The sequence below is a fragment of the Pongo abelii genome, chromosome 8 (genome assembly GCF_028885655.2).
Source record: "Pongo abelii isolate AG06213 chromosome 8, NHGRI_mPonAbe1-v2.0_pri, whole genome shotgun sequence".
In the NCBI taxonomy this organism is placed as follows: domain Eukaryota; kingdom Metazoa; phylum Chordata; class Mammalia; order Primates; family Hominidae; genus Pongo; species Pongo abelii.
In genome coordinates this window covers 107,903,180-108,014,714 of record NC_071993.2, presented here as the reverse complement: position 1 = coordinate 108,014,714, position 111,535 = coordinate 107,903,180, and the positions used below count along the sequence as shown (strand labels likewise).

At 53.5% G+C, this 111,535-nt stretch overlaps 7 protein-coding genes and 2 long non-coding RNA genes across 33 annotated transcripts; 4 read left to right on the top strand and 5 right to left on the bottom strand.

The window, feature by feature from the left end:
• Positions 1 to 9,890: 9,890 nt before the first annotated feature.
• KAZALD1 (Kazal type serine peptidase inhibitor domain 1) lies at positions 9,891 to 16,997 on the bottom strand. 7 transcript variants are annotated; one of them, XM_009245721.4, is made up of 7 exons: positions 16,974 to 16,997; positions 16,006 to 16,025; positions 15,025 to 15,580; positions 13,702 to 13,862; positions 13,475 to 13,622; positions 13,180 to 13,297; positions 9,891 to 10,872 (listed from the first exon to the last, which is right to left on the bottom strand). In XM_009245721.4, the coding sequence occupies exons 3-6, from the start codon at positions 15,527 to 15,529 to the stop codon at positions 13,203 to 13,205; spliced, it is 909 nt and encodes a 302-aa protein (XP_009243996.3). In that variant the 5' UTR covers positions 15,530 to 15,580; positions 16,006 to 16,025; positions 16,974 to 16,997; the 3' UTR covers positions 9,891 to 10,872; positions 13,180 to 13,202. The 7 variants fall into 7 exon arrangements, with proteins under 7 accessions (XP_009243996.3, XP_054378763.2, XP_054378762.2 ...); XM_054522788.2 differs by lacking the exons at positions 16,006 to 16,025; positions 16,974 to 16,997 and adding an exon at positions 16,620 to 16,963 and having other exon boundaries at positions 13,203 to 13,297; XM_054522787.2 differs by lacking the exons at positions 16,006 to 16,025; positions 16,974 to 16,997 and adding an exon at positions 16,620 to 16,962.
• Positions 16,263 to 19,099, top strand: LOC129048338 (uncharacterized). The gene is made up of 2 exons (XR_010141607.1): positions 16,263 to 16,347; positions 16,443 to 19,099. It is a non-coding gene; the product is annotated as an uncharacterized LOC129048338 (long non-coding RNA).
• An 18,373-nt stretch (positions 19,100 to 37,472) lies between these two features.
• On the bottom strand, positions 37,473 to 46,446 carry SFXN3 (sideroflexin 3). 3 transcript variants are annotated; one of them, XM_063727067.1, is made up of 12 exons: positions 46,115 to 46,446; positions 45,174 to 45,342; positions 43,836 to 43,999; positions 43,024 to 43,194; positions 42,592 to 42,690; positions 42,132 to 42,207; positions 41,886 to 41,971; positions 41,491 to 41,618; positions 41,263 to 41,312; positions 40,026 to 40,075; positions 39,496 to 39,543; positions 37,473 to 39,229 (listed from the first exon to the last, which is right to left on the bottom strand). In XM_063727067.1, exons 3-12 carry the CDS (start codon positions 43,994 to 43,996, stop codon positions 39,133 to 39,135), a joined length of 966 nt encoding a protein of 321 aa, XP_063583137.1. In that variant the 5' UTR covers positions 43,997 to 43,999; positions 45,174 to 45,342; positions 46,115 to 46,446; the 3' UTR covers positions 37,473 to 39,132.
• Positions 46,367 to 70,053, top strand: PDZD7 (PDZ domain containing 7). Of its 3 annotated transcripts, NM_001374347.1 has the most exon segments (17): positions 46,528 to 46,584; positions 47,276 to 47,666; positions 53,606 to 53,746; positions 54,064 to 54,238; positions 55,296 to 55,472; positions 55,736 to 55,883; positions 57,013 to 57,073; positions 58,507 to 58,902; positions 59,428 to 59,625; positions 61,240 to 61,290; positions 61,855 to 62,030; positions 65,438 to 65,529; positions 65,680 to 65,771; positions 65,935 to 66,006; positions 66,861 to 67,478; positions 68,379 to 68,479; positions 68,879 to 70,053. In NM_001374347.1, coding segments are annotated over 16 exon segments (3,018 nt in total). In that variant the 5' UTR covers positions 46,528 to 46,584; positions 47,276 to 47,440; the 3' UTR covers positions 69,173 to 70,053.
• On the bottom strand, positions 69,897 to 80,719 carry LZTS2 (leucine zipper tumor suppressor 2). 9 transcript variants are annotated; one of them, XM_002821071.5, is made up of 5 exons: positions 80,520 to 80,719; positions 74,829 to 75,278; positions 73,609 to 74,268; positions 72,030 to 72,287; positions 69,897 to 71,258 (listed from the first exon to the last, which is right to left on the bottom strand). In XM_002821071.5, the coding sequence occupies exons 2-5, from the start codon at positions 75,234 to 75,236 to the stop codon at positions 70,575 to 70,577; spliced, it is 2,010 nt and encodes a 669-aa protein (XP_002821117.1). In that variant the 5' UTR covers positions 75,237 to 75,278; positions 80,520 to 80,719; the 3' UTR covers positions 69,897 to 70,574. The 9 variants fall into 9 exon arrangements, with proteins under 9 accessions (XP_002821117.1, XP_009243993.1, XP_063583780.1 ...); XM_009245718.4 differs by lacking the exon at positions 80,520 to 80,719 and adding an exon at positions 79,344 to 79,461; XM_063727710.1 differs by lacking the exon at positions 80,520 to 80,719 and adding an exon at positions 79,033 to 79,168.
• A 2,635-nt stretch (positions 80,720 to 83,354) lies between these two features.
• TWNK (twinkle mtDNA helicase) lies at positions 83,355 to 90,211 on the bottom strand. Of its 2 annotated transcripts, none has more exons than XM_024253608.3 (5): positions 88,295 to 90,211; positions 87,867 to 88,107; positions 87,209 to 87,316; positions 86,741 to 86,882; positions 83,355 to 84,551 (listed from the first exon to the last, which is right to left on the bottom strand). In XM_024253608.3, exons 1-5 carry the CDS (start codon positions 89,535 to 89,537, stop codon positions 84,231 to 84,233), a joined length of 2,055 nt encoding a protein of 684 aa, XP_024109376.1. In that variant the 5' UTR covers positions 89,538 to 90,211; the 3' UTR covers positions 83,355 to 84,230. The 2 variants fall into 2 exon arrangements, with proteins under 2 accessions (XP_024109376.1, XP_024109377.1); XM_024253609.2 differs by having other exon boundaries at positions 84,472 to 84,551; positions 86,699 to 86,882; positions 88,295 to 89,537.
• A 54-nt stretch (positions 90,212 to 90,265) lies between these two features.
• On the top strand, positions 90,266 to 91,488 carry MRPL43 (mitochondrial ribosomal protein L43). Its single transcript, XM_009245715.4, has 3 exons — positions 90,266 to 90,433; positions 90,550 to 90,656; positions 90,781 to 91,488. Exons 1-3 carry the CDS (start codon positions 90,303 to 90,305, stop codon positions 91,020 to 91,022), a joined length of 480 nt encoding a protein of 159 aa, XP_009243990.2. The 5' UTR covers positions 90,266 to 90,302; the 3' UTR covers positions 91,023 to 91,488.
• A 648-nt stretch (positions 91,489 to 92,136) lies between these two features.
• On the bottom strand, positions 92,137 to 108,201 carry SEMA4G (semaphorin 4G). 6 transcript variants are annotated; one of them, XR_008510587.2, is made up of 16 exons: positions 108,090 to 108,185; positions 104,628 to 105,134; positions 104,388 to 104,536; positions 104,056 to 104,118; positions 100,020 to 100,118; positions 99,362 to 99,455; positions 99,110 to 99,223; positions 98,735 to 98,904; positions 98,482 to 98,651; positions 97,762 to 97,906; positions 97,410 to 97,632; positions 97,059 to 97,174; positions 96,755 to 96,930; positions 96,523 to 96,584; positions 93,399 to 94,451; positions 92,137 to 93,266 (listed from the first exon to the last, which is right to left on the bottom strand). XR_008510587.2 is itself a non-coding variant. In XM_024253606.3 (15 exons), exons 2-15 carry the CDS (start codon positions 104,749 to 104,751, stop codon positions 93,625 to 93,627), a joined length of 2,517 nt encoding a protein of 838 aa, XP_024109374.1. In that variant the 5' UTR covers positions 104,752 to 105,134; positions 108,090 to 108,201; the 3' UTR covers positions 92,137 to 93,624. The 6 variants fall into 6 exon arrangements, 3 of the variants coding, with proteins under 3 accessions (XP_024109374.1, XP_024109373.1, XP_024109372.1); XR_008510588.2 differs by having other exon boundaries at positions 96,770 to 96,930; XR_008510589.2 differs by lacking the exon at positions 108,090 to 108,185 and adding an exon at positions 107,757 to 108,082 and having other exon boundaries at positions 96,770 to 96,930.
• On the top strand, positions 93,788 to 96,202 carry LOC112135173 (uncharacterized). Its single transcript, XR_008510591.1, has 3 exons — positions 93,788 to 93,808; positions 93,939 to 94,001; positions 95,693 to 96,202. It is a non-coding gene; the product is annotated as an uncharacterized LOC112135173 (long non-coding RNA).
• Positions 108,202 to 111,535: the final 3,334 nt, after the last annotated feature.

Genomic DNA, 111,535 nt, shown 5'->3' with positions numbered 1-111,535 from the left:
GGGTTAGATATAGTGCTTTTTTTTTTTTTTTTTTTTTTTTTTTTTTTTTTTTTTTTGAGACAGAGTCTCGCTCTGTTGCCCAGGCTGGAGTGCAGTGGTGCAATCTGGGCTCACTGCAACCTCTGCCTCCCAGGTTCAAGCAATTCTCCTGACTCAGCCTCCTGAGTAGCTGGGATTACAGGCATGCACCACCAAGCCCAGCTAATTTTTGTATTTTTAGTAGAGACAGGGTTTCACCATATTGGTCAGGCTGGTCTCGAACCCCTGACTTCAGGTGATCCACCTGCCTTGGCCTCCCAAAGTCCTGGGATTACAGGCATGAGCCACTGCACCCGACCTAGTGCATATTTTTTGACTCACAGATGCCACTTCTAGAAATGTTAATCTCAGGAAATATTCATTCTTGTACCAAAAAATGACATATATTAAAGCAGGATCATTGTGGCATCACTTGGAAATAACCTAAAGGTCTATGAATAAAGAATCGGTTCAATCTATTCTGGAGTGTCATGTGAAATATACCCACATATATTGAGGTAAATCCATATATGACCTAGAAAATATCTCTGGTTTTTTTGTTTTGTTTTGTTTTTGAGACGGAGTCTCACTCTGTCACCCAGGCTGGGGTGCAGTGGCGCGATCTTGGCTCACTGCAAGCTCCACCTCCCAGGTTCATGCCATTCTCCTGCCTCAGCCTCCCGAGTAGCTGGGACTACAGGCACCCGCCACCACACCCGGCTAATTTTTGTATTTTTTTTTAGTAGAGACAAGGTTTCACCATGTTAGCCAGGATGGTCTCGATCTCCTGACCTCATGATCCGCCTGCCTCGGCCTCCCAAATTGCTGGGATTACAGGTGTGAGCCACCGTGCCTGGCCCATCTCTGGTATTTTTAAGTGAAAAAGGCAAATTGCAAAATAATAGTATGACACGATAAATATACAATAATTGTTTTAAACCCTATTTTTGTGTGTGTCTATACGGTGACTATGTAACAGACCTAGAAGAATACACACTGACTTGTTAACAGTAGTTGCTTATGGAAAAGGGAATAGAATTACAGGGAAAGAGAAAGGCTTTTACTTCTTTACACAATACAGAAGTTTGACATCGAATTTTTTTTCTTGAGATAGGGTCTCAGTCTGTTGCCCAGGCTGGAGTGCAGTGGCATGATCATGGCTCACTCAGCCTCCAACTCCTGGGCTTGAATGATCCTTCCACTTCTGCCTCCTGAGTAGCTGGGACCACAGGTGTGCACCACCACGCCTGGCTGATTTTTGTATTTTTTGTAGAGATGGGGTCTTCCTGTGTTGCCCAGGCAGGTCTCCAACTTCTAAGGTTGAGTGATCTACCTGCCTCAGCCTCCCAAACTGCTAGAATCACAGGCGTGAGCCACCACACCTGGCCAAAATGGAAATTTTTATAAGTGTATGTTCATAGACTACATTTTTAAAGTAAAGGACCAAAAAAAAAAAAAAAGGATTTTTTAAACACAGACTAAGGAGTTATTAAGGGGATGGGTGAAGCCCTAGGAGTGAGTGAAACCAGAGACTGGGGCTGAAACTTGAGACCTATTCCCACAGATGGGAAGCTAGGAGCAAGGAGACAAGGCCAGAAAAGAAACCCTAGAGGGTGGCCAAAGAGGGTGGAAATCACTTCTGTCTCCCAAGGCTAGGGAGATAGAATCTCCACCTCACACGTAAGGCTGCCCTCATCAGTCTCTCCAAACTCCAACCCTTCCCTTCAGGAGAACAGAGCTATACAAGAGCCCAGCTTTGTTCCAGGGCCATGACGTGTCCTCGGTGACCCACAGCTGTTCCAGACTCCGAGCTGTTAGAGAAAAGCCCAGCTCTACGTTAACTGCCACATCAACCCAGAAGATCAGCTCGATCCTAGGCACCACCTAGGGTGACCCAGCCCCAGCCTAGGTGGCCCCACCCTAGGTAGTCCTGACTTTTTCCTACTTCTCTCATCTTCCCTAATGCTGTCAAAACTCCCAATACTTCTCCAGGTGAAAAAAATAATAGCCAGAAATTAATTCCATCTCAGGGAGCAGGGCTGTGTGTGTGTATTGTGGGGGGTGGCGGGGATGGACAGAGAGCAGCTTGACTCACAAGAGCTCCTCCCCTGGGGAGATGGAACCTGACAGTCAGGGGTGTGGGATGCATTGAGGTGACTTCCTGACAAGGCTGTCAGCACGTTTCACTCTTCACTCTCAGCAGCAGGTCCCCTGCAGCTAAGTCGGCTTCTTTTCCTCTGTCTCCACCTCAATAAGGCTGGCTCTCTTCCCCCTGCCAGTGCCTCTTCTCCCCATTGGGAAGCCCTTTCCAGTGCTCACTTCCTATCTTGGTGCTCCACCTCCCAGCTCTGCTAGGCTCTTCTTTTAACAGAAATGCATAGAGTCAGCTTTTCTATTAGGGTGCCCTAGCCCCTGCCTTCTTCCTAAACATAGCAAATTTTATAGATGATTGGGAGTCCAGGGATGTACACAGCACATGGGGCAAGGAGACAGTGTGCACACGTGTGTGTGTGTGTGTGTGTGAGAGAGAGAGAGCACCTTTTGGTCCGTGTGTATGCTGCTAGTGGAGGGAGGGGTTCAGAATGTGTATGGGCTGGAGGAGGGCACAGCTGGCCCTAACCAGGTCGTAGAAGATTATAGATATCAGTACCAGCATTGTCTATAGAGTTTGTCTCATCAGCAGCCCCCTCCCCAATTTATAAGTGAGAAAGCTGAGGTCGAGAGAGGTTAAGTAACTTATCTTCCATCACACAGTTAGCTAGTGGTAGAACTAGGGTTAAAACCCGGGAATTCTGACTCACGGACAATACTGTGTTCACAACTCTCTTAGAGACCTTAGAGAAAAGGTCCTATATCTCGGACACTATAAAGATGACAGATGCCCAAGCAACAAGGTGTTGCCCATCTCTACAAAAAAAAATTAAAAATCAAAAAAATAAATAAATAGCTGGGGCTTGGTGTCATGTACCTGTAGCCCCAGCTACTCCGGAGGCTGAGGCAGGAGGATCCCTGCAGCCCAGAAGTTCAAGGCTGCTGTGAGCTATAATCACACCACTGCATACCAGCCTAGGAGACAGAGACCTTGTCTCAAAAAAATTAAATTAAATTAAATTAAATTAAAATTAAATCTTAAAAGATGAGGCTGGGCGCAGTGGTGCATGCCTGTAATCCCAGCACTTTGTGAGGTTGAGGCAGGTGGATCACGTGAGGTTGGGAGTTTGAGACCAGCCTGGCCAACATGTCTCTACTAAAATTACAAAAATTAGCTGGGTATGATGGCGCATGCCTGTAATCCCAGCTACTCGGGAGGCTGAGGCACGAGAATCACTTGAACCTGGGAGGCAGAGGTTGCACTGAGCCGAGATGGCGCCACTGCACTCCAGCCTGGGCTACAGAGAGAGACTCTGTCTCAAAAAAACAAAAACAAAAACAAACAAAAAAACCTTAAAGATGATAGATTTGACTAACAACTTCTTAAAGTGGTGGGAAAATCTAGAATCTCCTGGCCTTCAGGCTGCCCAGGGGACAGGCCGGGCCCTGTCTCTCTGTGTCCCCACCAGCCCCAGCGGTGACAGCAACCCCTCTCCTTTCCATCACCGCTGATTCTCTCCTGATGGAGTTCTCCTTGGCTTGGTGTTTCTTACAGATCCTTATTCCCCTCCCCCAGCTGCCTCATCCGAGGACCCAGCCCAAGACAAATTGGTCTTCCCCTTACCCAAGCTCTGGTTCCAGCCACTGCCTAGCGGCTTGCTTGACTTTCGAGTGTCCTCTGTTTCCCAGCCCAAATCTGAAGTCCCCTTTGAGCCACAGCTCCTTGGCATTGGAATCATTTGACTGCTCCAGGAATGACCCAAGACATCTTCCCCTTCATGATTGGAAGAAAAATTGGTTCTTAACACAAATTCTGTTCATTTGACAGCAACATGAAATGCCAGCACGGGGCGCCACCCCCTCTACCCCTGCCTAGCATGCTGTAAGTTCTGCGGGTCCCCTTGCAGAGCTCATATATGAAGATTGTCTTCCCCGCCACGCTCTGCCCCCAACCCCTGCCAGGAGTCTCTGCTATGAGGGAATGGTGGTGAGTACGGCAGGCTTCTCCTATCGCTCTAATCGCCTCTCCCACCTGCCCACAGCTCCCCCAGGAAGAGGGGTGGAAAGAAGGGTGCGGAAAAGAGGTTGACAGAGCAGTAAAATGTCAGGGCCTTTCCTCTCTGCTCCCTCTCGTGGCTCTGGAAGCGTCCCGCTTTCTCCCCTCTCCCCTCTCCCCATCTCCATCTCCATCTCCTCCCCTTCCCTCCTTCTCCTCGGCAGTCCCCGATGCAACTGCTGCTGAGGCAATGGCATTTGGGGGATGAGGCAGGAGAGGTTAATTATTGCTCCCTCACCCCCCACGCCCCCCCCCCGACAAGATGTATCTGACTGTCAGAAGGGATGACAGATGAAGACAAAGTACAGGTACGGTGCAAACCAGCCCTCCTTGTACCAGCCAGGGGTGGGGGTGGAGGGGGGCGCGCTACGGAAATTTTAACCCCTCCAACGCTGGTTCACACAGCAGGGAGGGGCGGCGGGAGTCGGGGAAGCCGGAGTTAGAACCTGGGTCCTGATGAGGGCCGGCTGAACCCAGAAAACCTGTGGGGCCTCTTGCCTTGCTCCAGTGATCTGAGGTGGGGGGGCTAGGTTGCGGGGAGTGACTGTCCCAGAGGCTACAGAATCAAGGTCACAAGCAATCATTCAGAGAACTTTACAGGAACAGAGAAAGGAGCTCATGGAGTAGCCTAGGTCGATTTGGGGGCTCAGGAACCCCAGTAAGAGGGAGCTTTCCACCACTCTTTCACCTTCTCCATGACAATGTCCCCCTCACATGTCTGTCCCCAAGGCTGCTTGTCAGGGTGTGCCTGTGTATTTGAGAATGAGCATCTGTGTAATTGTATGTCTGAAACTGTGTGTACTTCTGATGATGTAATGCAATAGGCTTGGAAGTACTGGCCTACATTGGGGTTGTGTGTGTGCGTGCATGCACGTGTGTGAATGGGTGTGTGCATACACACCCACGGGTGCTTGGAAGGTGTTTAAGGGTACTGTGACGGTGCCTGTACTGTGAGCACAATGTGCTGTGAGTGTGCATGAGAGAGAGTGCTTCTGTCTGTAAGTGTGGCTGTGGTGAAGGAGTGTGTGTCAGGAGAATGTGGATGTGTGCGTGCAAGTACTGAAGTGTCTGCATTTGGGACTGTACACACGTGCTAGTGTGAGAGATGTGTGGATGTGGATTATGGTGTAAGTGTGAGCATGGTTGTGTGTGCATGCACGCTGTGTGTACACTGGGCTCGAGACTGCAGCCTCTTCCTCTCACTGGCATCCCTCCCTTTCCTGACTCCCCTCTCTCCATAAGCAAACGAGGTGAAATAATTACTTTTCCATTTAAACGCCCCATGTTCAAGCCAGAATGAAAACAAAGTGATTTAATAAAATTGTCTTTAAAAGGAAAAAGAGGAAAATAAATGTCTGCTCTGCTCCCCTCCCTGGCGTTCAGGGAGGCCCCAAGCCCTTCAAAGTTAATTAAAACAGGAACTAAAATCACAGAATCGCTTCCCAATCCTTTTCCCATCTCTCTCTGCCTTAAAGGTAAGGCAGCCCCAGAACCGCTGCCTCAGCCCTGTGCCTGGAGGGTTCCTCTTGTTCTAAGTTTCGACTTCCCCCAGGACCAACCCTCACTCTCAGCAGGCACCTTGGCCTTCCTGCACCCATGTCTGGGGGAGGCAGCTCTGTCCCTATTTCCCTCCTCCCAAAGAGTCATTAAAGGCTTTGTCTGGTCATCTGAAGTCCTTGATGGACACTGGTCCCCATCAGAAGCTTCCGGCCTTGCCTCCTCCCAGGACACAGCCGGCCCTCAGCCCCTGCTGCTCCCCCGCCCCAGGTCCCTTGAGCCTCCAGCTGCTCTGAGCTTTATCTGTCTTCACTGACCCCCTGGCCCAGTCCTCAGCTCCAGCCCAGCACAGTTCCGGCTGCTTCCGCCTGGTCTGTATCTGTTCCCCATCAGAGGCCCCATTGGAGCTCTAGCCCTTCATCAGCCCAGATAAAAGAGATGGATGAAGGTGACTTTGGGGGATGCCCCTCCTCACAAGCCCAGAGGTAGAGCCCTGGGTTCTGACAAGGGCTCCCTGAGGAGGGCTAGGTGTGGGGGTGAAGACGGCTGAGCTCTCTGGAAGCCCAGTCCCTGCCCACCTCTATCCTGCCTCAGCCTTTCCCCTTTTCCTAAGGCCCAATTCCTAAGGCCTCCTCCAGGCAGATGCCAAGACTGCAACCACCCCATTCTCCAACACACCCACTTCAGCAGGAAGCTCTGCACTGGGCACCCTACCCCCATCTCCGTGCAGATCATCTACCCCAAAATAGTAATGCATAGTAAAACTGACGTTTATTGAGCACCTATTTTGTTACAGACACATTGCTTATAAGATCTCTAATCCTTGTCACAACCCCTATGGAGTAAATTTTATCACTATATTGCAAAAGAGGACACAGAAGAAGGAAGGTTAAGAAACCTACCCAATGTACGCACTTAAAAAGCAGAACTGGCTGCGTGGGTGGTGCATGACTCTACTCCCAGCTACTCAAGAAGCTGAGGCAGGAGGATTGATTGCTCCAGCTCAGGAGTTCAAGGGTGCAGTGAGCCATAATTGTGCCACTTTAGTCTGGGCGACAAAGCGACACCCTGACTTAAAAAAAAAAAAGAAAAAAAAAAGCAGAACTGAGACTCAATCCCATACTGCAAAACCTCCTATGCAAAGACCCACCATTACCTTTCAGAGATTACTCCCCCCAGAAACCCCCCAGTACTGCCCCCAGAACTTAACCCCTCTGACACCAAGGAGTTAGGCCCAGGAGAACTGTGAGGCCTTCTCCAGCCCTACTCCAGCTCTCGGGGTGGGGGTAGCAGGAAGCAATTGTCCCTAGAGTCCTCAACCCTTATCCTGGGAGACTCCATTACTTCCCTCAAGCTGTCATCACTTCTCATAGAGACCCTGTCTTTTCTTCCAGGGGACTCCAGCCCTCATTTCAGTGAAGATACTGAGTACTTCAAGGTGCTCCCCACCAAGAGGATGGGATGAGATTTGATTGTGGGGTAACTCTTGTCACCACAACTGGACTTTCATAACTGTCCACCCTGTCCAGAGAGCCTTTAGTTGCCCAAATGGCAGAGTAAATGTCAAAACCAAATCCAGGCCAGGCACAGCGGCATGCGCCTATAGTCCCAACTACTCGGGAGGCTGAGGCAGAAGGATCTCTTGAGCCCAGGACCTCAAGTCCAGTCTGGGCAACATAGCAAGACCCTGCCTGGAAAAATAAATCAATCAGAAAAATAAATCTAGGCCAGGAACTAGCTTGCGTTTTTAGCACATCCCACCCGCACCCCACTCCCTAACCAGCGAGGACACAGCCCAGGGATCTAAGGCCTCAACCCTGGGGAAAAAAAAGAGGCCCTGAAGAAAGGGGAAAAAGGCAGTGAAGGGGCAGAAACTCTGGTAGTCCAGCAAGGGAGGGTGAGAAGGAAGGGGAGAGGTATGAGAATTACCATAGACCAAGGGTTGGGGTGGCACCTGGCGGCTCCCAGACTTGACTGCATCTGGAAAGCATCTAGCAAAAGCAGGGAAAGGAAGAAATGATTCAGAAGCACCTCCCCACTTCAGTCCTCTAGAAATGTGTGTGTTGGTGGGGTAGGTGGATGTTCTATGACCTTTTCCAGGTCTACGCCCCACCCTTGTTTGAACCCCTTGGGCTGAGCCCAAACTGGAAGCTGGTAATGGCAGCCAGGTAGGTGATGACCCAGGTGGCTGGGACAAGGCTTCATGGGATGCTGCTATTGTGAGCCCTGCCCCACCTCGCCCACCACTTAAGTGAGTCACCTAAGCCAGGCCAGGCCCTGGAGCCTTAGCTCTCCTCTGTCCGCAGCACATCTGGGAGCCAGCTTCAGCAGAGAGAGGGCTAAACTGGGGGCCAGCATGGGGAAGGGAGGTCGGGGTGGGGAGGGAGGGATGACTCCCTCAAGATGGCTTCCAGGCTCCACCCCCAGACAGGTGTATCCTTGCTGCCAGAGCCTCTATCTCTGCCTTGTCCCCACCCCAACTCCATCCCCAATCCCAACCTCATTACTCACTTCTGCCCCCTTCTCTATCCCACCACCCCATTCCTCCCCAAGTGTCCTCAAACCGCCCTTCATTATCCGCAAGTGACTCCCAGAGCTCACTGCCTCCCAGAACTGATCCCTCCTGGTCTCTAACTGCCTCATCACTGCCCTCAGAACCTGGCCTCTTACCCCAGCCTCCCAGACCCCGCTCCCACCCTTCCCCAGCACTGAGCAGAGGCAAGACTTGATGTGCACTAACAGTTCCTTGCCACGCGTAGACTTACACAGCTGTTCCCGGTTTAGAAAGAATTCAGTCATTCAGAAGGCTGAGGAAATAACCACAATGCATCCTAGGAGGCAACAGGCCTATGTCTCTAGCTTCTTTCCCTCTGCCCTCAGCTGCCTTCATGCTCAGAATAGAGCTCCAGGTGACAGGACCAGTGATTGTGAGTAAAAAACCAGGGAATCTCCAGGCCTACCAGAGTTTAGGCCTATCTACTCCTCGCATATACATATATTAGACAGTATTATATGTGCATGTGCGCATAATCCTGGAAATATAAACATACATAACTAATGTAAGTATACATACACATCTTAGACTGGAATCCAAGTTCCATGAGGGCAGGAACAATTTTCTGTTAAGGCTCTGTCACCCAGGCTGGAGTGGTACAATCATAGCTCACTGGCAGCCTTGAACTCCTGGCTCAGGCAATCCACCTTCCTTAGCTGCCAGAGTAGCTAGGATTACAGGTGTGTGCCATCCCACCCAACAAATTTAAAAAAATTTTTTTTGTAGAGACAGGCCTTCACTATGTTACTCAGGCTGGTCTCGAACTCCTGGGCTCAAGCAATCCTCCTACCTCAGCCTCCCAAGTGCTTGGGTTACAGGCAATTTTTTTCCCATGATGTAGCCCCAGTGCTGGTACATAACAAGTATTTGTAGAAAGAATATGACACAGCCAGGCATCATGGCTCATGCCTGTAATTCCCAGCTACTCAAGAGACTGAGGCAGGAGGATCACTTGAGCCCAGGAGTCTGGGGCTGCAGTGAGCTATGAAAGTGCTACTGTATTCCAGCCTGGGTGACAGAGCAAGATTCTGTCTCTAAAAAAAAAAAAAAAGAAAGAAAGAAAGAATGATACATAATGGAATATATACTTGAAAATAAATGTCTATACATATACATATAACAATACATCCAGATGCAGTCAAGTCCAGGAGTCTCCAGGTGCCACCCCAACCCTTGGTCTATGGTAATACTCATACCTCTCCCCTTCCTTCTCACCCTCCCTTGCTGGACTACCAGGGTTTCTGTCCCTTCACTGCCTTTTTCCCCTTTCTTCAGGGCCTCTTTTTTTCCCCAGGGTTGAGGACTTTTGCACACACATACATACATACAAAACCTACATGTAGGCCAGGCGTGGTGGCTCATGCCTGTAATCCCAGCACTTTGGGAGGCCAAGGCGGGCAGATCACTGGAGATCAGGAGTTCGAGACCAGCCTGGCCAATGTGGTGAAATCTCATCTATACTAAAAATACAAAAAAATTAGCTGGGCATGGTGGTGTATGCCTGTAATCTCAGCTACTTGGGATGCTGAGGCAGGAGAATCACTTGAACCCTGCTGCAGTGAACTGAGATAGCACAACTGCAATCCAGCCTGGGCGACAGAGTCAGATTCCAGCTCAAAAAAAACTACATGTATAATATATCCACATACATATATATGCAATTAGATGTATACATACAATGCACACATAACTATAGATATATTTTACATATAGATGTCATACTAATATATGCTACACATACATGTGCACATTCATATACATTAAATGAATACAAATTGAAGCATCTTTTTTTTACTCAGATTTTTCCAGTCAAGTAAATTGTCTCAAGGCCCCTGGCCCAGGTCTGAGTGTCACTACCAGAATGATCCACCAGATGGCACTCCTTCGGTACTTCCTGTACTCCCAAGTTGCCAGAGATGTCGCCTCTTTCCGCTAAGGCACAAAACTTGCAGAGCCAGGTGTTCCCAGGCGCTTCCCCGCACGCCACCGCCCGCGCCCTCCCCCCAGCCTCCACCAGCGTGGTGAGCGTGTCCTCGGTCCCCAAGGTCTGCAGTCTTGGCCCTCTCTGAGTCGGGTTCATCTGTCGGGCTTCCAGGCTTCCCTTTGAGGGGCGCTCTCCAGCTTCGGGCTCCAGTTCTTTCCAGTCCGCACATCGACTCCCCGGTCACCAGGGCGCCAGGGGCTGGGCTTCGCCAGGACACCCTCGGTTATACCAGCACGGCTGCGCAACCCTTCTTTGGAGCCTTCGCGATGACGAGCAGCCAGGCGAAGCGGCCCTCTTCCTCACGACAGCCCGAGGAGGGAGTCAGGGTCATTTTCAGACAGCCCCCTCTGGCTTCCTCTTCACACCCTGCTCTAGATGGAGGAGAGAGACACGCCCAGCCCGGCTCAGCTAAAAGCAGGGAGAAGAACCCGGCCGAGACCTGGAAGCCTCGGCTTGGGAGGAGCTGGTCCGACGGACCCTTCCTGCCCGGGTTTGTCCGGACTCCGGATCTCCGGGTAGGAGCCAGAAGAAAGCGCATTCCAGGGATTTCAAGCGGACTATACTTAAAATCTTGAGGTGGGAGATGTAGGGTGCGACTGAGCCTCTGCCGCCTTCAGGCCTGGCAACTCTGGGTCGGCGCTCCTGGAACCTCACATCTCGGGTGTGAGCAACCTAGGACACAAAACGCGAGGATGGCTTGGAAGCCCGTGGGGAGGCGAAACCGGGAGTTCTGGCAGCGGCTCAGCCTCCCCCTCCTCCTCCCTCCCCCTCCCCTGCCCTCCCCTGGGAGCAGCGGGAAATTATTTATTAAAACGCCGCCCGCGCTCTCATTTATTTGCGGTGAAAAATCCTCAGCATCTCAGCACGTTTATTAAACCTTTCCCGTCCCCGCGCCCGCATTACTTTAATAATAAATCGCGTGTCACTTTCCAGCGACGTTATTAAAGCGGGTCCGCTGCAGCAGAGGCGGGGTGCGGGGAGGGAGGGGGCGGTGGACAACAGTTCTCCCATTCCAGGCTGTGGGGCTTGAACCAGCAGGGCGGCGGAGGGGAAAACTGAGGCTGCTAGGAGGCTGCTCCTGAACACCTACAAAGTCGGCTAACGCGATCAAGGAGTACGGATTTCCCAGGACCTGCGTGACCCTCTCCGGTGGGGTGGGGCTTTTGGTGAGGAGCCTCTGCTCTGCAGGTGGACGCGGTAGGAGCTATGGGCCCGCAGAGGGCGCCTTGGAGCCCAGCTGGGCGAAAAACAAGCCAGGGGCGGATTCCCTGGCTGATGCTGGGACTCACACCCACGTCCCCTCTTTCAGCGCCGGGCGGATTTTGGCCACAGCGCCGAACAGCACGCCCCACCCCCGCCTACCCCTCTGATTCTGCTTCTGTGGGCGCCCTGGAATCGGCTCCCGGTATCCAACCCGCTTGCGCTGTTGTGCGCGGCTCCTGGGGCCGCCCGGCTCCAGCCTGGGTTCGGCAATAAACACTGTCGCTGGCTTAAGGACCCCGGGCAAACCAGCAGTAGATGGAGTAGCGCGTAGCCGCGGGAGGGGCGGCCAAGCAGGACCTGGTGTTGGAGTTCCGGACCACGCCCCTTCCATGTGGCCAGGCTCCCTGCGTTGGGCCCCAGAGGACAAACTCTGACGCTGAGCCAAGGGCAGGCCCTCCCGCAGTGGCGCCAGGATCCGGGTGGAGCCCTGGCGTGTAGGAGGCTGTCGCCATCCACACACAGCGCCTGGGCCTCGCTGACTTATGCTTTCATTCTCTCCTTCAATCATTAAATAAACATTGAGTCTCACCAGTGTCCCTGGGCTAGGTAAGCAGAATGAGGAAAGAGATTTGGGGACCCCAAGCCAGAGAGGACAGGTCACAATTGGGGCAGATAGGAAATAGGCTTACCATGGCTCTGGCTTCTGCAGGAAATGGGTAGATTCGTATGGGAGCTGGGGAAGGGTATGGACCACACAGGTGACCAAACTTCTACCCTCCTCTATCCAGTTTATGCTTTCATTTTGGGGGCCTACCCACATAGCCCTGTTCCCCATTCTGGCGTGGGGAAGGGTTTGGAATAAGATGAGCAAAGAAGCAGGTAATGTATACCAGCCCCAATGGAGGGCAGACTGGGAAGATAACTTCCTTCCAGCCAGATGGCTCCAGCCTCCCTCCCTCAAAGGCAGGATAGGCCCAAGTTCAAACCTTCTCTCCGTACGTCTGGCAGGCATGTGCTTAGAGAGCAGGCCATGCAGCTTCTGGAAGCCAGAGTTCTGTTAGTGTGGGAGGCCTCCCAGGGATATTCAGTTTTCATGTGCACATCTGCATAAACTGTCTGTGCATCTGTCTGTGCATCATTGGAAATCTTTATTGGTGCCTAGCCCTGTGCTAGGCTTTGTCCAATACAGAGTGGTATAAGATCTGGAGCTGGCCTCACCCATCTCTCTGCACTGAACTAAGTCATGCTCCGCTGTGCTCTCTCTTGTACAAAAGATGGCAGACAGCAAAGGGGACTGCAGTTAGTAGGTGCAACTGGGGCTTAGGAGAGAGGGAAAAGTTCTGGAAGATGAGTTTGGGGAAAGGGCATACAAGCTAGATAAACGTTGGGGAGCAGGAAATAGCAAGGACCAGGGCCTGGGAGGAAAGGCAGTTAGAAGCGTGGCCCAGCAGGGCTGGAAGAAGTGGAGAATCCTGGTGCCTGCACCTCTGTGTCTGCTCCGGCCCCCACCCCAGCCTGGGAAACAACCTGTTGGAGGTCCTACTGGCCAGGGCATCTCCTGCATGGGCCCCTTTGTACCCCACCGGTCCTGGTCTCAGCCTCTCTCCCCACCCTCCTCCAGCTTTTGTCTTTCCCCTACCACACTGCTACCTTGGAGTCAAATAGGCCTCCCATGATCATCCCTACTGACAGCATGAAAGCAGTCCGTGAAGGGACCCTGCTCCCTGTTCCAGGTCTTTTCAAGAGCAGGGATGAACACTATAGCCGCTCACCCACCCCCATGGGCCAGAGCTCTGGACCTAGTAGTAATCGTCACTCTCTTCACTCTCAGCCTCCTCCTCAGGAACCAGGTTTAGTGATCGCAGCTGGGGGATACCTGTAGAGTTCAGCTGGTCTGCAAACACACATGGGCAAAGGAGAGAGAACAGGAGAGAGGGGCTGTCAGTGCCCACATAGCCCAGTCTGCGGAAGGCTATGCTTGTGTATGCAGACACATGGACTGTTTCTTACACATTCACAGCTGGAATCCAGCACCATCCTCCCAACCCCCAGAGCTCAGGAATCCCCTTACCAGGTGTGAGCACTGTCAAGCTAGCAGGGGCCTCCACTTGACCCAGGGCATTGCGGGCAAGGCAGCGGTAAGTGCCCTCATCACTGGGACGCACAGCCTGGATCTGCAGCCAGCCAGTCACCTCAAACCTCTGGGGTCCACCCCTAAACTGGAGCCAGGCAAGGAATCAGCAGGGTCCTTCTGGAGGGCCCTGGGCTGCCTGAGGGAAGCCTCTCCCACCAGTCTACCTGCACGGAGATGTGGGGGTCATCCCCTGGCAGCTGGATGTCCAAGCCATCCTTCCTCCACTCGATGGAGGCCATGGGGTAGGCAAACACCTCACAGCCAAAGATCACATCCTGCCCTGTCACATTCCAAGTGTCATATGGATGTGACACGATCTGGGGCCCTGGGGGTGAAGGTGGGAGGTCTGAGAATAGCATGGCCCAGAAAAGCCATCCAGTCTGGCAAAAACATGATACACAAATTTTTGTGGACATGCTTGTGGCAGAACACAATATATGCTGAGGTAAATACACATCCATAAACACACCATGACACACACAGGTACACACAGATGTGGATGCTGGTACACACAAGGGTACCAAGCAGACGTGGAGATAGGTATACATGCACATGTGCACACAGAACCTCATGCAGACCCAATGCACACACAAGCACACACATCTACTTTGTAGCTTGGCAGCCACTCTGTCCCTAACTGTTCCCCTGTCCTCATTTCACCCTCCCCAGCCTTTCCTGCAGTGCCTGTAACCAAAACCTTCCAGATCTCCCTTCTCCTTTTCTAAACAGGCCCAGTTCCCAAAGGCGGAAAAGCAGCCGTTCCCTCCGCAGTACCCTCTGGGGGAGTCCTGCGGCAAGGCGAAGAACCTGAAGCTGGACTTGTGCGACAGGCAGGAAGCCTGCAGGAGTGGAGGAAATTGTTGGGACCCCCGCGGGGTGTTTGTTTTCTGGCTGCCCCAGCCAAGCCAGACGCAGAGCCGGGGCTCAGGAAGTGAAAGTTACTAAAGCTACCAAGGAAAGCTAGAGGCCTGAATGGCCCCCAGTCCCCAGGGATAGAGAACTAGCTGAGCTTCCCGCTCCCCTTCACTAATCCCTAAACGCAGGAGAAAGAAGAGAGGTGGGGAGACTGGGTGAACAGACTGCTCTAAGAATGAAATGTGATTGCATCTCACAGGAACCCGTCTTGCTGCCTGGACTCCACTGGTCTGGGAAAAGTCAGGGGGTCTCTGAGCAAACCATAGGCTATGTGCCTGCGCCCTCAGAGGACCTGTCTCTCACTGCCAGCCAGCTCTGGAGCTTTCACGTGGTTCAGCGCATGCAGCTTGCTGAAGAAGCCCGGGACCCCCACTCCACTCCACCCCCCACCCCCACCTTAAGGTGGCAGCTTCTATGGACCAGTAGCGAGAGCAGGGTTTTATACTGGACTCGAGGCCTCTATGGCCTTATCTTTTTTGCTCTGCTGGCCAGAGACCAATGCTGTCAGGGGTCGGGGAGCAGTGCCTCTAGGAAACCTAAGTGCTGGGGTGGGGGCCCCGGGCCGTGCGTACCCGATTCGCAGGGCCCCGGGTGTGCCACAGTGAGGTTGGCATCAGGCCGAGCGCGGGCCGCCTCCTGCAGACGGCAGATCTGGGCGTAGGTGTGACCGTCGGACCCGCAGAGCGGGCTCTGCGAGCGACAGGCACACAGAGGTTCCGGCACCTCTCCGCGGCTCAGGTCGCCGCCTGTGTCCAGCCGGCACTCAAGCTGCTCGCCGCAGTGCCCGTAGAAGTGAGCACTGGGGTCCAGGTCGCAGAGCTGGCCCTCGAGGTTGGCGCATTCCCAGCAGCAGCCGCACGCGTCGCGCACCCAGCCCGCCAGGCAGCCCCGCGGCGCGGCGCACTCTTCTGGCCGGCAGGGAGCGCAGCCCTCGCCCTCCGCTAGCAGCCGCAGCCAGCCGCGCCGCAGGTAATCTGGGCCTGGGGATGGCCTTGCGCCGGTCGGGGGCGGCGTCAGCACCACCAGCAGTAGCAGGAGCACAGGCAGCGCCAAGGCAGCTGCGGGCGGCGGCGGCATGGTTAGCGGGAAGCCCTGCGAGCACTCGGGGCATCAGCGCGTTCGGGAACCCTGCCAGGAAGGGAAGCCAGGTCAGGAGGTCAGAAACAGGGCCTGTGCCGAAAGACCAACCTCACTGCTTCTTGTACCAAAGCATGACACTAGCATCGCCCCCTCCCCTGCTACCAAGTAGACTCCCCCAACACACAGCCTAGTGACCCTCTAGGGATTATCCAGTTATGGCAGTTAGCAATCAGTTGGGCTGTTCTTGGGGGGGCTGGGAGTGAAGAGAGGTGAGGAAAGGGTGTTAAGGCTCAGGCGCACGCACACCCACCACCAGCACCACTTCCGTGCACCATCCGACTCCGATCCCTGGCCACTGAGCATCCTTGCCCAAAGAGAATGGGCGGCTCCAGAAGTAAGAAGCTGTTAATGGGGGGTGGGAAGTGGGGGAGCTGATGCCCCCTCGCTTATGGCCTGGGGCACAGAGTGCTCACCTAGTGTCCGGAACTAGACCCTTCGCAGCAGCCGTGATTCGAGTCCGAAAGAAAAGGTTATGGAAAGAAAGCAGAGGCGCAGTCAGCCGGGCCCGCCAGCCACCTCTGCTCCGTCCTGAGGACTTCTGCGAGAGCCCACGGACTTGGATTCAGAAAGCAGCTCCTCCGCCCCCCTCTCTCCGCCCCTCGACTTCGCGCACCCGCCTTCCCACTAGTTCTGAGGCTGCCAATTTTATGTAGTCGCATGGGACCCTCCCGGGTCATTTCCCCCAGCCTGGCCCAAAGTCACAATGCGAGCAGAGGAGCCGTAACCAGACACAGAGGCTGGGAGAGAGGAAAGGGGTGAGGACTGGAGGAGGGGAGTGGGGGTAGGAGTTTGGCTGGGAAGCTCAAAGTGTTGGCTGAACGGCTAGGCCCTGTCCCATCTGACTTTACAGTCCCTGGCGTCGGCGAGGGCAGCTGCATAAGGCGGAGGCGGCAGGAGCTCTGGTGCCAAGTCATTTTACGTCTATGTCGGGGCGCTCCTGGAGGGCAGAACCAACCACCTTCGTCTCCCCGCAGCCCAGGGCTGGTTCCCGGGAGCGACCGCAGGCTTGCCCACCCAGCTGCCCCACCGAGGCGCGGACAGACTGGGCGCCTACATCCGCCTTCTCTCATCTGGCCTCCTTCCTCCCCACATCCGGCAGGTGCTGCGACCCGCGGGTGAGCCGGGTGATTCGAGGTCGGAGCCTTCCAGCGGCCGCAGGGAGAGGCGGGCTGGCGCCTCCCCGGCGGGCGTCCCTCGGGTCGGGATTACAGGTTACGGTTGCGAGGCTGGTAGGGCCGGAGACACTCGGCCTCGCGGCCACCACCACCGCCACCGTGGCACTTTGGGACGGGGGCGGGGAGGAGAGCATTCCTAGGGGCTCGCCAGCCAAACCCGGGTCGGGCAGGCCCCGCCCCGCCCCGGCCGGCCCCAAGCGGCTCACAGAAGCCTCGGCGCAGTCCAGCTCGCGGGGGGATGGGCGGGGGTGGGGGGCAGAAATAACAATCTGCAGTCGGCGAGGGGGCGGCACTTAGTCAGGCTCCGCCCACAAGGCCCGGCTGCGGTCCCCGCCCGCCTGCGCGGGATCGACTCCGCATGCGCACTGGAGCCCCGGAATCCAGCCGGGACTCTCCCAACGGAGAGCGCCCCTGAGTTGGGCCAAGCCCATTCATTCAGGGGCTTCCGAGCCACGTAGGCGCCATCCCTGGCCAGAGGGGTTCTGAGGAGGTGGGCAAGGGCAGACACTCTCTCCCGGTCTCAAATTCGAAATAGGGACGAGAAGGGAACTTCACGCGAGGCTCCGCAAGTGTCGCGAGAATCATAACAGGAAATCTAGGAACCGAGAACAGTTAAGAGCCCGCGGATTTTAAACAGGAAAAAGAAAGGGCGGAGCAAGCTCTGGCGGGTAGTTGTGAGTAATTCCTGGTCCTTGGAGTAAGTGTCGACCTGAGGCAGAAGGGGAACTGTCAGAGAGCTGCCGGAGACCTTGAAAAAGGCCAGAGACGGGGACTTGTGGGGCTGACGAATGGAGTCACCCAAGGAGAGGTCTCTGGCTCTAACAAAACACCTTGGGGACGGAGCTCCTTGCCCCGGATACAGAGCAGAAACAAGTCCGGGATCTTTTAGTGGATTGCTGCCGGCTTCTAAGGCCTGGAGCCGATATTCAACAACTAACTCCACGGACCTAGAAACTCTCCTCTTATCCTACTATTGTAGCCGGTGGCTTACTTTTGGTCTTCCCTATGCTCTAAGCTTCTGGTAGTAGGAATCGTGCCTAACTCACTACTGTATCTTGTGAACCTAGCCCCGCGCCTGGTGGCACGTCAAATTCTCGGTAAATATTTGTGGATTAAATGTGAAAGACTGCCTGAGTGTTTAACCTGGATTTTCTGAGTCGCTGATGGAGAACAGTAGGTAGACGGGGAACCAGCGCCCTCTGGTGGGCTTGTGGTTCGTGACGAGAACATGCTGGAACCGTGCATCCAGGTAGGTACAAAGATAATAAAAGGGGATCCCCTGTTATTAAGTAGAGATTTTGTTCCAGTAAAACCCTACATACCGTAAAAATACTTTTAGAAGGGAGTTTTTTGAATAGGACACAACTTGAAAGTTTAGATACATTCCCCGATCCTCGACATCCCATACTTTGTCCATCAAGGCTCCAAAATATTCAGTAACACCTATGGGCATCATACATAGTAAAGAGATAGAAAATGATTTTGCGTATTTATACTTTGAAAACGTTTACTCGGTTTTTTGCAAAACGGGCCAAAGGGAAGGGATTCTCTAGCCTAGATGATGTGAATACTGCTAGGGAGAGGAGCCACGTGGCAGCATCCTTTGCATTTAATGAGGGAGACTAGATCCAGATGGGCAGGGTGAAGTTGAAATTTGTTGAGTAATAGATGGTCCCGCCTCTTTTCCCCTTTTCTTGCAGATGCTTGTATTGAAGAAGGAATGAGGTATAGAGTATAGTTTTCTTTCCACTGTGAAGCCCTGTGTTCACAAGATTATCATACGTTCACTTTCAGTCACTGACACATGAAATAACTGAAATATAATGACACAATGATGAGCTGGAGTGTGGTGGTGCACGCCTGTAGTCCCAGCTACTTGGGAGGCTGAGGCAATAGGATCCCTTGAGCTCAAGGGTTCGAGAGACCATGTCTCTTTAAAAATAGAATTTTAGGACCAGGCGTGGTGGCTCACACCTCTTAATCCCAGCACTTTGGGAGGTGGAGGCGGGCGGATCACCTGAGGTCAGGAGCTTGAGACCAGCCTGGCCAATATGGTGAAGCCACGTCTCTACTAAAAATACAAAAATTAGCCCGGCGTGGTGGTGCACGCCTGTAATCCCAGCTACTCAGGAGGCTGAGGCAGGAGAATCGCATGAATCTGGGAGGCAGAGGTTGCAGTGAGCCCATATCATGCCACTGCACTCCAGCCTGGGTGACAGAGCAAGACCCCCTCTCAAAAAAAAAAATAAAAAATAGAATTTTAAAAATAAAAGGTGAAAAGGGCCCTATACAGATAAACAACAAAAGATGAAACAAGGCATACAGAGTCATTGTTTAATTCGGTAAAAAAAAGAAATTACTTCAAAGGATCCACATATTTTAACCTGTCACTTCACAAACCCTGTTTTGACACAGCTGGTGAAAATAGTAGAGTTGCAACTTTGAGGAAGAAGCAGGAGTGAAATAAATGGTCCATACTGACCTATTAGAGACAGATATGGAGAAATTGTGCTTCCTGTGAATATTAGAATTGGTTGAGTAATAAAAAAAAAAGAAGCTCAACATAGATAATTAAAATGGAATACTTTGTAGCTACCAACTCTGACAAATAGGTAAACTCAAAATAATGTGTGTAGGAAACAAAGTGAAAAGTATGTATGGAAAAATAAGGTTAAGAGAAAAGAAGAAGTATATGGATACTGATCACAACTGTATGTGTATTTATCATCTATATCATCAATAAACATCCTAAGAGAATTTGGAATGAGGCTAATGGTTGAGTGTAATACTCACTACTCCTTTATTTTATAAGTTATTTTTCCTTTTTTTTTTTTGAGACAGAGTCTAGAGGCCAGGCTGGAGTACAGTGGCGCAATCTCAGCTCACTGCAACCTCAGTCTCCCAGGTTCAAGCGATCCTCCTGCCTCAGCCTCCTGAGTAGCCACCTGACTAATTTTTTTTTTTTTTTTTTTTTTTTTAAAGTAGAGACAGGGTTTTGCCATGTTGGCCAGGCTGGTCTTGAACTCCTGACCTTAAGTGATCTGCTCACCTTGGCTTCCTAGTAGAGGCTATTTTTATAGGTAAATTAGAATGTCAAGATAAATGTAGCAAAGCTGGGACAGCCAGGTAAAAAGATTGGCTGGGCACAGTGGTTCATGCCTGTAATCCCAGCCCTTTGGGAGACCAAGGTGGGTGGATCACCTGAGGTCAGGAGTTCGAGACCAGCCTGGCCAACATGGCGAAACCCCATCTCTGTTAAACATACAAAAATTAGCTGGGTATGGTGGCACATGCGTATAATCCCAGCTACTTGGGAGGCTGAGACAGTAGAATCGCTTGAACCCAGGAGGCGGAGGTTGCAGTGAGCCGAGATCGCGCCACCACGCCAACCTAGGTGACAGAGCAAAACTCCATCTCAAAAAAAACAAGAAAAGAAAAAGGAAAACGTAATTCAGCTACAAGTAATGTTACAAAATGAAGACTGGAATAGCCAGGAACTGGCTCTCTGGAATACCTAGGCATTAAGGCAAGTTGAATAAGCTTCAGGACATCTAGAAGGAATCAGGCCTCAGTCTACCTTCGTATGTCTCAAAAGGCAATCCGTCCCCCCAACACCCACCGTCAGTATCCCATTGACCCTTGAAATGGTGACTATAGCTCCATCCAGCCTGATGACTTGGCCAAATGTTATATTGATAAACTTAGAAAAGATGCTTAAATCATTCTACATGTACATTGTTTCTACATTTCTATTTCTTTCTTTCTTTTTTTTTTTTTGAGACAGAGTTTCACTGTTGTTGCCCAGGCTGGAGTGCAATGGCACAATCTCGGCTCACTGCAACCTCCACTTTCCACGTTCAAGCAATTCTCCTGCCTCAGCCTTCCGTGTAGCTGGGATTATAGGCGTGCACCACCACGCTAGGCTAATTTTGTATGTTTAGTAGAGACAGTGTTTCACCACATTGGTCAGGCTGGTCTCAAACTGACCCTAAGTGATCCACCCACCTCGGCCTCGCAAAGTGCTGGGATTACAGGCGTGAGCCACCATGCCTGGCCCTTTCTACATTTCTTGTTCTCATTTTGTTTTTAACTTAATTTCATTATGAAGTATAACAGACAAGCAGAAAAGTGCACAAAGTAGATATATGGTTAAATTAATTATTACTAAATGAACACTCATGTGATCATCCAGGTCAAGAAACAGAACATTGCCAACACCCTCAGAAGCCCCCATCATGCCCCCTCCCCAATAATTTTCCCTCCTCTTCTCCCTAGATAACCTTTTTTTTGTTTGTTTTTTGGTTTGTTTGTTTGTTTTTGTTGAGATGTGGTCTTTCTCTGTTGCCCAGGCTAGAGTGCAGTGGCGTGATCATGGTTTGTTGCAGTCTCAAACTCCTGGGTTCAAAGGATCCTTCCACATCAGCCTCCCAAGTAGCTGGGACTACAGGCACACCACCACACCTGGCTAATTTTTTTATTTTTATTTTTGCAGAGACAAGGTCTTACTATGTTATCCAGGCTGGTGTGGAACTCCTGACCTCAAGCAGTCCTCCCACCTCAGCCTCCCAAATTGCTGGGATTATAGATGTGAACCACTGTGCCTGGCCAATAACCACCTTTAACTCTATACTTTAAGTTTACCTGGTTTTGACATTTATACAAATTGGGACATGCCTAGGATTGGAATTACTGCTTCATATGATATGCATATTCAACATTAGTAGATTTTCTTTTCCCCATGCCTAGGATTGGAATTACTGCTTCATGTGATATGCATATTCAACATTAGTAGATTTTCTTTTCCTTCCTTCCTTTCCTTCCTTCTCTCCTTCCTTTTCTTTCTTTCCTTTTCTTTCTTTTTTCTTTCTTCTTTCTTTCCTTCTTTTCTTTCTTTTTTTTTTCTTTCTTTCTTTCTTTTCTTTCTCACAGGGTCTCGCTCTGTCTGGGCTAGTCCCAAACTCCTGGGCTTAAACAATCCTCCCATCTCAGCCTCCCAAAATGCTGGGATTATCAACATTAGTAGATATTACCATACATTTTTTCCAGTGTGATGTATGAATTTATATAGTCTTCAGCAGTTTATGAGTTTTCATTATGCCACATCCTTGCCAAGAGTTGGTATTGTTGTTGTTCTTTTAAATTTTAACCATTAGGTAAAAGTTTTAGAGCCTAAAATTTTTAAATGGCCAGTTCTGCAAGTATTTCCTCTCGGATATTTTTTTAAAAACCTTTTATTTTGAATTTTAGACTTGGATAGAAGTTGTGAAAATAGCAAAGAAAGTTCCCATGTACCTGTCACCTAGCCTACCCTGGTGATAACATAATATCTTATATAACCATGATATAATTATCAAAACCAGGAAATTGAAATTTATACAGTACTATTAGCTAAACAATGGACCTTATTTGGATGTCACTGGTTTGATGTTACGTGTGTGTGTATAATTGAAATTTTATTGCATGTGTAGAGTTGTGTGACCATGAGATGAGTAAATGGGTCTTCAGGGGTATGACAGGGTAAAACTGATGCCAAGGGAAAAGCTAGTAGACTCTGTAGTACTAAACACAATGTCATTTAATATATGAGTAGCTTTTAAAATTATTATATCAAAAGTCAGTGATGGGAAAGGCAGCTAGTTATTGTAGCTAAGCACACACAGCTGGGTGTGGTGACACATGCCTATAGTCCCAGCTACTCAGGAGGCTGAGGCAGGAGGATCACTTGAGTCCAGGAATTCAAGTCCAGCCTGAGTGAAATAGCAAGACCCTGTCTCTATAAAAACAACAAAAACCCACTCTCACACATTTGCACACTGTGCATCTACCTGTTGGGGGAGCTGTGCACATGGGTAGAGTCCCAGGGTCACTGGTTGAAGTTCACTTTGCATTATGACACACTCAGAAGGAAAGATAAGTTTCTGCCCTTACATCCAATTTTACTTGAAGACAGTTTTCTGTAGGTGAGGCCAATGAGATAACTTTCTGCTGACACCCCTACAGCATCCTCGTTCCTTCTGCCAGACTTCCAGATTTCTATTTCTGGCCCAAACCTCTCTCCTGAACATCACTCCATGGATTCATCTACATCTACTTCTAGTATTTTCTTCCACAGCCAGGGAAGAAGTCCATAAGCAGCTCCCGGCTGCATCATACTTAGGACGCCCAGAAAAATGTATCAGTGTATCACACCTCAGGGAAACCTTTTATTGACTCTGTTTAGGTGATGTGCTCAACAATAATTCACGTGGCCCAGGAGCTGCCACCCTGGACCACAAACCCCATAGCAGATGCAGTCAGTGCTTCTCTCATATACCCTTGGCTCACACCAAAGGTTACCTGCAGATAGTTCCTTTATGACCCGGTGGGTCTGTCTGTCTGAGGGTGTTCTTTAGCCCCTAGAGTGAGCTCGGCTGACATGCAGGGCAGGCTGGAAATGCTGTGGAGGTAACAACTCAGGAGCAAGCCACATCCGGTGAGAAAAAACACCGGAGGACAGATAATCCTGTTCCTTACCCTTCAGTGGGATAATTTTGAGCTGTGTTCTTCACAGTTTTGCAGAAGGCTTAGAGAGACTGAGTCACAGTTGTCCTCAGTGGTAACCTGCTCATTAATGCATCCTTTATTTGGTTTTCCTCCTCTCTCTGACTTCCCTTCCCCCTCACTGTGTTTTCTGGGATAAACTCCCAAATAAACTACTTGTACCAAAATCCTTGCCTCGGGATCTGCTTTTTGGGAAATCAAAATTAAGGCAACCCCTGTAAAGGGAGGAGGCCATCTTCCTGAGTGCCCCATCAAGACCATAGGGACCAGGGGGAGATCTTAGACCCCAAAACCACATTGTGACAATATCTTTGCTCACATCCCACTTTATTTCCTTTCTTTTTTTAAGAGATAGAATCTTTTTCTGTGGCCATGGCTGGAGTGCAGTGGCATGATCATAGCTCACTGCAGCCTTGAACTTCTGACCTTAAGCAATCCTGCCTCAGCCTCCCAAGTAGCTGGGACTACAGGTGCATGCCACCACACCTGGATAATTTTTTTTGGTAGAGACAGGGTCTGGCTCTGTTGCCCAAGCTGATCTTAAACTCCTGGTCTCCCAAAGCACTGGATATCCCACTTTTTTCTTCTTCTTCTGTTTTTGAGACAGTGTCTCTCTCTGTCACCCAGGCTGGAGTGCAATGGCGCGATCTCGGCTCACTGCAAGCTCTGCCTCCCAGGTTCGAGCGATTCTCCTGCCTCAGCCTCTTGAGTAGCTGGGATTACAGGCACTTGCCACCATACCTGGCTAATTTTTTTGTATTTTTGGTAGAGATGGGGTTTCACCATGTTGGCCAGGCTGGTCTGGAACTCCTGACCTTAGGTGATCTGCCTGCCTCAGCCTTCCAAAGTGCTGGGATTACAAGCATGAGCCAGTGCACCCTGCCTGGATATCCCACTTTCAACCTTTGCTCTTGAGAAATAAGAGAGTCTAGTGTTGGCTTCTGTGGAGTGTTGGGACTCCCCTCAGCTGAACAGTTCACTGAAACTAAGGAAGAACCTGACAAGTGTATGCTCAGAACTCCAAGCAAGAAACAGTGGGGGCTTTCTCAGGGCTGATGGGAAATAAAAAGGACTAATTAGCTAGGAACTACTTGGCTTTTAAGCAACCAAACCACATGGAGAATCTCAGGTCCCAGCAGAGCATCAGAATATGATTCATAGAATGCTGTGCATGTATAAAAGTTCATAAGCATTACATGTCAACATACTCAGCCTGCCAAAATCCAGAATTTTTTGTGCCTTTTCTATCATTTTCCCCAAGGGTAAGGTACAAGAAGAGAGGCAGCAAAATGTGGCAATCACAGGACCAGGAGCAGTGGCTCATGCCTGTAATCCTAGTGCTTTGGGAGGCCAAGGCAAGAGGATCACTTGAGGCCAGGTGCCTTGGGAACATAAGGATACCCTGCCTCTACCCCCCTCCCCAAATAGCTTAGCATGGTGGCCTGCACCTATAGTCACAGCTACTTGGGAGGCTGAGGTGGGAGGATCGCTTGAGCCCAGGAGTTCAAGGCTGCAGTGAGCCACGATTGTGCCACTGCACTCCAGCCTGGGTGACAAAGCAAGACCCTGTCTCCAAAAACAAAAAAGTGGCAATCAGGAGAACTTCCCAACAAACCTGCTGGATCTGTCCCCCAGTGTGGGGGATACAGATGGGAAATCTGTTGAGTAGAATTATATAGAAGTCGATGAAATAAAGAAGTGTGTAGAATTTTGGGGCTCTAAATTGGGGGTTAAGATCCCCTGGGTCCTGGGAATTTTTGACTTGCTGTCACACTCACCTCAACAACTTTTTTTTTTTTTTTTTTTTTTTTGAGAAAGGGTCTTTCTCCATCTCCCAGACTGGAATGCAGTGGTGCAATCACAGCTCACTGCAGCTTTGACCTTCTGGGCTCAAGCAGTCCTCGTGCCTCAGCCTCCCAAGTAGCTGGGATCACAGCCGCCTGTCAGTACACCCAGCCAATTTTTAAAAATTATTTGTAGAAACGAAGTCTTGCTATGTTGCCCAGGCTGAACTCAAACTCCTGGGCTCAAGCAATCCTCCCACCTCAGCCTCCCAAAGTGCTGGGATTACCAGCGCATGCCACCACACCTGGCCTAACATTTTTGTTTTGTTTAGAGACGGAGTTTCACTTTGTCACCCAGGCTGGAGTGCAGTGGCACCATCTTGGCTCACTGCAACCTCCACCTCCCAGGTTTAAGCAAATCTCATGCCTCAGCCTCCTGAGTAGTTGGGACTACAGGTGTGCACCACCATGCCCGGCTAATTTTTTGTATTTTAGTAGAGACAGGGTTTCACCATGTTGCCCAGGTTGGTCTCAAACTCCTAAGCTCAGGCAATCTGCCCGCCTCGGCCTCCCAAAGCGCTAGGATTACAGGCATGAGTCACTGTGCCTGGCCTGGCCTAACATTTTTGAAAGTGTGGCTGCATCACAAGAGACAAAGCTGCTGTGACCCAGGTCTTATGCTTCTGGAGCTGCCAAGTGCAAACAATAGCCCAGCCACTAGGCACTGCCTGTGACGGGCAGCATCTATGGTAGGTGGCAGCTAGAGGCCCACAGCCTAGGAAGGGGCTCCCAGAAGTTTTTATTTTGACTTAGAATCGAGGCTTTCAGTCTCAGCTTTGCCAGCAGCTGAGACCCATCTGAACCAAGGTTTCTTCTGAGAAACGAGGGTGAATTTGGACTTCAGGCATGTCATATTTGGCATGGTGTTTTTAAGTTTTTACTCAAACATTGAGATATTTTATATAAAAGTCCAGAATTTGGGGCCAGAATTGTCAGGCCATGATGTTCAGAGAGGCTTTGAGGAGAACCGCCAGCTGCTCCTAGTGCTAGGATAGAGAGGTGGGAGGGGTAAGGTAAGAAAAGCCAGAGATGATATCCAAACTGCTGATGCTGCCAGATTGTTTTGAAAACAAACAACAAACAGTGGGGAATCTGGTCTACCCAGCAACAATTGAAGGTGAGTACTGGCTGCCGTTTTAAATAGGACTAGCCCTCTCCAGCTCAACACAATCCCAACCTAGTGTGCTTCCCTCATTTAAGATTCCTGACATAGCCTTTGAGTTCATGTTCCTTGAACTAGATGGTTCCTTCAGCTCTAACATGCAGTAGTAACAACAGGCCAGGCATGGTGGCTCATGCTTGTAATCTCAGCACTTTGGGAGGCTGAGATGGGAGGATCTCTTGAGCCCAAGAGTTCAAGATCAGCCTTGGAAACATAGTGAAACCCCCATCTATACAAAAAGTAAAAAATTAGCCGGGTGTGGTGGCACATACCTGTAGTCCCAGCTACTAGGGAGGCTGAGGCTGGAGGATGATCACTTGAGCCCAGGAGTTGAGGCCGCAGTGAGCTATGATGGTGCCACTACACTCCAGCCTGGGTGACAGAGCGAGACCCTTTGTCAAAATAATTATAATGAGATAACAACAACAACAACAACAATAGCTATCATTTATCAGTGCGCCAGGCCCTATGGCAAACAACTTACATATGTTAACTTGTTTCAGACTTACAAAACTGTGTAGGGTAGGATTATTAGAAGAGAAAGCTGAGTTTCAGACCTGTAGGAAAGTTTGCCCAGTGTCACTGGCCAGTAAGCAACAGAGCTAAGACTTGAACCTGGGGCTGCCTAGGTCCAAGGCATGATTCTAACATCACACTATCCTGCCACTATTAGAGTATCTTTGCCAGCCTAACTTCATTGCAGCTGGAGCCAGAACAGCAGCAAGTGTTTTATAAATGTAAATATCCCATATTCAGGGGCCAAGCTGTGGAAATGCAGGTGAGTGTGTGCCCAGGTGTGAGATGATGGGGAAATCGCAGGTCACAGCATCTGGGCACCTGAGGCCAAAATGCTTCAGGGTTGGCCTCAAGAGAAGACAAGAAAAATGAGGTGGGGGGAGGAGAGAGGAGGCCAGGATGTCTGAGAGTCCTTGGGGAGAACATCCAGGTGTTCCTCCTGCTGAGACAGGCAGGTGGGAAGTGAGAGAAGCAAGCGCTGATGACTGAGCTGCTGGCGTTGGCAGGAACCTGACTCGGTGGTTGGAGCAGGGGAGTGAGGTTAGTGGGAATCAGGAGGCTCTCTGAGCCCCCGGGCCTAGTCCTCCTCATTCTTGTTCCCCTCTCCTTGCCTGAGTGGTCTGTGGTGACCAGCCAGGTTCCTTTACAGGAAACAGCCCAGCAACCTTACAGGGGGAAAAATGGAGTCCTCCTTAGGTGCAGAAACACAGCAACTTACCTAAGGTCTTGGGGCCCCCGCCCGGGGCAGTGCATCGAGGTGGGACGTGAGAAGAGGAAAGGGCTTGTCCAGAGGCGCGTGGTTCCACAGCCCACAAGGTTGGGGGTGGCCCGAACCTGAAACGGAGCCTTGGCCAGGATCCTGCAACCAAAGCCTGAAGCGCCCCCCGGTGGGGGCCGAGAGCGCTGCAGGCAGGTGGCGGCGCGGGGCAGGCTGGCGGACGCAGGGAGCTCCCTCTACGCAGAGAACGCGGTGCGCCCCCTTCCCACCTGCGCTAGGGCACCCTGCCCGGGGGAGGAAAGGCGGGAGTCCGAGGCGGGTCGGATTCCCAGCCAGCTCCCTCCTCACAAGAGGCGGCCCATTATCCGGCGTCGTTAAACCGCAATTAGATGGAAATTAAGCCGAGAACAAGTATTGATTATCTCATTAAGGCCGGGGGAGCCCGCTCAGTCGGGGAGAGTTTACCGCCGCTCACCCCATTATCTGCAAGGTGAAAGCCTGCGGTCATCAAAACCCAGTGATGTATCGATCTTGCCCCCATCCCCAAACCCATTCCACCCCTCCCCCATAGAGTAAGTGGGTTCTAGAGAGGTGACACCAGGGGTGTGATGAGCTGGAGGAAGAGCTCAGGCCCCTACTGTCTCTCTTAACACTTTCTCTTTAGTTCCCTTTATTTCTTCAGTTTCTGGTCCCAAATTTCTTTCTTTCTTTCTTTCTTTCTTTTTTTTTGAGACGGAGCCCTGCTCTGTTGCCCAGGCTAGAGTGCAATGGCACGATCTCGGCTCACGGCAACCTCCGCCTCCCGGGTTCAAGCGGTTCTCCTGCCTCAGCCTTTCGAGTAACTAGGATCACAGGCATGTGCCTGCCACAACACCCAGCTAATTTTTGTATTTTTAGTACAGACGGGGTTTCACCATGTTGGCCAGGATGGTCTCGAACTCCTGACCTCAGATGATCCTCCCGCTTCAGCCTCCCAAAGTTCTGGGATTACAGGCGTAAGCCACCGAGCCCGGCCCAAATTTCTTCTGATGGTGGGGAGAGAGGAAAACCAGCGACAGTTCACCTCTCTCCAAGATTGGAGAAAGAGGACTTCTGTGGTTTTACATCCAAGGAAGAGAAACCGGAGTTGAGACGTAATTGAAAGAATTTGCCCCTGTTGACACACAGTACAGGGCACCCCTGGGCCCCGAACTCCTTACCTCCCAGGAGAGGTTGAGTTCTGGGTCACCATCATCGCCAAAGGAAGAGATTCCTAGCACAACCCCACAGGCTCCCCAAAGCCCAGCAACTTCAGAAGTCAGAAGGGGCTTCCTTGGGGTCCCTGATGGTGTGATCTTTGTAGAAAAATCAGTGTCGAAAAGGAAAGTTTTCATCCTGGCTTTGCTTCTAACTGGCTTTGTGACCTCCTGCAAGTCACTCTGCCTCTCCAGGCCACAGAGTCCTCAAAAGAATGGGGCCAGAAGAGCCCCAAGGCTCCAGTCCAAGTGCCTAGTTCCCTGCTGGCAGGCACTGGGGATGCGGCTGTGTGCTCTGCTCCACCTGCCTCAGGAGCTCATGGTCCCAAGGGGGAGAAGACGCTGAACTGACATCATGGAAATCAGTGTTACAATTACAATAGGAGTCAGGAGAAAATGTGTAGGTGCTGTGAGGAAGTTTAAGCAGCCAGGAGGCTTGCACAGGAAGCAGATATTCCAATAAACACACAGGGGACAAGACTGTTGCCCACTCATTCATTCAACACGCAATTACTGAATGCACATCGGAGCCTCTGGTGAGCAAAACTACGGTGTCTTTCCCCTGGGACCCACAGTCCAGTGAGGGAGACAGACATCAATGATATAATCGCCCGATAATTGCCGCACAAATAAAGGCAAAAGCATAAATATGGTAGGTATGCTGAAAAGTATGACGGGGCGCACGGAGAGAGAATAAGAGAACTGAGTTGAGGGAGGGCGGGGGCCAAGGAAGCCTGTCCGAAAAAGCGATAGTCGGCCATCATATAAGGTTGGAAGTCCTTAAATCGAGGCAGCAAGAAAGCTGGAGGAGTCCCCTGGAGAGGGCGAGCCCTTCTTCCCCGAAGTGTCAAGACTTGCCTTCGAGCGCTCCCAGGTCGGCGACGCAGCAGAGAACACTGACGCTCGCAATCACATTGCTGGACTCACCTGAGAGCCTCAGGTGCGCGGGCTAGTGGTAGGGGGAGCAGAAAGGAAGGCGGAGTGGAGGGACAGCAGCGGCAGGTGGTGCGCCCAGCCCGCCCCGGGTTGGCTCGCGCGAAGCGAGCGCTGCCGCCGCAGTATCTGGGCTCATCTCCCTGCCCCGGAGCCGGGCAACTATTAATCTTGGTTGACGGTTTCTAATGTCCTGTTTGGGAGGCGGGGAGTGCGGCCCAGTTCGCCCTAAAGGTAGAAGTGGTTAATGGGCCTCTTCATCACCGCCAGGAGCCAGTCCCTGGCGGAGCTCGAGGGGCGCTGCAGCAGGTGAGCCGCGGAGCTGGCGGAGGCCCTTAATGAAGCTGCACGGGCTGGGGCGGACGGAGAGGGAAGCTGGGGGAGGGAGGCGGTTCCAGGGGTGAGAGGTAGGTTCGTCCGCCCCGACAGCGCAGCTTTGGGTGTGTGGAGTGGGGGAGCTCACCTGGGCGCCCTTTACCTGAGGGGGCCTTCTGAAGGCGCAGTGCTGGGGTAGGATGCTGAGTTAGGCCTGCCTAGATATGGATCTTTTCTAAGGTGACAGGAGTTGGGCGGGATTGAGGTGGGAAGCGGGGCGGGGGGGGTTGTCCGAGAACCCGGGTCGTCCAGCAATAAGCGAGGACCAGACACAAAGTGGGTGCTCCAAAATGTTTGCTGACCTGCAAAGCCTGTGCCTCACGTGTGCAGGGGGATGTTAGTGTCAAGTGAGAATTTCGGGACCTCCGGACCCCAGTGATCAAGAGCATCCTGTCTTTTTACAGCCGCTCCCTTTCCTTCTCTGTGACTCAGTTTCCCCTCTGAGGCGGGTTTTCAAGCTCCCCAGCCCTCCAACTCCCAAGCCCGTCGCCTCCTCCAGCATAAGCTAGCGGGACCTGTCCCTAACCCCGTCCACTCCATGCAGTCACCACCACCCTCGCCCCCATCCTGGCCCAGACTGCTGGGAAAGAAGAAGTGGTCCCACCCAGCCGCGTTGGCGCCACTCCATGGCCCTCCGCTGGGACCCGCTGCCTCCCGGAGACCGGGCTTCTCTGCGGGTTTGGCTGTCTCTCGTTCGCTGTCAGCTTCTCTCCCGCCCTCTCCCGCCCTCTCCCGCCCTCTCCCGCCTCCAGCCGCATCAGAAATATATTGTATTCTCACCTAATCCTGTTCAATTACAGCATAATAAAACACATAATAAAAACCTAATTCATTTTTCTCCTGCGCCCCCCATCTCCCAGCATGTTCTTGCTCGGGATTAAAAATTTGTCTTCATGTTTGTGGCACGCAGTCCCAACGCCTCCACATATTTAATGTATGAGCTGGGGACCCGCGGGCTCTGCGGTCTTTGAGCCCGGACGGCGCCTGCCAGTCACCTGAGGATGCCGGCAGGAAAGAGGGAGGGGTGTGGACCTGCGTGGAGCCCCAGCGGTGCCCACCCCCCTCCTTCTCCTGGATGAGGGGCTTGAAGGCCCCGAGGTCTCCAGTGGCGGGGAGAGATAGCACATCCTTCCCGTCCAGCAGACCCACGGTAGCTTCCGGTAGTCACAGCTTGGAGCAGGTCCTTGGGGGTCGAGTTTGGGGAAAGAGACTCGGCCTACCTGGTGCCGCTCGGCGGGAGATACAGAGCATAGCCACAAAGAGAGACCCCTCGTTCCTCAGCCTCCATTCCCTCCTCTGCCTCTGACCTTCTGAGATGGCTTGGCCTGGCCTGGCCAGTGAAGCTCTGCCTTCCCTGCCTGGACCACCATGCCCAGTCCCGATGGGTTCCCTAACACCCTCTGATCACATTGTGAACAACCTTGAACTGCTGAAATAAGGTTAGAACTTCCCACCAATAAGTGAAAATTTCCTGCAAAGGCACAGTACCTGGTGGGTTTAGAGGGCAGGTCTGAGACGCAAATGCAGCCCAGTGATATTCCTTTGTTTTCTTTTCTTTCTCTTTCTCTCCCTTTCTCTCCTTTCTTTCTCTTTCTTTTTCTTTCTCTCTCTATTTCTTTCCTTTTTCTTTCTTTTGACAGGCTCTCACTCTCTTGTCCAGGCTGGAGTACAATGACATAATCATAGCTCACTGTAACCTCGAACTCCTGGGTTCAAGTGATTCTCCTGCCTCGGCCTCCTGAGTAACTACGATTACAGACACATGCCACCACACCCAGCTAGTTAAAAAAAAAAATTTTTTTTTTTAGAGATGGGGTCTTGATATGTTCCCCAGGCTGGTCTTGAACTCCTGGGTTCAAACCATCCTCCCACCTTGGCCTCCAAAAGTGTTGGGATTACAAGTGTGAGCCACCATGCTCGGCCTGTATTCCTTCCTTTCTTCCTTCATTTATTTAGGACAGAAGTTCTCAAACTTTCTACATCCATAGAACCCTTAGTTTTTCAGTAATTTTTTTCACAGCACCTTAAGTCAAAAGAAATAGCTAACAGCCAGGCATGGTGGCTCATGCCTGTAATCCCAGCACTTTGGGAGGCCAAGGCGGGTAGATCACTTGGGGCCAGGAGTTCAAGACCAGCCAGGCCAACATGGTGAAACCCTAAAAATAAAAATTTTTTTTTCTACTAAAAATACAAAAATTAGCCAGGCATGCTGGTGGGTGCCTGTGGTTCCAGGTACTTGGGAAGCTGAGGCAGGAGAATCACTTGAGCCTGGGAGGTGGAGGTTGCAGTGAGCTGAGGTTGCATCACTGCACTCCAGCCTGGGCGACAGAGCTAAACTCCGTCAAAAAAAAAAAAAAAAAAAAAAAAAAAAATGGAGAGGGAGAGGAGTGAGGGGGAGGGGTGGGGGGTGGAGAGGGATACGCTAACAGTTTTCTTTAAGTACTTAAGTATTGACATCCTAACAACTTTGTAGCTGTCTGAAAAACTAATACACATAAATTGGAAGAAAAAAATAATATTTTTATTTCATTATTAACCGCAATTACTTACTAATGGGATGCATGTGCCTGTTGGGTTCTACGTAACTTCTCAGGACTTGGAATCACCTTGGACACTGTCATTCTCATTTCCTGTTCCACATTGACTTTTGTGTAGTTTTGTATTACAGCAACCATCAAAAGCCCAGTGATGCTGGGCACGGTGGCTCACGCCTGTAATCTCAGCACTTTGGGAGGCCGAGGCGGGCGGATCACCTGAGGTTGGGAGTTTGAGACCAGCCTGACCAACATAGAGAAACCCTTTCTCTACTAAAAATAAAAATTAGCCGGACGTGGTGGCATGCACCTGTAATCCCAGCTACTCAGGAGGCGGAGGCAGGAGAATCGCTTGAACCTGGGAGGCAGAGGTTGCGGTGAGCCAAGATCACGCCGTTGCACTCCAGCCTGGGCAATAAGAGTTAGACTCCATCTCAAAAAAAAAAAAAAAAAAAAAAAGAGACAGAGAGAGAAAGAAAGGATCATCAGCAGTGATGAACAAATCCAGCAGGGTGAACCAGACTCAGAAGACTTAAGAATTTAGAAAGTAATGCTGCCAGGTAGAGTGCAGGGTGATGTTTTACCTGACACCGTCACTGACCAGCATCACCATCCCACCCCACTGTGCCTTGGTGCCTTGGAAAGAAGGTCATGAAAATGAAATCCTATATCACTAAGGCCAAGCAACACAGCTGTGGGACCACTCTCTAGGAACTGGACAACAGTGCGGTGAAGTTGTCTCCCTTCCATCCTGCCTGAAGTGATAGCAGCTTGGTGCCAGCCCCAAGAAGCTGCAGATGTGAAGGGTAGGTCAGCCCCACAGGGAACTGCCAAAGGAAATAGGCATTGGCTTGTGCAGGGAAACAGATAACAGACTTGGAGAGAGTGGCTCTGATTACACATGAGACACTCTCTCCAACACCCCATTCTCTGCATTGGAAACCCCTGGAGAGACAAGAGAAGAGGGAGGGAGGAGCTGAGCTCTTCCTTCATCTTGCTGACTATAACAACTAGGGGGCAAGCTTCACTTCCTCAGGGGATTTTTCAAGCCATGCTATCCCCAAGATTCTGATATGACTCCCTGGGAGGACATCCTTTCCCATCCCCCAGGCTGAAAATCACTAAAGCTGTGAGCCATTATTTGTTTTGAAGGTGTCACATGTTGAGGTATAAAACAGATTGAGAACCACTGTGTTTGTGACCTTACCTGAGATCAATATATGGGTGGGATTTAGGGCACATTTGGATTCCTCATTCATTTATTCAGCAAATAAGAATTGAGTACCTACTGTGGATCAGGCACTATTGTAGATGCTGTGGGCATTTAAAAGTAAATATATGAATTGGTGTTTAACGGGTATATAGTTTCAGATTTGCAAGAGAAAGTTCTGGAGCCTGTTTCACAACAATGTGAAAATATATATATGTGTGTGTGTGTATATACATATATATATATATATATATATAAATTTTTTTTTGAGACAGGGTCTCCCTATATTGCCCAGGCTGGTCTCAAACTCCTGGGCTCAAGGGATCCTCCTGCCTTGGCCTCCCAAAGTGCTAGGATGACAGGCGTGAGCCACCACGCCCAGCCAACAATGTGAATATAGTTAACATTATTGTACACTTAAAAATGGCTAAGATGGTACATTTCATGTTATGTGTTTTTTACTACAATTTTAAAGTGAAGATATGGTGCCTGCCTTCAGTGGGGCTTTCATTTAAACTGGAAAGAAACATCTGTATAAGGCCAGTAGTACATGTTGTAGTAAATACCAATCAGGGTGATTCCCAGTTCACAGCAATTGCCCTTCTTTGGTTACAGCCTCAACGTCAGAGGTAAACCTGAATGTCCAATGTCCTTGCCTGTTGACCCTGACCCCTGGCCACCTCCTAGGGGTACACAACTGATCTAAGCTGCTCCAGTTTTTGAAACTTGGAGAAAGCAGAGGTAATTCTGTTATAACATGTTCTTAAGGGTTTTGTTTTGCAGAGATTTCTGTACCTCACTCCCCAGATGGGGTTATGTTACATAGATTTTCCAGTAAAAGTATTAGGTTGGTGCAAAAGTGATTGCGGTTTTTGGCAATACAAGGTCTCTTTTCAAGGGGATTGCCATGCCCATAAACTCCAGCTGCTGACACCCCCAGAGTTGGCTTTGTCCTTTCCAGCCCTATTGTTCACCTCCATCTCTGGGTATGAAAACTATAGCAGAATCCTTCCAATATCTCCCCCTATTTACTGAAGCTAGCCACAATTATTTTCTGTTGGTTTCAACAAAATAATCTCAAAACCCAAACCAAAGTGTTCCTTTTGGGAAATAAAAATTGTCAATTGATGAGGACTTGCTGGTGATAGAGGAGGGGAGAGGTCGGAAGGAAAATAACATAGCTGGTTAATTTATAGGTTAACATAGCAAACTCTTGCCCCATAAGCAAGCACTTCAGCCTGAAGGAGTTTCTCGTTTCTTTATTAAAGGCATGGGGTTATTTTCCTACTGGATGTGTTGGATGTGGGGTTGTGTGTGTAGTCCAAGCTATGCAAGGTTTCTCCTGCCTTCTCCAGGTCGTTATTTAGTTGCAAACATTGCTGGTCTAAGAAGACAGGAAAGAGGAAGCTATGGGAGGCTGTGGCCTGGAGCTGAGGCTGCCTTTGTCTGGCAGCCTGAGCTGGGACTGGAGCCTACGAGAGCCCCAATGAGGGAAAAGATGTGTATAAAAGAAGAGAGAAGGGAGCATCTTAGGAAACTCCCCTTTTGGAGATAATACAGCTGAATCAAGATTCCTCCACAATTCCTAGCAAACGGTTGTCCTTCATGCCTTTCGGGCACGCGCGGTGTCCCTGCAGGTGAAAGGGTAGCTTCCCTGTTCACCCAACCGCCTATTTCTACCCAGCGCCGGCCACAGAGCCACAATTAAGAGTTCAGCAAACGTTTCCTGGACAGTTAGGCGCAAGGGTGGAGAGAAGGAAAGGAGGAGGACGGCGCCGAAGAAAGAGCCAACAGCCTCAGAGGCAGCTGAAAAAAAATCTGGGCTTGGTATTCAGGAGGAGAGTCCTCGCGTGATTCCTCGAAAACCTCGCGGATTTCTGGGCAGGAAGTCAAAGGGCTGGCGCTAGGGAATTTGTGGGTTTCGAAATTGGAAAGGAGGGAGGGGGACTTGGTGGATTTAACGGCGCAGCATCGAGGTCAGCGGGAAAGCGGATCTGAGACGTAGCTTCCAGGCTCCGACCCGGAAGGTGAGCGAGAATCGGGGCCTGAGGCACTAAAGCCGTTGCTCTGGAAACGGGAAGGAGGCGGAGCCGAGCCTAGCTTTGACTGACAGGGACCACCGCAGGGGCGGGACTCTGCTTCTGACTGTTCCCAGAGGGTGGTGGCTTACCTTTGACCCCACAGTGCCAGAGTTGAAGCTGGCCCTGATTACCTGTCCTTAGGAAGCCGGTGTCATTGGTTCCGGTGATCCTGGAAAGGAGCAGGATATCCCTACTTGACCACCTCCCTATGGCCAGGCTAAACTTAAAACATGGGCAGGCAGAGAGGGAAGGTTGTGGTCTTTCCGGTCTTCATAATAGGCAGGATGGGGGCGCTGGAGCAAATGAGGCCAGGCAAGGGGAAGAAGATGGGAGGGAAGGCCAAGGACACCAATTCAGGCTTCCAGAGAAAATTCCTAAAGTCTGAGGTCTGGGAGGAAGACAGGAGGCCCACCCAAGAATGGGGCAGAGCACTTTCTAGTGAAAAATGTGCTGCCCCTCAGCCCAAATGCTGACTTCTGAGGAAATTTCCAAGTATACGGAGGCAGTTTGGAAGGTATAATTGGCTAAGGTTTGTTCCTAGAGAGCCTGTGATGTGCCCTATAGCTAACTCTTTTGATGTGTTTGAGAAACTGGTGTGGAATTAGGAAGGAAAGATGATAGAGAAGCCCACTAGTGCCCTGGCCAGTCTTTTCTCTGACATGGTTTAGTGTTATCTGTGGAGCACAGATAATTCTGTTATAAAATGTTCTTAAGGGTTTTCTTTTGTAGAGATTTCTGTACCTCACTCCCCAGACGGGGTTATGTTACATAGATTTTCCAGTAAAAGTATTAGGTTTGTGCAAAAGTGATTGCAGTTTTTGGCAATACAAGGCCTCTTTTCAAGGGGATTGCCAAAGGCCAAAAGTGTAACTGCAGAAAGAGCTTTAAGAGTTGACTAAGGAGTCCAGTGGGCTTGGTGATTGACAGGACAGGATGAAATTAAAACTGGTTATCTAGGTCGGGCACGGTGGCTCACGCCTGTAATCTCAGCACTTTGGGAGGCCAAGGCAGGTGGATGGCTTGAGCCCAGGAATTGGAGAGCAGCCTGGGCAACATGGCAAAAACCATTTCTATAAAAAAATACAGAAAATTAGCTGGGTGCGGTGGCACGTGCCTGTAGTCTCAGCTACTTGGTAGGCTGAGGCAGGCAGATCAATTGAACTGGTGAGGTCGAGGCTGCAGTGAGCTGTGATCTGTGATTGTGCCACCGCACTCCAGCCTGGGCGATAGAGTGAAACCCTGTCTCAAAAAAATAAATAAAAAATTTAAAAAAAAGAGAAAGAAAGAAAAGAAAAGAAAAAAGAAAGGAAAAGGAAAAGAAAAAAGAAGGTGAAAGCATCTACATTCCCCCTCAATCTTAGTACATACTTGGGGTGCCAGAGGGAGGACTGATTTTCTAATCTCAGAGCTCCCTCTGCTGGGGGATGAGGCTCCCTACACAAGGGGAGGAATGAGACAAGACCTGGACTTGGGGAGAGTGCAGGGAGAGACGGAAGGCTGCAGGCAGGGGACTCTTTCTGGGCCCTCAGGACATGGAATCAAGTGAAGACCAAGAAGTAGACAAGTTTGCAGTTTATTGAGTAATGGCTGGCTTCAGAGATGTTATCACTGGGGGCGGTTGATGGGGGGAACAGGAAAATGCTCTCAGAGGTTCCCACTGAAGAAGCCCTTTCGTCTGCCCTGCCCCACCCACCGCTGAAGCCAAAGGTCATGGGAGTTGGGATCTAACTACGCTCTGTGAACTTACCACCACCCATTCCATCCCCAAGCCCATATTTTATTTGGACTAGCCATTGATGCCCGGGCCGTTCCTCTTCCAGGGGGTGGGAGGGTAGAGGTGGGGACAGGACCAACCCTCAAGAAAGAAAAGAGGTTAAGGTGGGGGTTTTGCTGAATGTCTAAGAAATGTCAGTGGAACAGGCTGGGCGCGGTGGCTCATGCCTGTAATCCCAGCGCTTTGGGAGGCCAAGGCAGGTGGATCACCTGAGGTCAGGAGTTCGAGACTAGCCTGGCCAACATGGTGAAACCCCATCTCTGCTAAAAATATAAAACTAGCGAGATGTGGTAGCACGCACCTGTAATCCCAGCTACTCGGGAGACTGAGGCAACAGAGTCACTTGAACCCAGGAGGCAGAGGTTGCAGTGAGCCAAGATCGCACCATTGCACTCCAGCCTGGGCAAAATAGTGAAACTCCATTAAAAAAAAAAAAAAGTCAATGGAACACAAAATTCCCTGTCTCAACATTGTACATTCGGGGCCTAGCTGCCCTTGAGGATGTCCTAGTTACACCCTCTCTGATACCTGTGGAGTTTAAGCACCACTCCTACAGCTGTGTCCCTTGGGAGGGGGTGCAGTGGAAGCTCTTAAAGGGGAATGCTTGCTCTGCCTCTGTGGCTTTTTGTTTGGGAAAGGGAGTTGGGATTGGAGGATTTAGATTTGAGGTCATGATGTCAGAGCACACCAGGAACTCCCAAGGCTGTGCCTGAAGATGCCCACGCTACCGAGTACGGTGGTGGGGGAGATAGCGAGGGCAGTATAGGACACAGGCACTCCTTTGTCTGGTAGAGAGGAGGAGGGGAAATGAAGCTATTCCAGGATACAAGGGATGGCACTGAGGGATGCATAAGTCCCCTGCCTCCCTTATCCCAACATGTTCTCCTCTGCCAGCCCAGTCAGCTTGGGGAGCTAGGTATCAGAATCCTGAAGGATTCAGCCCACTTTGTCCTACTAGTGTCTATAAGTCTCTGTCCTGAGATCCTGGGGCTCCTCCTATGTCTAGAAGGGATGAGGTGCCATCAAAAATAACTTGGCTGGTATAACAGTTTAGAGAAAGAAGTCCCACCTGTAGCCTGGCTGGCAGGCAGGTGGACATGAGGCTGAGAAGGGAAGCCAGATGTCAGAACATACTAGGCTAGCATGCCTGCTCCTAGCTTTCAGGACCCAATGTACACATACACATGTGTATCATGTATGTATATGCATGGACACTCAAGCACAGGAGGGAGGGGTTGTGTGCTCTGATCTTTGAAACCAGAGAAGGGAGGAAAAGCCTTATGGGTGTACTTCCCCTACCCTAATAGGTTGCTACCCTCAATGGCCATCTGCCCACCAAGGCCCCTGCCCAGTGCTAGGCAAATAGGCAAGTGGCAGGGGTGACATGACTCCACTAAAGCAGCAGCCCAAGGAAGTGAGGGAGGGGACAGAGGCTGACCCTCCTCAAAGCCCTTTGTTGTAGTAGACCACTTCAACGCTGGGGTTTTGCTCATGGATCTGAGCTCTCAGCTCTGGTTCCAGCTTGCTCACGTGTATGGAGCTGCAATAGAACAGCACAGGTCAGTTAACGTCCCCTGAATCCAACCCCACTCAGGCCCAGGGATTGCCATCCCACCTCCTCCCAGGCTGAAGAATCCTCTCTTTCTACTGCCAGAAGGACTGGCTCACTGTCATTCCCCCACTCCCAGAATCAGTGGAGTGCCTGCCAGGCCTCCTCCTGAACACACTGGAAGACCCTAGGTTAGCTGGTCCAGAGATGCAGAGTCCAATCCAGAGTCCTCCACCCAGCCCAGGGACAGCACTTACCTCTTCTGGGGGAATAGGGCACAGCACAGGGGGGTCGCAAATACCAGGCTGGGGGAGATGAGTGTTGGAAAGGTTTGTAAAGCTTTGGCCTTAGGGTGTTCCCTCCCTGCACCCCACCCCATCCTTGGATATAGGCCCTAGGGGTGGAGATTGATAAAAGCTGAAAGGACCTTTTAGGAATAGTAAACCCAACCTGGACATCAGGTTCTGAGGAAAGAGAGCCCCACAGCCAGTAAGTGGCAGAATCAGGAATTAAATGGTCATGAATCTTCTGGATGGCACCAAAAGGTACATTTCCATGGTTTCCTCTTATAGATGAAGACTAGAACCCCCTCACTAAGCTCTTGACCTTCAAGGACAGGGACCACCCCCTAACACACAAAGTAGACCCTATAGGTGTTACAAACACACACCCACTGCATGTATGAATGGATGATGTCTATAAACATCTTAAAGACAATCCATACCCACCCACATCCACCATGGACAAGGCACTCCCACACACCCCAGCAAACTCCTTGCACACTTACCAGAAGCCCACCAGTCCCACCTGCAGAGGTGCCCCCAGCCAGGGGCGGCGCTGTGGAGAGACAGACAATGGAACGGCTTGTGTCCCCTGCCTCCCTGTCACCCCATTTCACCCACCATAGCTCTATCCCATCAGCCTTGCCTTGGAGCCCTTAGACCTGTGGCCCTTTTCTTTCTCCCAAGGCCATGACAGGGCTGGGACCTCCAGATCGCACCCTTCCACTCCAGCCAGGCCTGTCTGCTGATCACCCTCCCTGACATCCCATGACGTCTCACCTCTCAGAATTGATTGCCATGGCACTCCCTGGCCAAGGAGCTGATTTCTTCAGGAAACCTCCTGTGAACCTCCACTTACCTCTTCCCATCCCAGTGGCATGAATCTGACCCTTTCCAAGCACATCTCTTCCTCGGCACTCTTCTCAATTTGCTCTGGCCACAGGGACCACCAACCTGTTCCTCAAATGTGCAAGCCTCTCCTGCTGCAGTGCCCTTGCACTGACTGTTTTCTGTACCCCAAACACTCTTCTCTGCATTCTTTGGCTCTCTCCTCATCCTTTGGGGCTTTAAAGACCCCTTCTCTGACCATCCTATCAGCTCTCCCCCATGAATCTCAGTTACACTACCCCCACTGCTTTCCTACAAAGCACAGATTACACTTTCTAAGAATGTATTTATTGGTTGCCTCCTTGTTTATTGGTTTCTGCATCAGACTATAAACTTCATGAGGACAGGGGCCATAACCATAACCATCTTGTTCAGTGCTGTCTCCTCAGCCCTAAAACATGCCTGGTGCATGGCACTCAATACATTTGTGAATAAATGATTCCGTGAATGAGCCAGAGCTTGTTCCTGTGCTTTGCTTTCGTGTCCTGTTCATGTCTGTGTGTGCGTGTTCACCCATGTGTACCTCTCAGTATGGAGGCACTGGGGGTAAAAGAATGAGCATGAGATCAAGCGTGACTATGACAGTCCCCTTCTGTGTGTGTCAGAAGGCTCTGGAGTAACACTGATGAAGTTGGTTTCCTTCCCTTGTCCTCTCGTCCTGCCCCCGCAGGGTTCCTTCACCCCAGCCCAGTTCATTCTTGCTGAATGAATGAAGGTGGAGGAGGTGGTACAGGGGTCAGGAGAAGGGCTGGCAAGTCTTAGAGACTCAGGCGAGGCTAGAGAGAGGGTTGGGGCCTGGTCACTTCTTCTCCCAGCCATTGCCCATTCCAGGACAGGAGAGGTAGAGTCGCCTACCTTCAGGAAGTCTTTCTTCTCCAGAGTGTCCATGATCAGTGGCGGGATGGCTGTGGGGAGAGCAGGGCCAAGAAAGAGAGCGTTAGTAGTGGAGTTGAAGTCAGGAACTGTGAAGGGCGACCCCCCTCAAAGCTCCTCCCTCTCTCCCCAGAGTCCTCCAAAGTCCCTGAGACCTGCACCTGCTTCTCTCAGAGTCTGTTGTGCCCCACCCAGCCACTCTCGCCTTACCCATGGCAGGAATCGCCATGCAGATTCTTGAAATCACCACCTGGAAGATTCCCTGCTTGGCTGCAGTCACCGAGTAGCCAAGCCTTTGACCTGCCTCATCAGCCACCGGGATGCCCACCTGCAGCTCTCTGCAAGGGATTGGGGTTGGGGTCAGATCACAGGCCCTGGATCCCACCTGCAATGCCCGAATGAGCAGTGGCTCCTCAGGGTCCCCTCACACACCCCAGGCTCAAAGGCTGGTTCTCCCACCTGAGGATCCCAGGGTCAGACTGAGTCAGGGCCCAGCAGCTCATGTCTGGGGAGGGAGAGGGATGTCCCCATTCTGAGGTGGTCTGCATGGCTGGACAGTGTGCTACATTCCGGGCATGCACGTGCCAGGAGCCGGGGTCACTCACCTCTGCCTCATCAGGGGGATGTTGATGCAGTTGGCAGCTGCCACTGCTGCAAAGGGCACAAATCTGCCGACCAAGGGGGGCAGGTGCTGGGGAGGAAGGGTGTTGTTCAGCGGCCCTGAGGGCCATGGGGTGGTGAGGGACTCTGGGGAGATATAGGGGGCATATAGGTCAGGACTGGAGGCGTGATGAGGAAGAAGGAGGCAGATAGAGGATGAATGGGGGGTCAGGGGAGTGAGGGGCCTTTACCTTGGTGAGGGATTTGAGTCCCAGGGCCGTGGCCACAGCTCCAGTAGTGGCACTCACATAGGCTGTCCCCAGCTGCCTGTGGGTGGAAAAGCCAGGTTATGGGGAGAGGTGACAAGTCCAGCAGGTGGCCCTTTCCTTTAGGGATATGCCAAGTCCTCAATACATGAGGCGTAAAAGGGGAAGCTCCTTGCAGAGGAAGCCCTCCCTCCATCTCCAGCATAAACTTGTCTGGAAGCCCCAATTGCACCCTGTGAAGAGAGGTGGGTCCCCCACAGCATACATAAGAGGACCTCATGCCTTCAGTTAGGCAGGGTAAGTCAGGGTGGGGCAGGCTGAGGAGAGGGCACTGAGCACTGGCTGCATGGACCACAGGGAACCGGAGAGAAAGGAGAGGGCACTGCAGGCTGGGAGGAGAGGGTCAGATGGGACAGTGCAGCTGCTGCTGGGGGCTGGCTCTCACCTCACGGTGATGGGAGTGTCACCACTGCGGTTGGAGTAGTTAACAATGGCATTGAAGGACTGATTCACCCACTGCCAGAACACCACGGTTGGGGTCTTCCTGAGGGAACAAAGACACTCACTTCTGCCCCGTCTACAGTGGCCCTCATCTTTAGACCCCTGTAATGAAACCAAAGGTTATTCCCCAAGCCTAAGAAGGGGCCCAGTTGATGGCCCTAGAACCTGCTCTGGTAACCCCTATGTACCCCCACCCCCATTTATACAAACACACCTATTGTTTCTGGGGTGAGAGACCTCGTGAGGCTGAATTCTGAGGAATGGAAGCGATTCTAACACAATCTTTCACTCACCCAATTGGCCCAGACAAGAAGCACCTAGTCAAGCCGTGCTCTAGCTTAGGGCACTGAAGAAGGGGACGTGGGACAAGACCTGCCTGTAGAATGTGAGCATGCAGCCGGTGATGGTCATGTTCATGGGCACCTGGGCTGACATGCGGCCAATCAGGACCACCTTCTCCCCTGTGTCCGGATGGAAGGCGGAGTCATACACATACTTGGCCCTCCACAGCTGGTCCTCGGTGATCCCTGGGGTCACCACGCCGGCCCTGCAGAAGTTGGCAAGGAGCAGACAGGCTATGCCAGGGGGCAGATCTGCCCTCACAGGCCCCACCTGCCCAGCTCAGGGTAACTCTGGACAGAGAACGAGGAACTTCAGCCCCTAGTCTCAGCATAAGGAAGCTCCTTGTCTTTGGGAGAGGGCCAAAGTTTCCCAGAAGTGGAGGCTCCTATTTCTATTTCCCTTATAGCCACACAAAGAGGGGTACCCTTCTGTTTCTGCCAAAATGCTGGGTCATGGGTGATGGTGGTTTCCAGTGGGTCAAAAATGGCTGCGAGCATTGCAAGAGTTTTTCCTCCCAAAGATAAGGGGAATTCCCTCCTATCTTCCTGGGACTCCACTTTGAGCACCTCTATCCTTGCAGAGGGTGACCCCGCAATGGGATAGGTCCCTGTAGAGGTTTGTGATGCATAGAGCAGCCCCTCCCATAAATATCAATGCCATCTTCTCAACCCAAATGCCCTAAAATCCTTTGGGTTAAAGCTCTGTGATGCCAACAGAGGGGGCTAGAGAGTGAGATGATTGAGGGACAGGGTCACTGTCAAGCTTGAGGAGGCAGGTACAAAACATATTATATTAATCGCAGAAAATGAGATCCTGGCACACAGGGTCAGATTGGGGGGTGGTCACCTGTAGTTCTGCACGATGTTCCGAGAAGCTTCTAGCTGTGCCCCGGACAGCAGCAGATTTCGAGGATCAGTAACAGTGAAAAAGTGCCGGGCTCTTCCCAGGAAAGTACTTTGGTCCCAGCGAGGTTCCTGGATGTTGATGTCTAAAGGCAATTCACCCATTTTCTGTAGGACAGAGACAAGGGTCAGAGTGGGAGTCCAAGGCTCCAAGGGCTCCAGCGAGGGGAAATCTTTGGTGCCCCTGCCCTGGCCCCTGAGCTTATCATCAGTCCCTTCAAGAGCTCAAGGTGACTAGATAGGTAAGCAAGGGTGTGGGGCGGAGCTGTTTCCTGGGCAATGTCCCAGCCCAAGGACCTGCAGCCACTGGAGGAGGGGGAGGGGAAGACCAGAAAAGAAGAAAACAGATCTCCTTGTGCTCTATCCTGGTACAGATTTTCATGAGTGAGGATTTACATGTATGTGGTTGACACATAAGCAGCAACAAACATCCCAGCCACGTGTGCTGCAGATGCACAAGAATATATAATATATATATTACACACCCATGCTCAGGTGAGCTTTAGGCCCCAGCTGCCCTGAGACCTGGATACAAACCCCCAAGGCTGTTTTGGAAAATGGCACAAGACATCCCACACTCCAGTCCCTGATTGGAGGAGAGCAAGGCCTTACTGGCCACCCAGGGCTTATCTGTTCCAGATCTCAATCAGGGGAGTCTGATGTCAGCCATGTGTGTGCATGTGGGCACGCACAAGTCCCCTCTACAGACCCGTTTTCTCCAACTCACACTGAATGACCCCAGGCTCTCCCTGATCCCTGGCCAGGCAGGGCTGGCACAGACACTCATCCACCTCTCCCTGGGCCACCTGCCTCCGGATAAGAGCAGGATTCAGTGGCTGCTCCCTCCACCCAGCACAGAGAGGAAAGCCTGGTGCAGCCATCTGGCTGAGTTGGGCAGAATCCTACAGAATGACTAATCCTCTCCAGCCACACTTCCTCCACAGAGGCAGAGACGCCCTCCCCTCACACTCACATACCCACACACAAAGACACTATTATGCACACCCTGCCCAGACATACAGACAGGGTGGAGGTGTCCTGTATACACCGGCGGTCAAACACCTTTACAGGCGCACACTGTGCCCATCTGCAGACACTTGAATGTGTGACTACACACAGCCCCACCCTGACATTCCTCCCTCCAACCTCCCTTGTGCCCTGTGAACTTGGACCTCCATAGAGCCGAAGACACTGACTGCACCAGGACAGACAGTTTCAAGGCAGGCTTCCTTCTCTGACCCCCATTCCCGAACTCCGCCCGCCAGGGAGAGCGAGCACTTACTCTTTCCAGAGCTCTCTGAAGCTCTCAGAACCGCCTTCCTCTCTGCCTCCGCTGTCGCCGCCGGGCCCTCCCAGCCATCACGCGGGACGTCACGCGTGACGCCGACCAGCAGGGAGGGGCAGGAGCTTCCCAGCCGCGCCCACCCAGTGGGCACGGGGATTGGCAGAACCTGGGGGCGGTGGGTGTCATTCGAGGCGATGCCCCCAGCCTGGGCCACCGGGACCAGGCCCTAAGCTGCTTCCCAGAGCCAATCCCACCTCGGGGATCAGTTCTGGCCCCCTCCGCAGCCAGAGGGAGGAGGGGCTGGAGCCGCGGGCGCTGCTCCCTTTGTTTACTGTCCCCTGGCGGGCCTCGGCAGACCCCCAGCCCTGCAGCAAGCGGTCTAGGTGCCCAGAGAGAAAGCCCTGGGCGCAGGTGGGCGGTGTGGAGGGGCGGTCCTCTGCTGGCGCGCCAGGAGGGACTCGGGTTACCGCCTGGCTTGTTTACTTGATGGCTGCCTTGGCAACGGCCTCTGGCTTGCTTGCCCCCCTGGGCTCCTACCCCAGTGTCCGCAAGCTCCCCTTGTAGCAGCGCGGCATTCGCATCGCTTCACAGCCCCGTTCCTGTCGTGCCAGTGCCCCTTCTATGTCCCCAACCCTTTCCCTGCTCCGCCTCTGTAACCCCTAGCTCCATTGTGTCCCTGGTCTCCTTACGCTCCCAACCCCTAGCCCTGCACCCCAGACCGTAGCCCCACCCCTGGGATGTGGAGGGGCAGACGACCCCAGGAACCTCGCGGTCTGCATCCGAGCAAGTGCATCAGAAGGATTCTTAGGATTCTTCCCGTCCTGGGACCAGCTGCCCCACCCTGCGACCATTCCAGAACTGGGTAGCCAGAGACACCTTTCGACAGAAGAGGAGGATGCAAGTGAAGAAGGCGCCCCCTCCGCCACGCACATACTCACAGCTCACCCAGCCACCACACAGAGCACGCCTGCAGCAAACTCAGGCTCACGTCCCGCTCTGCCCCGTGACGTCCCCCCGCGGAGGCCTCAAGGGTGCCCACGGAGGGGTGGCAATTCCAGGAGCCCCGGTAGCTGGCTCCGCTCAGAGAAGAGGTGGTTCGAGCGGGAGGGGAACAAGCCGAGACCCAAGCCCTAAATTTGCGGAATGAGCTAGGGCGTCAGAACCAGAACTGGGGTGGGTAAAGAACTCCGCTGCCCGGGACCAGGTAATGCTCGGCTGTCCCGGGCGCCCAAGGGAGGTGCCGGAATAGGATGACTGGCGGCCCTACCAGCCAATGGGAGCCCGGGGCGGTGCAGGCCAGCCCAATTCCCGCAGCCTCCGCGGAGCGTGGGTGGGGTTTGCCGGCTGCAGCAGTAGCTCTCGCCTGCGGGTGGTTTGACAAGGCTGGCGGCGCCACACCAGCGACCAGGTGAGGGGGACCAGGCACAAAGGGGTGGGGGGCTTGGAGGGCCGAGTTGATATTGGGGTGCTTCATTCTAGGTCCCAGAGCTTCTCTGAGGGAACTGGCCCTGGGTTTTGCGCGGGATGTCGTGGGACCCCTCTCCAGCAGATCCTCCCCGAAAGCTTGGGAGAGGTTCATGCAGCCTCTTTAGACCCGGAGCCGCAGCCTCGAGCCCGCGGGTGTCTGGGGGGCTTCCTGGGCCTCAGCTATCCAAGGTCCTGAAGCCCTATCCTCGAGGCCCAGCCCGCCCCACGCTGCCCCCGCCCTACCCCGGGCCACCCCCATGCCCGCATATGCATGAGAGAGGTGATGCCATGAGCTGTCCTGACCTCTCTTTTGTCTCACACCTCTCTAAGCCCCAGGGCCCGCAGTAATCCCAACTCCACTCTCAACCTCTACTGAGGACTGGGGACGGGAGTAGATGACTCAGCCCCGAGCAGGAATGAGGGGTGAAAGGTTCCCACCTGCCTTGTATAAAGTCAGCGAGAGTCCACGATGGTGCCTGGACGGGGCAGTTCTCTGGCCTAGGGTGAGACAGGAGGGGGGGCCTAAGGCATGGGCGGGCAGGATGCTTAAACTAGCGGGGAGGGGTGGAAGTTTTGGGGGGCAGCAGGGGAAACATTAACACCCCTCCTTCATCCCTGCTCTCCCTGCCCAGGCCTGGAGCTCACACTTCTGAGAGGCATCGCAAGGGAAGGCCTTCACATTACTGAGACCCCAGCCCCGCACAGAGGCTCATGGAACTCAAAGCACGCAGGGCTGGCCTCTCCAGAGCTAGCAGATTCCTTCTGGACCTGTAGGGTGCCGCCCTAGCCCAGCCGCCATGGCGCAGGGTTTCGCAGTGGGCTTCGACCCACTGGGCCTAGGACACCTAAGCTCCGGCTCTCTGAGCTCCCTCTCCTCCCGAGGCCACCTAGGCAGCGACTCAGGCTCCACCGCAACGCGATACCTGCTGAGGAAGCAGCAACGGCTGCCGAACGTGCCCCCCCGCGGAATCCGAGCCTCATCGCCCATGGGACGCGTCATCCTCATCAACTCTCCCATCGAAGGTGGGGGCGGGACCCAGCCACTGGCCTGGGTTGGGGAGGGTGGGGGTAGGGGACAGTGGGAACTCAGCAGGAGGAGGCAGAGCCAGTGTGATTGGGGGAATTCAAGAGATGGGAGTCACAGGGAGGTGGCAGGCCACCTGGGAACCCATACACTCTTCCTCGCCTGCTCTTGGCCTCTCCTCCAGGCCAATCCTGCAGGGGTCCAGGGTCGTAGAAGGGTCAGAGGAGGGAGAGAAGGCCACGGCAGCAGGGACAGGCATGCACATGGTATGCTAGCCCCAGGTGGGCAAGGCAGGGGATTGAACTGGCCTCTTTCTCCCATGGGCTCTGCCCTTCTCCAGATCCATTGTGTGTACTTCTGGGGTATGGGGCAGGATAAAGAAGGACATCCTCCATCAACCAGTCCATTGTGTGAGAAGCTCTGTGCTGGGCTGCGAGGAGTCAGTGCCCAAGCGGGTAGACAGAATTCAGGGCTTCTGTGCTGAAGGAAGGGAATGAAGGCAGCACAGCAAATGTTCAGAAGAGGAGGGTTGAGGGTGGAGAGGGAGCTCCATCAGGGAAGGGGAGACCTAAGCTTATGCAGTTGCTTAATGCTGCTTCATGGAGCACCAATTCTATACCAGCCCTGGGGAGGTGTTGCAAGGGACCTAGAGAGAAATCAGGCTCCCTCTTCACCTTCCAGAAATCTACAGTATAGCAGGACAGAGCAATAAGAACAGCTGGTGGCAGGGGTGAGCTATCACCAACAAAGGCTGGAAATGAGAAGCATGGAGCATGGTAGGTGGGCACTTAGGAGCCAGCCTGGCTGCAGTGACAGATGTGAGGTGACTAAGAGCTAGTGAGCAAGACAGGACCTAGAATGCCAGGTGCGGAGCCAGGCCCCCTGAGTCTGGGCTTTCTGTGGGCAGGACCAGATGAATATCTCCAGCTCCTCTCCTCTTTCTTAGCCAGCAGAGCTCCCCTGGCTGGATCCCAGACTGGACTGTTCAGGCCCTGCTCCTCCCCCTCTGACCCAGCAGGGCATCTCTGTTCCCCTCCCTAGGCCACCGGAGCAGGGGTGGGCATGTTGCTCAGGGAGCGGGCTTTCCTCCACCAGTGGCCTGGCATGCTCACCCCTGTCATACACCAGTCTATGCTTCACCATCTGGTGAGCAGAGGGCACTGCTGAGGGTCACCACGGTCATTCTGGTGAGGGAGCAGAAGTCCCCAGAGAAGTCAGGAGACATTGGGGAAAAAGGAAGCAGGCACCGCATAACTGTCTTTATTAGTCCCATTCTATTAAAAGAACTAACCTATACTCCCTCTGATACACTCTTTGTCTTTCTCTCTCTTTCTCTCTCTCTCCCCTTCCCTTTACCCATGTATGATGCAAGGGCTGTTTATAACGTCTTTTTTTTTTTTTAAGAGGGTAAGGGTCTTGCTCTGTCGCCCACCCAAGCTGAAGTGCAGTGGTGTGATCATAGCTCACTGCAGCCTCAAACTTCTGGGCTCAAGTGATCCTCCAGCCTCAGCCTCCTAAGTAGCCAGAACTATAGGCATGCAACACCAAGCCCGGCTGATTTTATTTTATTTTATTTTTTGTAGATACAGTTTCACCATGTTGCCCAGGCTGGTCTTGAACTCCTAGGCTCAAGTGATCTTCTGGCCTCAGCCTCCCAAAGTGCTGGGATTATAGGCATGAGCCACCACGCCTGGCCTATATCGTCCCTCTAAAGATCCTCTTCCAGGGGTTTCATGATTGCTTTCTCCCTCTGCCTCATGCTAGTGCCACTGTGCAGCCAAGGAAGCAGCATCTCCTAGCAGTGAGGGACTGAGGAGTTGCTCTGACCACTTGGCTTCTCCTCTGACTGGGCTGGGACCCTCTGAGCTCAGAATTCACCCCTCTGCCTGAGCACAGATATCTCCCAAGTCACCGCAGCCTGAAACCCTGCCCCATGTTATTATTTAGATCACTTCCGGGGAGTAAAGTAACTGATAAGGAATACACGGTGGGAAGAGGGACATTGCCACCTACATCAGCCCCATGAGATCTCACCAGCTCCTTAAATTCAACTGGTCCCAGAGAAAATGCATTACCTTTAATCCAGGAAAGCATTACCCTTAATGCATTTCTCCTCACTTTCCTACTTTGCCCATCCATCCATCCATTTATTCTTTCACTTATTCAAAAAAATACTTATCAAATACCAAGCGCTGTCCAACATATTGGAGATATACTAGAAGAGAATTATGAAGTCCCTACCATGATTGAACTTACAGTCTAGTGAAAAGAGACAGATAAATAACACAAATAAGTGAATGACGACAAAGGATGGGAAGAGTCAGAAGGTGATCATCTGATGATATGATAGAATGGTGCTTCTCAAACCTCAGATGCCTCAGAATTGCCAGGAAGGCTCGTTCAGGGATACAATGCAGGGCTCAGTCCCAGAGCTTCTGGTCCAGTGAGTCTGTGGTAAAGCGAAAGAATTCCCATTTTTAGCAAGTTCTCAGACGACACTGACGCTGCTGATCCAGCATCACGCTTTGAGAAGCCCTACAAGAGGGACTCACTGGGAGGAGGGGTAGGACACTCCAGGAAGCCTTCTCCGAGAAAGTGGTGTCTGAGCCAGGAGGAGAATGAGGAAGAGGAACTGACCTTCTAAAGGCCTGGGCAGGAGCACTGCAGGCAGAGGGGACACTGGAAGGGCTTGGCCTCCACGAGGAACAGGAAGATCAGGGTGGCCGGAGCTCAGTGAGGGAGGGGAGGGTGGAGGGGAGGGTGGAGGGGTGGACAGAGGAAAGCCCAGGCAGGGCCTTATAGGGCATGGTGAGGAGACTGGAGTTCTAGAAGCAGGAACAGATGTTGAAGTTTTTAATCAGGGAAAAGACATGATCTAATGTAAAAGCTGACTCTGGGTACTGTATAGAGAATAGCCAAAGGGGGCAAGAGTGGAAGCAAGGATAGTCCCGGGGCTGCAGTGGAGCACTTGGGGGAGAGGCTGGGGCAGTGGAGGTAGAGAAGATTCAATCCTTGCTGGGCCCAGGCTTCTGGAAAACCTCAGATTTCACATCCCCTGACCTAGGGCCCGAGGGAGGCCCCAGTGAGGCCCTGAGGAGATACGGTTGGTAGCAAGGGAGCAAAAGGCTCCTTGGCTAAGGCTGAAAGTGTCCTGAGATCTGTGTAATCTAATCAGCTGGGAAAGCCCTGGGCCCCCACATCTGTCCTGCACCACCCCTCCCCACAGGCTGCCCTTGGGGATTTCTTTCTGAGCTGCCCTGGCCGTGCCCTGTAACCTGACTTCTCTTAGATCAAATTGAAGTGTGTGTGTGTGTGTGTGTGTGATTTCTCCCTGTCAAACACCTCTAGAGTAACCCTTACCTATGAAGAAATCTCAGTTTCTCACTTGGGACCCAACTTACCCCTCCAGCCTTCTTGCTTTTCTGCAACTGGAAGGCCTCCTCAAGGGCCCACAGCTGAGCCTCCCTGGCTCCTTCCCCCTCATCAGTGCCCCCCGCTTACCCCCCATACATCAAAATCCCACCCATCAGAGTCCTTACAGAAACCTTACCTGGCCTGGGCGTGGTGGCTCATGCCTGTAATCCCAGCACGTTGGGAGGCCGAGGCAGGTGGATCACTCGAGGTTAGGAGTTCGAGACCAGCCTGGCCAACATGGTGAAACCCTGTTTCTACTAAAAGTACAAAAATTAGCCCGGCCTGGTGGCACATGCCAGTAATCCCAGCTACTGGGGAGGCTGAGGCAGAAGAATCGCTTAAACCCAGGAGGCGGAGGTTGCAGTGAGCCAATATTGAGCCATTGCACTCCAGCCTGGGAGAAGAAGCAAGATTCAGTCTCAAAAAAAAAAAAAAAAAAAAATCCTTCCCCGACAGGTTCAACCTTTAGGAACCCCCTTCCCCACCTACTTTCCCCAGCGTGATGGAGAGGGCCGCCTTGGGCACATACATATTGCAGTGTGGTGTGGTTTAGGGTTTCTTTCCCTGTGTAGCCAGGTAGTTCCTAGAACGCTGACTTCCAGAATCACAGAGTCTAACAGATGGAAGGGCCCTCAGGGATTCCATAACATCCCAGATAGAGATTTGCTGGGTCCCAGCTTGCATGCCTCCAAAGATGGGAAGCTTACTATCTGTCTTAGAAAATCCCTTCCATTGGCCGGGTGTGGTGGCTCACGCCTGTAATCCCAGCACTTTGGGAGGCCAAGGCGGGCGGATCACAAGGTCAGGAGATCAAAACAATCCTGGCCAACACGGTGAAACTCCATCTCTACTAAAAATAAAAAAAATTAGCTGGGCGTGGTGGCGGGCGCCTGTAGTCCCAGCTACTCGGGAGGTTGAGGCAGGAGAATGGCATGAACCTGGGAGGTGGAGCTTGCAGTGAGCCAAGATCACACCACTGCAGTCCAGCCTGGGTGACAGAGCGAGACTCTGTCTCAAATAAATAAATAAATAAATAAATAAATAAATAAATAAAATCCCTTCCATTTCAAGGCCAGGGTGATGGCTCACTCCTGTAATCCCAACGCTTTGGGAGGCCAAGGCAGGTGGATCACAAGGTCATGAGTTCAAGACCAGCCTGGCCAATATGGTGAAACCCCATCTCTACTAAAAATACAAAAATTAGCCGGGTGTGGTGGCACACACCTGTAATCCCAGCTACCTGGGAGGCTGAGGCAGGAGAATCACTTAAACCTAGGAGGCCGAGGTTGCAGTGAACCGAGATTGCATCACTGCACTCTAGCCTCGGCGACAGAGCAAGACTTTGTCTCGGGGAAAAAAAAAGAAAGAAAACTCATTCTATTTCCAACAGCTGAATGTTTTAGAAAGTTTTTCCTTACAAAATCTGCCTCTGTCTAATTCCACTGTGTGAGCAAGAGTACTGCAGGCAGGTTCTGTTTACACAGATGAAAACATCTAATGCCTTCCACAGGGTAGCTCTACAAGCATTTGAAGATAGAGCTAATATACTAATTTATGCTGCAAGCTGATGAAGACAGACACCCTCAACCATCCCCCGTAGAACACAATCCTGAAACTTCTTCTCTGTCCATCTGACCCTCGGAGTATCAGAATTGTTTATTAATTTGGCTTACCCCAGGCCCATGAGCATGTGAAGCTCAGAAAGCACTGATACACACACACACACACACACACACACACACACACACGCACACATATTAGGAAGGAAGGAGAACAGTATCTTTTTTTTTCTTTTTCTTTCTTTTTTTTTTTTTTTTTTTCGAGACAGGGTCTCACTCTGTCACCCAGGCTGGAGTGCAGTGGTGTGAACACAGGTCACTGCAGCCTCGACCTCCTGGGCTCCTGCCTCAGCCTTCCGTGTAGCTGAGACCACAGGCATACACCACTACACCTGGCTAGAGAATGGTGTCTTTAGTGTAGAGTCCTGTCCCTCTGATCTCACCTTCTTTCACACCGTCCTGGCCCATGGTCTCAAAATCACTCAGAGAGGGCAGGATATGTGGCTCACACCTGTAATCCCAGCACTTTGGAAAGTCAAGGTGGGAGAATTGCTTGAGGCCAGGGATTTGAGGCCAGTCTGGGCAACAAAGTGAGACCCTGCCTCTACAAAAAAATTTAAAATTAATCCAGGCACAGTGGTGTGTGCCTGTAGTCCTAGCTACTTGGAAGGCTGAGGCAGGAGGGTTACTTGAGCCCAGGAGTTTGTGGCTGCAGTGAGCCATGATCACACCACTGCACTCCAGCCTGGATGACAGAGCAAGACCCTGTTTCTTTAAAAAATAACATAAAAATCACCCAGAGGGGCCTTAGAAATGGGCTGACCTGCCCCACTGCATTTAGGCCCCTACGTGCCTGTGTGACTGTGCCCAGCAACCTAGCCTTTACAGGCCCCAAGTTGGGGAACCCACGGGCCCTCTGTGCCCACAGTGAACATGGGGGCATCTCTAAATCCCTGTCCTCACAGCCAACAGTGATGAAAGTGACATCATCCATTCAGTCCGGGTGGAGAAGAGTCCAGCAGGGAGGCTGGGCTTCAGCGTGCGCGGGGGCTCAGAGCATGGCCTGGGCATCTTCGTCAGCAAAGTGGAGGAAGGCAGCAGTGCAGGTAAGCGGAACCCCCAGGCCGAAGTCCAGGCTTAGGATGTGACTCCAATCTCAGTGAATGGCAGGGGATGCTGCTGTCAGGGACAGACGGAAGAGTCCCCAGCTCTGGAGGGCCTGATTGATGGGGAGACAGGGCCAACCCTCAGGGAAGAATGGTTTAAGGGACAGATCCTTAGGCACTGGGAACACTCAGCCCCTGCTCTGACAATCCTCACTCTGATTGAGGAGCTCAGTTTGACCCCAGGGAGCTCCATCTGATGGGGGAGGCTCAGCCCCACCCTGGGGACCCATGCCAGTCACTCCCATCCTGTGATGCAGAGCGGGCTGGCCTGTGCGTGGGGGACAAGATCACGGAGGTGAATGGGCTGAGCCTGGAGAGCACCACCATGGGTAGCGCCGTGAAGGTGCTGACTGGCAGCAGCCGCCTGCACATGATGGTGCGGCGCATGGGCCGTGTGCCGGGCATCAAGTTCTCCAAGGAGAAGACCACGTGGTGAGCAGCAACTCCCTCATCCTAGCCCTGGCCTTGACCCAGCCCACCCCAGCCCTACCACCACCCAAAACCCACTGGCAGGAGAGGCTTCTACTCCTCCTGCTCGCTGGCACAGGAAACGCAGGGGATCCAAAGGCCTGACCTCAAAATAAGGAGAGGCTGCATCTTTCCCCTGCCCTCCTCCAATAGCTCTGCTCTCCCAGATCCCAGTGGTTCTGTTGCCACATTGCTGCTGCTCCTGCTGTGAAACCCAGAGGCAAAACGCCACTTCTCTACAGGGGTGCTGTAAGGATTAGAAATGGGGCCTAGCCTAGGCAACATAGCAAGACCCCTTCTCTAAAAAAAAAAAAAAAAAAAAAAGGCTGGGCAAGGTGGATCAAGCCTGTAATCCCAGCACTTTGGGAGGCTAAGGCAGGCGGATCACCTGAGGTTGGGAGTTCAAGACCAGCCTGACCAACATGAAGAAACCCTGTCTCCACTAAAAATAAAAAATTAACCAAGCATGGTGGAGCATGCCTGTAATCCCAGCTACTCGAGAGGCTGAGGCAGGAGAATCGCTTGAACCTGGGAGGCGGAGGTTGCAGTGAGCCGAGATCATACCATTGCACTCTAGCCTGGGCAACAGGAGTGAAACTCCATCTCAAAAAAAAAAAAAAAAAACAAAAAAAAACTGGGCATGGTGGGCATGTGCCTGTAGTCCCAGCCATTCAAGAGGCTGAGGTGGAAGGACTGCTTGAGCCCAGGAGGTTGAGGCCGCAGTGAGCCATGACCACACCACTGCACTCCAGCCCGGGTGGACAGAGCAAGACCCTGTCTCAAAAAAAAAAAAAAAAAAAAAAAAAAAAAGGAATGGTCCTGGCACATTGCAGCTGCTCAATAAAAAGAGGCAATTAGGCTGGTTTCCGAGCTAGTGAACCTATGCCCCACTGCAGGTCTTAGGCCTGGGGAGTCCCCCAAAGGCAACCCCTACTTTCCCTGCAGTTGTCAGAGCTGCTGGGAGGGTGGTGGGTGGCAGCGGATGGAGGACCCCACCTGAGGGCCCCCTGCTGTTGTCCAGGGTAGATGTGGTGAATCAGCGCCTGGTAGTGGAGAAGTGCAGTTCAACACCCTCCGACACCAGCTCAGAAGATGGCGTCCGGCGCATCGTCCACCTATACACAACCTCCGACGACTTCTGCCTGGGCTTCAACATCCGTGGGGGCAAGGAGTTTGGCCTGGGCATCTATGTGTCCAAGTGAGGGCTGAGGCAGGAAGTGTCTTGGGGTAGAACTGAGAATGGGGCCTGGAGTGGGGCCTAGGCTGGGATGTGGGGATGGTCAGCAAGTGAGGCCTGGCCAACCACCTGTCTCAGTGAGGGCCTGGGAAGGGGCGGGAGGCCCCAGTAGGTGGGTCAAGGAGCTTGACTAGTGCAGTCTTGTGTCCAAGAGAAGGGGGTCTGGAGTGGGGTGATGGAGGGCAGGCCAGGGGCCTATCAGACTGATGCCTGTCTGGCCTCAGAGTGGACCATGGTGGGCTGGCCGAGGAGAATGGCATCAAGGTGGGGGACCAGGTCCTGGCGGCCAACGGTGTCAGGTTTGACGACATCAGCCACAGCCAGGCCGTGGAGGTGCTGAAGGGCCAAACGCACATCATGCTGACCATCAAGGTGGGCAGAACTGTGGGGGTAGGGAGAGGTGAGGCTAGAGGAGGGGCTTCCCAGACCACCCGAGTTCTTAATTATGCTCTGCAATTTACGACGTTCCCACAGCCACTAGAAGGTAGACAGGCATTGTTCTCATCCCTGTTTTGAAGAAGAAGAAACAGGTTTAGAGAGGCACAGCAACTCACGAACAGGTCACTTACTCAGCTGGTCAGTGGCTGGGCGTGGTTCCAATCCTGCTCCCCACAGTGGCAGAGTGGTGCCCCTTTCTTATGAAGGGTGGAGGCCTAGGGTTGAAAGGAACAAATGTCTTGCCCAGAAGGGAGGGGTGGTGGCTGTGGCTTGGACAGGACCTGGGATGGGCATCCCCAGGGCATACAGCTAGGAGGGCTGGGCTGGGGCCAGAGGTTGGATTTCACGGGAGGCAGCTGGATTCATTATTCATGTGGGTCTCACACTTGTCTGAGGATCAGGTCTTCTCATTCCGGCTCCTGGAGGATGCCACCTCACTCTTCCCTGGTGCCCAGCCCTGGCCCCTGTTCTACCCTTCTGCTTCCCCAAGCCTTCACTTGGGGTGAAGGCTTCATTGGGTGCCTCCTCTGCCGCCCTCCCCCGCCCATTTCTACCTCTCCCCCATCCCATTTTTCCTTTGCCTTCCTCTCAGATTATCCCAAACATCTCTCCTCATTCCCACTCTGCCCTTCATTCATTCAACAATATTTTTGAGCACCCGCTATGTGCCGGCCACTGTGCCAGGTACTGGGGCTACAACAGTGAACAGGACAGATAAGTTATCTGCTACTGGAGGGAGACAGACCAATAAACTAGATGCTTGCAGATAGTGACAAATGCTCTAAGGAAATTAACAGAGATGGAATGGAACAATTCAGGAAGGCCCCTGTATCTCGGGGTCAGGGCGGCCTCCAGGCAGAGTGAACAGCAGGTGCAAAAGCCCTGAGGTACAAAGGAACTTGGCATGTTCAGAAAGAAGGTGGCCTGTGTGGCCAGAGCATGATGAATTTGGAGGACAGAAATGAAGTTGAAAGTTTACTCCCATCCTGTCACCCCCGCCCCATTCTCGCTCTCCCTCCTCACTGCTCCCCTTTCCCTCCTATGCCCACTATCCCCTCCCCAGGAGACTGGCCGGTATCCTGCCTACAAGGAGATGGTTTCTGAGTACTGCTGGCTGGACCGACGTAAGTGGCTCAGATCTCCAAGGTTGGGGGGAAAGGGCTGAGGCCTGAGGGTGGGGCCCAGATCTCTGAAGAAGAAAAGGGCCAGGCTCGGTGGCTAACACCTGTAATCCCAGCATTTTGGGAGGCTGAGGTGGGAGGATCGCTTGAGCACAGGAGTTCAAGACCAGTCTGGGCCATATAGGTAGATCTCGTCTCTACAAATAATAATTTAAGCCAGCCGCGGTGGCTCACGCCTGTAATCCCAGCACTTTGGGAGGCTGAGGTGGGCGGATCACCTGAGGTTGGGAGTTCGAGACCAGCCTGACCAACATGGAGAAACCCAATCTTTACCAAAAATACAAAATTAGCCAGGCGTGGTGGCCCATGCCTGTAATCCCAGCTACTCGGGAGGCTGAGGCAGGAGAATTGCTTGAACCCAGGAGGCGGAGGTTGCAGTGAGCAGAGATCGTGCCATTGCACTCCAGCCTGGGCAATAAGAGTGAAACTCCATCTCAAAATAATAATAATAATAATAATTTAAAAATTAACTGGAGTGGTGGTGAGGGCCTGTGGTCTGTGCTACTTGGGAGGCTGAGGTGGGAAGATTGCCTGAGCCCAGGAGTTTGAGGCTGTGGTGAGCTGTGGAGCTGTGATTGTGCCACTGCACTCCAGCCTGGGTGACACAGTGAGAGACTGTCTCAAAAAAAAAAAAAAAAAAAAGCCTGGCACGGTGGCTTATGCCTATAATCCCAAAACTTTGGGAAGCTGAGGTGGGTGGATCACCTGAGGTCAGGTGTTCGAGACCAGCCTGGCCAATATGATGAAACCCTGTCTCTACTAAAAATACAAAAATTAGCTGGGTGTGGTGGTGCACACCTGTAATACCAGCTACTCGGGAAGCTGAGGCACAAGAATCGCTTGAACTCGGGAAGTAGAGGTTGCAGTGAACCGAGATCACATCACTGCACTCCAGTCAGGGCCATAGAATGAGACTGTCTCAAAGAAAAAAAAGAAGAAGAAGAAAGAAGGGAGGGGGGGGGGGAGGAGGAGGAGGAGGAGGAGGAGGAGGAGGAGGAGGAGGAGGAGGAGGAGGAGGAGGAGGAGGAGGAGGAGGAGGAGGAGGCGGCGGCGGCGGCAGAAGCGGAAGCGGAAGCAGAAAAGGACAGGAACCAAGACCCTTCATACAGTCCAGAGCTATTTCTGGGCTCCCCTCTGAGAATCTGCGGATAAAATGCAGGCTCTCCTAGGGTCTGGAGTCCCAGTGCGTGATTCGAGAAGTGACATGCCCTAGGTCAGTGGCAGCATTTCGGAGCAGCGGGTTCCTCACCACTGCGGTTCTAACCCAGGCTGCTGCCTGACCTTGCCTCCTCCACCCCTAAGCCCAAGGGTGGTCTGCAAGCCGGGCAGGGCTCTGAAGCAAGCCCGCTGATCCCTGGCTTCCCTACTCCCTGCAGTGAGCAACGGGGTGCTGCAGCAGCTGTCCCCGGCCTCTGAGAGCAGCTCCAGCGTCTTTTCGTGCGCCTCCAGCGCCCCCTACAGCTCGGACTCCCTGCCCTCGGACCGCATGGACATCTGCCTGGGGCCGGAGGAGCCCGGCAGCCGCGGCCCAGGCTGGGGGCGGGCGGACACAGCCATGCAGACGGAGCCTGATGCGGGAGGCCAGGTGGAGACCTGGTGCAGCGTGCGGCCCACAGTCATCCTCAAGGACACCACCATCCGCTCGGACGGCCCCCAGCCCGGTCGCCGCCTTGACTCTGCGATCTCTGAGTCTCCCAAGACGGCTTTGCTGCTGGCCCTCAGCCGACCCCGGCCCCCCATCACGCGCTCCCAGAGCTACCTGACCTTGTGGGGTACGTGGGGGATGGGTAGCTGCTGCTCCCTCCACAGCCACTGGTCCAAAACCTGTCTCACACCCTGTCCTGGGCTCAAACCTCCCTTTGCCCCAGGCCTTGACGCAGCCCCTGCTCAACCCAAGCTCCAGGCTGCTCAGACCCTGCTGCGGGCTCCACTTTAAATTAGTCCTGGACCCCACATTCACCCTTAGTCTCAGCCCCTGTTCCCCGAACCAGCCCTAACCCCAGCCCCTGGATCCTGGAGCTCCCAGGCCTATTTACACACACAGTCGCTCACACACACACACGCATGTGTGCCCTTCTCTAACTGGGTCTCAAGGGAGATTCCATACATAGCCACAGCTGTGCGGTGGGGAAAAGGGTCAGAAAGTCGGAAGAGGAACCGCACTCCAACCCTGGCATAGCTGCAGATCCTGTCTGCCCTCTCCTCTCCCTTCTCTCTGTCCCTCCCCACACCCCTGCCCCTCCTCCTTTCCTTCTGCCCACCCCTCCAGCTCCCCCGGTTGCTCCCTCTGTCTGCAGAGGAGAAGAAGCAGCGGAAGAAGGAGAAGTCGGGGTCCACTGGGGAGAAGGGTGCCCTGCAGCGCTCCAAGACGCTGATGAACCTCTTCTTCAAGGGAGGGAGGCAGGGGAGGCTAGCACGGGACGGGCGCAGAGAGGCCTGGACACCGGACAGCGGGAGCCTGGCCAAAACTTGCCCTCGCCTGGACATGGAGAAAGGTAAGTAGTGGGCTGATCAAACAGGAAGACAAGGTCAAGTCCACTAGCTTCGGCATTCAGCAGTTCTGAGTTGAGATCCCACACCGCCTCTTACCAGCTGAGTCCCTATTCAACCCCTGAGAGCCTCAGTTTCCTCATGAGTAAAATGGGGGTAATAATACCTATTTCTTTTTCTTTCTTTTCTTTCTCTTTCTTTCCTTTCTTTCTTTCTTTTTCTTTCTTTCTTTTTTTTTTTTTTTTTTTTTTTTTTTTTTGAGATGGAGTTTTGCTCTTGTTGTCCAGGCTGGAGTGTAATGGCACCATATCAGCTCACTGCGACCTCCGCCTCCCACGCTCAAGAGATCCTTCCACCTCAGCCTCCCAAAGTACTGGCATGACACGTGTGCATCAGCATGCTCAGCTAATTTTTTTGTATCTTTTTGTAGAGATGGGGGTTTCACCATGTTGCCCAGGCTAGTCTCAAACTCCTGGACTCAAGCTATCTACCCGCCTCAGCCTCCCAAAGTGCTAGGATTACAGGCGTGATCTACTACACCTGGCCAATTCCAACTACTCTGGAAGCTGAAGCAGCAAGATCACTTCAGCCCAGGAGTTTAAGACCAGCCTGGGCAACATAGCAAGACCCCGTCTCTAAAGAAAAAAAAAAAGTAAAAGAAAAATAAAGCACGTCTTGGCTCAGCTGCTGATTTAAGCTGGGTCTAAACATCTGAGCAACATTATCAGACATCTGTCCCCCTCCATCTCTCCCATGAGTTGACTTCGCTATTGTGGGGCTTTGCCCACCTGGGGGTAAGATGGCCTCTATTGCATAGCAACCCCAGGGGAAAGTGCTTCTCCTTAAATAGTTCCAGCTGAAGTCCCAGGGTAGGCTCTCCCTGGCCCGGCTGAGATCCTGTGCCATGCAGAATAAATCGCTGTGATGTGGGAGAGAAAGTGCTTTTGTTGGCCAGCCTGGGTCATGTACCCACCCTGGAGTACACGGGCTAAGAACAGAGTGGGGTGGGTCCCCAGGGGAAAATCAGGGTGCTGTTTTCAGAAGAGGGGGGTGGATGTCAGATCAACAAAACAACCAGAGGATGAGGAGCTGGACCCTGCTTCGCCCTGGGGTGGGATGTTCTGGGGTCTCAAGGTGATTGTACCATGGGAGAGAGAATCCCTTCCAATTACAGCTGCCTGGCCCCTCTCCATCGGCGCATCTCTCTTCCCACAGTTCCCAAGGCCCTGCCCTCTGCCTGTTCTCCTCCCACCTCTCTGGCCACTCCTCTAGCTCCTTCCAAGGCTCCTCTTTTTCCCTCTGTTCCCTGAAGGTAGGTACTTCTCCAAGCTCTGTCCCTGAGGTTCTTCCCTCCATACATTTGCTTCCAAGTGAATTTGCATAAGCAGTGCTCAGACTGCACCCTCTCTTGATCCAAAACCATCCTGACTCCCCATTGCCTATGAAGGAAGTCCATAGCCTGAGCATTGCCTTCAAGCCTCTCAGGGCCAGGCCTCTTGCCTCCCTGTCCCACCTACTTCCAGTCTGAATTTTCCATTCCAGCTTGTCCTGAGCCCTCCTGAACCCCATTTTCAGACTGGGGGCCAAGGCCTGCAGCTGAGCCTCTTTCTTCTTCATAGCAGGGGGCATGGGCCCGGTGCAGAAGTTTGTCACCTGGAGACTGAGACGCGGTAATTCATGCATCCCTTTACCAAGGCCTAGTTTACAGTAGAGCGGCAGATGAGGGTGCATGCTGGGGGCCAGCTGAGTGGCTCTGGACTAAACTCAGTCAGGGTCAAGCATGGGGGATCAGGCAAGTAGAATGGTACGTATTGGGGGCAGCTAAAAGAATTGGACTAAGCTGACTAGGAAAGATAGGGTGGCAGACAGATATTGGGGTGCATTTTAGGAGCTTGTGTTGGGACTCCCAAAGATATATTTGGGGGTGATGAGGGAGCCTGTGCTGGGGATCCACTGGGGAACAGACTACTATGACAGTGCATGTTCAGGGGGCCCTGAGGGCACTGGGCTAAGATCCCATTAAGAAACAGACTGGTATAGGGGTCCGTGTTGGGGCTGAGGGCTGGGGTTTGTGCTGCATTGGTGGGCAGGTTGCTGTGGGCAACCATGGTGGGGAGCATATAGGCTAGGCTAGGATTCTGCCCCAGGTACCTGGGCTCTCAGCTGGCCAGTTCTGGGGCCCAGCCCTGCTGAGGGAAGCCCCTCTCCCCTCCCCGATGGCTCCTGCCCTGCAGACCGGGAGAGAGGCCGGGCCCTGCTGTCTGCCAGGTCTGGGAGTCCCTCCAGCCAGCTGCCTAATGTGGATGAGCAGGTTCAGGCCTGGGAGAGCCGGCGGCCCCTCATTCAGGACCTGGCCCAGAGGCTGCTGACTGATGACGAGGTGCTGGCTGTCACCCGCCACTGCTCCCGGGTAAGCCTTCATCCCATCCACAGCCCTGGCACACGGTCCTTCAGTCACCCAGCCCATCATTCATTCAGGCGACTGTCCACTGACCAGTGTCTGGGCTTGATGCCAGGAGGCTAGTGGTCAGTAAAATCAGAAGTCACCCCTGTCTCACACACACACGCACACACACACACACACACACACATACATCTGCCAGCTCACAGGAAGAAGAGCTAGAAAATCACTAGAACCTAAACGCCCATGGTGATGAGTCACATGAAGAGCTGTGAAGAAAAAGAACATGAGAGGGTAACCCAGGAGACACACATTAGATGGTGTGGGCTGGGAGGCCCTCCTAGAGGAGGCGATATTTAAGCTGAGAAGAGAAGGAGTGGACAGGTGCCAAGTGGAGAAAGTGAGTCCCTGCAGTCACCTGCCTCTGCCCTCTCCGAGCCTCCATCCTTCACTGCATGCCACCCTCTGCTCCTGGGTCAGCCAGCAAGCCTGGCTTCATGCCAGGTCCTCTCCCCTGTTGCCCAAGTAAGTAATCCTTTGCCTCCCCCAACACCTAAACTTGTTCTCTGTTCCCTTCCACTTCAAAAAGAACCAGAGGGCCCCAGGGTGGGGAGAGAGTCAGATTCGAAGGAGTCTCGGGCCCACCTGTTGGGGAGGCTGTGGGGCACAGCTCACTCACTCCAGGACTGGCAGGTCCTCTCCTGTCCCTGTCTCAGGAAGGCCTGTGTGTGTACACTGGGCTCTGTGAGGAGTCTGCACACTGTGTGTGAGGGCGAGCTAGGGGGTCTTGAAAAATTGTTTGTGGATTCCCTCACCCTTCACCTTACTCAAAGTGGGGCTGTGTTGTATGTCTGTGTGGTGTGTGCACTGGCGTGTCTGTGGGGTACCTGGTTTGTATTGATATGACTGCATGATTGTGTGTGTGTGTGTGTGCATGTGAGCAAGCACGTGTCTGGCTAGTGTGTGTGTGTGTCCATGCATTGTCATCTGGAGACTGAGACATGGTCATTTATGCATCCTGTTACCAACGCCCGGTTTGCAGCAGAGCTGCAGATGGGGGTGTGTGCTGGGGGAAGCTAAGGGGCTTTGGGCTAAACTCAGAAAATGTCACCCTCAGCTCCCAGCGCTAAGTAGGGCGGCGTGTACCAGCCTCCAGTAGGCCTGCAGTGCAGGCTTGGCCACGAGGTGGGGCTCTGGGTCTGTCTCTTTGGCAGCTCCTTTTCCCTCATCCCTCCCTTCTCCTCTGCCCAAACCTCCCACTGTGCTCCCATACCACCTGCCGAGCTCAACCACCACCCAAACCTGACCCAAGCCCCCCACACCAAGAGGTCAGAAACTCTGCGATGAAGCCCTGGCTGGAGTGATGAGTAAAGTTCTCCTAGTGACTGGGGCATGTAGCCCTGAACCCCAGGCTTCCCCTCTCTCCCCATGTGAGCCATCTCTCTACAGCTGCCAGACCAGGAATCAGAAACCCCTCTCTGGTTGGCCAGGCGCGGTGGCTCATGCCTGTAATCCCAGCACTTTGGGAGGCCGAGGTGAGCGGATCACCTGAAGTCAGGAGTTTGAGACCAGCGTGTCCAACATGGTGAAACCCCCATCTCTACTGAAAATACAAAAAAAAAAAAAAAATAGCTGGGCATGGTGGTGGGCACCTGTAATCCCAGCTACTCGGCAGGCTGAGGCAGGAGAATCGCTTGAACTCTGGAGGTGGAGGTTGCAGTGAGCCAAGATCGTGCCATTGCACTCCAACCTGAGAACAAGAGCGAAAATCCGTCTCAAAAAAAAAAAAAAAAAAAAAAGAGAAAGAAAGAAAAGAAACCCCGGTCTGATCGCCGTACACTCCCCAAGCCACCTGGTGACCCACTGTCTTTGGCAGAGGTGACCCATTGTCTTTGGCTCTCACATTCGAGGTCCTCCCAGATTCAACTCCCTAACCCACCAACCTCCACTTTCCCACGGCCGCCGCATAGGTTTATACAGGTTACAACCTGCACAACTTCAGAGACGCTACTCACACAGTCACAACCTGTGCAGCAGCCCTGCAGGGAGGCTCTTCATGGACCCCATAGCCACGTTTAAACCACTATCTGCTCATTTTTCCACACCACCTTTGCAACACTTTCTTCCCAACTTTTGTGCTGTTCCCTACATCTATCTTCTAAGAATCAGTCAAAATACCACCACTTCCATGAAGCCCACTGGGATCTTTCCACCTTCCTCTGAGACTCCCTGTGCCCCATTGCCCATGGTTTGTAGTTCACTGGGGTATGTGACTCATCTTCCCCTCGCTCCCACTAGACCCAGTTCCTGAAGATCTGAGACAGGATCATTGTGCCCCCGCTGCCCAGTACAGGGCCTGGCACTTAGTGGGTACCGAATCCAAGTCCACAGACTTAAAGCATATGCACATATGAGGCTGGTTCTGCACCACATGTGTCTCTCCAGACAAAAGGGAATGTATTATTGATATGTGTATGTGTGAGTCGCTGTAACTGTGTGTGGTTTGGGGCCACACACATCGTTTGTATTGTATTTATTTCCAGATATTTATGAATGACTCACTCTGACCACCAGGGCATGCTCTGTCTCTGTGCCTGTGCCCATAGAAAGTGTTCTATGCGTGCATGTCCCTGACTCAGTCTCCCTCTTGCCACAAGGGGGCGGTGTGCTGTCCAAATGGGATGGCTCCCAGTGTTCAGGTCTTCAGAGTCAGTGGGGTGTGGCTGGTGGCATCCGGGCAGTGCCAGGCAGAAGGGGCTCCACCCCGCCCCCCTCCAAGGGAACTGATTGGAGAGGCTGTCTGCAGAGCCAGCCCTTCCCCAAGGCTCCTATTCCAGCCCCGAACAAAGCCTAATTTGTAGGTCTGTGTGCAGACACATGCTGGGACAGCCGGGCACACAGCCTAGAGTTTGGCTCAAATTCCTTCCTTCTGCCTGGGATGTGGGGGTGGGGAGGAGAGTCCACTCCCTGCACATCCTTTTCCGGCATCACAGCAGGCAAGAGTTAGACTTCCCGGGTTCCAATCCCTCTTCACACTTCCTTATCTGTGTGGCTTTGAGTGAAGTCCTTCTCTCTGAGCCTCAGTTTCCGCATCTGTAAAACGGGAATAATTAATACCATTTCTCAGGGTGGTTGCTGAGAGACGGTATGTAAAAGGCTTGGAAAAGTGTCTGTCCCAAAGCTGTTACCGATGCTGTTGCCATTTATTGCAGGTCTGTTATTACTGCAGGCTTCCACCCCGTCACCAAGATCAGACCACCCTGTGGCAGCTGGGGGTGGAGTGAACCTTTCCCAAGGCATGCAGGGCTGGATAGGTCCCTACATGCGTAGAAGAAACACCTGCATGCCCTGGTGTCCCCCTCACTCAGCTCTGGAAGTCCCCACTGCTGTCTGACCTGTGCTGCCTCTATCTGCAGTATGTGCACGAGGGAGGCATAGAGGACCTGGTGAGGCCCCTGCTGGCCATCCTTGACAGGCCCGAGAAGCTGCTGCTGCTGCGGGACATCAGGTGGGAGGAGGTTGCAGAGAGGGCTTGAGGGCAGGAAGGGGTTCCCTGGTACCACCCCCAACCTCCCGAGGGCTGAAGGGCATCCTGGCACCTCCAGAACTGAAATCCTGCCTGCCCCTCCCACCCCTGCTGTCTCTCGCCCTCTCCCAGGAGTGTGGTGGCCCCCACAGACCTGGGCCGCTTCGACAGCATGGTGATGCCTGTGGAGCTGGAGGCTTTCGAGGCCCTCAAGAGCAGGGCAGGTCAGCAGTGGGGGGCGGGGCTTCTGGGTCCTGAGCCCTGCTGGGGGTGGGGATGGGACCCCGTGGTGGAGAGGGCTGCAGAGATTGCAGAGCCCCTTGAGCTGCATCCATCCGGGAGCCTGGCGGGGTGCCTTGCCACTGACCTGTTCATCTCTCCAACCAGTCCGGCCTCCTGCTTTGAGACCAGCCCGGCAGGACACGCCGCCCAAGCGTCACCTTATCACCCCCGTGCCTGGTCAGTCAGAGTCCCAGAGCCCAGGGAGGGGCACAGCCCTGGGGAGATTAGGGAAAGGAGGACGGGCCTTCTACTTCTTTCCCCACTGGGGGCAGTTGTGGCTTCCAGGCACATTGTGGTTCCCTGAAGGAAAGCTCTTGTAACCAGAGCCATTTTATCACATCTGCTGGTCACCACCTGTACTATTACTTAATAGTTGGTTTGAAAGCCACTCACTTTTAAAATCTAGTCTCATTCTATGCAGTAACCTCTGAGAAATTACGTTTGGTGTGCTAGTCGTATTTTTTCTTAGACACATTAAAATAGAACTGTAACGATTCCAGCAGGAAGCATTAAAATGCAATTCTAGGCCGGGCGCGGTGGCTCACGCCTGTAATCCCAGCACTTTGGAAGGCTGAGACGGGTGGATCGCTTGAGATCAGGAGTAGAGACCAACCTGGCCAACAAGGCGAAACCCTGTCTCTACTAAAAATACAAAAATGACCTGGGCTTGTTGGTGCACGCCTGTAATCCCAGCTACTCTGGGAGGCTGAGGCAGGAGACCCGCTTGAACCTGGGAGGTGGAGGTTGCAGTGAGCCAAAATCGCGCCACCGCGCCTGGGGAACAGAGTGAGATTCCATCATAAATAAATACATAAATAAATAAATAAATAAATAAATAAATAAATAAGCGATTCTAATAGAACATGTTTGTCTGCCTCCCCGGTGGGTGGGCCGCACTGCAGTGGTGCCTGAACAAACTCGGGCCTGGCTCTCACAGGCCCCACACAAACCAAAGCAAGGCCTGGGTCCTGGAGAGGTGGTCCAGGCTGGGAGGGGAGGAGCGGGCAGCTGACCTTGGCGCTCTTCCCCAGACAGCCGCGGAGGCTTCTACCTGCTGCCGGTGAACGGTTTCCCGGAGGAGGAAGATGATGAGGAGCTGAGGGAGCGGCTGGGGGCCCTCAAGGTCTCCCCGAGTGCCTCTGCCCCTCGCCACCCTCATAAAGGGATCCCCCCTCTCCAAGACGTGCCAGTAGATGCCTTCACCCCCCTCCGAAGTGCCTGCACACCCCCTCCCCAGCTACCCCACGTGGCTCGCAGGCCCCCGCGGCCTAACTGGCTGCTGACAGAACCCCTGAGCAGAGAGCACCCTCCGCAGAGCCAGATCCGGGGCCGGGCTCAGAGCCGCAGCCGCAGCCGCAGCCGCAGCCGCAGCCGCAGCCGCAGCAGCCGGGGTCAAGGCAAGTCTCCGGGTAGACGCTCCCCATCCCCGGTGCCTATCCCTGCCCCCAGCATGGCCAATGGGCGCTACCACAAGCCTCAGAAGGCCAGACCCCCTCTGCCACGACCTCTGGATGGGGAGGCAGCCAAGATGGGGGCCAAGCAAGGGTCCTCAGAGAATGGAACTGGGGGGACGGCCGAGGAGGCAGCCATGAAGACCCCCAGTGGCGAGCTGAAGACAGTGACACTGTCCAAGATGAAGCAGTCCTTAGGTGAGTCCACGTGGGACTGGGCCCGGCAGGGGACACTAGGAAGCCTGGGCCTAGGAAAAGAATCTGGAGTATTGGGCCAGGCGCGGCAGCTCACACCTATAATCCCAGCACTTTGGGAGACCGAGGCAGGCGGATCACTTGAGGTCAGGAGGTCAAGACTAGCCTGGGCTACATGGTGAAACCCCGTTTCCTCTAAAAATACAAAAGAATTAGCCATGTGTGGTGGTGGGCGCCCGTAATCCCAGCTACTCAGAAGGCTGAGCAGGAGAATCACTTGAACCCAGGAGGCGGAGGTTGCCGTGAGCCCAACTGAGATTGCGCCACTGCACTCCAGCCTGGGCGACAGAGTAAGACTCTGTCTCGGCCGGGCGCGGTGGCTCACGCCTGTAATCCTAGCACTTCAGGAGGCGGAGGAGGGCGGATCACCTGAGGTCAGGAGTTCAAGACCAGCCTGACCAACATGGAGAAACCCTGTCTCTACTAAAAATACAAAATTAGCCTGGCATGTTGGCACATGCCTGTAATCCCAGCTACTAGGGAGGGTGAGGCAGGAGAATCGCTTGAACCCGGGAGGCGGAGTTTGCGGTGAGCCGAGATCACACCATTGCACTCCAGCCTGGGCAACGAGTGAAACTCCATCTCAAAAAAAAAGACTCTGTCTTAAATAAATAAATAAATAAAAGGGAATTTGGGGTATCAGGGTGCAGTTGGGTGGGTCTAGATTTGAGCGGCTGGGATCTGGAGGATTTTGAAATGAGTTGAGGTTTGAGTAGTAACAGAATGTAGGGATGTGGTAGAAGTTGGGGCCTTGGATTTGGGGATGGGATTCTAGGTTTCTCCAGGGAGTTTGCATTTTGGGGTCTGGCTGCACTCTCACACGGTGTTTCTCCCCGTCACTAGGCATCAGCATTTCTGGGGGCATTGAGTCCAAGGTGCAGCCCATGGTGAAGATAGAGAAGATCTTCCCTGGGGGGGCCGCTTTCCTCAGTGGGGCCCTGCAGGTGGGTGAAGCATGCCCTGGCCCACCCTCTCAGCCCACAGCTGAAACCGGGCAGGAGGTGGGGCTGGCCATGCTCAGCTTCCAGCCAGACATGTTTAGCCCAGGTTGTGGGAGGAGGCTTGGGGTGAGGGGGTTCAGGTGAGCAGGATGAGCAGGCCCAGGGAAAACTCTGTCCCCTCATGCTAGCCTGAGCCTGAGCCCCAAGGGACAAAGAGCCCTTGTCTGTGCCCCACCCTGCCCCCAACGACCACAGGCACAAAAGTCTCATTGTCCATCCCCTCCACCCAGACGGGGGAGGAGTGTCCTCATGGGTGGAGGTGAGAAGATGCTGCCTTCAGGTTGGGGGCTGATGCAGGGTGACATGAGGAGGGAGGGATGTGACTCTCTCACCCCATCCTAGGCTGGCTTTGAGCTTGTGGCAGTGGACGGAGAGAGTCTGGAGCAGGTGACCCACCAGCGTGCAGTAGACACCATCCGTCGGGCTTATCGAAACAAGGCCCGGGAGCCCATGGAGCTTGTGGTCAGGGTCCCCGGGCCCAGCCCACGGCCCTCACCCTCTGACTCATCAGCCCTTACTGATGGGGGCCTTCCTGCTGCCCACCAACCCCTTGATGCTGCTCCAGTTCCTGCCCACTGGCTTCCAGAACCTCCCACCAATCCCCAGACTCCTCCCACTGACGCCAGGCTCCTCTAGCCAACTCCCAGCCCAGCCCCCTCCCCAGCCCTCCAGACTCCTGATTCTAAGCCCGCACCCTCCCCACGCATCCCATGACCGTTCCCCTAACCTCAGATTCTCCCACTGACTCCAGCATCCTGTTATCCCCAGGACCTCTCCTACCAACTTCTTCAGGACTCTCCAGCTCCTGCCCACCCTGCCTCCTCCCAGTGCCACACTGGTGGCTCACATCTTTCCACTTTCTTCCCTCCTCAGCTGTCATTAAGGCTCCGCCTTAGTGTCCAAGGACAAGGTGCTAGTGGGCAGCCTGTGTCACCTGCACTCACTGTTCCCCCACCTCCCAAGCCAGGAAAGGGGGTGAGAAAGCCAAGGTCTGGAGCTTGGGATTGGTGGGCACTTTCTCACACGCTGCCCCTTATGAGTCGCCCAAGCCTCCAGGGACACAGACTCTCGGACAGGGCCCTGAAGGGGTCAATGCATCCATTCCTCAACCCCAAGCAGCATTCTGTGCAAGGAAAAGGACGAAAGGCTTTTCTAGTCCCTGAAATCCTGAGAGATCATTTAATGTTGGGGTCCACTAAGACCTCAGACATTCTACTGGATTTGTCCTTCCTCCATCACCTTTTCTCCCCAAGAGAGCTCTATGAGGGGGAGGAGAATAGCCAGCAAATGGGGGGGGGGGGGGGGGCGCGGGTGTGAGTCAAACAAGTTCCCGTATTCTTTATCCAGCACATTCACATTATTTTTAAACAAAAAAAATTTTTTTTTAATTTTTTCTTTGTGTTTGTACAAGAAATTTACAGTGTGAAAAATATACAAGTGAAAACGAGGCCATAAACCTGGGTGAAGGGAGAGGCTGCTTGGTCACAAACACAAATAAACAAGACATTTCTGAGTTCTTCCTTTGGTCTGACTTCAGCCCCCTCACTCCAGGAGGGAGGCTGCAGAGCTCAAACCTGGGAACCGAGCCCAGGCCCGGCCCTGTCCCCCAATGTGGGCAGGGTGGGGGCAGGCACATCCGGAGCAGTTGGTGCCATCTGGCTTTCTCTGGCTTTGGGGTCGGCGGGAATGTGGAGAGGAGGGAGCCCCTTCTTCTTCCCAGCTCCCCTGGCTGGAGTGGGCTGGAAGCGCCTGTGAACAGGGTTGGCAGTGGCACTGGCAGCAGTGGAGAATGAAGTGGGTAGTAACAGGAGCCTCTGGGTAACAGTGAACACGGGGACCTTTGAGTGGTCTGATCTTGCTCCTCCAAGTCATAGGGCCACCCCGAGTTCTTGGCAGAAACCCAGAGGCCTGGATCCTAGGAGACAAGTGGCTTTGGGGCCCTCAGCCTTTGGGGTCATCCGTGGACCCTAGGGCCTAAGTGGATCTGCAGCTGCTGCCCCTCTGGCAGAGCTCCCTACAGAGCTGGGTGCCAAGGGCCCTAGATCTCAGTAGCAGTGATCTCCTCCAGGCAGATGCAGGGCGCCTGCTCGGCCAGGCCCAGGTCAGCGAGCTCCCGGGCCTCCAGCTCCAGGCTGAGCTGCTGCAGCTCCTGCTCTAGCTGCCGGTTGCGCCGGTACATCTGGATGTAGTTGTGCTGCAGCTGCTTCTGGTAGCGGATCACCTGCTCCTTCTCTGCCTGCCAGGCCAGCCGCTCCCCCTCAAAGCTGTCCCGCTGCTCCTCACCTCGCCGCCGCTCCCGCTGCAGCTCCACCCGCAACCGCTCCACCTGGGCCCGCAAGCTGCCCCCAACCCCGGCTGCTGCCCGCTGCACTTTGGCCTCATCACTCTCTGCCAGGAGGAAGGGGTCAGCGGCGGCAGGTGGCACAGGGGGCTCCCGGAGTCCGGCCGCCTCAGCATCCAACTGCCCAGCTTTCTCCCGCAGCTGCTCAGCTTCCTGGCGGTGTCGCTGCAGCTCCTGGGAACAGGCTTCCAGCTCCAGCTCCCGAGCTCGGGCGGCCTCCTGTAGACCCCGCGCACGGCCCTCACTGACCCGCAGCGTAGCACGGGCCTCCCGCAGCGCCACCCGCAGGGCCACCAGCTCGCTGCCCTTCTGCACCAGCTCTGCCTGAGACTCCTTCAGCTGCTGCTTCAGCAGGGAGATCTCGCCCGATTTCTGGCACACCTGGGGGTGGGAGGCAGTGGGGAAGGATGGTGAGACAGGTTCTCCTGGGGGGACAGGCCTTGCGCATCATGCTGGGCATTTGGGAGAGAAGAGTCCATCTTTTTCCCCATTTTACAGATGGAGACACTAAGGCAAGTCTAGTGACATGTCCAAGGTCATACAGTTAAGATGTGGCTTAAGTGGAAAGCAGACCTAGATCTTTTTGCTTCAAAGCTGGTGTCTTCAAAGCATCACAAGACACTGTGGAAGTACCACCAAGCCCTGGGGACTGGGGACTGGTGACTGGGTCCTGGCAAGTGCTGCAGGAGTGGGGACAATGGAGGGCAGTGCCCAGGTGCCTGCTGGAGAGGTACTACAGTGACTTGGTTAAGAGCTCAGATATTGGAGCCAGACTGCCTGGGTTCAGATTTGGGGCTTCAGCCTTTCTGGGCCTCAGTTTACTCATCTCTAAAATGGGGAGACTAATGGTAGCCCCCTCAGTGTTGTTATAAGGATGAAATGATCTGTTCCATGTAACATGCTTAGAATAGTGCCTCCACACCACAAGCACCACATTCTTACTACTGGCTGGAAGCATGGCTACGTGCCACTAGACAAGGCCAACAAGGAGACCCCCCTCCCAGAAAGGGACAGAGGGGAACCTCATCTCACAGAGGTGAGGAAGGGGAGGACCTCTGGGGGTGGCAGGCTGAGGGAGGGTGGGGCTGGGCCCCTTTTTCCAGGGTTTCTCTCTGTGTGACCCTGCTCCCTGCCCCTCCTGGTCTGGCCCACCTCCCACTTGGTCTCCTCAAGCCTCGGCCCGAGCTCCCGCTGCTCCCGCTCCAAGGTGGCGCAGCGCCGCTCCAGCTGTTCGCGCTCCTGCAGCAGCTGTGCGAAGTCGTCCTGCAACTGCCGCTTCTCCTGCTGCAGCTGGAACACCTGCAGCTGCAGCAGCTGTTGGGCCCGCTGGGCCCGCTGTGCCTGGGCCGCACAGTCCTCTCGCAGGGCCTCACGCTCTCGCTGCCAGTGCCGCTGCCGCTCCTCGTATGCCTGCAGGCGAGAAGAGAGACCTGGCTCCTGGGCAGTTTTCCCAACTCCCCACTCAGTGTCTGCTCTGGCAGCCCACTTCCGAGGGCTCAGGAAGGGTGGATTCCATTAAACAACAATAGTAATTGCAACAACAATACTAACTGCTTTTATGATGATCATAGAAACAAACACAAGATCAAGCAGAGCAGGCTCGGTGGCTCACGCCTGTAATCCAAGCACTTTGGGAAGCCGAGGTGGGTGGATCACTTAAGCTCCGGAGTTCGAGACCAGCCTAGGCAACACAGCAAAACCCTGCCTCTCCAAAGAACAAAAATTAGCTTGGTGTGGTGGCGTGCGCCTGTAGTCTCAGCTACTTGGGAGGCTGGGGTGAGAGGACTGCTTGAGCCCAGGGGGTTGAGGCTACAGGGAGCTGAAATCGCACCACTGCTCTCTAGCCTGGGTGACAGAATGAGACCTTGTCTCAAAAAATAAAAAAAGCAAGCACTTGGCCGGGTGCAGTGGCTCACGCCTGTAATCCCAGCACTTTGGGAGGCCGAGGCGGGTGAATCACTTGAGGCCAAGGGTTCACAACCAGCTTGGCCAACATGATGGAAACCCCGTCTCTACTAAAAATAAATAAATAAAAACAAAACAAAAAAAAAGGCAAGCATCTACATAGCACTTCCTAGGTACCAGGCATTAGTCTAATCACTTTATACCTTTTGCCTTATTTAATCCTCATAATAATCCTATGAAGCTAGAAATATCCCTATTATAGATGAAGAAATAAATGCTGAGTAAAGTTAAGCAACTTGCTCAAGCCCAAAAACTAGTATCTGGCAGTAGGAGGTTTGAATCCATGCACTCTGACTCCTTTCCACCCCACAAGTTTTGTTTTTTGTTTTGAGATAGAGTCTTGCTCTGTCGCCCAGGCTGGAGTGCAATGGTGGAATGTCAGTCCACTGTAACCTCCTCCTCCTGGACTTAAGTGATCCACCCACCTCAGCCTCCCAAGTAACTGGGACTACAGGTAAATGCCACCACACTAAGCTAATTTATTTTTACTAGAAATGGGGTTTCCCCATGTTACCCAGGTTGGTCCCAAACTCCCGAGCTCAAGCAATCCGCCCACCTCGGCCTCCCAAAGTGCTGGGATTACAGATGTGAGCCACCACACCTGGCTACTCCACAAATTACACCAGACAACCGGTGGGGAGGGCAGGGGTGTCACAACTACAACTACCCAACCACCCTTCCCTGCCAAAATGGAAATGCTGCTTGCATTCCCAGGGCCTTGGGATGTCCTGCCATGCCCCTTCCCCATCATTGCCTCTGACCACACCTGGCACATGGTAGCCTCATTCTCGTCCAGACTGTCCCGCAGCTGCTGAAGCTCTGCCTCCCGGTCTCGGAGCTTTCCTTCCAGGACACAGTGCAGCAGGGCCTCGTCCGAAGGAGGTGGAGGCGGGGGTGGTGGTGAGCGCTCCCCACAGGAGCTGCTGTCAGGGGAGGCCCGGGTACCACTGCCCAAAAACCCCCCAGCCACACGGCCCCCCAGGGAGCCTGTGCTCTTGCTGGAGGAGGACCGGCCACTGTCTGAGTGGGAGGGCCCAGTAGGGACCCCTCGGGCTGGCCCAGGCAGTGCCCCTCGCCCAGAGCCATGGGAAGGCAGGTGCCCGCCTGGGGAGCTGGTGGTTGGCTCGGCACCTCCGGTGCTGTAGGTGGGCAGGCTGGACAGTGAGTTTCGGCCAGAGTCGGATAGCGTCCCTGATGGGCAGCCACTGGCCCAGCCACTAAATGCCAGGGGTTTGTCAGCAGCTGAAGAGGAGGAGGAAGAAGAGGAGGAGGAGGCAGGGCCCCCAAACAGCTGCGTCAGGCTGCCCTGGCTCCCAGACAGCCCGGTGGCCCGAGGACCCATGAAGCTAGGCAGGGACGGAGCCCCTCGAGGTTTGGGCAGCACTGGCTTGAAGGCTGTTGGGCGGATCAGGATCTTCTCCATGTTCTGAAATGAGGTGCCATGTGACACTGGAGATGAGCTGCCCAATCTTGCAGAGCCCTTATGACACTCCCTGCCCTCCCATCTGGGGTCCCCAATGCCCATATATTCATAACAATTGCGGCTACTGGTGGAGGTGGCCACCAGTGTCAGCTTTGTGTCAAGCAATTTGAAAGGTTTATCTCCATTATCTAAATATGATCACTATCCCCATATTACAGATGAGGAAATGGAAGCTCAGCAAGGTTAAAGGCCTTGTCCAAAGTCAAACGTATAACTGGTGCAGAATAACCAGAACGTAAGCAACTAGCACTTACTGCATACATGCTACATGCTAGGCACTATGCTATACATTATTTGACCTTCATCTCAGTTCTAGAAACTGAGGCTCAGGTGAAGTGACTTCCCTGAGGTCACACATCCAGAATGAGAGAGAGCTGGGATTAGGACCCAGGTCTGGTGAATTTGGAGCCCACACTCTTTCCTCTATATAAGCTTCTAAATTCCAGTTTCCCAAGGGAGGACTCCTGTTCTACCCAGGCCCACAAGGAAGAGCCGGTCCTCACCTTCTCCAGCTTTCCAGAGACAGGGATGAGCTTTGGTGGTGGGCCGCGGAGGTGGGCATTGTGTGCCCGCTGCTCTCGGGCATCCTCGACATCACTGCTTGGGCTGGGGGGTGACTCTGTCCGGAAGTCCTCATTGATGTAGGTGAAGCTGGTGACAGGGACAGCCTTCCTAGGGGGCACAGCTGGGCACAGCGGCTCCTGTGCCTCATAGCCACCCCGCAGCAGGCCATCCTGCTGGCGGAAGAAGGTGGGCCCAGGAGGGCCGTGGTGGCGGGAAGGAGCTGGCCCCCCGGGACAGGGCCGGCCTGAGATAAGGCTGCTCACACTACCCATGGCTGGAGCTTGTGGGGCAGTGGCAGCTTCAGGAGCAGGCTCCAGTGGCACTGGCAGAGTCTGCACAATGGCCATGGTGGCAGAGGCTCAGGCCTGGCCAGCGGCCTCGCAGGTGACCTGTAAGCAGGGCAGTGGTGTTAGAGTCCCTCCACCTTGAGACCCCTCCTGACCCACTAATCCTGACCAAACACCTCCTTGACATCAGTAACAAGCCCTGATCCCCACCAAGACTCCCCCTTCAAGCGCTGGAATGAACCTCAATTCCCCCTGGGCCCCAGACCACACTGCCCAATGCTGGTCTGAACAGGGCTGAGGAGTGAATTCACTCAGCAGAGATGCTGAGAGGCATGGGAGGCCTGGATGATTACCGCAGGGCCACCTGGCAGCAAAGACCCAGGCCCAAGCCCAATCCTGCAATCCCCACAGAGGCCAGGACTCAGGTGAGGGAGGGGCCCTTTCTACCAGCTTGAAGCACAGGTCCCTGGTCCTCTCAGTCAGGTGGCCTCATTACAGGGCAGTTTGGGCAGAGGTACCTCAGGGGTGCAATCAGCACCTCAGATGGTAATTAGGGAACAAAGAGCCAAGGCCAGGCAGTGCCCTGCCTCCCCCTGCTGGGCCTCAGTTTCTCTCAGACAGAGAGGTGGCTAAACTGCCTCTCTGTCGATCTGGCTAAATAAGAAACCCGCGGCTCTTAGGGAGTCCACAGGTGTCCTTCGGGGTCTCCTGCCTCCCAGAGGTGGATGCAGGCTCATACCAGTTTCCATGACAACTCCTAGCCTCTGCAAACCCAATTGGTGAGGCCTGAAGCAGCCTCCACAGGCTCTGCCCCACTGCCAACCTCTCTGAAACCCTACAGCTTCAGAAGGTCCCCAAACTAACCCTGAGCGGAGGAAGGTAGATGCCCCGCCTTCACCTCTGGAGGCTGCTCCAAAACCTCACTTTCACTGAGCCCAGGCAAGAGGGCTCCACCTCCCCAGGCCCTGCTCCTTCCTGGAAGCAGCTGCAAGCCTCCACCCGGAACCCCCTCCCTAGTCCCAGTCCCGAGGCCGCTGATGACCAGGACTTAGGCATCTGCTGAAGTCATCATGCAGAGCGGGGCCAAGAAGTGGACAGAGAATTGCACTGGGAGTAGGAGTGTGTGCATTTAGTTATTTGTTGTGTGACTACATGCACAGGAGCATGAAAATGAACACGTGTGTATGAAAATGTGTGTGAAAACATCACGTGAGTCTATGCACGTTTGATATATCAGTTCATTCACATACATATGAGTTCATGTGTGAATTCACATGTGTATATCTTACAAGAGTATGTGGGTCAGGGGTCATTAGAAAGCCTGTGAAAGTTATAAATGCGGATCTAACAAGTGAATTTGTGGTGTGTGGGAGAGACGGTGCCTGGACAGATTTGTCAGTAAGTTCGTGAGTTTATGTGTGAGCTCCTATGTTTGTGTGTGACTAGGAAGGTGAGTACACCAGAGTGTGCAGGGGAGCCTGTGAACGTGGGCACGCAGGTATGAGAGTGGTGGGAGCCTGGGTGGCTTGAGGGCCCGTTGGGGGGGGGAGCCTGTTTCCTTCTCTCTTTGGCCAGTGGGGAGAGGTGGGACATTATCTAACTCCTTTGCCTGATCTGTTCCCCTTCTTTCTCGCATGCGCTCCATTAAATCCACCGCCCTCCTTCCCACCCAAGTCAAAAGACACTGCGAACCAGGAAGAGGTGTCCACGCTGGGGCAGGAGCTGCGGGGAGCTGGGGGAGGGGCGCAGGGAGCGACCACAGGCCCCTCTGTAGGGCTGGGGCTCAGACCACCCCACACACCCCAGCCCCCAGCAGAGCAGATAGAGAACCCCCTCCCCTCCCCTCTCTGGGTCCACTCCAGGGTGTGGAGTGAACAGTGGGGAAGAGACTTCTTAGGGGGCCAAGGGGGCTGGCACCTCTGTTGCATTTCCCCACTTCAGCGAGCACGGAGAAAGTGAAAATTGAAGGAGACAGGCTCAGGGAAAGACAGGGACCCAAAAGAGACAAAGACTCGGAAAGGCCCGAGGGTCAGGCCGACAAGGGGACAGCCAGCGGGACCCAGTGAGCCAGGGCCCCCCAACCCCACGAAGCTGAGGGCCTGTAAGTCCAAAGTGCCACAGAGCCGGGCCCTGAGAGCCACACACCCAGGGAGCCAGGAGTCTGGAAAGCCAGGCCCAGCCAGGCCGGCTCCCGCTCTTGGAGCCCGAAAGAGAAGGAGGGGCAAATGGAGGCTCCATTTTGAGAAATGCGTTTGTGGCTGTGGGAGATGGGAACCCCTCATTCTCCCCAGCACTCCCTGAGCAATCACTCTGGCCCAGGAGCACCCCCCTTTTAGTGGGCTGAGGAGAGCAGAGGGCTGGAGCTGCTTCAGGGCCGGCGACGGATCTGAAGAGTTGGGGAAAGTCTCCCTCCCACCCAAACTCCAAGGACCAGTCAAGCGGGGTCAAGTCTGCGATCATGAGTTCCCATTCCGCGGCGGGAAGCCAGGAGCCCCTAACCCATTCTCCAGAGTCCAGTCCCCCTTCCAGAAAGTGGGGGCGACTGGGTAACGCCGTCTCCCCGCTGGATTCCACCGCGCATAAGTTGGGGGCTCCCCAGGCCGCCTCCCAGACCCGGCCCCCCCTCACCTCCGCCGCGCTGCTCCATGCTCAGCCCCAGGCCGCCCCCAGCGCTCCACAGGCGCGCCGCCCGGCCCCGGCTCCGGCCCCGGCCCCGGCCCGCGCGCCGCCACTCGGAGCTGCCCGGCCCAGCCCCGCCTCCGCCTCCGCGGCGCCCCCGGCCCTGGCCAGCCCCCGCCCGGTGCGAGTGGGCGGCGCCGCGCAGGGGAGGGTCCGAGGGGCGTCTCCGCCCCGGGGCGCGGACACGCGCAGGCACCCGCGTCACGCGAATCCGCCGGGGCGCACGTAGGGGCTGCTCGGCTGCAGTCGGGAGCCCTCCCTCCTACGCCCTGTGACTGCGTGTCTGGGGGCTCGGTTCGGCTCGACGCGGCGGCGGCGGCGGTGGTCACCCTCCACCCCAGCCGGGGCCCCGGGGCCAGCGGCAGCTGGTCATTGTTCCAGCACAAAGGGCCACGGGGCGGCGGCGGCCGCCCCTCCCCCTCCGCTTCTCCAGGCGAAGCTTCCCTGACACGCTCTCAGCCTCAGAGTCCCAAGCGAGAGGCCGATGGCCGGCCGTTCCCCACTCTCCGGTGCCGGGACCCCGCGCCCTAGCCCGAGTAGGAGGCCGAGGCTGGATCCGCGCCTGCCCCGCGGCGGGTTGGAGGCGGCAACCTGGGCTTCGCGGAGGCGACGCCACCTGGCGGCCGGCTCGGAGAACACACCCAGCCGCCCCCCACACGCGGGCCCTGCCCCACTCCCCGGCACGGTGCCCTTTTTCCCCGCGAACCCAGGCCTGCCTCTGGCGCGACCCCGTGCTCCCCAGCCTCCCCTCGGGATCACTTGCTAAGAGAGAGGTCATTCCTCGGAGAGGAGCGGCCCCTGGCTCCCCAACAATCACTGGGACGAACCGCTGCAAGCCTACAGCCCAAACCTACACCAGCAGACAACATTCCACTTCCTCAGGGTCGCAAGTATTCTCACTTTCTCGCACACAATACAGTCTCCCTAACACCCACACGACCTTTCCCACATGCAGCCTCACCACGCAGCCACAAGCAGTCTCAGCCGTCACGTGGGTCCGCGTTCCTTCTTTCCATAATCTTCCAGTCCAACTCACACACAGACACGGTGTCACAGGCCTGTAGGGCACAGGCTTCCACAACAATCCGCAGTCCTTCGCACCCAGTCACAGTCTCAAATGCACTTAGTCTCCTAACCATCTTTCACGCATTGACAGCCTCTATTCACAGTCACTCACACAGACAACTTCTTACACGCCGTGCTTCACAAATACTCTACCGCACAGCCTTTCCCCTAGGGGTCTCGGTGACCCGGTCAGGTCAGCTGATGCCTGCATCCCTGGGCAAAGACAGCCTTTCTCCCCTAACCACCCCCTCCCCCGCAGGGCCAAGGCCTGCCAGAGCTCGCCCGGGCCCCAGGAAGGAGCATCCCCCCCTTCCAGGCCACAGCCCTGGCCGGCTCTCAGCTCTATTTTTAGCTCCATGGACAGGATTGTTTTTCTTTCTTTTTCCCTGGAAAGGGAAACACAGCCCAGCCACCCTGACTCACCCCAGACCCTCAGCCTCACAAGAACAGACTGAGCCCCTCTCCCCAGCAGAGCCCCCTCCTCTGGCCTTGCCCTGATCCCTGCCTCCTGGGGCACCGAGAGCCTCCTCCTCTTTCTGGCAGCCTGCCCAGCTCAGGCGGCAGCTGGGCTCAGCGTGTGTGTAGGGGTAGGGGGTGGGGCGAGAAGGAGGCATCGGGCTACTGCCCACTCCCTCATTCCCTGGGGGGAGGGGCTCGTCCTCCTTTTTCTAGGGGGTAGGCCCACTCTGGTATTGAGGGAGCGTTTACACTCATGCATTTTCTGGGGGGAGGACACTCCGACTCCCGCAAGGAGTGGAGGTGAGGGTAGGAAGGGGACCAGCAGGCGCTCAGGCAGCTGCTCTCTGGGCTGGCGGTAACAGGCGGGGGCAGCTGTCCACTGCCATCAAGGGCCTGTCTCTGAAACCTTCAGGGATGCAGACATCAAGAATGTGCTGGAGAGAAGGACGTCCAGGAGCCCGAGTTAACCCCAGCCCTGCCCAGCAGCCAGGCACTCCTGCTCCGCCCCGGCTCCAGGGGGCGCTGTGCTGCGGTTCCCGGGAGAGGGCTTATCCCCGCTCCAGGCGGAGAATGGAACGCCGTCCGGCCTGGGACCAAGCAAACGCGCCCTGGACTAGGGTGGGGTTTCCGCCCCGTGGTGGGGTTGGGGGCACAGGCCACTGGTCTGCGGAGCTGTCACGTGCTTGGCGCCTGTTTACGTCTTGGTCTTCACCTGCGGGAGGCCAGGAAGCAGGAACCTCCGGGTGCGTCCCACCCGGCCCGCCCCCGTCGGCAGTCACGGGGCTGCCCCTTTCCCGCACCCAATATGCGACCGCAGAGTGCCCTGCCCGCTGTGGGTCCGCGCGGGCCGGCTGGCGCTGTCCCTGGGAGTGCAAGGGTGGCCAACTGGGCGCGTCCTTTCCGAGTGCATGTGTGTTCGCGTGTCCCAAGTGCGGGCGTGGGTCTGTGCACGCGTGTGTGGGGCCCGTCGGCGTGCGTTTTCGTGTCGCTTCCCTGTTCGGAGTCTTCGCGGGCGCCCCACCAAGTGCGGACCCCCCTCCTCACCCCAACCCCTAGCTTCCCTGGAAGCGGAAAGTTGGTTCAGGAGCGGGGATGTGAGGGAGGCGGGAGTTCCTGCACCTCCGCCACCCCACCACTCACCCAGCGCCACCTGCGCCTCGGCTCCAGCTCCGGCCCCGCTCCTGCTCCAGCGCGCCCACCTCCTCGCCGCGACAACGCCGGCTCCCTAGCCCGCTCCGAACTCTAGGTTTCGAACTCTGGGCTCCCGGCTCCCAGCTCCCGGCGCCCGCCTGGCCCGACCTGGTGGAGCGGGGCGGGGCGGGGCGGCTCAGGCCGCGCCCCCCACCCAGGGAGGGGAGTGGTCTGCCCCGCACTCCACCAGCAGCCGACCCAGTGCCCAGCCCAAGAGTGACTCGACGGTGGCCGAGGCTGCCCCTCTGGCCTCTGACTTCACAGCTTACTGGATTTGGTTTTTGACCTGGGGAAGGGGGCGAGCATCACGTGACCAAGAATTCGGCTACCTGGCTGCCTTAAACTAAGCTGCCTATAGAGCTTGACTCTGCCACCCTGCCTGCTCTGATGGGAGCCCAACCCAGTCCACTCTTGGCCCAATCCCCAAATACGGGGACATCCCCTGGGAAGCAGACAAAGAAGGCTCAAGTTTCACCAGAGCAGCTGCCACCTACCCCTACCACGCACACACCTCAGCGTGGGGCTGCCCAGGCAGAACCAGCACAGCCCCTCCCTAGAGTAGGTATCTGCCCAGGTGAGCAGGCCTGCGGGTTCTGACCCCCACGGGGCATGGCTGGGCTTCTCTAAGACTCATCAAGTCCCACCCACAGGCACAAACAGGAAGTTGACCTGTATTGCAGGGAGGCCCCAGGGCTCCCTCCCGCCATGGCACTCAAGGCAGCATGTAGGGAGGTCTACAGGTATCTGGGCCATATGGGCTACAGGAGACCTCGGTGAGTTGTTTTTTGAGACGGAGTCTCGCTCTGTCGCCCAGAATGCAGCGGCACGATCTTGGCTCATTGCAACTTCCGCTTCCCAGGTTCAAGCGACTCTCCTGCCTCAGCCTCCAGAGCAGCTGGGACTAGAGGCGCGCGCCACCACGCGTGGCTAATTTTTGTATTTTTAGTAGAGACGGGGTTTCACCATATTGGCCAGGCTGGTCTCAAACTCCTGACCTCGTAATCCACCCGCCTCGGCCTCCAAAAGTGCTGGGATTACAGGCGTAAGCCACCCCACCCGGCCGAGTTGTTTCTTCTTAAACCCATCCACAGCAGAGAGGAAGCTGCCAGAGGACCAAAGCTGTCCCCTCATAGCCAAGTGTGACATACACTATCAATTAGAGGACAAGGCTGTAGATCCAACTGGACCTGGCTTAGCCAGGCCTTTCCTGAGATCTCAGGGAAATTTTTTAATATATTTTTTCTTCCCAATCCACCGAACCTGTGAGTCAGGGAGATTCTTAACATCCAGTTGGGTGTAGGCAGACCAGTCCTATCCCAGGGAATCTGCACAGGCCCTAGGGACCCCCCACTGCTTTCTAGAATCCAGGGATCTGAACAGACTGGGTGGAATCATGATATGGGGTATTTAAGGCAGGTATGGAGTAGAATGTGTTTGTGCAGGGGGTAGGGCTGGGGGGAGTATTAGCTTCCCCTCCCCATCATCATTCTGGTTTGTGCTGTGTGGGGGTATCTGCTAGAAGGGTGGGGCAAGACAACCAGCCAAGTCTGTATCTATCCCTCTATCCCCAGTTCACAGAGACCTCACAAAGGTCCCCTACTGGAAACCCCTAAAAGATCTCCTGAGAACCCACCAGGCATTCTAGGGAGACAGGAATGTGGAACCCACATCCTTACAGGTATGACTGATATGGTATTGTGCCTCTGGAAGGCATGGCTGCCGTTCAGTGTTACAGACTCTGGATGAGGCCTAGACCAGCCAACGGCTGGGAATGATTACTGGGGGATTAGGGAGGCCTGGCTCCAGCCAGTCTGGGAGAGACCCCAAGAAGGGAGGCCCTGGAGGAGCTCTCCCCACCCCCCCAGGTTCTTCCTCACAGAGAGCAGCTTTCCAGCAGCTTTGCTCCGGATGTTTCAGGAGACATTTGTGACCAGAGTTCTCACACTCCAGAGACCACAGACCCCTCCACCGGCCCCAGAAGCCCCTTCATAGGTTGAAAGGAAGAGCCTGACAAGGCAGCCCTGCTTCCAAACGGAGCAGGAAACCTTCCCCCAACCCTTACAGAAGGATTCTCCCCAGCCCCCTCAGAACATATTGCATTCTCACGACTCTTTCAGGCAAATCCAAAGGGAAACTGGGACTTTTGGATATCAGAGGACAAGAGATGAGAAGGTGTCATCATTTAGGAATACTTCTGACAGTCCCTCTGGATCACCCATTTTACAGTCTCCTCCATGGCTTGTTAAAAATGAGGATTACTGTACCCCTCCTCAAATCCAGAATGAGAAATGTACATGGTGGAGGATGGGGGGAGAATGGGGCCTAGGTTCTGCATTTTTCACAAGTCCCCAGGAGTTCCGGCACACATGAACATATGAGAAACACAGAGAGGGTATAGGAGGGAGATGGAAGGGGGGTGGACAGAATATGTTGAGTCTAAGTCCACTTGAGAGGTGAGTGGCTCACATCACAGAGGAATGGCCAGTGAGGCAGGGCACTGGGCTCGTGTGGCCCAGTGATGAGTACCTGTGCCAGGAATCACTCGAGATCCTCAGGGAAGTTAGGTATGAGGACAGATCATCTTGTCTTCCCTAGGCCAAGAAGAGATGTAAATGGGAGGTGGGGTGTGAAGGCCCTTTAATGTCCCTGCTTCCTTGGAAGCCCACCGCTCAAAGGCTGCAAGCAGTGGGAGGGGACCCGTCCTTTCCCAATCCCGAAAGGGAAATTCAGCTACGGACTGGGGAGACACCTGGTGGATGAATAAGAAAAAGCACAGAAACAAAGGCAATGGAAAAATTTTTTAGTAAAATTGGAAAAGGCTCTATAAAATGTCCTAACTCCAGCCGTCCTGAGGCAGCACACAATGGCATCAGTGTCTAGGTGGCAGGCACTCCGGGCTGACAGCTTCCTTCCATGACTCTATGACCAAGCAACCCAGCCCGAGGCAGCTCCCACCAGTGAGGCCCTGATATTGCAGGGCTAAGCACCTAGTACATGCCACCTCATGCCAGGCTCTACAAAGTGGGGAGCAGAGGGGCTTGGTACTCTGTATCACCTTTGACTTTGAAAGCCTAGGCTGGAGTTTCGCATGAAGTCCCCGATTCCCCTCCAGGTTCATGCGGCCTGACCTCACTGCCTTGAATCTGACCTGCTCATTCCTACCTCAGGGCTTGGATTTCCTTTTCTCTCTGCCTGGGTCCCCTTCTCCGGATGTTCACATGGCTCTCTCCTTCTAGATGTTTAGGCCCCAGCTCACATGCCCTCGGCTCAGAGACACCTTTTCAGACCACTTATCTACACTAGCCTGCCAGCACTCTGTCGCATTTCTATTTTCTTTACAGTATTTTTCACTAAAACTAGGTTTTCTGCTAATTTGTTCCTTGCTTGCTTGTCTCTTCCACCAGAATGCATGCGGGCAGGGACTTTATCTCTCTTTTCAGTGCTGTATATACAGGACCTCAAACAAAGCCTGAGCAACACAGTAGTTTCTCAGTAGTCTGCTACATTGAATTTTCTCACTATGGAAACCTGCTCTAGGTTAGGCCCCTCAGACTGAGAAGGGCACACAGCTCAGGACCACAAGATAGAGGAGACCTTGCAGAGTTTTATGCTCAAGGCTGTCCTATCAGGTTCATTTCAGTGACCAGCTCTGCACGGCCTTCACTTTGAACGCTTGGAGGTGTCTGGCTGGTCGGGAGTGGGGGCCTGGCCTGAGCAAATCTCAGAGTTCTGTGTCGTAGCCCCCTTTTTGCCAGAAGAGGGCTTTTTGGCCACTGGTCCAGTGTCATCCTTGATCTTCTTGAGCCGGGCCTTGTTCTTTGGTGGAATGGAGAAGGTGAGGGAGTTCTTGTTGAACTCAAGCGGGAAGACACCTACATCTCCATCAAAGCGGTTCTTGGACACCTGCAGATACCGTTTCCCTGGCCCGGTTACCAGCTTCCTGTCCTGCAGGATCAGAACATTGTCTGCTTCCTGGCTTGCCTGGGGAACAGGGGGCAGAAGGAGGAAAGCAGGAGTAAGAGGACATGAGCAAAGCAGAAAGGAAGGCTGACAGGGCAGGGAGGAGTGATAAGAATGGGGAGAGGGGCTGGGTACAGTGGCTCACGCCTGTAATCCCAGAACTTTGGGAGGCCGAGTCGAGTGGATCACGATGTCAGGAAATCAAGACCATCCTGGCTAACACGGTGAAACCCCATCTCTACTAAAAATACAAAAAATTAGCCGGGCGTGGTGGCATGCACCTATAGTCCCAGCTTCTTGGGAGGCTGAGGCAGGAGAATCGCTTGAATCTGGGAGGCGGAGGTTGCAGTGAGCCAAGATCGTGCCACTGCACTCCAGCCTGGGCAACAGAGCAAGACCCCGTCTCAAAAAAGAAAGAAAGAAAAAAAAAAAATAGAATGGGAGAGGGAAAAGTACTTCCCCCCATGACCAAAGCTCTTTGAACTACTGACCACGATGCTGGGGCCACTCAAATCTTTCAGTTCCCTGACAAGCTTGCTACTGTTTCAGACGCTGCCTGTGCTGTTCCCTCTCCTTCTCCACAGCGGGCCACCCCACTCAACCTCAGCTTCTTCTCTTTTAGGTCTCAGTCTAAATGTCACATCTCATGAAAGAGACCTTTTTTTTTTTAAAAAAAAAAAAAAAAAAAAGACAGGGTCTCAGCTGGGCACGGTGGCTCATGCCTGTAATCCCAGCACTTTGGGAGGCCGAGGCGGACGGATCATGAGGTCAGGAGATCGAGACCATCCTGGCTAACACGGTGAAAGTCCATCTCTACTAAAAAAGTACAAAAAATTAGCCGGGTGTGGTGGCACATGCCTGTAGTCCCAGCTACTTGGGAGGCTGAGGCAGGAGAATCGCTTGAACCCGGGAGGTGGAGCTTGCAGCGAGCTGAGATCGTGCCACTGCACTCCAGCCTGGGCGACAAAGTGAGACTCTGCCTCAAAAAAAAAAAGACAGGGTCTCACTCTGCTGTCCAGGTTGGAGTGGAGTGCGGTGGTGTGAGCACAGCTCACTGCAGCCTCAACCTCCCAGGCTCAAGCAATCCTCCCATCTCAGCCTCCTGAGTAGCTGGGACCACAGGTGCATGCTACCATGCCCAGCTAATTTTTAAATATATACATATATATATATATATATATGTGTATATATATATATTTTTTTTTTTTGAGTCGGAGTCTCACTCTGTCACTCAGGATGGAGTGCAGTGGCATGATCTCTGCTCACTGCAAGCACCGCCTCCCAGGTTCAAGCCAGTCTGCCTCAGCCTCCCAAGTAGCTGGGACTACAGGTGCCTGCCACCACGCCCGGCTAATTTTTTTTTTTATATTTTTAGTAGAGACAGGGTTTCACCATGTTAGCAAGATAGTCTCGATCTCCTGACCTCATGATCCACCCGCCTTGGCCTCCCAAAGTGCTGGGATTACAAGCGTGAGCCACCACGCCCGGCCAATTTTCAAATATTTTTGTAGAGACAGGGTCTCACTACATTGCTCAGATTGCCAAACTCCTGAGCCCCAGCGATCCTCCTGCCTCAGCCTCCCAAAGTGTTGAGATTACAGGCGTGATCCACTGTACCCTGCCATTTTTCCACTTCTGCATTACTCTCTTTCCCAGCTCCATGTTTGTTCCATCATGGCACATGATTTGTGCTCCTTGCTCTGAATTCCCTATGCCCAGCCCAGGCCTCGTATGTAATAGGCATTCAGTGTATCACTAGAAGCTCCAGGATTGGGCTGGTCCTGATGCCCAGAAGGCCCTCACATTTATCTGATTGTCTAATACCCATTGTCTATCAAACCTCAACCCAACCTTTGTTGTCACCTCCTCTGGGAAGTCTCCCAGATGTCCCGGGCTGACTCAGACATCTTTTCTCTTTGCTCTCCAAATACTTGTGCTGCCTATCATAGCTCTTATCATACTGAATTGCAATCACTGTCTTACTGTTTCCCCAGGAGAGGATGTGAGCTCCTGGAGGGCAAGGAGAGCATAAGAACCAACTATCAGCCTTTGTATTTCCAGCGCATATATTCCTCATGTCATGGCTCCAGAGGCATTGCCTCCTGCCTGTTCGGATGGACAGTCACGATGATTAAGGCTGAATGAGGGCTGTCCCTGGTCACACCTACCCACTCTATTTTCCAAAGCTTGAGCTCCTAAAGGCCACTCACTTTGGCTGAGCCAAAAATGGACGCTGTCTGCAGTTCCTTGTCATCATCCTCTTTCCGGGGGTGAATGACCAGCGTCACATGGCAGTTATTGTCTGTTGCAAACTTCCGAAAGACCCCGATGATGTAGTCTTGAGCTGCAATCCTGCCCCCATCCCAACAACACAAAGAGCTTATTAGACACAGAAGGACGAGAACATATACATACTCTTGATTCATTCACATCTCCCCACAAACTACCACAACCCACTCTACCTCCCTCTACCCAAGGACTCACACTCAGATCCCTGTCCATACATCCTGCTGCCATACCCCACACCTCCATATGATACACATGGGGGTGGTACGTGCCTGCATACATCTCAGAAAATAAGAGAGCACAGCATGTGTGCCTAGAGGCCAGCTGCCTGAGAAGTGTGTGTTGTATGTCCAAGCGGGCTCAAGCTAGACAAGAGAAGATGTCACCGTCACCTGTCTGTGGACAGCTGCTCGTGACCCATCATGAACTGCAGGTTGTCGATGACCACATGACAAATGTCATAGACGTAGATTGCATGTTGCATTGTATCTATTACAGTCCTGGGAAGAGGAAAGGCAAGGAATTTGACAAGTTGTCTCTAGACCACCCTAGGCAGAAGAACTAGCATCCTGAAAACTCTCTTGGCTGCCTCCTCCTCTGCCCTTCTATTAGTATTATTATTTGAGACAGGGTCTTGCTCTGTAGCCCAGGCTGGAGTGCAGTGGTGTGATCACAGCTCACTGCAGCCCCAACCTACTGGGCTCAAACGATCCTCTTACTTTAGCTTCCTGAGTGGCTGGGACCACAGGCATATGCCATCACCATGCCCAGCCTAATTTTAAAAAATTTTTTTATAGAGAGGGGGGTCTCCCTATATTGCCCAGGTTGGTCTCAAATTCCTGGGCTCAAGTGATCCTCCCACCTCAGCCTCCCAAAGCGCTGGGATTACAGGCATGAGCCACTGTGCCCAGCCCTGCCCTCTCATTCTCTGAAAAACTCCAAACCTAAGGAGATGGGGGAGTTCCTACTGGAGCTGGAAAAGGAACCAAAGGTTCCTGAGTGGTGGGATATGTCTGGGAAAGCAAGGTGGCTGGAATCTGGGAGTCTCACCTGATGCTCTGCTGTCCATGGAAAGTCATGAAATAGAGGGGCAGGTCCTCAAAGCGGTCAGCCCAGTGATCATATTTGTCCAGCTGATCTTCCAGCCGCCCCTCGGCAAACTGTGTCAGCATGACCCGGGCTAGTCTCACATTACTGATCTCGAAGCTACCCCACAGTGTGTTCACCCCCTGGGAACACAAATCCAGGGCATACTCACTGATGAATGTTGTCTTTCCACTGCCTGTTGGCCCTGCAGTGGGGTGGAACAGACCTGGGTGAGGAGGAAGTCCTACCCTTGAAACCAAGACATAGGTCAGGGCTTTAAAATTGGGGGGAAGGGGCAAACTTTTTCAACATTGTCATGGCCCAAACCCACTTGCTTTTGTCACCTGATCTTCGGCCCCTTTACTCTAAGTAGTGATTTCTCAAAGGGTTACCTGTGAAGACCGTCAGCTCGCCCTTTCGATGTCCCTTCAAGATACGATTGAGGTCTGGAAAGCGGCTCCAGCGGACGCCAGCTGCTTGCTCCACATTTGACAGTTCTCCTAGCACCTCCTCCCGAAGCTGCCGGAAAGATACGATGGACTTGTGCCAGGCAGGCAGGGCGGTACGAAGAATACGAGAAAGATTGAAGCCTCCATTCAGGGCCTCCAGGGGACGGGGATGCTGGTCTCCTGGTCGCACCAAGAAGCATCGTTTGGGGTTCAGTTTTCGTGCAAACAACTTGGCGGCTTCCCAGGACCGAAGGTCATCCCCCAACCAGAATACAATCCGCCGGAACTGTTCCAGGTAAGGGAGTAAGGCAGGGGGTAAGCAGGTCGTTCCTCGGGGTAGAGTAAGGGTAGGCAGCCCTGTGGACTGGTTCAAGGCCAGGCTGTCAAGCTCACGACTCGTCAGTACCACCTCAGCATCTCGACGACTAATCAGTGGTAATCCAAACAGATTGTGGTAGGCACTAGGTCGGGGAATAGTGGTTTCCTCGTAGCTCACTCCATTCCCCTGGCATTTAGCTTCTAGTAGCTTCAGGCCTCGTAATCCTGAGCCCCCAGGGGAGAACCAAGGGAAGACAAGACTGCGAGCAGGTCGCAGATATCGCACACTGAAACGCTTGAGTGTGTCATCTGTAACCTTGGTAAGGCCAAACATTGTATCAGCCAGCTGAACCTCCTCCTGATCAGGCAGCTCCCAGAGAGGTATTGCTCGGTTCCAGATCCTCCGGACCTCCTCGCTGTCCTCAAATTCTGGAGCCTTACTAAGAAGCAGCCCCTCCCTGGCCCCATCCCCTTGCCCCTCCACGCTGGCCTGGAAGTCTTCCCAGCTCCCGTCTGCTAGGCTGGTCATGCAGAGAAAGCGGCCTGTGGTCTTGTCAATGAAGAGGCTGAAGGAAGTGGTAACACCAGTCTGGCCTTTGAGCTGTGAAGACTCTGCAAAGGGGCTCAGTGCCCGCAGGCAACTGTGACCATCCTGGAAGGGGATCCCATGCCCCCGCAAATACTGGCGGATTTCGGTTGCAGTTACAGGCAACACTGGCATATCCAAGGCTTGGAGAGTCTCCTTCCTGTAACGTCTGCGAGGAGGGCCTGGGGCCAAGTTTCGGGGCAGGCCCCTCCGACCCATCCACTCCCCACGCAGGGGTAACAAGATACGCAGGGGGTACCCACCTCGGAGGAGGACCCACATTCCTAGCCAAATGTAGGAAGTCACTACTTGAAATGCCTTAGGTGCCTGGTTAGCATGCCTTCACTAGACCAAACTCTAGGGATACCCCACGCAGCACTCTGCAGAGCTCACTCTAGGTGCATTCTTTCTCTCCATGAATTTCTCCTCTTCAGCCCCTCTACGTTGCTGCTTCACACATACGCCCATCTACACGACCCTTTCACGTCCACGTCCTTCTACAATGGCTCCCCCACCTCTATGGTCCGTTACAGTTTCTCTCCACCACCTCACCTCTATGACCCTCCGTACAGTTCCTCACTGATACAGTTTCTTTGCATCATCTTCTCACTTCTACTGCCCCTCCACAGCATCTCCTCGTCGTCCTCATTTCTATAGTCATCTGCATCCTTTTTGTAGTCCCTTTGCCCTAGGCCCCGACTAGAGACCCTCTTCCGCTTCTCCTTCCCCTCACTGGGACCTCAACACGGCGAGAGCACCCAGCACGACTCCCGCCAATCCCCGGGCCCAAAGGAATGCCAGTCTCTATCCTCCCCCGTGTCTTCACTCCGCTCTACTACTCCGAGCTCCGCCGCGCCGGCCCCCAGCCCCAGGTTACCACTTTTGTCTCTCCCACTTCGCCCGCAATTTGAGTCTCCCGCACATGGTACTCGCCTTGACCTCGGAAGCAAAACTCCGGGAGCGGTCGTCCCGGAACCGGAAGCCTCAAGATTTAGTCCCGCCCCCCTCTCCTTGCTGCTTAGGCTCCGCGGCCTCCAAGCTGTAGCTATGACGGCGCGCGGGACTGCGAGCCGCTTTTTGGCCAGTGTTCTCCACAACGGACTGGGTCGCTACGTGCAGCAGCTGCAGCGTCTGAGCTTCAGCGTCAGCCGCGACGGCGCCTCGTCTCGCGGCGCCAGGTGAGCCAAGGGAAGTGCGCAGGTGCGGATCGGGGTTGGGGTGGAGGTGGCAACGACTCCCCGGGTAGGTCGCCCCCAGTCAGGGGTCATACTGCTCACTCTGCTGGGTCGCTTAGGGATTTCGTGGAGCGGGAGGTGATCGACTTCGCCCGACGGAACCCAGGGGTCGTAATATATGTAAACTCGCGTCCGTGCTGCGTGCCCAGAGTAGTGGCCGAATACCGTGAGTGGGGCCGGGCTCGGGCTGGAGGGCGGGATCAGGGGCTCGACCCGCTAGCCTCCTTCTCGCCTGGTCGCACCGGCCAGCTTCCGCCCGCTCTCACCCGCTCTCACCCCTCTTCTGCCAGTTAACGGGGCTGTGCGCGAGGAGAGCATCCACTGCAAGTCGGTCGAGGAGATCTCGACGCTGGTGCAGAAGCTGGCCGACCAGTCGGGCTTGGACGTGATCCGCATCCGCAAGCCCTTCCACACCGACAACCCTAGCATCCAGGGCCAGTGGCACCCCTTCACCAACAAGCCGACCACGTTCAGCGGGCTACGCCCCCGAGAGGTTCAGGATCCTGCCCCAGCCCAGGTGCAAGCACAGTGAAGAGGTGCCCCACCAACTCCAGCCCCAGGCTTTGGACTGTTTCTCCAGTAAAGGTGGTTCTTCCCCTTTGGGATTCCAAGCCCAGGCAAATGGAACCATCAGTGGGCAAGTTGACAGAGGTTCTGCTTGGGATAATGAAGAGCTGCCTGTTTCTTTCCAGTGCCTGCTTCTAGGGGCAGTGACCTTGTGAACCACTCATTTTTATGCAAGTGGCATCCCTAAAACCTGAGATAAGGAAGACTTCAAGGGTTTTACAGGGCCCTTGTTTTTTAAATCCAAATTGATAATAATGATCTCAAAACACAGTGAGAGGTCTGAAGGCTGGCTTCTGAAGAATCCCTGATGTCTTATTGGTACAACCACTGAGCTATGGAGAGCTCTGCTGTGATGGGCTAGGCACTTTATATCTGTGTGAATAAAGATTTATAAAACTGAGGTTAATAAACTTGTCCAAGGTCACATTTCAGGTCTGTCTTCAAAATGTGTGCATATGTTAAGCACAAGCCTCAGTTTTCATTATTTTAAAACTAGACGCAGAACATATAACAACTGTCAGGTGGTTAGTATCAAAGGCCAAGTGATTAATCTAGGCCTGACCCCTGAAAGGGAGAGGGGAGTGATTCCCAGACCAAGCCCTGGCTAACAAGCTTTCTCTCGGTCTTAGCTATACATCTCCTTCCCCCTACGTCCCTCTTTGTGCAGAAATAAAATCCATGTCCCTTGAGCCAGCTGGTGGGGAGTGCTGAGAACCTTGGGGAAGGGCAGGAAGGCTGGTATTGAGTATTTTCTAATCTTAGTTTAAAAAAGGGATGGTGGGGAAATGAGAGCCAGGAAATAAAAATCTAGAAACCCCTGTAAGAATTCTTGAACTGTTGTCATTTTCTTGTCATGCTCTACCACCATGATCAATGAATAGTGTGAACCTTACTAAAGAGGCCTGTGTGCCTGCCAAGGAGTCAGGATGGAAGCGGAGAATCCCAATTTCCTCTGCAAATAGTTGTATTGGGGAGCAGAGCCAATCTTGGAGGCAGACATCACCTTCTGTATAGGCTCAGGAGCCTGTCCCCTGGTGATCAGGGGTGGGCCCATCTAGATGAAGCAGACTAGTCATAGCTGTGGGGAAAGAGGGTGTTTATTAACCAACGGCAGGGGGAGGAGCTGAACCCAGGCTCCCCACTCTGTCACATGCCTGTTCCACCCACCTGGTGGTAAGTGGGGACATTCCTAAAGAAGTGTAGCCATTCTCACAATAAATACATTCATTGTGGGGTGGAGGTGGAAGAGGTTGGGTGAAGGGCAGTAAAAACCCGTGGGATTCCACGTTCTCAGCTACAAAAATAACAGTCATCCTCACCCGAGGGGAATGGGGGAGCTCAGTCGTTATTGATTGTCCCATATAGGCCTAGAGACTTCAGAGGCCCCTGGACCCTGAAAGTGCCCCGGTGAGGTAGGACAGGGGTAGGAGCTAAGCGTCCAAACTCCCAGCCTCTGCCCTTTGCATAGTTCCAAGAACGGGCTTCATGTGCCAGTTGAGACATCAGATTTCTTCTCCCTTTCCCTGCTGTAGTCTATAGAGGAAGCAAATGCTTGATTCCCCCAAAAGAGAGACTGGCTCATTGAGTGCAGTGTTGGTCATCCATCCTAGGGAAGGGCCTGTGAGGACAGCTAAATGGGAGGGGGATCTCCCTCTGAAATGTCCACGGACCAAACCCAACAGACAGGTCCAAGACAGCAAGGGGAGGCTCAGAGGTGCATGTGAGTGGAAATGTAAGCGCATGTGTGATACAGGTGTGTGTTACCACATGTGCATGGGGATGGGACGTGCCTGGAGCTCTGTCTCTGATACTCTTGAGAATGACCAAGGAGAGTAGGGAGGCTGATACACAAGGGCCACACAGGAAGGGAGAGGAGGGGAGTGATGCAGTCTTACCTCCCCAGGCTGGCTCGTTCCCAAGCTCTTGACAAAGAGGTCACCACATGGGGCTGGGGAAGAGGACCAGATAGGATGTGGCAATTGGGAGGGTACCCCAAGTCCAGAAGCAGGGATGAAACAAGAATGCACCAGGAGAGGGTGAGGGTGGGGGCACTGCAGCCCGGCCAATAAACATTCTTCCACATGTGCATGTGAATGTACGCAGGGCTTAGGTGGCTGGCAGAGGTCTTGTCTGGTTTCAGGACCATCCAGCACACAGGGCCATGCAGAGGGTGGTGACATTGAGCCCATATGGACCTGCAGAGCCCTGCCTGGGAGAAAGAGAAAGGGTTTGGGCCGATGAATGGAACAGGAGGATGGAGTCCTCACCTATAAGTGTTTAGGTTAGGGGATAGGAACTGGCTCTGAGTCTGCAGGGCACCTGATCCTGAGGGAGCACCTACCTCTGAGGAGCACCGATGGGCCTGGGCTGCTCACATGTGGGTCTGTGGAGACTGAGGAGGGGGCTTTGGCTGGGCCTGACTGGCCAGCCCTACAAGGACATCAAAAGGTTGGGAGAAGGGTATGGAGTGGGGGTAATGAAGGTAGGGTGGCTGTGTTAGGGAGGCAGTGGCCCAGCCTGGGACAGACAGGCTGGCTTGGAAGAGCATTTGTTCTGGGAGGCTGGGCTCAGACAGAGCTCTCATCTAGCTGCTCCACGAGCTGCGTGTGCTTCCTTTTTTCCAGGATGCGGCTGAGTTCCTCGGCGAAGGAGCAGGGCCCTGCTGGTACTCCATTGTTGCTCTGCCTCAGAAGCATATAGCTATTGCCATTCATCCTTCGCAGCCGGCTGGGCAGTGCCACCAGGCCATTGGTCAGCTCAGCCGGTGGCGGTGGGGGCGGTGGGGGTGGTGGGGCTGGGGCTCCCTCCCCAGGGATGATCTGGAGACAGCTGCCCTCCAGGCCCCCAGCCCCCTCATCATCACCTTCATCTTCCTCTCCAGGACACTGTCCTGAGACTGTCTGCAGTTGCACCGCAGATCCTCCTGCCCGGCTGGCCCGACCCAGTGAGTATTTCCGTCGGCGCCCTCGTCTGCCTTCCCGCAGACAGGCCACATAGAGGAGGGAGGAGGCCAGGATGAGGCAGAGGCCACCAAGTGCGGCAATGGCTAGCACATAGAGCAGTCTCACATCAGGTGCCAGCTGTGCCCCAGGTGTGGCAGGGGCTTTTGGAGCTGGGGCAGGAGTGGCTGGCCGGACCGTGAGGCTATAGGAGGCCAGCAGGGTGCGGAGGCCATTTTCCTCGGCATAACAGCCATAGTTGCCACTGTGCGCAGGCTGTGCATCTGTAACCAGCAGCCCGTCCACGCCCACACGGTAGCCACCCTGCCCATCGCTCAGGCCCATGCTCCCATTGAGTAGCCACAAGGCCCGGGCCAGGTTGGATGACTGGTCACAGGGCAGGAGGACATCATCACCCCGGAGCACAGAGCGGGTCTTCAGTGGTGGTGGTGGCCCTGTGGGGTTTGGGGGAGAGGTCAGTACCAGCCCATCCCAGGAAGGGATTAAAAATGGCAAGCCAGACTGTTCACTGCCAAGTCCCTGGCACCAAGCACAGAACCCAGAATCACAGTGACAGCTGACCCAGGCTCTGTGCTCATGCTTCCACAGAAGGTTCACGTTGGCCCTTCCCAGGAAGCAGGCAGTGCCTTGGGCCCTTTTCCATTCTCTCTCCATGCTCTCATCCTCTCCTGTGGTTTCAATTTCTGCCGTCTGCCAGTAACTCCTAATCTCTACCTCAGACTTCTCTCCTGAGTGCCAGACTTAGATATCTACCATGTGCTGGGCATCTCCACATGAGGTCTCTTGGACACCTCAAAGGCCAAAGCTTTTCTCCCAAACTACACCAAGTCCTTTCCTTGAATTGCCACCACTATGAATGGCACCACCAGCCACACAGTTGCTTAAGTCAGAAACCTGGGAGTCTCCCTTCTCTTTCTTGCTCGCCTTTTTGTTTTATTTTGTTTTTTTGAGATGGAGTCTCATTCTGTCGCCTAGGCTGGAGTGCAGTGACGTGATCTCAGCTCACTGCAACTTCCGCCTCCCTGGTTCATGCGATTCTCTTGCCTCTGGCTCCTGAGTAGCTGGGATTACAGGCATGTGCCACCATGCCCAGCTAGTTTTTGTATTTTTAGTAGAGACAGGGTTTCACCATGTTGGCCAGGCTTGTCTCGAACTCCTGACCTCAAGTGATCCACCCGCCTTGGCCTCCCAAAGTGCTGGATTATAGGCATGAGCCACCGTGCCTGGCCCTTCTTCATGTTTGTATCTAACTGTCACTAAGATTCTGTTTCTGGCATCTATCTTAGACCTGTTGATTTCTCTCCTTCCATGACTCCTGGCCCACTCTGGTCCCATGTAATCCATTCTCCATGAGAGGTATTTTAAAAACACAAATCTGATCTTGCCACTCTCCAGCCTAAAACTTCAGAGGTTTCCTATTGCTTTTCGGATAAAGACCAAAATCTTCAACATGGTCTTTGCCCACTTGTCCAGCCTATTCTCCTGTCACTCAAATGTGCCAGTCTCCCTCTGCCTGCTGCTCCCTCTGCTTGCATGTCACCCCATTACCCCATGTCCTCTGCTTGCCTGGCTAACTTGTGGGCGATAGCATAGTATAGTGACCAGAAGCACAAAGTCAAGTCAGACTGCTTGAGGTCAGGTTTGAATTCTTTTTTCTTTCTTTTTTTTTGTTTAGATGAGATGAGGTCTCACCCTGTTACCCAGGCTGGAGTGCAATGGTGTGATCTTGGCTCACTGCAACCTCTGCCTCCCAGGCTCAAGTGATCCTCCCACCTCAGCTTTCCAAGTAGCTGGGATTACAGACATGTGCCATCACACCTGGCTAATTTTTGTATTTTTTGTAGAGACGGGGTTTTGCCATGTTGCCCAGGCTGGTCTCCAATTCCTGAGCTCAAGCAATCCACTTACCTCAGCCTCCTGAAGTGCTGGGATTATAGGCGTGAGCCACTGTACTCAGCCAGCTTTGAATTCTGGTCCAGTTTCTTAATAGCTGAATAAATTTGAGTAATTTACTTACACTCCCTGGGCCTCAGAGAGGTCCCTCATGGGGATAATAACAATGGCACCTTTCTCATAAGAATGCTGTGACAATAGATGACATCATGCATAGAAGTATTTAGATCAGTGCCTGGCACACAGTAAATACTTAATACATCTTAGCTATGATGATTAACTTTTGTTCTTTCTTCAGATATCAGTTCAGTCATCCGATCTTCCTTGGGGAAATACCCATTACCGTCCTGAACCCTTGTCATCCACTATTTGGCTATAAGCTCCAGAAGTGAAAAGACCCTTCACATCTTGAATATGTTTCCTAGTTTATAATTCATCTGGGCAGTAAATGTTTGTTGAGCGCTTACTCTGTGCCAGGCTCTGTGTTTGAGTCATCCTTACCAAATGCACACAGCCACAGCCACTCAGATACAAACATATACGTACACATGGCAGTAAATGGCAAAGAGGACAGTCTGCGTAGCTAGACCCACACTCATGTGAGTGACTTACCTGTATCCCTGCTGCTCTCACAGCCTCGATTTCCTCTCTCTATGTCCTGTATCAGTGCTGTCCTGGGACAGAAGATCAGGTTTTATGAACAAGGGGAACTGGGTTTCAGTTTCCCAGTGAAAGGGTAGATAGGTCTGTTACCAATAACTAGCCCCTGCACTACCCCAGTAACTGTCAGGCCTTCCTCCTGCACTCAGGCCACATGTGACTCTCACCCCCCACCACTTCCCACCTGCTTCCCTGGGACCTGTTGGCTATGGTGGTGGCTGCCGCGCAGGCATGGGTGTCAGGGTCCCAGCCACAGTAGGGGTCTCGGGCCAAGATGCAGTCATAGCAGGATCGGTAGCGGGAGCAGCTGGAGAGTGGTAGCTGGATGACTCCGCTAGGAGCCCCCACATAGAGGCTGTGCTGGGAGCCAGATAGGACAGTTGGTCGGCAACGCCCCCACTCATACAGATACACAGCCTCTGCCCAACCTCCCCCCTCCCTCCTCCTATTTCAGCAAGGCTATATTAAGGGTCACAGAGAGGGGCTACCTGCAATAGAGAGATGACTAGATTTTCCACAGACTGGGGCTCCCTGAACACTTGTGTCTCTTCAATAATGTGCATCCCAGGGCCCAGGACTACGGCCTTGTGGATCCAGCCGTCAGCTGGCATGGAAAGAGCAGAGAGTTAGACCCCAACTATGGGATCTACTCTCAGCACCCTGCAAGAGGCCTAATACGAACAGCTCAGGAGTCCTGAGGTCGAGAACAAGGACTCAGCCAGGAGCAGTGGACCCTCAGGACATTGGGAACTCCACACTAGTCATGGCAGGAATTAATGGATTCAGAAGCATTGGTGATATCAGGGCCAACAGGGATCAGGCACTGGGATCAGAAGCACCTGTGCCCAGAAAGAGGAGGTCATAGGTGGGTCCAGCAGGTGTGGTGACAGGTGTCCCCGTAAGGTGTGTGTAGCGTACGTTGCGCTTGAGCAGCAGGGGCCGTCCACGTGTGGGCACAACGGGCCGAGCCATCAGTGGGTGCAACTTTACAAAGTCCAGGACCGGGGATGGCAAGTCTTGGGATGAATTGTAGCCTTGGCTGCGCAATGAATCTGTGATACACTGGGGTGGGGGACGGAGGTGGTGAACCTCGGGACTCCACCACCTGCCTGCCCTCTCCACAAGGCCAGACCCTCTGACCCTTCCCTGGGCTCTGTCTACTCAGCACTGGCCCCAGGCGTGGGCACTCACCGAGCCAGGCCGGGGCTCAGGCACCCCACCCTCATAGCGACCCCAGCGCCGGGAACCATCCTGGTATTCCATATAGGGTCCTGCAAAGACAGCCTGGATCTCTGCCAGGTCATAGCGGCAGATGGCTGAGGCCTCCAGGGTCTTCCTAGGAATGGGACATAGGGCAAGGGGGGTGAGTTACACGGAGTCAAGCCTGCCCCCCAACTCGTGCTCAGCCTGAAGCTCACTGTTACCCTGGCCAGCCCCAGCTATAGTCCCACAGGGCCTCTCCTGTGAGTCAGTGGACCACTGCATTCATTTTCTGGCTCTAGCCTAGCTTGATGTGCTTAAAATTCTCACTTTGCCAGCACTTTGAGAGGCCGAGGCGAGCAGATCACGAGGTCAAGAGATCGAGACCATCCCGAGCAACACAGTGAAACCCCATCTCTATTAAAAATACAAAAATTAGCCAGGCGTGGTGGCGCACACCTATAGTCCCAGCTACTCAGAAGGCCGAGGCAGGAGAATCACTTGAACCCGGGAGGCGGAGATTGCAGTGAGCCGAGATCACGCCACTGCACTCCAGCCTGGCAACAGAGCAAGACTCCCTCTTAAAAAAAAAAAAATTCTCACTTTGCAGCCAGACCTCCCCACAGTGGATCCTATCTCATCCTCATTGACCTCTGCTCCAGCCCCTATGCTGTCTGCAGTTTCTTGCCTCCCCATTGTCCCTGCACTGACCACTGTGTGCTCAGCGTGAAGGCTGCATAGAAGTGTGTACGGCTTGAGGTTTCAGCATCCAGGCTGCAGACCCCACGCAGTGTCTCATACAGTGGAATGTGGCAGATGAGACGGGCTTTCAGGAAGGAAGTCCACTTCTTCTGCAGGATCTTCTTCCCTCCCAGGTCTCCCTGGGGAGGTAGAGGCACGGGATAAGGGGCCAGGGTCAGAGGTCCAGCCTCTATACCCGTGCCTCAGCATCAGCCCAATCCACCTTGCAGACACGAGCCACACGGGCCACACGGTGACTGCTGCGGCTCTGAGTGAAGCTGCCAGAGCCCTCCTCAGTGGCACGCTCCGTGAAGAAGTAGTACACCTTGTCATCATCACCCACTGCACTGGCCTTGCTCTCCCGCACGAGGACGGAGAACACAAACTCAGCATCTGTGGGTCAGGCAGTTTGAGAGGCTTTTGAGACAGGCTGGGGATCCCTTTCCCCCACTCTGAGGCTGACCCCTCACGTGACAACACACAGGAATGGAATGGACAGGCTCACCTGGGGATTTGGGGGTGGGGTAGTCAGCTGGCCAAGGGAGTAAAAATGAAATAGTCCCCTACCCCCCATCATCCTGTGCCTCATCCTCCTAACCATTGAGCCAATGCATTGGTGTCTCCTCAGTTCTCAGGGAGTGTGGGTGGCGGCTCCGGCGGATGTCGGGAATGCTCCGGAATTCATACCTAGTGGCTGTGTAGAGGCCTCCATCTGGCGTGGGGACATTCCAGGCATGACAGACATGTCATATACAACAGGGCACATGACATATACATGGTGGCAGGTCCTAGAGATGAGATCCACATCCTAAAAACACCATGCCTGTGATAGGGAAGAGGGCCTGCTCACCAATGATGAGGCCTGTGAAGCCACGGGCTGGGTCATAAGGACACTTCTCCTTCCCCTCCTCGAAGCTGGTTGGCAAGGTGAAGCCCTCAGCATCCTAGGGAACAAGGAACCAGCAGTAAGTGGTTCAGAGGACAGGCAGGGACAGTGGCTCAAAGTCAGATCAGTCTGGGGTCAGGGATCAGCAATCAGGGATAGGGGCAGGTTGTATGGCAGATGCACCTGACAGCAATAACTTAAGCATCCCCTGAGAATGACCTTATGGCCTAAAAACAATGTATGTTTGGAGTTCCAGATCTGCAAGTGGCCAACCCAGAGATTCACTCCTTATCTATGAAGAACATCTGAGCCCCTAGCCCATCCTGTGGAACACATGCCATCCAGGGGATCAAGGCCCTTTGTTTGGGGTTAAATGAAGTTTGCCAGGTGGAGGTGATTAGGGGGAGGACGCTAAGTGAAAATGCTATAAAAACTGCATGCTTTTTACAAAGAGGAATGGTTCTCCAGTGCAGCCCGCCACCACTGGACTGCCCTGTATGGAAGTCCCCTTAATAAACCATCCGTCTCCTTCACTGGCTCTGAGTCTCTTCTTTGGCATCTCGAACATGATCCCATCCCTAATGAAGTCAACAGAGATCTGGCACAACACAGATATACTCACAATGGCTGCACAGAGGGGCTGGAAGGCGTGAGTCCCACATGCATAGAGATGGGTGGAATTGAGCCGCTGCAGGAACCGCACATGGTTAAAGCACTCCGTCTGTGGGATGAGGTGGAGAGGGCTGTGAGCCCCCTGCCTGACTAGAGGCCTCCTCCATTAGTCTAGCTTTGTAGTTTGGCTCTTGCCCCCACCCACAGGACAAACGGTTCTTTCCAAGATACCTGTGACCCTTCTCACTGCTCCAGAATATTTCCTGAACTCACTGTCCTTGGCCTCCCAGTTCCACGACCCTATTTCTCTCCTCTGTCCCTCAGATTACCTGACATCACTCTGCCAGTATCTCCTGTGTCTCTTGCAGTTCCCTCCACCTCTGGTTCAAGAGCTCCCAGGGATTCCACCATCTTGAGGTGCTTCTCCTCTCCCATCCAGCTCCTTCTCAGCAACTTTCTATTCTTGGAACTCCTGCCCTCTCCGCTGGGGTGATACAACCAAATCTATCCCTAGATGCCAGCTCGCTCTCCATCCAATATCCCAGGGATGCTTCAAACTCACCTTGTCAGAAGCCAAGTTCATCCCCTCCTCCATAACCTACATCTTTCCTAAACCTGTTTATCCAGTCTTTCCCACCTCATTTCATCCATCCTACGACTCAACCTAGAAGCCAGGAATCATCCTTGCTGCTTCCTACTTCCTCACCCCCACATTCAGTCCCTCTCCACAATTAATTCATTGTCCTAAATGTCTCTTGACTTGGTCCACTTTGACTTCATCACCAGCACCCAGTCCAAATGACCACCATGACCTCTTCCTTAGACATCTGCAGTTGCTACCTGATAGCTCCTCCCAACCTTCTCTTTTATAAAAATGACTTTATAAAGGCTATTTATTCAGTCAATGATGAATACATGTACATAGTATAAAACTTAGAAAGTACAAAGGGGTATGTTATAAACAGGGAGTCTCCCATTTATCCCTGTCTCCCAGCTTGCCTGCAAAGAGGACTGCTGTTACTATTGTCTGAAGTTTCCTTCCAGAGATATTTTACCAAACAACACACTTTTGCTACTCTCTAACCACTTTCCAAGGGATATTCTAAAAATGTAAACCTAGCCAGGTGTGGTAGCTCACACCTGTAATCCCAGCATTTTGGGAGGCTGAGGTGGGAGGATCACTGGAGCCCAGGAGTCCAAGACAAGCCTGGACAACATAGCAAGACCTCATCTCTATGTGGTGGCATGCACCTGTAGTCCTAGCTACTTGGGAGGCTTAGGCAAGAGAATTGTTTGAGCCCAGGAGGTCGAGGCTGCAGTGAACCACTGCACTCCAGCCTGGGCAACAGAGTGAGACCATGTCTGAAAAAAAAAAGTCAAGTGGATCACATCACTGTATCGGCTCATCAGTGACCTGAATATAGAGTCCCACATGCTCCTAGCCCTGTGTGATGGGACTCTGCCCATTCCTCTGGCCTCACTCGCCCTACTCCAGCCACACTGGTCTTCTCTGCCTGTCAAATGCCCTCAGCTGCCAGCCTCTTGACTCCTTTGCCATGTTAATGATTCCTCCTCTTGCCTGTTACCCAGGGTTTAAATCCATACAGGCCTCTTTGTGTCTCCTCCTGCTCCCTCACCTGGTACAAGCCACTAGCATCTGTCCCTCCTCTCCATAAGCCTGCTCAGGCCCCTTCCTCTGACCCAAATGATGCCCCCAGCCTCCTCACTGCCTTTCCTGCCTCCAGACTCACCCTATTTTCATCCATCCAGTGCCTGGGGCCAGATAAATATTCCTAAAGTGATGTTTCCCCAAGATGTTTATTTATTTATTTTTTTATTTTATTTTTTTTGAGACGGAGTCTTGCTCTGCCACTAGGCTGGAGTGCAGTGCGTGATCTCAGCTCACTGCAACCTCCGCTTCCCGGGTTCAAGAGATTCTCCTGCCTCAGCCTCCCGAGTAGCTGGGACTACAGGTGTGTGTCACCATGCCGGGCTAATTTTTGTATTTTTAGTAGAGACAGGGTTTCACCATGTTGGCCAGGCTGGTCTTGATCTCTTGACCTCATGATCCACCCACCTCGGCCTCCCAAAGTGCTGGGATTACAGGCCTGAGCCACCGCGCCCAGCGGATGTTTACATTTTTTAAAGGGAGGTAGGGAGGAATTCTCTGGTCAAAGAACTTTGGAAACCACAGGTGAAACCTATCTTTACTGGGGTTACATCCTAGAGCCTGAAGGATGTTGCTGTGCATTGTGGGACTGGGCATGTAGTGTTTCCCAAACTCATTTGACATTTAAACCCCTCCTTTGAAAATTAATGTTCCTCAGAACATGCTTTGGGAACTGTTCTATAAAGCCTTGCTATCCAAAGTGTGGTCTGGGGACCAGCAGCATCAACTTCACTTGGGAGCTTGTTAGAATTGCAGACTCTTGGGCCCTTCCCCAGACCTACTAAGTTTAGCACCTGCATTTATAATATACCTGGGTGATACATGAAAGTTAGAGCCTCTAAAGTATCAAATTGTGAGGGTGTTCACTGTCACAGAATAAAACCCAAACTCCCAGCTGGGCATCTGTGGCCTTCCATGACCTGGTTCCATCTGCCTCCCCAGCCCCGTTTTCTACCCGTGCTGCACCAAGAGGCAGCCTTTGATGGAAGCTCTTGGGGATGGCTTTTTAAACGCAGCTGTCCGAACACCACCCCTGGCCCACCTTGCCCCAGTGGACCTTGGGAATTTTTTTATTTTTTATTTTTTATTAGAGATGGAGTCTCATTATATTGTCCAGGCTGGCCTCGAACTCCTGGGCTCAAGTGATCCTCCTGCCTTGGCCTCCCAAAGTGTTGAGATTACAAGTGTGACCCACCATGCCCAGCCCAGGGCTGTTTATTTTGTAAAAGCTCTCCAGATGGAGCCATTACCTAGCCAGACACGGGACCCCTGGAGACACCCTATTCTTTAGCTGGAAAGGGCTGATGCTTCATTAATGCCTGTCCATGGAATACTGGGTATTTGACCTATTCCTTGACCAAAGACTCATTTTTCTCACCTGCAAAATGCAGGATAATACTATTTCATAGGGTTATCTTAGAATTAACTGAGATAATAGCTAAATCATCACTTGCTATAGATGGTTGCTGACTTAACAATGGTTCAATTTATTATGATGGTTTTATTGGGAAGTAACCCATTGTAAGTAAGCATCTGTAGAGGTTACTTACTGTTTTTTGTTGGTTTGTTTTTTTGAGACAGGGTTTTGCTCTGTCGTCCAGGCTGGAATGTAGTGGCTTAATTATAGCTCACGCAGCCTCAACCTCCCAGGCCCAAGTGATACTCCCACTCAGCCTCCCAAGTAGCTGGGACTACAGGTGCACGCCAGCATACTTGGCTAATTTTTGTATTTTTTTTGTAGACAGATCTCGCTGTGTTGCCAAGGCGGGTCCTGAACTCCTGGACTCAAGCTGTCCTCCTACCCACAGCCTACTTATTGTTATTTTGATTATTTGGGATCCCAGAGGAGATGAAGATGCCACTGCGGGACAAACTAGTAGGCCACCAGATGTTTGAATTAGAAGTACTGTGCCCAGATGCCGGGGGCAATGGCTTACATCTGTAATCCTAGCACTTTGGGAGGCCAAGGTAGGAGGACTGCTTGAGGCCAGGAGTTCAAGACCAGCCTGGGCAACATAGCAAGACCCTGTCTCTACAAAAAATAAAACACTTAGCTGGGCGTGGCATGTGCCCGTGGTCCTAGCTACTCAGGAGGCTGAAGTGGACGGATCCCCTGAGCCCAGGAGTTTAAGGCCACAGTGAGCTATGATCATGTCACTGTACTCTAACCTGGATGACAGAGTGAGACCCGACCTCAAAAAAAGAAAAAAAAAATGCTGTGCCCGTGGCTTGCCACTCTGGCAATACTTACAATGTTTACTGTGGTTGCTGAGATTGACTGGCAGGTCTGTACCTACCCATCTGTGTCCCCAACAATCCTGGCATCCCTGATTGAGGAAGAAGAGGAAAGGAGCTGGGGACAGGGCAGACCACATACCTGGTTGTTTTTCCCTTTTTGATGACATTTGCTTTGCATCTCTGGGGAGGCTTCCCAGTGGATCTAGTGGAGGCAAAAGGAAAAGGCTGATGCATTGACCCCAATACCTATTACTCATAGGACCAGGCAATAGGACCCCACAGAGTTGGGGAAATTGGGGTGAGGATCAATTTCAGGAGGAACATTGAATGCAAGGGACACCTGGGCTGGGAAGGGCAGTGCTGTCTGACCAGGGGGCTATGGAAGGCTGGCAGGGTTTTAGGGAAGTTGAGGTCCCAGGGAGCTGGATAAGGATGGAGACCTTCTGGGTGGTCCAGATTCCAGGGACTGACCTCTTTGTGAGCCCCATCTCCTATGTCGTTGGCACTGAGAGAGAACAGGGCACCTCGGGCTCCCACCAGCAGCCTTGCTGAGGCCTCCTCCAGCAGCAGTGTTGAGTAGTTCTGGGCTTGGCCCTTGAAGTGCCGGGTCCCAGAGAGCTCTAGGGAGAGCAGGAACAGTGAGCCTAGTTCTGGGGTGCCTCCCCACCCCCAGCCCTGGCTCCCGCTGCCCTTTGAGGTTGAGGGTCTAACCTTCATAGGGTATGGTCATCCGAGGGGTGGCATCTAGTTCTCTAGACGGTCTCCGCAGTGAGGGTCCCGGGACTGCAGTTGCTGTGAGGATGCTGAGGAGGAGGGGCCAGAGCCTCCCCCACATCTTCCTGGGGAGGCCCAGACTAACAAGACCCCCAAAGGGAGCCAGAGTCACAGGTTGTGGGGGCGGGGAATGGGAAGCACAGTCACAGGGGTCAAAGTCCAAGGAAGTCACTTGGAAGGTCAGGGGTCATAAGGTCACAGGAGTCAAAGAATCATGGGGCCATGGGGGGTCCTGGAATCGGGGGGACATGGAGTCACAGGGTTGTGTGGCCATGGAATCCCAGCTAAGAGGTCAGAAGGAGGGAGGGATCACATGCCTTTCTGCATCAAATGCAAACTCCATGGTGAGAGAGAGTTGTGAAGTTCTAGAGGGGTTGTAGGTTACTGATGGGGTCACCCTGCCCCCGACAGTAGAGCTAGTCCTGGTTTTCTGAGGTCCGTTTTCTGAAGAAAAAACAGGGAGGAAAAAAAGCCCTTTGATCTGTATGTGGGTGGAAGATGGATGACGTTACCCAGACTTCAGGGGGCACTGAAAGAAGGAGGCCCAGCATCCACAGAACGCCCACGCCAGGATCGACTCACAATCATTCTGTCTATCCCTTTGCTCTGATGCAGGAGGCTGGAGGGGAACTTACCTTCCTTACAAGACCCTAGATGCCCACAACCCGAAACCCAAGGTCATGACCCTCTTCTGGTCAAGTCAGAAGCTCCGCTAGGCCCTCAAGTCAAAGGAGCTGGGGTTCTCAGAGAGAATGCCTGCTTCTCCCAACAATGAGATGCAACTCGGTCAGCAGCTGCCCCTGCTGCCTGCGGGGGTGCCTTATGCAGGAAGGCCTGACCAGAGAGGTTTAATGGGCCTTTGTTTATTTTGTCCTGCTTTCCCTTTGTTTTTTCTTTTCCCTGGCCTGAGAACTCCCTCTGGAATTTCTCTTTAATTATAACTTCTTGGTATTCCTCTCCAAGGGGGTGCACATCTCTGCCCACGCCAGTCTGTACTGTACCCTCTGGCTAGGCATCCACACGTGTCCCTACCTGCAAGTAGGCATTCACAGGCATTGGGGTGGGTACCTAGGGTCCCCCTGGTTGCACAGGTATAATGTCTGTGCAGGAGGCTGTAGTGTGCAAGGCCAGCTGAGACATATAAGCAACACGAAGAAGGTAAATGATGGGATCCCTGAGCCCTTGGCCCCTCCCGACACATCTTGGACCCTCCCTCAAGCCAACCAGTTGGGGATGGGATGGGGATGGGTGGCGGGCCTCTCCCAACCCCTGTAACAGGCCTCCTAATCACCAAGGGGTTCCTTTTGAAGGAAGAGTTTGAAGAGTTCCTGGGCTGGGTGAGGTGTGGAGAGACCTAATACATTCCATCTCATCAGCCACTCACAGGCAGGGCCAGAGGGTGCCACTGATGCCTCCTCTCCCAGGTCAAATATTAACTATCTGGCCTTGGAAAGAGGGGAGGAATCAGGAACTGGCCAGAGGGATAACAGGAGCAATTATTCAAGAGGTAAAGGTCAGCACTGCAGGGGCAGAGCCCTGAGGGGGAGAGTCAAATATGAAAGGGAGAGAAGAGGATTCCCTGACCCTGAAAGGGCATAGGCTCCCTGTTTGGGAGCTGGGACAGCAGGAAGCTTCAAGCAAGCTGGCCATGCCCCACCCCTCCCTGTGGAGGCACACCTGTTTACCTTTGGGACCTCCTATTTGCTCAGTGCAAAAGGCATGTGTGTGGGGAGCACTATGGCTAGGAGGAACATGCCCCAGGTTAGAGGAGCCACTCAGTGTGGTGCATGTCACACTTATAGTTTAAGAGTCACATGGGTGACTATTAGGAAGGTGATGTACATGCACATGGGTGCACACACACACACACACATGTTCACAAGGAGGCCTGTGAACACGTGGATTCACAGGGGTCATTCACACATATACTCACAGGGAGTTTTGTGCACACATATGCTCATACAGAGGGCCACAGCCACAGGTAATCATACATATTCACATGTGAAGTTGAATTTACATGCCCATCCATTCAGCAGGTCACACAGCCTCGGAGGTTGAGGAGAGATAAACCCATACATGTGGGTTTCTGTCAAGGACTGTGCACCTATTCAACAGGAGGGTCCTATACATACACATGTATGTGTAAGGACATGCACACAAACCCATTGATATAGTGGGCCAGGCAATCATGTTCACAGAAGGGTCAAGTACATGTGTGTTCACACAGAGTTCTTGAACACACAACTGCATCCATGCAGAGACAAGCACACATGCATACAGGGGTCCAGTTTTCGCCATAGGCTTGGAGGCTGCTAGTGTCCACTGGGGTGAGATGCAGAGCAGAACCCTGCCTCCGTTCCTGAAAGTCCCAATTCTAAGGCCTAATTTCAAGTGTGTGTGTGTGGGGGGGGGGGGGGGGGGGGTGAGGGGGTTGTGTGTGTGTGATGATGGGGGAGGCTTCTGACCTTGGATAGGCAGATGGGATGGGTGCATGGGTCAAGGCTGCTCTACAAGGGAGGGAATGGGAAACTAACCCAGGCAGGAGGAGGCCCCTAGCTTTAGCAAAGATGGAATGGAACGCATAACTTAGTACTCCTCCACCCCGATGTATATTGCAGTTCTAGAGGTGGGAGACGGGCTGGAGCTCTCAGCCCCCACTTAACCTGTTGGGAGGGGGCGGGGCTAAGTGGGCGGGGCGGAGCATACCACCCCTCCCTTCAGTGGCGAAGTACGGGTTTAAGGTCTCCAGTCCACGCCCCACACTCCACCCCAAGTTCCACAGTTCGGGTTCTTCCCCAGGGCCAGCCCCCTGAACTCTGATCACCTTTCCTCTATTAGGTCTTGGGGTGGAGGGAATTGGGGAGGAGAGACCCTTCAAACAGGATCAATGGAGGATCAGCAGGCTCTCGACCTTCATCCCAGATGTCCACCTGCCTAGTGTAGGCGGTATTTCCCTCTGCCTAGTAGGATGGCGGTCTCTCCTGGCTTGAGAGAGCCCCTCCCCCGGCACCCCCTCCCTCCAACATCCTGGACAGTCCGCGGTCCTCTCCCTTCGTCAGGTCTAACCTCAGTCTCTACTGCTGCAGCTCGAGGACAAGCTCTCCTTCGATCCCGCCGGACGCCGGGAGACGTGACCCAGATCCTGGGGAACACTGTTCGCCACGCGGCCCCCTCCCCGCGCTGGTCCCCGACTCCGTGGTGGCCGGTCTGCACCCCGCGCAGCCCGAGGCCTGGCTTGCGCCCCTCTAGAGCCTTCATGCAGGACCAGGGGACTTGGCGGTGAGAAAGGCCTGGCCCAGCTTGGAGGGTAGAATGGACGTGGAGGAGGCCTTGCCCGACCCCCGGCCCGCAGCCCCCGGCTCACGCCAGGGCGCCGCCCGCACTCCTCGCCTTGCTCACCTTTGCGCTCGGATCCGGGGCCATAGAGACAGCCACGCGCGGCTCCGCGGCCCCACAGCACCAGCTGCGAGAGGAAGGGGCCGCGGCTGGAGGCGGGGCGGGGGGTGGAGGCGGAGCCGGGGGTGGGGCGGGGTCCTGAAAGGCGGGGCCGACTGGGTGGGGTGAGGGGAAGGTCGCCGCTCTCTTCTTTGCGCCCCCTACTCTAGCACAACAGAAGCGGTTTGAGGGCGAGGCTCACACACAGCCTTCGGCCATCGGGTGACCTCCCACCTCTAGGCGCTGCGGCCCTGAAATCGCCCCCTGGTGGTGGCCTCGCCAACCCGTGCACCCTCCGCATGCTTATAGCCCGTCCTCTCCTCCGCTGTAACCCTAGGACCCCCTGGACTTGCCTACTACTGGGGACCCATGCAAACCTGTCCTGGCGTTGCGGGGTTGGGGGACCCTCTCGGAGGGCCTTCTGGCCTGTCCTCTAACCTGGACCTCACTCCCTGTGCTCCTGCCACCCGCTTCTGCTCTCGGCCTAGGGTGTGAAGGGAAGGCCACCCTAGGTGGAGACTGGACGTTGGGGAAGCTCTGAACACAAGGCAGGGGCTTGATTCCCAGCTTCAGGGGCTGTTCAGCTTGAGCTATGCGTGGGGGAGATGGGGTCAGGCCTGAAGGGGATGAAGTAAAAGCTTGGCCTGAAAGGCACACAGAAAATGCTTTTTCTGGATAAATAAGCCACAAGCATTTGCACCTGTTCACTCACCAAATCTTAACCCTAACCTAGGCTCACCTCAGGGACTGGGTCATTCAAACACTTGCCTTCCCCTCCAGCTCATCCTGGGCACCATTCTTATCCAGAACTTAGAGTGCACCCTTCTAGGCAATCAAGTACCCTATCCTTCCCAGATTCAATCACCTTACCCAGCAGCAATCTAGGAAACCCCTCACAATCAACTCCCCAACTCCTTTAACTCAACTAGGATGGTCCTTCTGTGCAAACTTGGGTCCTGCCTCCTTTAATAGGTCACAGCCTATTAAAGTGAACGTAGCCCCTACAGTCCAAACAAAACCTGCATTCAGGCCCTGACCCAGCCTGGTCCTTCCTCCTCCATCCATGACAGTATTCATGTGGGCTCAAGAGATGGACCAAAATGATAAAGGCCACAGGAATATATGTGATTGACTCTTGCATGTGCCTAGGAGTCAGAACAGGATTCAAGTGGCACATTTAATCAAAGGAAACTTGGGAAAGGCTTCATCCTTCTTTCTGGATTCCCCAAAGCTCACAGTTTGGCACTGAATCATATACAATCTCGTAGTTTGGATGGCTGTGTGTGACTGCAGACTGCTAGACAGCAGGGCCCACATCACAGTTCCACCTCCCCCAACACTCTGCAAATAGGATGTGTGTGGCGGGGAGAGGGAAGGTAGCTGGGGAGAAACACAATAAAAAATGTACACACACTTTTACAAAGAATATCCTGCTTCATTTTTTATTTGTACCCTCATCCCATCCTGAGGAATTTATAGCCCCATTTTATGGATGGGGAAACAGGCTCTAAGACATTAAGTAACTTGCCTTGAAACTCATTCTTGTGTTTACAGAGAGGACAATCAAGACTGGAAAAGTCCGAGAAGGAGGAAGCAGGGTAAGCCAGAAGGGGAAATACCAATGGCAAAGGTAGAAGTGTTCGAGCTTATGCACAGGCTTGTGTTGGGGAACTAAGGAAGGGGCATGAAAGAGGGCAGTGAGTTTGATTTGATGAAATGGGGGGGGGGTTCCTAGTGGGAAATAAAAGGGAAAAGTCAGCTAGTAGTTTGAAAAAGACCACAGAAGAAAATCCTGAAAGAGATGATGAACTGAGTAAGAACGTCTGAGCTGGGAAGACCAGTCAAGGCAGGGCTAAGAAAGATAAATCTGCAGCCCTTATCAAAAAGTGGGTTGGTGGTAACAGTGGAGGCAGGGTAGGAAGACTGCTGGTCCCTCAGTAGCAGATAGGAGAGCAATTAAACTGTAGGGGCCCAGGGGGCTAAGAGGCACAGCTTCCCTAATGTTCACAGAACCTGCAGTGCTGACTTCAGATACCTCTGGAGGTGGCGAGTAGGCCAGTGTGGTAGGCTCAGTATTACTCAACTTCACTTTATGAGCCAAGCTTTGCTCCTCTGAAGTGCTGATGGCAAACTCAGACATTGTTAAATGAGCAAAATGTGTGATTTCAATGATCACTGGGCAGTTACTTCAGTACTTTTGATACCAGACCACAATCCATTTCCTTCTGCTATCCTCCCAGTGAAATCTCTAAACCTAATATCAGATGTAAAAGCAATTAATGGAGCTGTCCATAGGAAGCCCTTTTGATTGACAGTATGTCTCTCTGCAAATCCAGCTGATAAAATAAGAACGGGGGAATACTGACAGTGGGAAAGAAAACTGGAAATCAAATAAAGAAATTAACCCTAACCCAGCCATAAATCTGCATCCTGGGACACAGGCAGGTCATTCTTTGAACAGGCTGTCACTCATCCATAAGGTCACTACCCTGGCTGCTTCACAGGGTGGCTGTGAGAGGATTCCATTTGGAAACCTTCTGGAGAACTTCACACACGCAGAAAAGTATGAGTTTTGTTTTTGCTAGTCTATTTTCCCCAACTTTGCTGTAAGGAAGTGGCTGAGGGTAGTGCTGGCCATCTTCAGCAGTGATTGTCAGCCACTTACACACCAGAGTTTAGCTCCACTTTGCACAGAAGAGTTACTTACTGTAGCAGGGATCCTAGGTGAAAGGGGTGGGTATGAATTCCTGAAACTTGAGCAGGTTTCCTGAAGCAAGAGAACTCTGGCCTAGTCAAGTTGTCCTGCTTCCTGTTCAATGTGGCAGCATTTCTGTTCCTGCTTTGCCATCTCCATCTCTGGTTTGCCCAGCACTTTCCCTTTGGGTGGTGTGATCTTTATTTTGGCCATATATACAGCTGAGGTGCTTCTTCTGTAGGGGCTGTCACCAGTGCAACAATGCAGAAGTCTCACTATTCCACTGTGCCTCAGAAGCCTGTTTTGCCTGTTAAGTTTTCCTCCCAGCCAGTCGTCTTGGAGTCAGACCCAAAGCTGGGCCTTCTGGTTTGCCCTCTCTTGACTCCAGCCTAGGGAATGGTTAGTAAGGGAAAGGGAGTGTCAGGGCATTTCCACAAATGCTGGAAAACCACCACCCATCACCAATTTCTCAGCTTTAGCATGCTGGCTTTTAAAAAGTGAAAATTTTAATAAAAAAAAATCAGCAGAGATAGCTGGACAGAGAAGCCTCTGGAGCTCCCGGTATCCAAAGAAATAGGGCACACTTACAACTATAATTTTTTTTTAAAATTATTATTATACTTTAAGTTTTAGGGTACATGTGCACAATGTGCAGGTTAGTTACATATGTATACATGTGCCATGCTGGTGTGCTGCACCCATTAACTCATTTAGC

Bases quoted from the DNA above. Each gene is read 5' to 3' on its own strand.
- KAZALD1 (XM_009245721.4), bottom strand. From the start codon at position 15,529: ATGCCGCCGCCGCCCGCAGCTGCCTTGGCGCTGCCTGTGCTCCTGCTA. The intron at 13,863-15,024 runs GTACGCACGGCC...CTTCACCCCCAG, and splicing joins CCCGGGGCCCTGCGAATCGG to GGCCCCAGATCGTGTCACAT. The intron at 13,623-13,701 runs GTAGACTGGTGG...GCCTGGCTCCAG, and splicing joins ACCCCCACATCTCCGTGCAG to TTTAGGGGTGGACCCCAGAG.
- SFXN3 (XM_063727067.1), bottom strand. From the start codon at position 43,996: ATGGGTGAATTGCCTTTAGACATCAACATCCAGGAACCTCGCTGGGAC. The intron at 42,691-43,023 runs GCAGGTCTTGTC...TTGTTCCCTCAG, and splicing joins TGCATGCTCACATTCTACAG to GAAGACCCCAACCGTGGTGT. The intron at 41,972-42,131 runs GTAAAGGCCCCT...CTTCCTCCCCAG, and splicing joins GACTCAAATCCCTCACCAAG to CACCTGCCCCCCTTGGTCGG.
- PDZD7 (XM_024253012.3), top strand. From the start codon at position 47,441: ATGGCGCAGGGTTTCGCAGTGGGCTTCGACCCACTGGGCCTAGGACAC. The intron at 53,747-54,063 runs GTAAGCGGAACC...CCTGTGATGCAG, and splicing joins GGAGGAAGGCAGCAGTGCAG to AGCGGGCTGGCCTGTGCGTG. The intron at 55,884-57,012 runs GTGGGCAGAACT...TCCCCTCCCCAG, and splicing joins ACATCATGCTGACCATCAAG to GAGACTGGCCGGTATCCTGC.
- LZTS2 (XM_002821071.5), bottom strand. From the start codon at position 75,236: ATGGCCATTGTGCAGACTCTGCCAGTGCCACTGGAGCCTGCTCCTGAA. The intron at 74,269-74,828 runs GTGAGGACCGGC...ACCTCATTTCAG, and splicing joins TCTCTGGAAAGCTGGAGAAG to AACATGGAGAAGATCCTGAT. The intron at 71,259-72,029 runs GTGGGCCAGACC...TCCCACCCCCAG, and splicing joins TTGAGGAGACCAAGTGGGAG to GTGTGCCAGAAATCGGGCGA.
- TWNK (XM_024253608.3), bottom strand. From the start codon at position 89,537: ATGTGGGTCCTCCTCCGAGGTGGGTACCCCCTGCGTATCTTGTTACCC. The intron at 87,317-87,866 runs GTGAGACTCCCA...TCCTCTTCCCAG, and splicing joins CATGGACAGCAGAGCATCAG to GACTGTAATAGATACAATGC. The intron at 86,883-87,208 runs GTGACGGTGACA...GGATGGGGGCAG, and splicing joins GAGCAGCTGTCCACAGACAG to GATTGCAGCTCAAGACTACA.
- MRPL43 (XM_009245715.4), top strand. From the start codon at position 90,303: ATGACGGCGCGCGGGACTGCGAGCCGCTTTTTGGCCAGTGTTCTCCAC. The intron at 90,434-90,549 runs GTGAGCCAAGGG...TGGGTCGCTTAG, and splicing joins GCCTCGTCTCGCGGCGCCAG to GGATTTCGTGGAGCGGGAGG. The intron at 90,657-90,780 runs GTGAGTGGGGCC...CTCTTCTGCCAG, and splicing joins CAGAGTAGTGGCCGAATACC to TTAACGGGGCTGTGCGCGAG.
- SEMA4G (XM_024253605.3), bottom strand. From the start codon at position 104,751: ATGTGGGGGAGGCTCTGGCCCCTCCTCCTCAGCATCCTCACAGCAACT. The intron at 99,224-99,361 runs GTGAGCAGGCCC...TCCCCACGCCAG, and splicing joins CTTCACAGGCCTCATCATTG to ATGGAGGCCTCTACACAGCC. The intron at 94,452-96,522 runs GTAAGTCACTCA...CAAACCCCACAG, and splicing joins TGAGAGCAGCAGGGATACAG to GGCCACCACCACCACTGAAG.